Consider the following 144,179-nt stretch of genomic DNA (forward strand, 5'->3'; position numbering starts at 1 on the left):
TCGGGATATTTTCAACCGGTTTGGATGGCGGTCATGTAATAGGATAGGCATTTAGCTTTCCTATCCTTTTTTAGCCCGCCGGTTGTGGCGTCTTCTCTTGGCTAGTTGGTGTTTCTAGCCCTTATTGGCTCTGTGTGAGCTGTTTGTGCTTTTTTTTATTTGTGGAGACCTTTGAAACCATGTTGACACTACTTTTTTTGGTTAATAAGATGGCCGTGTGCATCTTTCTGATGCAGAGGCCGGGGAATCACCCCTTTTCCAAAAGAAAAGCTAATCAGGAATGTATTCTACCATAACATTGCAAGTAGACACATATGCTCAAGTTTGATGAGCTACTATGACCATGCTAATGATACTATGAGCCTTACAATTCCGTACGGTTGGCAGGGTCGCAGATTTAGTCCCTCCTGTTTACCGGGGCAAGGAAATCTTCAGGAATCTACTCTGTTTACCTTCATCAATTCCAAAGGGCAGCGATAGCCCACCATGACAATACATAGAATTTGGTGTAGAAAGAGATAACCCGAGAAACTTCGAGACAATCTCTTCTAGATATTTGTGTTTGAAGTGTATGACCAATACTCCTTGACCAGCTCGCGAAAGAGAGATCCTTCAGTTTCCATGAGCTTTGTAGGTTTGTCAAACTCTACTACTTTCCCTGGAAGTGTTCATATATAGCTCATCAGTATGGGACATATCCACGATCAATTTGGCATCCTCACCCAAAGAAACATTACATTGCTTATAATTTGCCGGCAAGAGAAACATACCGTCACTCATTGCAAGTACCATATCGCAGTCCATAACTGTTGGTATACGGTGGGCAACTGTAATAACAGTGCAGTATTTGAATTCTGTCCGGATCGTCTTCTGAAGGAGAACATCTGTTGCATTGTCTATAGATGCTGTGGCTTCATCAAGAACTAAGATACGACACCTTCTCAGAAGTGCGCGTCCCAGGCAGAAGAGCTGCCTTTGGCCCATGCTCCAGTTTGACCCACTTTCCACAACTATTATGACAGGATCTTGATCAGTACTATGGATGAGATAATACCAAACATCATGCTACCACAAGGATATAGCTAATACGCATATGACTACTAACAATTTGACATATTTATTGGCACATGTATTTTCACACCTATTTTGAATTCTTGAAATGATTAGAGCTTTTCTGTTTACACACTATTAGTTTCAAAAGATGAACTCCAGAAACCAAAGTATAGATAAAGTGAAGTTTCCTACCATGTGAATCCAGTCCCTGTTCCTTCTCCTGGACAGCTTCAAGAAGTTGACATTTGGCAAGAACCTGCAAGCACAATAACAAATGGAGTAACCACTTCAGTTGGTGGGAGACTGGGAGGTCATCACCCACATCTGAGTTCTCCTCAACTCAAATTCGGGTGCCAATTTCTTCCATAAGTGAAAAGTTGTCTAGTTCCTCCAAGGGAATCTAGTTCTTATGAGAAAGGCAACTTGTCATTTGAGATTCCTCTAATTAAATTTATTCACCCCATTTTGTTAATGTGCTGAACTTTCTGAAATCGTTAGGTATATGTCAAATTAATCAAGCTGAATTGCCATAGTACTAAAAGAGGATGACCTCATGATTAAACATTGCATCAGCTTTCAGTGTCATACCTTGTCATCACAATCTTATCTTATCATTGCGTAAGATGAGGATAAACAACAAAGTTAGCTGTGTAGAATCTTACCTCCCATATTTTTTCATCTGAGAATTGCCCAAGAGGATCTAGATTGTATCTTATTGTACCCTGAAAAAGTGTTGGATCTTGTGGAATGATACCCAAACGCGACCGCAGATCATGTAAGCCTATTGTACTGATATCCACACAGTCTATAATTATTTTCCCTTCATCAGGTTCAACAAGGCGAAACAATGCACCAATTAACGTTGTCTTGCCACTTCCTGTTCGACCAACTATACCGATCTTATCTCCACCTTCAAAACTGCAAGTGATTCCATGTAGTACAAGGGGAGCATCTATCCTATACCTGATCTGTTAAATGAAAATCCATCACATACATTTGTTATAAGTGTTATTAGGTAGGATTTTATTTTACCTTGTAAGGTCTATGTGTACATATTTACATTGATTACCTTCAAATGCCTAATCTCCACATTGCCATTTTGGGGCCAATCTGGTAATGGTCGATTGTCTTCAATGACTTCTACTGCTTCACTTGGTATGTCCATGTATTGGCTCACCCGTTCCACCGAGATTATTTGATTCCCAAGGTTGCACTGGCTTTGAGTAAAGAAAACAAATGATGTATTTAGCGAAAGACCATAGGACAATGCCATTCCCACAAAACCTGTGCAAGTATGAAAGCAAGGAACTAATTAGTGCTACTATCTGTAATTGGACAAATTGAATGGTATCAAATATTTTATTTAGTTAACTCCGACGCATAAGCATTAGGACTAGAATTGCTTCTTCATAACAAATAAAAACTTATTCATAAAATCATGTGGTGGCTTGAGAAATGTACGGACTTTTATGTTCATAATGTTTTGCCCAGCCGAGGGCGGTAAATATAATTTTCTTGCAATAATAAACATTACTACCTCGGAGTGTGACATTCTTGAAAGCATTCAATCAAACTTTTCACACTTTAGGCATCTTTCCTTTCCTCCTCCCCAAGAAGCTACTCCCAGGACACTAGGGTTTCTCCTTCTCCCGTCGTCACGGCCGCAGGTCCGTGTTGCCTCCGATGGCCTTTGGGCCGTGGAGGTGCGGAGAATCCCGACCCTGCGCCAGCGGGAGGGATCCCGCTCTCGTTCTTGTTTGGTTCAGCGTCTCGGTAGGGGCTGTATGGCGGTGGCGATGTTCCCTAGTAGGAATAATATCTCCCATGTCTGATCCCCACCTTGATGTTGCGTCTACCATCATCGGAGGGCATGTGGATCTGTTAGGATCCAATCTTCGCATGTCTCTGGTCGTGTGTCTATATGTTTGATCTTTCCAATCTTCGCTTCTCTTTATCTGCGACGTTTGCTGTTCTGGTGCACTGGTCCTGTGGAGCTTTAACACCACGACTTCCCGACTGCTACTACAACAATGTTTGCCCGGCTCCGGAGAGGAAGGGGCAATGACGACGGCGTGCCTTCGCTCGCTTCAGTGCTTGTAGTCATCGCTAGGCGGTCTGCGGACCAGGTTGTAATCTTTGTTACTTCCGGTGTTCTCTATATTGCCATGACAGATGATGAATAGATTGAAAGTTTCTCCGGCAAAAAAAAGGTTTAAACTTTACTATTTTATATAATAAAAAGGTATTTGGGCTAGTAAGGTCAAAATACTATCATTGGATTTTTCATCAATATTATTTTCATAGTATGTAATGGTCAAATTAGTTTGTTGGAGACCCATGTCATGTCTGAAATGTTATCTATTCTGGTATGGAGGGAGTATCAAGTATATTCTCGTAGCAAAAGCTTATTTGAAGCAACGTGGTGCTCATATAATTGCTTACCAGGGCTAAAAGTTTCTTGAGGAAGAAGAGCCATGACAAAGGCAGAAGAAGAAAGAACTATGGCGCTCATTATTTCTATACGTTGAATCAACCATTCAGTTGCTGCAAAATTACAGAAATATGGGCTGGCATTCTTGTCAATAAGATCCAAATTTTTAGCAAAGAAACGATCTTCTCCCTCAAAGGCCCTTATCGTTATAGCCCCTGCAATCGATTCACCTAAGTGACTCGCAAGGGCGGACTTTGTAGTACCATTGATCCGCATTAATTCCTTGGCCGATGCTAGATAGTACCTCTGCATGACCAAACACAACAGGCTTCACTTATTAAAACTTTGAGTGCAAAACTGTGAAGTGTGAATGAAATCAAACAATCAAAGAAATGAGGATTAGCCATAAAGTAACAAAGTCACACCGATTACCTGCAACCTAATTGCCAAAACTATCATTGGCACGGATACAAACAGAACTTGCCATGTAACAACGGCCAATACCCCTAGATTGCTACATGCATTTAAGCTGGTACCAAGGCTAACCACTAATGCAAATGGAATATCGAGGTCAACGATACTCAAATCTGAAGAGACCTGCATTAGAAGAAAAAGGGAACAAGTTAATCCCTCATGAGAAAATCTCTGTAACTTGTTGTATCACCATTCCTTTAAGAACTCTTACCCGGCTAAGAACCCTTCCTAGAGGTGTAGAATCAAAAAAGGACATTGGTGCACGGAACAATGAATTGAGTAGCTGGGAAAATAAGGATCTTGATGACTGGACCCCAAGAACAACGACTGTTAAAGATCTTGATAGCAAGAAGATCATTGTGCAAGCTCCGATAATAATGTACACAGAAATTAACTTCAGTGTGCTAACATGAGGATTTTGGACATTAGCAGCCATCCATGAATTCTGTAATATCTGCCCAGCTACAAAAATTATGTGAGAAATCATACACAAGAAGAAATACAGGAAGCCTTTCTTCTGGCGCAGGTAAAGCATATAAGACTTGAAAACTGCATCCCCTGTTTCTCTTTCCTCTTTCTTGATCAGTTGATCTGCTGGTGATGATTTCATAGACTCTGTATATCTACTTCCATGAATACCATCTGTCTCCTTTATTGATGCTTCCTTAGATCTTTGATGGGGTATGTTGTTCTTATGATGCGAAACACCCATAGTATCTTTATGGGCATTTACAAGGTCTTTAAACTCTTCACAATCTGCCAATAGATCTTGATAAGGTGCAGACCGAATAACCTCTCCATCTGACATCAACTGCCAAGAATCATTTAGATGACATCAACAAATAAATAAAGCTAATTACAGATAAATATCATCATATGGTGACTTTTTTGAAGTGCGGAGAAATACCAAAATGGAGTCAAATACAGGTAGAAAATCCACTTGGTGAGTCACCAAAAGAACGGTCTTGTCTGATAGAGCACTCATGACATATTCCTGTTACAAAGAGCTTTGTAAAACAGTTCATGATCTTATAGTAATACAATATGTATCTGCTGGTATGATTCTTACATTGAAGAGACTTGTGGCTGTATGGGCATCAACAGCACTGAAAGGATCATCAAGAAGATAGATGTCTGCATTTTGGTATAGTGCACGAGCAAGCTGGACGCGCTGCTTCTGACCACCACTAAGATTTACTCCTCTCTCCCCAATTTGAGTACAATCTCCATATGGCAACATTTCAAGGTCCTTGACCAACGAGCACCTCACGAGTGTGTTGTGGTATCTTTGCCTGTCCATCGACGATCCAAAGAGAATATTATCTTGCACAGTTCCTGTTTGGATCCATGCATTCTGAGAAATATATGCTATTTTCCCACAGACTTCGATCTGAAATGTTTATCCGAAGATAAATAATTGTATATTAAGTTGTTAGGAAAAAAATGAATTGATGAACATACTACATGTTGACAAATATTGTCAACCATAATTTTCACAACAACTTTGCAAACCGAACTTGACACTGTTGTCAACAGGCTATGTTTATCTTAAACATGTATAAATGTCTAAATTCCGAGTATGGAAGCTATTTCAATAGAAAATGAAGTTAGTAAGAAAAAACATACCGCGCCTTCAGTTTTGGGGACCTCTCCGAGTACAGCAGCCAAAAGTGTCGACTTTCCTGATCCTACCTCTCCACAAATTGCGACCTTTTCTCCAGCTTTGACTGCCAGATTTATATTCTTTAGAGTTGGTTTTGATGTATTCTCATCCCACGAGAAGCTACAGGAATTCATCGCTATAGGGTAATCAATGGCACCATAATATTTCTTCCTAACATGCTCGTTTAGCTCAGGTGCATCAAGGAACTTTGATATCCGAGTGAAAGCAACCTTAGCTTGTATCACAACTGCAATAACATCGGGTATCGTCCTAACTGGGTCTTGCACGAGACGTAGAGTTGCCACAAAGGTGAATACATTGCTAGCATCAAGAGGGATTTTCAAAAGATAGCATGTTACAAAGGTTGCCACAGAAACCAAAGCAGGAGAAGCCCAGAACAAGAAACTGTTGTATGCCCTCCAAAGCTGGAATGCTGACAACCACTTGTACTCAACTTCCCTCAACCCCTCGATGACCTTCTTGAAGTGGCCTTCCCATGCATAAAGTTTCAAGACCTTCATATGAACTAGTGACTCGGACATGGCTTTCAATCTCACATCTTGTGCTTCCATAAGTTTGCTCTGAAATTTGTGTTGGAATCTGGCCAGTGGAGCATTGCAGAGTACGGTGAGAATGATGACAACCAATGATGAAATCATTGCAGCACCAACCGCATTGTATAGAATTGCCAGAGCAATGCAAAGCTGAACACTTGTTGTCCATGTTTGATGGAACCAGTATGGGAATTCCCCAATCCGATAGGCATCGACGGTCACATAGTTTATAATTTGTCCAGAGGAGTGCTTCATTTTTGCTGCATTTGATAGCCTCTGCTGTTTCTTATAAATAGCTGCTGACAGGAGTGACCTCGCCTGCAGTCCTAATCTCCGAGTGCGGAAATACCACTGTCTCTCCGACAATGATTCACAGCATTTGCAGACGAACAATAATGCAGCCAGCGCATAGCCTTCGTATTTAAAGGTCCCTTTCCCAAGTGATACATTGATGAATGCCTTGAGAATTATTGGGCCTGTAGATAAGGTGAGAACCTTGAGCAAAGCAAAGAAACCCGAGAGCATGATGGCACGCTTGTGACAAGAAACAATAGTCTAGAAGAATGATGGTGTGGCCTGTGACGGCGACTGCTTCCTGCAATTCAGCTTCTCCATGAGCATCGAGTACTGATTTTGCGCCCGATCTGCGGCGCCCAAAAGAAGCATGTCTTTGTCCTCAAGGGGATTCTCATAGCCCATCTTCATCAGAGGATTCAACCACCAAAACGACATCTCGCTGAAAAAACCAGCAGTAGCAAAGGGAGTGACCTGATGAGTCTCAGAATCAGCTGCCTCACCGTCTGTGTCCGTGTTGAGGGTCTTGTATAAACCATTTCCAATTCCTCCATACCCCTCTTCATCATGGCTGTGCCGAATGCCATAAATAAGAACGAGAACTGCACCTGGTAAGTACAGAACATCCAAACAGCCCTTGACAGTGATCATCTTCTCTGCAACAATAACAACAACTGAAGAAGAACAAATGAATGCTGCATAGACGGTCAGCAAGACCGGCCAAGACCTGACGAATGCCGCTCCAAGAAACCGAGGTCTGATGCTGAAAGCCAAGCTGGCAAGGACCAGATTCAGTCCTTGAGATAATGTTACAAGCCACCAATGTGGAAGGTAAACAACGGAAGCATCCTGACTGAAGTTACTCCCCAGCATCCAGAGTCCTAGCCCAAGATAAACGAAGCCCAAGCAGCCGGTGAACACCACGGCAGACAGGTGCAGCGGCGAGCCGAGACCGAGCATGACGAGCTGCCGTGCAGATGCTCTGCTCTGCGGAATTTTCACAAGCAGCTGGAGTGCGAGCAGAAACCCGAGCAGCGCGGCGATGCCGGTCGCCGCCAGATGGTTGGTGCAGGTGGAGGAGTCGAACATCTGCTTCAGAACGCATGAGGCCACGTCTTGGCCGGAGCATATCGGGCTCCCACACAAGCTCGTCACCCAGGAAGAACCTGAAGTGTGGTTACAGAGTATTGGAGTCAGACAGATGGCGTTCCCAGATTCCAGCTGGTTGCCGAAAATGATGCAGCGTGAGGAAGTCGAGGAGAGAGTTTACTTGTGAGGGAACCCATCCCCATCTGGTGGTGATTCGAGGCGGATCAGCAGCCCCTGCGCCAATCGTGGAGATGAAACAGGTTAGGACAGAAGAAGAGAGTACTCTGTTTCATGGAGGAACAGACAGACAAAGAAGAGAAGACGAGCAGCATCGCGGAGTCCAAACCCGATGAAATTGTTCAAGGGGAAATCCCAGTGCTCGCTGGGAACAAAAGGTGTCGGAAATCCAAAGGGGAAGATCGTCAATCGGCATTCGGCAGGGAAAGCAACAAATCTCCGCCGGGTTATGTTTGAAAGAGCTAAGCAAGCAATGGTGGTGCAAAGTGTTGACCTCTCTAGCAGACGGCTGCTCGGTGGTCAGCAGTGCCGCGCGCGCCCACCTCCTGACCTCCGCCCGCTCCGCGGCGCGAGCTTGACGATGCAAGAAGTTGCGCGCAGCTCTCTCAACGTCATGTGTGCTGTTTCGCTACGGGGACGACCGAAACAGTAGGAGTTGGGCGCGCTCTGTAGTGTGGACATGCGTGGGCAGTCCCATTGAAACTCTTTGTCAGTACTATTTTCTTTTAAAGAACCCGACTCTTTTTTTTTGCGATGAAAAGAACCCGGCTCTAGTGCAAGAGCGACCAGTTCACATAAACAAATGCGGGAGATAGCCATCCAACCATAGTTACATACATTTTCACAATAACTCAAAATAACCAGATAAAATTCAATCAAATTGGACGAATTTTCATAAAAACACGACAGATTTCGTTGAGAGTAGGATAATTTGTACTCCCTCCGTCCCCAAAATTCTTGTCTTACATTTCTCTAAATACAGATATATCAAGTCACGTTTTAGTATTAGATACATCCGTATCTAGACAAACCTAACACAAGAATTTTGAGATGGGAGTACATAAAACCGGACAATTCATCCGGTGAACCAAAAACACAAAACTAAAACCACAAATTATCTTATACTTCATGGTGACCTCGTGGGTCATGTCGGGTTGGCCGGCGGCTCCTCCTTCGTCATCGTTCCCCGACCCGATGTCGGAGTCGTCACTGTCGGGCTTGGGGTGGCAGAAGGTGGAGACGTCATGGCATGGCTTCCCGGCGGCCGCATCACGCTCGCGGATGATCCTCTCCGCCTCCTCCTGTCGTCTATAGTGCGGTCACAGCCACCGAGGACGTGGGCTGGGGGAGAGGTCGAGGGCGTCAATCTCGACGAGAGACCATTTCCTCGTCCGTCTCCAGTGGCGGCAGGCGGTCGCCCCCAACCTCGCCGTCAAGGAGAAGGACGAGGAGTGGCGCTACATCCACGAGAAGCAAAAGGCGAAGTACATCGACCTCTGCAGCTCCGGTGCTGCTCCCAGCCGGCGTACTCTTGCGTCGTCATGGCGCTCCGAGACGACGTCGAGAAGCCGTCGCTGTGAAGGTAGTGCAGAATGCGCCCACACGTCTTAGACTGGGACGGCGGCGAGCGACGCTCCTTCTTGGCGCAGACAAACGGATACCAAGGAAGAACGTACCTTCTCCGTATTCTCATTGCGTGTGGGGGAACAAGAAGTTGATTTGTCCTGATATTTTTGGTCACACGTGCTCCTGCTTTCTTTTAGTACGACACAAGTTGAAATCTGCCCTCCATCCATCAATTCCTTCGGTTGGAGCGTATATATATTTAAATATCAAGCGTGGATCGCGAGGACGCTATAGAATTCCCTCTGACCGTCTCTGATTATCTCGGCCTCTCTTTGATGCGTCATGGCCTTTTTTCTTTCCCCAGCTGCCCGTTTGGCCCCTAGCTAGCTAGTCAACAAGTTTCGCAAGTCTTTCTCTCTTACCTGCCCAGCGGATGAAACTTCTCTGCATCTTACTTAGGTGCCATGCTACGAACAAACGCCATGCTACCAACTCTACCAACCAAAATGGGACCTCCAAGGAGAATATGCTCAGTTGGTCTTCCAATAATTCTCTGATCACTCGTTCAGAAATTCAATCCCTTCGGGAACGTGAATCTCACATGAAATATGCAGGAAATTCGTACAGGAGGATGGGTATGGGTTGAACCTATACGAACTTCGGCCTGTACTGCGCGATGTGTTAGACAACTTATCCGTTTATGGGTTCGCGGAGTAGAAGCATCGAGCGTAATAATCGTATAATAATAATAATAACAATAATAATAATAATAATAGATACAGTATACCAATGTTTGATCATTTTGATCATCAACGAGGAAATCTTATTGGTTCCACATCAGTTAGGCCATGCGCAATAGCATGTGGTCACAGTCACACAAGCTCAACGGTCGTGCACTTTCCACGGTAGGTGGTAACTTTTTTTTTTTTTGCGAGGAGGTAGCTGGTAACGTTACATGGGTTGTTTGGTTCCTAACCATACTTTATCACATTTTGTCACCTCGAGTTAAGCAGGTTTGGTCAAACTAGTTTGGTATTTGGTTCTATCAACGCACAATGCAAAACTCTTTTTCTGAAAAATAATCTCCATATGTTGCACATATAAAATGTGTGACAAGATTTTCTAAGAAAAGTCAAAGCGTGGCTAAATTTTTTAAACACATAAAGTAAGGCAAATGTGATGGAAACTGTGTGATAAACTATGAAAAAGTTAGTCACCAACTAAACTGGCCCACTACGCTAGTGAGAAAAGTCAAAAAAAATTGACAATCTATATCGTGTACATTCGCATAAGTGTGGCAGCTCCCGGGAGGTATCAAAAAATTTGTTAGCCGGCATCTGATGTGCCGGTGCTTGTGGTGCATTCAATCTCAGATGCATTTTCTAAAATATTTTAAAAAAATAGCACGTTGACACGTCTACGTTATCACAAAATTCAAAATGTAAATTAGATATTAAAATGACAAATCCGACAGTGAATAGCATATAATATAAGTTTGGCTGAAGATTTGCCCATTGCCTCTATCGGTTACAAAATTTTATTTTTTTGTATTTCAAGCAATGCTTTAAATTTTGATTTGAATTTTTGTGACAGCATATATTGATAATGTGCTGACGTCCTAAATATATTTTTTATATTTCCCTAACGTTTTAATTTATTTTTTGAGGCAACCCTAACGTTTTAAATGGTGCAACGGAAGTTGGGTGCATCTAGTGGAGCAGGTATCGCGCGGGCCGGTGCTAAGGGCATCTCCAGCCGTTGGCCCCCCAGGAGGGGCAAAAAATCGCCCCCTGGGGACGCGCCGGCACTAAACCGCGCACTGGGGGCGTGATGCCCCCCAGTCGCGGCGCCCACGTTTTTAAAAAAAATTCAAATACGGCGCAAACACGACTGAAATTTAACGCAAACATCGGCGAGTTCGTTCAAACTTAAACATATTTTACAAAAAAAGAAAAAAACTTCCGCGGGCTACCCCGCCGTCTCCCTCGCCGCTCGCCTCGCCGCCCGCCCACGCGGTTTACATGCCGAGGAGGCTGTAGAACCGCGTGTAGTCACCGCCGCCGTCGTCGTCGTCGTCGCCGCCCCCGCCTGCGCCTCCGCCGTCCCTGCTGCATCCTTCCCCCGGTTGGCGCGGCGGGTTGGACGGTCCGGGGGCGTCGTCGTCATCATCGCTGTCGAGGACCACGACGCCGTGCTCGTCCTCGCGCCCACGCTTGCGGGCGGCAATCTCCTCCAGGGCCCGGCGCTGCCGGACCATCTCAACGCGGAGGTAGTCGTCCCGCGCCCACCGCAGGGCGTCCTCGTCGGAGAAGCCACGCCGGGCTATCTCCTCGTACTCCGCGGGGAGGCCGGGCTTCTGCTTGGGCTCGACGAGGACGAAGCGGCCGGTGGGTGGGGAGGCGTTGACGCCGCCTGTACGCATGGCCGCCGTGTGTACGCATGGCGGGCGAGGGAGGGCGAGGGACGCGCGTCGTCCGGCCTTCACTGCGCCGCCCGTGAGGCATCAATGGCGCAGGCTGACTGGCGCGACAGCTTTGGCATTGATTCGCCGCGGGAAACGAGGCGATGAGGACGACGAAGGGGCGAGAAGAGAGCCGTCTCGCTGACGCGGCGGGCCCGCGGCTTTTTTGCGCCAAAAAAGTTCGCCCCGCGCCCCTGGGCGCCCCCCAGCGCGCCGGGTTCGGCCTGGGTCCGCCGGTGTTGTTTTCGGCCCAGGCCGGCGAAAATCGGGCTCCTGGGGGCGCGACTGGGCCGATTTTTCGGCGCCGGCGCAAAAAAACGCCTGGGGAGGCCTTCCTGGGGGCACGGCTGGAGATGCCCTAACATATCGGGCCGCTAGTGCAAAACAACGGTATGAGCCTATTTGAGTGGAAAAACTCGTATTTTTATTTTATTCATCACAACGACAAAAATCCGAGGAGAACTTCTCATCAATCCATCAGCTGTCAAGGTAGGACTAAAAACACAAAAATACAAAAATTCCTCCAGACCAGGTCCGTAGACCACTTAGCGACGACTACAAGCATTGGAGTGAGCCGAAGGCATGCCACCGTCATCAGAGCCGGTCAAACCTTGTTGCAGTAGACAGTTAGGAAGTCGCCATGCTAAGGCCCCATACGACCAGCGCACCAGAACATCAACCGTCGCTGATGAAGAAAGCGTAGATTAGAAGGATCCAACCCGTAGACACTCGAACACAGACGGACGAAGACCGGATCCACGTGGGTCCACCGAAGACCAACGTCGGCCGAATCCCATGAGATCCACCAGAGACAAATCTCTACACGTTGTCGAGCGATGCTAGAAACATCATCAGAACGGGGGCTAGCCGGGGAGACATTTATTCCATCTACATAGAGCAACTGCCATCTCGCATCTCTGAGCAGGACACAAACCTAACAAAATTTAAAAAAACATTAAAAAATGAAGCCCTCCCGACGGCAAGGGTTAGGATCCACCACGCCTCCATGGCCCTAAAATCACAGGAGACGATGTAGACCAATGGCGGCACCGACGGGAGGCGCAAGAAACCCTAGCACGCTGGGTTCACGTAAGAGCGGACGCCGTAGTACGGGAGGCACGCGAAGATTTGAGACCACCCTACTGTGGTTGCTAACTGGCAAGGTACATCATCACAACAATATTCATACAAGTATATTGTAGAAAATGGAACCTTTATTGGAGATACTTTAGAAAACTATGCATGTAATTTACCTTCTAAGGCCAACTCCACCGCACGACCCCATTTTGTCCGGCCCTGTCCGTTTGGGGTAAAATGGACAAACCCCACGACCCAGCGCGCGATGATTCAGACCCATCTTGTCCATTTTGTGTCCGTCTAACCCTATCTCTAGACCAAACTTGGGCTGGATTTGCGTCCAAAGCGGACAGAACCGGACGCGTTCTGTGTCCTCTCCGTCCGCGTCGGTCCGGGTGACCCCACCTGTCACCCACACACCCACCTCCCACCACTCTCTATCTTCCTTTTTCTCTGTCCCCATCAACTCCCCATGCACTTTTGGAGCGCACGACGCTGTGCCGGCCATCGGCTCTTTGCGGGCGCGCATGCAGGCGGCGGCGGGGCAGCGCGGGCGCGGTCGAGGTGGCGAGCTTTGAGCCGCCGCGGGTCTCCACCCGTGGCTCGTGCTGGAGCTGGCGTGCGGTGTCTGGCGCACGAGGCGCGGGTGGCAGAGCACGGGCGCGGCGGCCAAGCGCGCGGCGGGGCGCGCAGCGGGTAGGGTAGGGCGCGGGCGCGAGAGAGCTCGCGGCGGAGCCGGCGTGCGGTGTCTGGCGCCCGGGGCGCGGACGGCAGAGCACGGGAGGGGCGGTAGAGCGTGCGGCGGGGCGCGCAGCGGGCAGGGTAGGGCGTCGGCGTGGGAGAGCTCGCGGCGGGCGTTGCGGTCGCGACGAGGTGGCCAGGGCGCGCGCCCACGCATGGGGCGACGGGCGGCGGGGTGGCCAGGGCGCGAGCGCGCGCAGGGGCGACCAGCGCGGGCGTGGGGCGCGTCGACTGGCGGCGGGGCGGCCAGAGCGCGGGCGTGCGCGCATGGGGCGACGGGCGGCGGGGCGCGGCTGTGGGCGGTGGGCGGACTGCTGCGTGTGCTAGCTAGCTATGCTAGCCAGCCAACCACCTGCGCGAGTGCACCGGCAGGGCGTGGCTGGAGAGCGCGTGAGTTTCGGCGTTGGCAGGCGCGGGCGAACTGATGCGCGTGGGCGGACATTTTTGGGTGATCGGCCGCGTGGGGCACCTCCACCAGAAGCCGGACGCGTGTAAGGGCATATTTATCCCTAAGTGTTTTGGTGATTAATGACAACGCATTTGCGGACTAATCGTGTGCCTTGAGTATTCTAGACACTTCATTGCTAGGTACAAGACGATTGGGTGCCCCTCGAAGACTGATGAAGACGGCGTCTTTTCTACGTTTCCTTTTGGTGGTTTTGAGTCGTAGGAAAGCCGTACTATTAAGAGGGGGTCTGCGTTGGAAATGTTTGGGTGGAATCATCACATACACGTCTCCTTCTTGTCCCCTCCTTTTTCCTTGGAGCTTCCTCCGGTTTCTTGCCTCCCTTGCCTGGCTGTTGTGGTTGGTTGCGGTAGTACTGCTCCCAGGAAAACGGTAGTACCGTAGGCATCCGCGGTAGTACCGCGCGGTGGCGCGGTAGTACCGCAGGTGCCCACGGTAGTACCGCTCCCTTAGAGCCGCACTACCGCTGCCCACCAGGCTAGTGCCGCCCCTTTGCGGTAGTAGGGGCGGATGTAATTTTTTTACATCCGCACCTACCGCGGTAGTACCGCTTTCGCCGAGCAGTAGTACCACGCTATGCAGTCAGGCAGTAGTACCGCCCCTCGGCAGTACTACTGTGTCGGGTTTTTGCTACTTCCGTTTCTTTGCGGAAGTAGGCACAGAAGTTCCCTTCCCCCTGGCTGGGTTTTTTTGCCTTGCGGTAGTACCGCATGGGGGGCACGGTAGTACCGCGCGTGCGGAAGTACCGCTCCCAGCTCCTGCGCGTATGTTTATCTTTTCTGTTACTGGGGTTGCGGCAGTACCGTGGGTCGGTACGGTAGTACCGCACAGCCGTGCGGTAGTACCGCTTGGTTGCAAGCAGTAGTACCGCACGGCCTTGCGGTAGTACCGCTGGCCAGGCACGGTAGTACCGCTGGCCGCGGGCTGGTTGGTGGGTAACGGTTGGATCCTTTTCCCACACTATATAAGGGGTCCCCTTCTTCCCCGTTGACTCACCTCTTCTACCCCAAGCTCCATTATTGCTCTAAGCTCCATTTTCGCCCGATCTCCCTCCCTAGCCGACCAAACTTGTTGATTTGCTCGGGAGTGGTTGAGAAGGCCTCGATCTACACTTCCACCAAGAGATATTTGATTCCCCCACTAATCCCTTGCGGATCTTGTTACTCTTGGGTGTTTGAGCATCCTAGACGGTTGAGGTCACCGCGAAGCCATAGTCCATTGTGGTGAAGCTTCGTGGTGTCGTTGGGAGCCTCCAATTGAGTTGTGGAGATTGCCCCGACCTAGTTTGTAAAGGCTCGGTCGCCGCTCCAAGGGCACCAATAGTGGAATCATGGCATCTCGCATTGTGTGAGGGCGTGAGGAGAATACGGTGGCCCTAGTGGATTCTTGGGGAGCATTGTGCCTCCACACCGCTCCAACGGAGACGTACTTCCTCTCAAAGGGAAGGAACTTCGGCAACACATCCTCATCTCCACCGTCTCCACTCTTGGTTATCTCGTGCCTTTACTTGTGCAAGCTTATTTGTTTCATATATCTTGCTTGCTTGTGTTCCTATCCTTGTTGCATCATATAGGTTGCTCACCTAGTTGCATATCTAGACAACCTACTTTGATGCAAAGTTTAAATTGTTAAAGAAAAGCTAAAAATTGTTAGTTGCCTATTCACCCCCCCTCACTAGTAGAAAACAGGGCTATGGTCCAGGCCGGCTCAGCCCATTAGTCCCGGTTCAGTCTAGAACCGGGACCAATGTGGGCATTGGTCCCGGTTCATGAGCCCAGGGGCCCGGCCGGGCCACGTGGGCCATTGGTCCCGGTTCGTCTGGACCTTTTGGTCCCGGTTGGTGGGACGAACCGGGACCAATGGGCCTCGCTCCTGGCCCACCACCATTGGTCCCGGTTGGTGGCTTGAACCGGGACCAAAGGCTTCCCTTTAGTCCCGGTTCATGTCATCAACCGGGACCAATGAGGTGCCTATATATACCCCCTCACGCAAGAGCAGAGCTCAGTGCTCTGTTTTTTCTGGCCGAGGGGGAGAGGGCTTTGTGGTGCTCTAGCTCACCTCCTATGCACATGAGGTGTTCGATGAAATGCCCGAGCCACACTACTTAAGCTTTCTCCTCTCGAAGCTCGACCTCCAAGCTCCATTTTCCTCGAGATTTGTCTAGATTTAGCGGTCCGTCACGCCCCGTCCCCGTCTTCACCGCCGTCGATCACCCGCGCCGATCTCATCACCGACACCACCGTGGTGAGCCTCTTGTTCTTATCTTCTTTCTGAAAGGAAAAATATTCTTACTTGTATGTTTAGATAGATACTCGTATCATTTTCTTACATTTATTATTGCATCTTATATAGTGCGATGGTTTTGGTATCCGCCCCCGTCGGCCCTCGTCCTGTCTATTATTCGGATTTGGTATGTATATTATCTTTATAACTATTGGTTCATTTATTGTTTATGAAAATTATGCTGACCAACGTGACATAGATTTTATTTATCTAGGATGTATGTGAATCGGAAATGCCAACGGACCCTATTGTCGAGAGGTTAAATTTAGTTGAAGAAGAAAACAATTTGTTGAAGGAAAAAATAAAAAAATTGAGGAGGAGAAGATGATATTGGAGTTGCATGTTGCGGATGTCGTCGATGATCACAAGATCAAGATGGATGCAATGCGCTTGAAGATTAGAAAGATTAGAAAATATGCCATTCATACCGAGGCTTGGTATCATTATGCCGTTGGATCAATTGTTACCTTGGTTGCGATTATGATCACATTTGTTTTCGCATTGAAATGTTTTACATAGTTTCAATGTATGGTTTAATTAATTAGATGCTCTGGAGAGCTATATGTTGTTAGATGAGAACTATGTATGCACTTTGGTTTTAATGTGATGATGAACTTCTATTAATTTGGACACTTAATTATATATAATGCACGCAGATGAACCGGCAATGGATGTACAATGACAGACACACCCGCGAGTACATTAAGGGCGTGCAGGAGTTTCTCGATGCGGCTGAGGCAAACAAGCAGAATGGTTTTATGTGTTGTCCATGCACTGAATGTGGGAATACGAGGTCTTACTCTAACCAGAAAATCCTTCACTCCCACCTGCTTTACAAGGGTTTCATGCCACACTATAATGTTTGGACGAGGCACGGAGAAATAGGGGTTATGATGGAAGACGGCGAAGAAGAAGAGTATGATGACAACTATGTGCCCCCTGAATACGGTGATGCTGCAACGGGGGGAGCTGGTGAAGATCAAGAGGAACCAGACGATGTGCCCAATGATGCTGCCACGGGTGAAGCTGCTGAAGATCAAGAGGAACCAGACGATGTGCCCGATGATGATGATCTCCGCCGGGTCATTGTCGATGCAAGGACGCAATGCATTAGTCAAAAGGAGAAGCTGAAGTTCGATCGCATGTTAGAGGATCACAAAAAAGGGTTATACCCCAATTGCGAAGATGGCAACACAAAGCTCGGTATCGTACTGGAATTGCTGCAGTGGAAGGCAGAGAATGCTGTGGCTGACAAAGGATTTGAGAAGCTACTGAAAATATTGAAGAAGAAGCTTCCAAAGGATAACGAATTGCCCGACAGTACATACGCAGCAAAGAAGGTCGTATGCCCTCTAGGATTGGAGGTGGAGAAGATACATGCATGCCCTAATGACTGCATCCTCTACCGCGGTGCATACAAGGATCTGAACGCATGCCCGGTATGCGGTGCGTTGCGGTATAAGATCAGACGAGATGACCCTGGTGATGTTGACGGCGAGCCCCTCAGGAAGAGGGTTCCTGCGAAGGTGATGTGGTATGCTCCTATAATACCACGGTTGAAATGTCTGTTCAGAAACGAAGAGCATGCCAAGTTGATGCGATGGCACAGTGAGAACCGAAAGAAAGATGGGAAGTTGAGAGCACCCGCTGACGGGTCGCAGTGGAGAAAAATCGAGAGAAAGTACTGGGATGAGTTTGCAAAGGACCCAAGGAATGTATGGTTTGCTTTAAGCGCGGATGGCATTAATCCTTTCGGGGAGCAGAGCAGCAATCACAGCACCTGGCCCGTGACTCTTTGTATGTATAACCTTCCTCCTTGGATGTGCATGAAGCGGAAGTTCATTATGATGCCAGTTCTCATCCAAGGCCCTAAGCAACCCGGCAACGAAATTGATGTGTGAAGGAAATATGCCCTAGAGGCAATAATAAAGTTATTATTTATTTCCTTATATCATGATAAATGTTTATTATTCATGCTAGAATTGTATTAACCGGAAACATAATACATGTGTGAATACATAGACAAACAAAGTGTCACTAGTATGCCTCTACTTGACTAGCTCGTTAATCAAAGATGGTTATGTTTCCTGACCATGAACAATGAGTTGTTATTTGATTAACGAGGTCACATCATTAGTTGAATGATCTGATTGACATGACCCATTCCATTAGCTTAGCACCCGATCGTTTAGTATGTTGCTATTGCTTTCTTCATGACTTATACATGTTCCTATGACTATGAGATTATGCAACTCCCGTTTACCGGAGGAACACTTTGGGTGCTACCAAACGTCACAACGTAACTGGGTGATTATAAAGGAGCATTACAGGTGTCTCCAAAGGTAGATGTTGGGTTGGCGTATTTCGAGATTAGGATTTGTCACTCCGATTGTCGGAGAGGTATCTCTGGGCCCTCTCGGTAATACACATCACATAAGCCTTGCAAGCATTACAACTAATATGTTAGTTGTGAGATGATGTATTACGGAACGAGTAAAGAGACTTGCCGGTAACGAGATTGAACTAGGTATTGGATACCGACGATCGAATCTCGGGCAAGTAACATACCGATGACAAAGGGAACAACGTATGTTGTTATGCGGTCTGACCGATAAAGATCTTCGTAGAATATGTAGGAGCCAATATGGGCATCCAGGTCCCGCTATTGGTTATTGACCGGAGACATGTCTCGGTCATGTCTACATTGTTCTTGAACCCGTAGGGTCCGCACGCTTAAGGTTACGATGACAGTTATATTATGAGTTTATGCATTTTGATGTACGGAAGGTTGTTCGGAGTCCCGGATGTGATCATGGACATGACGAGGAGTCTCGAAATGGTCGAGACGTAAAGATTGATATATTGGAAGCCTATGTTTGGATATCGGAAGTGTTCCGGGTGAAATCGGGATTTTACCGGAATACCGGGAGGGTTACCGGAACCCCCCGGGAGCTATATGGGCCATAGTGGGCCTTAGTGGAAAAGAGAAGGGGCTGCCCTAGATGGGCTGCGCGCCTCCCCCTTCCCCTAGTCCTATTAGGACTAGGAGAGGTGGCCGGCCCCCTCCTCCTCTTTTCCCCCTCCGCGAATCCTATTCCGACTAGGATTGGGGGGGGGGGAATCCTACTCCCAGAGGGAGTAGGACTCTCCTGCGCCCTCCTCCTTGGCCGGCCAGCCTCCCCCCCTCTACTCCTTTATATACGGAGGCAGGGGGCACCTCTAGACACACAAGTTGATCCACGTGATCTATTCCTTAGCCGTGTGCGGTGCCCCCTGCCACCATATACCTCGATAATACTGTAGCGGAGTTTAGGCGAAGCCCTGCTGCTGTAGTACATCAAGATTGTCACCACCCCGTCGTGCTGACGGAACTCTTCCCCGACACTTTGCTGGATCGGAGTCCGGGGATCGTCATCGAGCTGAACGTGTGCTCGAACTCGGAGGTGCCGTAGTTTCGGTGCTTGATCGGTTGGATCGTGAAGACATACGACTACTTCCTCTACGTCGTGTCATCGCTTCCGCAGTCGGTCTGCGTTGGGTACGTAGACAACACTCTCCCCCTCGTTGCTATGCATCACATGATCTTGCGTGTGCGTAGGAAATTTTTTGAAATTACTACGAAACCCAACAATGTGTACCTAAGGCCATTCGTTGAAGAACTTTTACAGCTGTGGAATGGAAACGGTGTACGTACGTGGGATGAGCACAGATAGGAGGAATTTAACCTTAAGGCGTTGCTGTTCGTGACCATCAATGATTGGCCCGCTCTCAGTAACCTTTCAGGACAGACAAACAAAGGATACCACGCATGCACGCACTGTTTAGATGACACTGAAAGTATATACCTGGACAAATGCAGGAAGAATGTGTACCTGGGCCATCGTCGATTTCTTCCGACCAACCATCAATGTCGAAAGAAAGGCAAGCATTTCAAAGGCGAGGCAGATCACCGGAAGAAGCCCGCCATGCGCACCGGTGATCACGTGCTTGCTATGGTCAATGATTTACACTACGTAATCTTTGGAAAGGGTCCCGGTGGACTAGCTATTCCGAATGACGCTGAGGGACACGCACCCATGTGGAAGAAGAAATCTATATTTTGGGACCTACCCTACTGGAAAGACCTAGAGGTCCGCTCCTCAATCGACGTGATGCACGTGACGAAGATCCTTTGCGTGAACCTGCTAGGCTTCTTGGGCGTGTATGGGAAGACAAAAGATACACCTGAGGCACGAGAGGACCTACAACATTTGCACGAAAAAGATGGCATGCCTCCGAAGCAGTATAAAGGTCCTGCCAGCTACGCTCTTACGAAAGAAGAGAAAGAAATCTTCTTTGAATGCCTGCTCAGTATGAAGGTCACGACTGGCTTCTCGTCGAATATAAAGGGAATAATAAATATGCCAGAGAAAAAGTTTCAGAACCTAAAGTCTCATGACTGCCATGTGATTATGACGCAACTGCTTCCGGTTGCATTGAGGGGGCTTCTACCGGAAAATGTTCGATTAGCCATTGTGAAGCTATGTGCATTCCTCAATGCAATCTCTCAGAAGGTGATTGATCCAGTAATCGTACCAAGGCTAAGGAGTGATGTGGCGCAATGTCTTGTCAGTTTCGAGCTGGTGTTCCCACCATCCTTCTTCAATATCATGACGCACGTCCTAGTTCATCTAGTCGATGAGATTGTCATCCCGGGGCCCCTATTTCTACACAATATGTTCCCCTTTGAGAGGTTCATGGGAGTCCTAAAGAAATATGTCCGTAACCGCGCTAGGCCAGAAGGAAGCATCTCCATGGGCCATCAAACAAAGGATGTTATCGGGTTTTGTGTTGACTTCATTCCTGGCCTTAACAAGATAGGTCTCCCTAAATCGTGGTATGAGGGGAGACTGACTGGAAAGGCACTCTTGGAAGAGACTCAATAATATGTAGGGACGGATATTCTTAGTCTCAAGCACACTACACAGTTCTACAGAACTCTACCTTGGTGACCCCGTATGTCGATGAACACAAGAACAGTCTGCGCTTCAAACACCCGGAGCAGTGCGACGACTGGATTACATGTGAACACATCAGGACTTCCAGCAGTTGGTTGGAAACACGTCTCAGAGGTGACAACACTATTTGTGATGAGTTGTACTTGTTGTCCAGGGGACCATCTTTGACTGTATTGACTTACAAGGGATATGAGATAAATGGGAATACATTTTACACGATCGCCCAAGATCAAAAGAGCACAAACCAAAACAGCGGTTTCCGCTTTGATGCAGCAACCGAGAGCAGAAAGGATACATATTATGGTTACATAGTGGACATATGGGAACTTGACTACAGACCTGATTTTAAGGTCCCTTTGTTTAAGTGCAAATGGGTCAATCTGTTAGGCGGCGGGTTACAGGTAGACACACAGTACGGAATGACAACAGTGGATCTGAAAAATCTTGGGTACACTGATGAACCGTTTGTCCTAGCCAATGATGTGGCACATGTTATCTATGTGAAGGACATGTCTACCAAACCGAGAAAAAGAAAAGATAAGGAAGCGAATACATCATACGATGAGCCAAAACGCCACATAGTTCTTTCAGGAAAAAGGGACATCCTGGGAGTGGACGGCAAGACAGACATGTCTGAAGATTATGAAAAGTTTCATGAAATTCCTCCCTTTAATGTCAAGGCTGACCCAAGCATCCTGATAAACAATGAAGATTATCCATGGTTACGGCGCAATAAGCAAATGACACAAGCGAAGAAAAAGTGAAGACTTTCTCCCGCAACTATTATGATGATACCATGCCAAATTTGTAACAGACGAACATGCTACCATTTTCTGTTTTGTACATGCACATGCTATGTGGATGAAATTATGATACCATCCCAACTTTCAACTTTTTCAGAGTTCATTTGAAATTCTTTCATGTCTTATGGTTCGAAACTTTGATACTTCGAAAGTGATTGTCCATTTTGTACACGAAGTGCATCAAGTTTTTGTTGTAACCCTCTCTACTTTTTGGAATATGCTATGTGGGTGAAATGATGATACCATGCCAACTTTCAACCTTTTCAGAGTTCATTTTGAAATGCTTTCCAATTTCAGAGTCATTTAGCTCAAAGAATGAATTAATAGCAAACAGAATAAACTACAAAACTTTTATGAAAATAAAAACAATCAATTAAAATATTATGTTATGATCAACTAAAATAAAACTATAATATTCTTCAATAGCAAAAAGAATATAATTTTTGTGACCTAAAATCAAACTATAAGTATTTAATTGTAAGTATAAATAAAAAATAAATAGCAAAGAAGAAAAAAAATTCTATTTTTATAGTAAAGTTATTCATAAACTAGTGATTCACACAAATTTTTAAAAATTCAAATTTAAACTATTCAAAATTTAAAACTAATGGCACTAACAGAAAGTTTATAATTTTTGTGACCTAAAAGCAAAAGGAAATCACTAAAAAACTGTAAGTATTTAGTTTTAAGTAGAAATAAAAAATAAATAGAAAAAAAATTCTATTTTTATAGTAAAGTTATTCATAAACTAGTGATTCACACAAATTTTTAAAAATTCAAATTTAAACTATTTAAAATTTAAAACTAATGGCACTAACAGAAAGTTTATAATTTTTGTGACCTAAAAGCAAAAAGAAATCACTAAAAAACTGTAAGTATTTAGTTTTAAGTAGAAATAAAAAAATAAAAAACCAAAAAAATGTAGAAATAAAAAAGAAAAAACCAAAAAATGCCTCCTACTGGGCCTCCACGGCCTGAATACGACTAGAAACCCTACATGGGCCAGGATTCAGGCCCGCAGAAGGCCCAATAGGCCCATAGGCAGTAGCAAGTTTAGGCCCGAAAGCCTGCATTAGAGAGGAGCTCGAATGGGGAGGCACACCAGCGCTTATAAACCAGTGCCGGCGCCCTTCAGCTAGCGATGTGGGACTAAACTTTTGGGCGCGGGGCAGCACAAGGCCATTGGTCCCGGTTGGTGGCTCCAACCGGGACTAAAGGGGGCATTGGTCACGGTTCGTGGCACCAACCGTGACCAATGCCCCCCTTTAGTCCCGGTTGGTGCCACCAACCGGGACCAAAGGCCGCCGCTTCCCGCCCTTTGGGCTGCTGAAAATTGGCCTTTGGTCCCGGTTCGTGGCACCAACCGGGACTAATGCCCACCTTTGGTCCCGGTTGCTGCCACGAACCGGGAGTAAAGGCTCTGCTATATAAGCCCACACTTTGGAAATTTTCGCCAACTGCTCCATTCCCCATCGCCGATGCCGCCAGGCTGCTCGTCCTCCTCGTCGCCATCGCCGCGCCCTGCCCCGTCGCCGTTGCTGCGCCCTACCCCATCGCCGTCGCCGCGCCCTGTCGCTGTCGTCGTCGTCGCGCCCTCCTGCCCGTCGCCGGCCGCCCTGCCTCGAGCTCGCTGCCGTCCGCGCGCCCTGCCCCGAGCCCTGCCTCCTCGATCGTCCCCGTCGCCTTGTGCCGCCTCGAGCCCGCGGCCGTCCCCATCGCCGTGTGCCACCCCGAGCCCGTCGTCCCCGTCGCCGTGTGCCGCCCCGAGCCCGCGGCCGTCCCCATCGCCGTGTGCCACCCCGAGCCCGTCGTCCCCGAGCCCCGCACACGCCGTCCCCGAGCCCCGCACACGCCGTCCCCGAGCCCGCCGTCCTCCTTCTCGTCGCTGGCCTCCTCTCCCCGTCGCCGCCCGCCCCAAGTGAGCTCCCCCTTTCCCATCCCCGTCGCCGACGATGCCACCCATTGCCGCCGCTGCTCTCCTGTTCATATATGCAAAAGTTACATTTTTAGAAAATCATCTATATATGTTCAGAAAAGTTTATATGAATGTGGCTATATATATATATATATATGTTCAGAAAAGTTCTATATGTATGTGTGGCTATGTATGTGTATGTGGCTATGTGTATGTGTGGCTATATATGTTCAGAAAAGTTCGAACATGAGAGGGGGGATGATAGATGATGATGAGGGGGGGAGGGGGGACGTCGGACATTCATGAGAGAGGCGGGGAAGAAGGGGAAGAAGAGGGAGAAGAAGAGGGGGTCTAGGGTCGCCGAGGGGTCGAGGGTCGTCGAACATGAGAGGAGGAAGAGGATAAAAAAAGAAGAGGAATAAGAAAGAAAAAAGAGGAGAAGAAAGAATAGAGGAGAAGATCTCCTCTATTCTTTCTTCTTCTCCTCTTTTTTTTCTTCTTCTTCCTCTTTTTTTTATCGGGAACGAGGGTCGTCGAGGGTCGCCGAGCGGTAGAGGAAGAATAGGATAAAAAAGAAGAGGAAGAAAAAAAAGAGAGGGGTCGACGGTCGCCTAGGGGTCGAGGGTCGAGAGGGGGTCTAGGGTCACCGAGAGGGGAGAGGAAGACGAGGAGAAATAAATAAGAAGAAGAAAAAAGAAGAAAAAGAAGAGGAGAAGAAGAAAGGAATAGAGGAGAAGAAGAGAAAAATAGAATATATATTCTATTTTCTCTTTTCTCCTCTATTCCTTTTTTCTTCTCCTATTTTTTTTCTTCTTTTTTTTCTTCGACACATGCGGGGGGTCGAGAACGTTGGACATTCATGAGAGAGGCGAGGAAGAAGGGGAAGAAGAGGGAGAAGAAGAGGAGAGGAAGAAGAGGAAGTCTTCTCCTCTATTCTTTCTTCTCTTCTTTTTTCTTCTTCTTCTTCCTCTTTATTTTATCGGGAACGAGGGTCGTCGAGAGGGTCGCCGAGCGGTAGAGGAGAAACCCTAAATAGAAAGTATCGTTGATGTGAGATACATGTACCGTCGGTGTCGGACACTACATCCACATCCCACAAGTGGCGCGGGCTTCGACGCCCACGTCACTTGTGGGACGTGGATGTAGTGTCCGACACCGAAGGCCACATGTATCTCACACCCACGATACTTGCTAGCTATTTAGGGTTTCCTCTACCGAAAAGAAGAGGAGAAATAAATAAGAAGAAGAAAAAAGAAGAAAAAGAAGAGGAGAAGAAGAAAGGAACAGTGGAGAAGAAGAGAAAATAGAATATATTCTATTTTCTCTTCTTCTCCACTATTCCTTTCTTCTTCTCCTCTTTTTTTTCTTCTTTTTTTTCCTATAGGGTCGAGGGTTCCAGCAGGGTCGTCTAGGGGTCAAGGGTTCCAGGGTCGTCGAGGGTTCGAGGGGTCGAGGATCGCCGAGGGGTCGAGAGAGGTTTCCTAGTGTCAAAGTATTGAAGAAATCCATGCCTTCGTCATTAGCCGGAAGTAACCAGGGCATGTTGGTACGAAGTTCTGCAAAGTTGTTCTGGAATGGAGTCCCGGATAGAATAATCCGCCTTTTGGTACGAATTCAGCAAAGGCCTTCCAAATAGCGATATTCGGAAGGCTCTTGCTGAACTTTGTACCAAAAAGCGAATTATCCTATCTGGGACTCCGTTCCAGAACAACTTTGAAGAGCTTCGTACCATCATGCACATGTTGCTTTCGCCTAATGATGAAGACATGGTTTTGTTGTATCCTTTGACACTAGGCAACCTCCCGACCCCTCGGCGATCCTCTCGAACATGAGAGGAAGAAGAGGGTCGTCTAGGGATCGAGGGTTCGAGGGTCGTCGAGGGTTCGAGGGGTCGAGGATCGCCGAGGGGTCGAGAGAGGTTTCCTAGTGTCAAAGTATTGAAGAAATCCATGCCTTCATCATTAGCCGGAAGTAACCAGGGCATGTTGGTACGAAGTTCTGCAAAGTTGTTTTGGAATGGAGTCCCGGATAGAATAATCCGCCTTTTGGTACGAATTCAGCAAAGGCCTTCCAAATAGCGATATTCGGAAGGGTCTTGCTGAACTTTGTACCAAAAAGCGAATTATCCTATCTGGGACTCCGTTCCAGAACAACTTTGAAGAGCGTCGTACCATCATGCACATGTTACTTTCGCCTAATGATGAAGACATGGTTTTGTTGAATCCTTTGACACTAGGCAACCTCCCGACCCCTCGGCGATCCTCTCGAACATGAGAGGAAGAAGAGGGTCGTCTAGGAGTCGAGGGTTCGAGGGTTCTTCTCCTCTATTCTTTCTTCTCCTCTTTTTTTTCTTCTTCTTCCTCTTTTTTCTATCGGGAACGAGGGTCGTCGAGGGACATAGATGTAGTGTCATCGTTGTCGATATATATACCCCCTCCCGATAGCTTACTATGATTAGGTAGCTAGTTCTACGTTTGGCACTAATATATCCATCTGTCATGTTTGAATAATAATTGCCATGTTGTAAATATTTTTAGAAACTATGGACACCGCCCTAGACGAAGCAACAAAAGAAGCATTGTTGAGGGACATAATCGCAGAAGGAAGTGATGACATCTCGTTGTTTCTCAACGAAACCGATGGTCTGGAAGGAGAGGGTGAACAAGCTGGCTACGGTGACCTAATGCCGGTGCAAGAAGAACATGAGGACGGCTCCGGTGACCCAATGCCGGTGCAAGGAGACCGTGATGACGGCTCCGGTGACCGAACCGAGTCCGGCCAGGTATATATATTAGTTAAGCCTATGCTGACTAGCTGATTGATGCATTCATTGTTTTGGTATGTACACATATTAATTAAGTCTTTGTTCTTTTTTCTAGCCCTCCGGATCGAGCACAACTTCGGTAAAGAGACGAGGCCCGAAGAAAAAGTTGAGCTCGGATGAAAAGTTTGAGATCATAGCAATCGCGCCCGACGGCCAACCTATTGAACCCCTCCGGACAAAGAGCGCATTTGTTGCTCAGTGCGGGGTTCTGGTTAGGGACAAGATCCCGATAAGCATCCAGCAATGGTTTAAGCCGGCTACAGAAGACCCTGAGGTCTCTTATGTCAATGATATGCAGAAAAATGATCTTTGGACTGAGCTGAAGTCAAATTTCACCCTACCGCCTAAGGATAATCCAGAGAACCCAGTTAAAGAGAAATTAATCAAGTCTTTTGCCCTGAAGAGGATGGCAGAACTATTCAGGAGGTGGAAGAAAGAGCTGAATAAGTTTGTCGAAAATAATGAGACACCAGAATTCAAGGGCAGATATGAGAAGATCAGAGATCACTGGCCCGCATTTGTGGCCCACAAGACATCGGAAAAGAGTCAGAAGATGTCGGCGACAAACAAGCAAAATGCTGCGAAGAAGAAGCTTCACCATCGCACGGGGTCAGGTGGCTACCTCGTAGCCCGGCCTAAGTGGTCCAAGACTGAGAATGATCTGGTTCATAAAGGGATCGAACCAGAGACAATTAACTGGCCAGACCATTGCCGGACTTGGTTCTTCGGGGCTGGCGGAACCCTGGACCCTGTAACAGGGAAGTGCATTTGGACAAACGATCAAATGGACATACCAGTCAGTAAGCTTAAGCAGTATATTGAAGCAGCGCAGGAAGGGACGTTCTTTCCAGACAGAGAGAACGACGAGCTCACAATGGCCCTCGGGAATCCTGAGCACCCTGGACGGACACGAGGCACGCCAGGCTCCATTCCGTGGAAGGTTGGGTTTCCGGACGCAGGCGTTTACAAATCCCATGAGAGGAGGAAAAAAGTGCAGCAGAACCAAATGCAGGCGCTGCAAGCAAGGGTAGACGCGATAGAGGAACGAGAAGCAAATCGCAGCAAACGTACTGCCGAAGCCTCCCCCGAAGCTACCCCGCCATCTCAGCGCAGAAGCAGCGTGGCTTCGACCGAGCTGCTTCAGCCGGAGCATGCCTTGACGGCTCCTGCCAGCTATCCCGTGGATGCTATAATGGAGTCTCAAAATTGCCACCTTATGATGCAATGGATGAATTTGAAGGTCAAGGCAGCTGTTGGCTCTGTTTATCCTACGGAACCCGGCGCAACTTTTCACTGCCGGCCGATTCCAGAAGGATATGCTAGGGTGATGGTGGATGAGATAACGGAGGGATTTGAGGACCTCCAGCTTGACCACCCTACCGGTGAAGGGGAGACTCGGCTGGGGTCTGCTCTGAAGACTCCATGCCTATGGCGGAAGGAGCTCATCAACCTTCCGAACTGGACGCCACCGCCTCCTCCTCCTCCTCCGGCGAGTCAGGGCACTCCGCCTCCACCGCCTCCTCCTCCGGCGAGTGACGATCAGGGCCCTCGGCCGGCTCCTTCTCCGGCGCGTGGCGGCACTCCGCCTCCTCCGCCTGCGCCGACGCGCCCGAGCAGCTAGCCTCCTCCTTCTCCGCCTCGTCAGCAAGGGCAGAAGAGACCTGCCGCCGCTCCAGCTGCTCCGGTGCGTCGTAGTCCTTCTCCTCCGCCTCTTAAGCAAGTAAAGAAGACAACCGCTACGTCTGCTCGGTCGGCGTCTAGCAGTACAACCAGAGGCGGGAGGACATACAGATTCGGTCCTTCTCTGAAGACTCCAGAGAAGTTACCATACGAGAGGACCCAGGAGGAGAACACCGAGATCGCGCGAGAAGAAGTGAAGAAATTCTTTGAAGGGGTGAAAGCAAAGAAACATCCACCTCCGGAGGAGAAGGTAGATCGGGTGAAAGTGAAGCGCACTCTGGCTGCCCTGACAAAACCACCGAAGTCTGATCCGCCGAAAGGAAACTATGACCGCATTATTGGAAAGGAATTTGCCGAAGCGGAGCGATCGGGAAGTACTGTCAGTGATCAAAGGCTGAAAGAACGACGAGCTGGGAAACAAATTGCCCAGCTCGGCGAACAAGCCAAGCAATCGTGGCCCCCGCTCAAGGTGCCTAGCCACAACGTCGCTAATGATCCGAGGATGGTGCCCGGTTATAGCAATCTTGCAGATTACCTGCCCGACGAAGTACATTATGAACCCATGGACGTGCAGATACAAAGATACAAGTACGGGAAGCCTCTCGTCAAAGATGAAAGATCTCTATCAACGATGATGCGAAGATTGCATGATTGGTACTTGAAAATCTGCAGAGACTCTGGGGGGAGGAGTACTTTGTATGTGAAAGTTAAAAAGGAGCATGACCTCGTTGGAATTGATCTGTTGCCTGTTCCATTTGAGGAGTTCTATCAGTTTTTCAATCAATTGGCCCTCGATAAAACAACGGTCGCCTGCTACTGTCTGTAAGTTGTACTACTTCTGTCATTAAGTTTCTCTATATAGCTTAGCTCTTTCATTTGCATGTATTTATAATCATCCTCACTATATTATGCAGATTGAAGATCGCCGAATTGAAGAAAAGACAAGTCGGTGATATTGGGTTCATTAACACATATCTCATAGATGCAACTGAGGTTAAACTTCATGCCGCAGCTACCGAAGCCAACTTGCTACGATCGTTCGTAATAAATCAAAACAAAGATATAATACTCTTTCCTTACAACTTCAGGTGAGTGTTACTGTCTTGTGCGTATTCGGTTTCCCTTATATATTAGTCAAGGTTATAGTAATGTAATTTATGAGTTATGCATGTGTGTGCAGTTTCCACTATATTCTCCTAGAGATTAAGCTTGAGCAGGGAGTAGTAACCGTCTTAGACTCTAAACGAAAAGATCCCCAGGACTATGCAGACATGACTCAAATACTCCAGAAGTAAGTTAAATCGATCATTATCCACCATATCAGCAACTTTGTTCATTTCCTAATATCAAGTAATTGTTTTCTTTGTCCGGCAGGGTTTGGAGAAAATTCACCAAAACAGTTTCGGGACTGCCGAAGGAGCTGGAATTTAGACACCTGAAAGTAAGTACTATAGTAGCATGTTCCGCGCATCTCCTAGTGATTCAAGCTCTAGTTTCATCAATACCATTTAGCATTCTTGCTTATTAGTTTGATTGACCTCTATTTCTTGTAAAGTGGTTGTGGCAGGAACAATGGAATGATTTCTGTGGATACTACATCTGCGAGTCCATCCGCCACACGACCTGTGAGCGGGGCGGGTACTCTAACGAACAATATGAAGTACGTAAATAACAACATTCACAATTTTATTTTATTACCATCATTTGTGTTGAGTTTCATTCATTCATATATATATATATATGTATTGACCCCCTTCTTCAAATTAGATGTTTCGGAAGCGGGATGAACTCCTAGCACCAGCTCGCATGCGAGCAATTCAAGAGGAATTGGCGGCATTCTTTCTTGACCACGTGATCCCTGAAGACGGAGAATTCTATGTGGACCCTGGGTCCGTATGATTATATTTGTAAGAGATAATTATTGTATATATGTAGCCGGTAGTGTCAGATAGATATACGAGAACTTGTTGTTCGACCAATCTCTCGGAGAAGGAGAGGTGGTCGATATCACTTCTCTCTGTATGCATATATGTTCATGATGATCTTCTGTTTCCTTGGTTTGCTTACTAGCTAGCCAGCGTGTCTAGTCCTCTCTATACGTATGTATAGTACGTAGCGTCGACCAAGCACGGACATAAGAGAGGACACTTCTCTCTATTAATTATAGCTAGCTAACACAATATATGAAACACCTAAATTAACCCCCCCAAACCCCCAACCCCCCCCCTTTCAAAAAAAAAACAAAAACCCCAGCCATAGAAATGCTGACACGTGGATGCCTATTGGTCCCGGTTGGTGCCACCAACCGGAACCAAAGGGTCTCTTGACTGGGCTCTGCGCACTGCCCACGTGGAGGGCCTTTAGTCCCGGTTCTGGATTGAACCGGGACTAAAGGGGGGAGGTATTAGTATCGACACTTTAGTCCCGGTTCCGGAACCGGGACTAAAGGCCCTTACGAACCGGGACTATAGGCCCTTTTTCTACCAGTGCCTCTAGTCAACCATATCGATCCTTTCAATTGGTATCAGAGCCTCGTCTCTTTATTAAGGACTTTACCGTCCAAAGAGTATGGTTGATACCGTAGACGGTGTGGAGGAACACTCCGGTGTGAATCCGACCTCGTCTACGGGCGATGGGGGAACCTCGGTCTCTCATGAGGAGTTCAATGTGGCCTTGGAGACATTGAAAACCTCCATGACGACCGAAGTTGAAAGCATGTTTACTAAATTTCTTGAGGGGCTTAAACTATCCACCGCACCGTTGAAAGTGGGTGACCCCACCGACAAGGTGACGGATGCTATCCCCGACAAGGGGGAAGCTAGTAGTGAAAAGGCTCCTTCTTCTAGTGGTAAAAATGGCACCGGCATCTTTGCTCATGTGGAACCACCACTTGTTTATGGTGGACCGGTTCCTTCCACTCATTTGAATCATGCCGGTCCGCCGCCTAAGATTGTGATAAATGAGGACTTTGATTCTTGGGTTTACCGCTTTAAACGCCATTTAAATCATGTCAACACTAACCTTTGGAGAATCATTGAAGAAGGTTTCTATCCGCATGATCCAAGCAACTTTACTCCTCGAGAAGCCGCGGACAATCAATTCAATGAGAATGCTCTCTTCATCATTCAAGATGCAATTCCACCCGAAGACCTACCTCATCTTCGTCCCTTCGCCTTGACCAAAGATGCATGGCATTGTGTTATCTCTCTCTACTGGGGAAGCGCAAGCATTCAATGCTCCAACTATGAAGTGGTGCAAGATGAGGCCGATGAGTTTGCAATGAAAGAAGATGAAGAACCTCGTGAGCTTTATCGGAGAGTAACCAAACTCGCGGTCTCACTACGAGATCATGGGAGCAAGGACACGGATGACAATTGAATCAAGCGCAAATTCCTCAAGGCAATGATGCCCTATCACAAGGCCATGTCCTCCGTCATTCGTCAAAGACCGGACTTCCACACTTTGACCTCAAGCGAAGTGTTGGATGAGTTTGTGGCCATGAACATTTTGGACAAGACCGCCGACAATGCGGTGCTTCGTTCTCAAAGGGCAAAGAAGCCTAACCTTGCTTTGAAGGCCAAGCTCACCATTGAAGAAGAAGAAGAGGAAGAAGAGGAGAGCAACCCCGAAGATACGAAGTATGCGTATCATGAACACATGGCACTTGCTTCAAGGCAATTTTGTTGCAAGAAAAACTCGAGGCCAAAATTTAGCAAAAACAACTCAAGTGGCACGAAGGGCAAGCAACGTGTAAGGACTTGCTACAATTGTGGCAACGTGAGTCATTTTGTCGCGGAGTGCCCGTATGAGAAGAGGGAAGACAATGGTGGCAAGCTCATCCGAAAGGACAAGGCCAAGTCGTTCCCCAACAAGAGCAACTTCACCAAGAAGACTCCTCCCAAGGCATTGGTGGTACAAGAAGAGTATAATGAGGATGATGACGATGATGAAAGTGATGAGTCAGTTGCCATGGCCTCCGTTGCCATTGCGACGACTCCACGGGTGTCTCTCTTCGACTCACCCAATGAGAGCATCACCGCCAAGTTCCTCATGGCTAAAGCCACCAACAAGGTAACCTTCAACATCAAAACTACCATCATTAATCATCCTTCTCCGACGGATAGCATTAATGAACTTGAGGAAGCTAATGTGGAGGCTAATGAGTTTGAGGCCTTTTTGGGCAAACTCAAGGGAAAATCCAAGAAGCACTTTGTTGCTCTCTTGGAACAACTTGGTGAAGCCAATGACATGATCGAGGCTCACGAAAACACCATCACTAAGATGGAAGGGCATAGTCGTGACTATGCCGATGAGATTTCGGATCTTTCCAATGCTCTTGAGGAAGAGCGTTGTCTTCGTTTGGCTCTTGAGGAGTCACACAACGTTGATCATGCTAAGTTAAAGAAAGATTATGATCATGTCCTCATTGTTTCTCATGTGCTAAACTCCGAGAAGGCTGAACTTGAGGTTGATTTTGCTAGACTCAAAGAGGAGTTTGATCTACTTGACAAGGCTCACAAGGTCTTGAAGGGTGCTCATGCTAGCCTCAAAGAGTCGCATGATCAACTTCAAGTAAAGCTAACCAAGGAAAAAGCCACTTTCCCTCGTATGATGTTAATTGATAATGCAAATGCTACTAACCCGTGTTGTGAGCATGTGCATCTCATTGAGGAGAACGCTAAGCTAAAGGGGCAACTTGAGAGAGGTCTTGTGACTTGCATACAAGGCAAGAAGAACCTCAACGATCTCTTGATCAACCAAAAGGGAGTTGTGGCCAAGGAAGGGGTTGGGTACGTGCCCGACTCCAAGAACAAGAAGAAGAATGACAAGACCAAACGACCTCCTCCTCTCATGCAAACCTTTGTGAAGGAGGGAGAGAGTGCCTCCGAGGAGAAGAAGAAGAACATTGCAAAGGGCGGCAATGTCAAGAAGGGCAATGCCACCCCTCCCAACAAAGCCGGCGATTTTAATCCTTCTTATGTGTTATGTCGTGCTAGTGATGGGCATGTTTATGCCAAATTTGTTGGTTCTCTTCATGAATACATTGAATGGTCTATTTGGGTTCCAAAGACCCTTGTTACTAACATCAAAGGACCCATTACAAAATGGGTACCTAAAACCAAGCATTGATCTCTTGTAGGTGTTTTCTTCCGGTGGGGGATCATGGTTGCTCGATAGCGGAGCTACAAATCATATGACCGGAAGCAAGGACTTGATGGTGGACGTGCACAAGGTTCCATCTATGCCCACCAATGTCGAGTGGGGTGACGCCTCATCTTCTAAGGTATTGGGACTTGGCAAGGTGGTCATCTCTCATGATCTCACAATCGAGAAGGTCATGCTTGTTGAGTCCCTTGCATACAATTTACTTTCCATTTGTCAACTTGCAATCATGGGCTTTGCCACTTTCTTTGATATCGATACCGTGGCCCTCTTGTGGAGCAAGACTCTTAAAGTAGCCTTTGTTGGGCATGTCGAGAACGGTCTATATGTGATTAACTTCTCGGAGCAACCCACTAAGACCGCGACGTGCCTAATGGCTAAAGTTGTTGTGGGATGGCTTTGGCATCGCCGTTTAGCCCACGTCAATATGAGATCTTTGCAAAGTCTCCTTAAGGGGGACCATGTCCGTGGACTAACGAATGTTAGTTTTGCTAAAGATCGTGCTTGCAATGCTTGTATCAAAGGAAAGCTACATGAGAAGGCTCACCCTCCCACGACTATCATTTATTCAAAGAGGCCTTTGGAGCTCCTTCACATGGATCTCTTTGGGCCTCCATCCTTCGATAGTCTTGGAGGTAGGAAGTATTGCTTGGTGATTGTGGATGACTACTCAAGGTACACGTGGGTGTATTTCTTCAAGAGGAAGAGCGAGACCCAACAAACCGTCATTGACTTTGCAAATGAAGCACAACGTCAATACAATGCAAAGATCTTGACAATAAGAAGTGACAACAACACCGAGTTCAAGAACTACACCTTGGATGAGTTTCTTAATTAGTGATGAGGGGATCAAGCATAAATATTCCGCACCTTACACCCCTCAACAAAACGGTGTTGCGGAGAGGAAGAACCGGACGTTGATGGATGCGTCAAGGACCATGATGGCGGAGTTCAAGTCTCCGTACAACTTTTGGGCCGAAGCCATCAACACCGCGTGTCATGCATCCAATCGGCTCTACCTCCGCAAGGGCTTGAACAAGACTCCATATGAGATACTCACCGATAACAAGCCCAACCTCAAGTACTTCCGGGTGTTTGGGTGTAAGTGTTTCATTCTCAAGAAAGGTGTTCGGTTGTCTAAATTTGAGGCTAGAGCTTATGAGGGCATATTTGTTGGTTATGCTACAAACTCTCATGCTTACCGTGTCCTCAATAAATCCACGGGACTTATTGAGGAGACGTGTAACGTGGAGTTTGATGAGAATAACGACTCCCAAGTGGAGCAAAGTGGCACTTGTGATGTAGGTGATGAAATTCCTCCCCAAGCCATAATAAGAATGGGTGTTGGCTTTATCCTACGCATTGAGGAACCCCTTGTGGCCGAAGGAGAAGGACAAAGCTCCACTCAAGCGGAGCCATCACCAACCCAAGGCCCACACGCTTCCGAAGGACAACATGAAGGCCCTCATCCTCAAGAACATGACCAAGGGCAAGATCACGCTCAAGACGGTGTTGACCCATCAAGTGATGCCCAAGGTCAAGTTCTCTCCTCCGAGCAAGTTCAAGAACAAGAACAAGCTCAAGACGACGCTCAAGATGATCAAGTGACCACTCCTCGTATCACCCCCGAGGAGGAATTAGAGCGCCGTGCCGCCAAGGTTGCTTCCAAGGTCTCCACCAAGGATCATCTCATGACGAATGTGCTTGGAAGCTTACGAAAGGGGGTAAGCACTCGTAGACAATTAGCAAATTATTGTGAGCATCATGCGTTTGTCTCTTGTGTGGAACCCGACAAGGTCTATGAGGCGCTAGAAGATCTGGATTGGCTCAATGCCATGCATGAAGAACTCAACAACTTCGAGCGCAACAAAGTGTGGAGATTGGTGCCAAGACCGACGGGGAACCACAATGTCATCGGAACCAAGTGGATATTTAAAAACAAGCAAGATGCCCATGGGATTATCAATCGCAACAAGGATTGTTTGGTAGCACAAGGCTACTCCCAAGTCGAGGGTATCGACTACGGTGAATCCTTTGCTCCCGTTGCTCGTCTTGAATCTATTCGCATGTTGATTGCCTTTGCTTCTCATCATAACTTTAAGTTACAAAAAATGGATGTGAAGAGTGCTTTTCTTAATGGTCCCATTAATGAATTGGTTTATGTCAAGCAACCCCCCGGGTTTGAGGATCCCTACTTTCCCGATCATGTGTATCAACTCGATAAGGCACTCTATGGCCTTAAACAAGCCCCACGTGCGTGGTATGACCACCTTACCGAGTTGTTACAAGACCGTGGTTTTGAAGTTGGGCTAATCGACCCCACTCTTTTTACTAAGAAGGTCAAAGGGGAGTTGTTTGTGTGCCAATTATATGTTGATTATATTATCTTTGGTTCCCCTAACAAAGCTTTCAATGAGGAATTTGCCGCTCTCATGACCTCAAAGTTCGAGATGTCTTCCATGGGAGAGTTGAAGTTCTTTCTAGGGTTCGAAGTGAAGAAAAGAAGAGAAGGAACCTTCATCAATCAAGCCAAATATACTCAAGACATGCTCAAAAGATTCAAGCTAAGTGATGTCAAGCCGGCTTCCAATCCCATGCCCACCAAGTGCCAACTTGACATAGATCCCAATGGTAAAGCAGTGGATCAAAAGGTATATCGCTCCATGATAGGTTCCTTGCTTTACCTTTGTGCATCTAGACCGGATATCATGTTGAGTATGGAAATTTGTGCACGTTTTCAAGCCGCACCTAAGGAAAGTCACTATGTGGCGGTCAAACGAATCTTTCGATATTTAGCTCATACCCCAAACTTTGGCCTATGGTACCCAAGAGGAGCAAACTTCAAGCTTGTAGGGTATTCGGATTCCGTTTGGGCGGGAGACAAAGTGGATAGGAAGTCCACTTCCGGAGGGTGCCAATTTCTTGGTTGCTCTTTGGTAAGTTGGTCTTCCAAAAAGCAAAGTTGTGTGTCTCTCTCGTCCACTGAAGCGGAGTATGTGGCGGCCGGTAGTTGTTGTGCACTACTCTTATGGATGAGGCAAACTTTAAAGGATTACGGTGTCATTTGTGACAAAGTGCCTCTTTGGTGTGACAATGAAAGTGCCATCAAGATCTCTCTCAACCCGGTGCAACACTTCAAGATGAAGCATATTGAGATTCGGTATCACTTCATCCGGGATCACATTAGGCGAGGAGAGATCGAGCTCAACTATGTCAACACTCATGATAACCTTGCAGATATCTTCACGAAGCCCTTGGATAAAGCAAGATTTCACGAGTTAAGGCATGAGCTAAATATCATTGATTCGAGCAATGTTGCTTGAACCCTTGCACACCCCACCATACTCAACGTGTTGTCCTATTTAGATGTAGGCATGGACATAGGGGGAGTGATGTTCTCTCAATGAACTCTCCCTCCCCCCATTATGCATAAATTGATCAAGTCTTTCACATTAGCCATGTTTGATGGTACTTGTGCTTCAAAGACGAGTTTTGGTCATGGACCCAAGGATAATTCTTCGCGGTGCCATACCAATTGACTCAAACATAGGTGGCTACGGCCACCGCCCTCTCTTTGGAGAGGTGGTGTCTCGTGGTTGTTTCGTTTGTCGTGTGCCTTTCTGGCTTTGTGTGTTGCGTGGTCTTGGGGTGTCATGTTGGCTCGGAGTGTTTGTGCAAAGATCCAGTTTTTCGTGTGCTCGAAACATGCATCTTCTTGGGCTCACGGTACTACCGCGTCTGGCCACAGTACTACCGCTTTAGGAGGCACGGTACTACCGCGCCACAATACGGTACTACCGCTCAGGTGCGGTACTTCGGAAGTACCGCGCCGGGCGGTACTACCGTGTCGGGGCACAGTACTACCGCGTTGTCGAGGGAGCGTGAGGGTTATGACTCGGGCAGGGGAGTTCCAACTCCCCATACCCATTCATTTGTCTCTCTCCCCACGTCTCTCTCTCTCTCGCTCAAGAACGACGCTGGAGGCCCTTGCCGGATCTCCGTCTCCGGCCACTCTCCTCGGATTCCGGCCGGTGGGATCGTTCCCCACCACTTCCTCTTTCCATGGACCAAGGTTTTTCCCCAAATCCCTCTTTTTCTTGGCTGTTCTCTTGCTTCTAGGTTTTTGGGGAGAAACTTGTTCTTGAGATTTTAGGCCAAATCTATGCAAGAGCAGGATGTAGGAGAGTCGTGATGCGTAGGAATCATACTTGATATGCTGTCTTGTGGTAGCTTTGTCCAACCGTAGTACCGCCGTGGTTTCGCGGGCTTTTCTCAGATTTGAACCTGTTCAGATCTGACGCGGTGCGGTACTACCGTGTCTGATGTGCGGTACTACCGCCCGTCAGGTGCGGTACTACCGTACTAGCTCGTGCGGTACTACCGCTCAACAGACGCGTTACTACCGCGCTAGCCGAGGCGCTAAGGTCATACTACCGCTCCTAGATCCGGTACTACCGTGACCTTGCACGGTACTACCACGTCTAAGAGGAGTACTACTATCTTAGCTTCGCAGCACTTGGCAGTACAACAATTATCTTCCGTAAGCAAAGGGGCTTTCAACGAGATAGGGAGCTGTACAATTTCACCCGTGGGTGGGGCTGGCTCACAATACAACAATTATCGCTACTGATTCCAGATAGAATGTTGATACCGGTGGAAAAGCACTTCTTTCTATGTATAGGGCAGTGAACTAAAAAAAGTGTCCTTTCTCGATACATAACATTGTATAAGTCAACCCAAGTCGCTTCTTCATCTCCGGGAATCCGGTAAGGTACTTTTGGAACACCAATGGGCATATTAGATTAATATTATTATATTATAGTAAGAAAACTACACTTTAATATATAAACATAAGAATGGAAGAGAAAGAAAGAACCTGAGAAGAGCTTAGTTGGAACTCTTTACCGGGATCATAGGGGCTATGCTCCCCTCTCTCTGTCTCAGTCCCAGCCAACGGCATAGCAACACCTACTCTTCCTTCTGATGTAGCCTTCCTGGATCCATAATTTGGCTTCCTCGTTTATTGTTTCTCTCTCTAGGCATTTATCATGTGTGCTTTCTGCTTGTTTCTCTTGCTTTGTTGTGGTCTTTGCATTAATCCCTCTTGGCTGTTGTGGGTGTTTTGCGTTCTTGTGTCTCAGGTGGTGGCTCTCGCCGTTCCAATCCCAGTCGTGACACTGGCTCCAAGCGTCTGCACAACCCCCAAGATGAAGCCCCAGAGGGCTCCAATGCCCCCAAGCGCAATGTCAAGACCACTGCCAGCAAGTAAAAGGAACCTGCTAAGGGCATGGACGAGATTTCTGTCTCTAAGTATGTCGAACGCCGGAGGATCAATCCCTATGTGACTCCTCAGGCTATGCTCAGAGGCACCGAGATGTTTTGGAACAAGCAACAGGTTCTCATCTATCTGGATGTGATCAAGAGCAAGCAGAATACCTTCGTGGATGTCAAGTGGATAGACATGCATCACATGCGGAAGGACAAGTTTCGTGACTATTTTGGAGAGGCTCTGGACTTGGTGGAGCAGTTTGCTATTGAGCCGGTGATCTCTTTTCACCATGACTATGACCCTGAGCTCATCTGTCAGTCCTTTGCCTCAGTGTACTTTCATCCCGGGGAGGAGCGGAGGATGACCTGGATGACCAACGGCCGTCAGCTGTCTGCTACATGGAAAGAGTTCATGGATCTGTTGCACATTCCTGATGACGGGCTTCACACCCCCATTGGTGTTCGCCCCCATGCCAACTCTGAGTCTACCAACAAGAACCTGCTTCAGCCTTTCCTTGTTGAGAAGGTGCTCCCCAATGGCAAGTCTTGGGTGTTAAACTCCTTTCTGGATATCATGCATCGCATCTTCCGCAACACTCTGTTCCCACGCATTGGCGACAAGGACAAGGTCCATGCATATCTAGTAGACATGTTGCTCCTGTGTGCAGAGGCACGTTCTTCTCAGACTCAGCCACTTGATGTCTCTCACATCATGTGGTGTGAGCTTCGGTTTGCGGTGTTCACTCGCAAGGTACCTATCTATGGACCGTACCTGTTTCTGCTGCTCTCCACCACTTGGGAGAAGATGTACCCGGGTGATGAGTTCCTTGCTCTAGACTGGATTCGCCATGAGTCCATCAGCCTCCGCGTCAAGCCCAACTGGGCCAACACCACTACCCGTGCTGAGGCCTCTTCTGCTAGGAGGGCTGCTGGTGAGGAGGAGGCTGCTGCTGAGACTGTTGCTGAGGACCGTGCTGCTAGGTCCACCACTCCTTCCTCTGAGCCGTCATGGGCCAAGAAGCTAAAGGACAAGATGAAGACTCTCTTCTGCATGCAGGCAAAGGGACAGTACAGGGCTCACGTGGCTGACAAGGAGAGTCGCCGCCATGACAAGAAGGTTATGAGGCTCTTTGGAGAGGATGTGTCTGGCGGGTCTGAGGACGTCATCACACCTGAGGATGCCTGGATGTCAAAGCAGGGATACAAGTGGACCAGTTTAGAGGATGACTTCGAGGAGACTATCCCCGCCGCTGAGTCTGACGAGGAGCATGAGGAGCAGTGGGACGACTTCTCTGCCTGAGCCACCCCGTGTGTGTAGGTGTCCTCTCTGCCTTTTTGGCGTCTCGATGCCAAAGGGGGAGAGAGTGTAGGGATTTGCGTTGTGTCGTGCTTGGTGCGCGTTTATTTGCTTTGTCTTTTGGACCTCGTTTGTGCTTGTTTGCTTTGTTTGCTCTTGTTTGGTTTGTGCTTTCGAGACCTTTCCTCATATGGTGTAAGACATATGCACTTTATCTATCGTAGTTAACTTATGTGTGTGCTATCTTGTCTAGTGATAGATATGCCTTGTCTCTATAATATAGGGGGAGCTTTGATCCTAGTATTCGTGTGCCATGCAGTCCAAAGCACTCTTCTAGGTGGCACACATCTAGGGGGAGCCCGTCTATATTCTAGAGGGAAGGGGTTTGCATTTACTTATTTTTATTTTCCTTGTGCAAATCCCGTATTGTCATCAATCCACCAAAAAGGGGAGATTGTAAGGGCATATTTATCCCTAAGTGTTTTGGTGATTGATGACAACGCATTTGCGGACTAATCGTGTGCCTTGAGTATTCCAGACACTTCATTGCTAGGCACAAGACGATTGGGTGCCCCTCGAAGACTGAAGAAGACGGCGTCTTTTCTACGTTTCTTTTTGGTGGTTTTGAGTCGTAGGAAAGCCGTACTATTAAGAGGGGGTCCGTGTTGGAAAGGTTCGGGTGGAATCATCACGTACACGTCTCCTTCTTGTCCCCTCCTTTTTCCTTGGAGCTTCCTCCGGTTTCTTGCCTCCCTTGTCTGGCTGCTGTGGTTGGTTGCGGTAGTACTGCTCCCAGGAAAACGGTATTACCGTAGGCATCCGCGGTAGTACCGCGCGGTGGCGCGGTAGTACCGTAGGTGCCCACGGTAGTACCGCTCCCCTGGAGCCGCACTACCGCTGCCCACCAGGCTAGTGCCGCCCCTTTGTGGTAGTAGGGGCGGATGTAATTTTTTTACATCCGCACCTACCGCGGTAGTACCGCTTTCGCCGAGCGGTAGTACCGCGCTATGCAGTCAGGCAGTAGTACCGCCCCTCGGCAGTACTACTGTGTCGGGTTTTTGCTACTTCCGTTTCTTTGCGGAAGTAGGCACGGAAGTTCCCTTCCCCCTGGCTGGGTTTTTTTTGCCTTGCGGTAGTACCACATGGGGGGCGCGGTAGTACCGCGCGTGCGGAAGTACCGCCCCCAGCTCCTGTGCGTCTGTTTATCTTTTCTGTTGCTGGGGTTGCGGCAGTACCGTGGGTCGGTACGGTAGTACCGCACAGCCGTGCGGTAGTACCGCTTGGTTGCAAGCAGTAGTACCGCGCGGCCTTGCGGTAGTACCGCTGGCCAGGCGCGGTAGTACCACTGGCCGCGGGCTGGTTGGTGGGTAACGGTTGGATCCTTTTCCCACACTATATAAGGGGTCCCCTTCTTCCCCGTTGACTCACCTCTTCTACCCCCAAGCTCCATTATTGCTCTAAGCTCCATTTTCGTCCGATCTCCTTCCCTAGCCGACCAAACTTGTTGATTTGCTCGGGAGTGGTTGAGAAGGCCTCGATCTACACTTCCACCAAGAGATATTTGATTCCCCCCACTAATCCCTTGCGGTTCTTATTACTCTTGGGTGTTTGAGTATCCTAGACGGTTGAGGTCACCGCGAAGTCATAGTCCATTGTGGTGAAGCTTCGTGGTGTCGTTGGGAGCCTCCAATTGAGTTGTGGAGATTGCCCCAACCTAGTTTGTAAAGGCTCAGTCGCCGCCTCCAAGGGCACCAATAGTGGAATCACGACATCTCGCATTGTGTGAGGGCGTGAGGAGAATACGGTGGCCCTAGTGGCTTCTTGGGGAGCATTGTGCCTCCACACCGCTCCAACGGAGACGTACTTCCTCTCAAAGGGAAGGAACTTTGGCAACACATCCTCGTCTCCACCGTCTTCACTCTTGGTTATCTCGTGCCTTTACTTCTGCAAGCTTATTTGTTTCATATATCTTGCTTGCTTGTGTTCCTATCCTTGTTGCATCATATAGGTTGCTCACCTAGTTGCATATCTGGACAACCTACTTTGATGCAAAGTTTAAATTGTTAAAGAAAAGCTAAAAATTGTTAGTTTCCTATTCACCCCGCCTCTAGTCAACCATATCGATCCTTTTAACGTGCATGTCCGTTTTTCTACCCATTGCCATCCCAAACGGACAAAATCCGGACAAAGCGGACGTCCGTTTGGGGTCGTGCGGTGGAGTTGGCCTAAGATAGTGTAGGTTGTATCAGTCGATACAACAAAATGCGTCCGACGAGTGATCCATCAAGTTGGCCAGCCATGGCTTGGACTTGAATTTTAGTTTAGCATGTCTGGATTTTGAACTGTTTTGCTTTGCTGCATTGGTGAATTATTGCATTATGATGAATTTTGTGTTGTATGATTGCATGAATGACATGAATTTGAGAGTTTAAATTTAAGGAGTGTGGTTGCCTCAGGAGCCATTTGACGGTGTCTGTGGACGCGTTCGGCCGTGCCTGCAGTGGGCGGATTTGCCAAGTAAGTTGCATCCCCTTCGGCGCAAAGCTGGCCAAACGGGTTGTGCCTGGCACACGACACGTCTGGGGCCATGCCTGGGCCTGGAGGCTGGGCACGCGGGCCGGCATGGCACGACGCATTTTTTATTTTTATTTCTGAATTATATAAATATATATAACCTATACAATCAGCCTAATAGGCCTAAAATGGCCCAAATACAGCCCACAAGGACGAACTGCTAAACAGAGAGTGCTAAATGGGCTAACGTGCCGAGAAGTACATGGATGAATCCAGATACATATGAACCCATTTTGGAAAACAAATTTCTAAATTCTAAAAAAATCTGAAAAAAATTGCATGGGTACGTCTCCTTGTTTTATATGCGTGCATAAAGTTTCACGGAAAAATAACTTTTTTTATGGCCTGTGCAAAAAAGACAAAACATTATGTCATGAAACACTATTTAGAAGCACTGAAATTTGTCTTTTTTGCAGAGGCAAAACAAAAAGACATTTTTTCATAAAACTTTGTGCTGCGCACACACATTTGCGAACTTGTATGCGTGATATTTTCTTTTGATTTTTTTTGACATTTTAAAGTGTGCTTAAAATACATTTTATGAAAAGTGGGTGCATATGCCCATGGGTTCAGATGGCTTCTTCCGGATCCGTGTCATGCCAAATACATGACGGGAAGTATAGGATCCGACCCTCCGTGCGCCCCTTCACCATGGTTGACCATCTTCTAGCCTACTGCCATCCTCATGAGTGGTAAGTCTGTTTTCTCAAATTTTCTTCTTTGCGTGTATCATGTGCAATACTATATTATGATTGTCTTCTCTTTCCCCTATGAAGGACAAAAGGACTCATGTTTCACGAGTACCACTCTGTACCTGAATCTTTCGAGGAATTGACAAAGAACATCAAGGCAAAAGATTCTGAACTACGGATTCCTCGCATTGCAGTTCGTTGATCAGAAGGAAGAAACAGGGTCACAGCACTTCACTCTAGCCAGTGATAATGAAGGTATAAATAATGCCAATAGACAGTTGACGCATAATTCCCTTGCCGGCTCAGTTGGGATCTTTGTGTGGCTAGGTCAATTCATTGGTGGCTCCCAACGCAATACGCACAAATCTTTTGTATTTGGTTAGGCAGCAGTTTGTCTATGCTATGCATATAGTGGTGGTTCATATCTGAGGTCTGGCAAATAGATTGGATCCGTCGAACATGGGCTCATTGCACCCTAAGGATATACACAATGTGATAATTATCGGATTTACTTCCCCTTTAATCTGCATGCTGTTTAGGATTAAATTGCATATGATGTTTGTACTTGAATGAGGCAACTTGCGATTAGCAGAATCCTACTAGTGCCTCTGTTATCAGCATTTATGGCCTTATTTTGATATTTTTAAACCATATACGTATGATTGAAGAGCCTTATCTTTTTCTGTATGTGAATAACATTGCTAAGTTGTGGGAACATATGCAGAAGGGCGAAAAATCTGGTGTTTGTTTGGATTCTTGAGACATCATCATGCTTGACTATGATTATGTTCAAATATATCTGGTGTTAGGATAAGGAAAAAAAATCCAACCTCAACACAATCTAAAGGTGTGCTGTTCTCATGAAGAACTGTTGTATTTTACCATGTACAGTAGCTATTTATGTTGTAACATGTAGCACAACTTGTCTTGGTTACTGACGGTGCTAAAGGAAAAATGTGATGATTAGACTTGTGCCCAGCAATATGGCTAGTACCAGACCATTCAACCCGAGAAAGGGACAAGTGCCCTCAAGCCAAATTGGGCTGGAGTATGCGCAACCTTAAAGGCCCTATTTGTTCCAACTTCAATTGGATTCCAAACACCTCTGGATTCACTTAGTGGCATAAGATTCTGTTTGTTTCAGCTTTGATTGGTGTCGAATCACCTGTAGATTCGCTTCAGTGGTGAACCTGATTCTGATTCTATGAATCAGCTTCACCACCGAAGGCCCCATTTGTTTTAGCTTTAGAGACCAGATTCATCTTTGTCTTGCCTGTGAAGCTGAATCTGGAATTTGAAACAAAAACTATTTCAAATCAGCTTTGCCAATGAACTCAACATTGCTTGTGAAACTGAATCTAGAGTCTGAAACAAACAGCTACGTGGTTATTTTAGCTCCGTGAGTAGCATCTAATATTTTTTTCAAAAGACCGTGACAACACACGGACGTTCTACTAATATTGATAGTTGGAATCAAGAAAGCAGTCAATACCAATTTCCTGTTTGCATGTCATGAATCCAGACATCTTCCCAGCCATTGTTCCTCATCGCCTTCTCGACAACATCCTCACATTGGCCTTCCCCTGCATCCAATTCCTCCGCACCATGCGGTCGACAACATCCTCACATTGGCCTTCCCCTGCATCCAATTCCTCCGCACCATGCGGCCCCCACCAGGCTTGCCTCTCCGCCCCGTCTGCCTCGCGCCGTCGTTTAAAACTCTAAAACAACGCATCTTCAAGATGGTTTGTTCCATTGGAAATGTTTATTATGAGATGGCTCTTATTGTCAGTGTGCTTGAATTAGCACAAATAACCTTTTCTTTTTGATAGCTGGATTTTGGAATAAAAAGGATGGTGCGTTTGGATTTGATCTAAGAAGTAGATGGTCAATGATTTGGATGCTTGTAGAAGTTGCTTCCACAGTTGGGCTTGCTACGTAAAACAACCCCCATAGCCAAGCTAATCACAACACTCCATAAATTCTCTGAAAATAGCTGCCTTCCAGAAGAAATTAAGAAGAGCTGTTCGACAGCGATCCTTACCTATCAATTCATGGAATACGAGTTTGATGTTGTGTTATAAAAGAAATCTTCCGAGAAATGGAAGACAGGTAGAGTATATATTAGTTAGAATGTTAGGCCCTGGTAGCAGGAACGGTTTTGCTTAAGTCTTCATCCAACACCAATACTCAAAGTAATCACACATATTACAATAAGTGTTAGGCACGATCGCACGTTACCAATCCCCTACATCCCTCCCGCCTGAGGTGGACTACTCGCGCACATGAGAGGGATCACAAAAACACAAAGATCGATAAACGGAAATCATCTCGATAGTATTGTAATAGTTACAACAAGATGAATTATTATCTTTACCCCGATCTCTGAGTCAAAGTATGAATAGAGATTACAAATATCTAATCTCACAAGAAACGCAAAGATCGATAAAACGGAAATCATCTCGATAGTATTGTAATAGTTATAGTCGATCTTGTTGATGGCGGAACAATAATTCTAGAGCTACGGATTTGTTATATGGACCCCCGCCCCCTACCAGTTAATTCTCTCGGACCCTTGAGTTACACGAGGCACTAGTAGAAAACGGGGCTTTGGTCCAGGCCTTAAAAGGGCATTAATCCCAGTTCGTGAGGCCAGGGCGTCGGCCGGGCCTCGGGGGCCATTGGTCCCGGTTCGTCTGACCCCATTGGTCCCGGTTCCAGACACGAATCGGGACCAATGGGCCTCGCTCCTGGCCCACAACCTTTAGTCCCGGTTTGTGGCTGGAACCGGGACCAAACCGAGACTAAAGAGAAGCCTATATATAGTGTCCGCGCGCTCAGCTCAACTCACTGCTCTGTTTTTTGAGGGAGGTGTGTGAGAGTTGTGTTGTGCTCTAGCTCACCTCCTATGCATATGAGGTGTTCGATGAAATGCTCGAGCCGCACTTAAGCTTTCTTCTCTCGAAGCTCCTTGTCCAAACTCCATTTTCCTCAAGATTTGTCTAGGTTTGGCGGTCCGTCTTGTCCCGTCCCCGTCCTCACCGCCGTCAATCGCCCGTGCCGATCTCGTCTCCGGCACCACCGTGGTGAGCCTCTTATTCTTATCTTCTTTCTAAAATAAAAAAGTTCTTACTTGTATGATTTAGATAGATACTTGTGTAATTTTCTTACTTTTATTATTGTTTGTTATTATATAGTGCGATGATTTTGGTATCCGCCTCCGTCGGCCCTCGTCCCGTCTATGATTCGGATGTGGTATATATTATCTTTTATAACTATTTGGTTCATTTAATTTTTATGACAATTATGCCGACTAACGTGACATAGATGTTTTTATCTAGGAAGTATGTGAACCGGAAATTCCAACCGACCCTATTGTCGAGAGGTTAAATTTAGTCGATGATCACGTTGAGGAGGATAAGATGAGATTGGAGTTGCATGTTGCGGATGTCGTCGATGATCACAAGATCTAGATGGATGCAATGCGCTTGAAGATTAGAAAGATTAGAAAATATGCCATTCGTATCGAGGCTTGGTATCATTATGCCGTTGGATCAATTGTTACCTTAGTTGCGAGTATGATCACATTTGTTGTTGCATTAAAATGTTTTACATAGTTTCAATGTATGGTTTAATTAGATGCTCTAGAGAGCTACATATATGTTGTTCAATGATAACTATATATGTATGAACTTTATGTATTTATTTTTTCAGTAATAACATTTGATCACTAGTGTACTTTGGTTTTAATGTGATGATGAACTTCTATTAATTTGGTCACTTCTATATTCATGATGTTTTGTAATGATTTTTGACACACTTAATTATATATAATGCACGCAGATGAACGGCGATAGATGCACCCGCGAGTACAATTAAGGGCGTGCATAATTTTCTCGAAGTGGTTGAGGCAAACAAGAAGAATAATTTTATGTGTTGTCCATGCCCTATATGTGGGAATACGAAGTCTTACACTGACCGGAAAATGCTTTACACCCACCTGCTTATGAAGGGTTTCATGCCACACTATATTGTTTGGACCAAGCACAGAGAAAGAGAGGGGTTATGATGGAAGACAATGAAGAAGAAGAGGATGATGACAACTATGTGCCCCCTGAATACGGTGATGCTGCAACGGGGGAAGCTGAAGATCAAGATGAACCAGACGATGTGCCCGATGATGATCTTCGCCGGGTCATTGTTGATGCAAAGAGACAATGCGAAGGTGAAAAGGAGAAGTTGAAGTTCGATCGCATGTTAGAGAATCACAAAAAAGGGTTGTACCCAAATTGCGAAGACGGCAACACAAAGCTCGGCACCACACTAGAATTGCTGCAGTGAAACACAGACAATGGTGTATCTGACAACGAATTTGAGAAGCTACTGAAAATATTGAAGAAGAAGCTTCCAAAAGATAAAGAATTGCCCGACAGTACGTACGGAGCAAAGAAGGTTCTATGCCCTCTAGGATTGGAGGTGCAGAAGATACATGCATGCCCTAATGATTGCATCCTCTACCGCGGTGCGTACGAGGATTTGAACGCATGCCCGGTATACGGTGCATTACGTTATAAGATCAGACGAGATGACCTTGGTGATATTGAGGGCGAGCGACCTATGAAGAGGGTTCCTGCCAAGGTGATGTGGTATGCTCCTATAATACCACGGTTAAAACGTCTGTTCAGAAACAAAGAGCATGCCAAGTTGATGCGATGGCACAAAGAGGACCGTAAGAAAGACGGGAAGTTGAGAGCACCCGCTGATGGGTCGCAGTGGAGAAAAATCAAGAGAAAGTGGGGGGACTTTGCAGGTGACGCAAGGAACGTATGATTTGGTTTAAGTGCGGATGGCATTAATCCTTTTGGGGAGCAGAGCAACAATCATAGCACCTGGCCCGTGACTCTATGTACCTATAACCTTCCTACTTGGCTGTGCATGAAGCGGAAGTTCATTATGATGCTAGTTCTCATCCAAGGCCCTAAGCAACTCGGCAATGACATTGATGTGTACCTAAGGCCATTAGTTGAAGAACTTTTACAGCTGTGGAATGAAAAAGGTGTACGTGTGTGGGATGAGGAAGACCAGCAGGAATTTGACCTACATGCGTTGATGTTTGTAACCATCAATGATTGGCCTGCTCTTAGTAACCTTTCATGACAGACAAAAAAGGGATACCATGCATGCACGCACTATTTAGATGACACCGAAAGTATATATTTGGACAAATGCAGGAATAATGTGTACCTGGGGCATCGTCGATTTCTTCCGACCAACCATCAATGTCGAAAGAAAGGCAAGCATTTCAAAGGCGAGGCAGATCACCGGGAGAAGCCCTCCGTCCGTACTGGTGATCACATACTTGCTATGGTCTATGATTTACAAGTAATGTTTGGAAAGGGTCGCGATGGACTATCTGTTCTGAATGACGCAGAGGGACACACACCCATGTGGAAGAATAAATCTATATTTTGGGACCTACCCTACTGGAAAGACCTAGAGGTCCGCTCTGCAATCGACGTTATGCACATGACGAAGAATCTTTGCGTGAACCTGCTAGGCTTCTTGGGCGTGTATGGGAAGACAAAAGATACACCGAAGGCACGGGGGGGGGGGGGGCAGCAACGTGAGCACGAAAAATACGGCATGCCTCCAAAGCAGTATGAAGGTCCTGCCAGCTATGCTCTTACCAAAGAAGAGAAGGAAATCTTCTTTGAATGCCTGCTCAGTATGAAGGTCCCGTCTGGCTTCTCGTCGAATATAAAGGGAATAATAAATATGGCGGAGAAAAAGTTTCAGAACCTAAAGTCTCATGACTGCCACGTGATTATGATGCAACTGCTTCCGGTTGTATTGAGGGGGCTTTCTACCGGAAAACGTTCGATTAGTCGTTGTGAAGCTATGTGCATTCCTCAATGCAATCTCTCGGAAGGTGATCGATCCAGAAATTCTACCAAGGTTAAGGAGTGATCTGGCGCAATGTCTTGTCAGTTTCGAGCTGGTGTTCCCACCATCCTTCTTCAATATCATGACGCATGTCCTAGTTCATCTAGTCGATGAGATTGCCATCTGGGCCTTGTATTTCTACACAATATGTTCCCCTTTGAGAGGTTCATGGGTGTCTTAAAGAAATATGTTCGTAACCGTGCTAGGAAAGAAGGAAGCATCTCCACGGGCCATCAAACAGAGGAGGTCATTGGGTTTTGTGTTGACTTCATTCCTGACCTTAAGAAGATTGGTCTCCCTCAATCGCGGTATGAGGGGAGACTGACTGGAAAAGGCACGCTAGGAGCGGACTCAATAATATGTAGGGACGAGCATTCTTGGTCTCATGCACACTACGTAGTTCTACAGAATTCTACCTTGGTGACCCCGTATGTCAATGGACACAAGAATATTCTGCGCTGCAAACACCCGGAGCAGTGTGACGACTGGATTACATGTGAACACATCAGGACTTTCGGTAGTTGGTTGCAAACATGTCTCATGGGTGACAACACTGTTTCTGATGAGTTGTACTCATTGGCCAGGGGACCATCTTCGACTGCATTGACTTAAAAAGGGTACAAGATAAATGGGAATACATTTTACACGATCACCCAAGATCAAAAGAGCACCAACCAAAACAGTGGTGTCCGCTTTGATGCAGCAACCAGGAGGGGAAAGGACACGTATTATGGTTACATAGTGGACATATGGGAACTTGACTATAGGCATGATTTTAAGGTCCCTTTGTTTCAGTGCAAATGGGTGTAGGATCGAAAGTATGTCTAGAGGGGGGGTGATTAGACTACTTGACCAAATAAAAACTTAACCTTTTCCCAATTTTAGTTCTTGGCAGATTTTAGCTATTGTAGGACAAGTCAAGCAATCATCACACAATTCAAGCAAGCATGCAAAGAGTATATTGGCAGCGGAAAGTAAAGCATGCAACTTGCAAGAATGTAAAGGGAAGGGTTTGGAGAATTCAAACGCAATTGGAGACACGGATGTTTTTCCCGTGGTTCGGATAGGTGGTGCTATCCTACATCCACGCGTTGATGGAGACTTCAACCCACGAAGGGTAACGGTAGCGCGAGTCCACGGAGGGCTCCACCCACAAAGGGTAATGGTTGCGCGAGTCCACGGAGGGCTCCACCCACGAAGGGTCCACGAAGAAGCAACCACCCACGAAGGGTCCACGAAGAAGCAACCTTGTCTATCCCACCATGGCCATCGCCCACGAAGGACTTGCCTCACTAGCGGTAGATCTTCACGAAGTAGGCGATCTCCTTGCCCTTACAAACTCCTTGGTTCAACTCCACAATCTTGTCGGAGGCTCCCAAGTAACACCTAGCCAATCTAGGAGACACCACTCTCCAAGAAGTAACAAATGGTGTGTTGATGATGAACTCCTTGCTCTTGTGCTTCAAATGATAGTCTCCCCGACACTCAACTCTCTCTCATAGGATTTGGATTTTGTGGAAAGAAGATTTGAGTGGAAAGCAACTCGGGGAAGGCTAGAGATCAAGATTCATATGGTAGGAATGGTATATCTTGGTCTCAACACATGAGTAGGTGGTTCTCTCTCAGAACATATGAGTTGGAATTATGTATGTGTTCTGATGGCTCTCTCCACGGATGAAGAGGAGGTGGAGGGGTATATATAGCCTCCACACAAAATCCAACCGTTACACACAGTTTTCCAATATCGGTGGGACCGAATCAACAAACTCGGTCGGACCGAAAAGGTAAACCTAGTGACCGTTAGAGATTTTCGGTGGGACTGACATGCAACTCGGTAGGACCGATATGGTTAGGGTTTGGGCATAACGTAATCTCGGTGAGACCGATTACACAAACTCGGTGAGACCGAGTTTGGTAATAAGCTAACCAGAGAGTTGGTCAGGCAAACTCGGTGGGACCGATTTGCTCTTTCGGTGAGACCGAAAAGTTACAAAAGGGAAACATAGAGTTTACATTGCAATCTCGGTGGGACCGATTCGCTCTTTCGGTGAGACCGAAAAGTTACGAAATGGAAACAGAGAGTTTGCAATCCCATCTCGGTGAGACCGAGATCCCTATCGGTAGAACCGAATTGCTAGGGTTTGGCAGTGGCTTATGACAAGTGAAACTCGGTGGCGCCAGATAGAAAGAATCGGTAGGACCGAGTTTGTCTTAGGGTTTAGGTCATATGTGGATATGGGAAAGTAGTTGAGGGTTTTGGAGCATATCACTAAGCACATGAAGCAAGAGGCTCATTAAGCAACACCTCATCCCTCCTTGATAGTATTGGCTTTTCCTAAAGACTCAATGTGATCTTGGATCACTAAAATATAAAATGAAGAGTCTTGAGCTTTTGAGCTTGAGCCAATCCTTTGTCCTTAGCATTTTGAGGGTTCCACTTTCAGATCCATGCCATGCCAATCATTAAGCTTTCCTGAAATAGTCATCTTGGAATAGCATTAGCTCAATCAGCTATATGTTGTTATGAATTACCAAAACCACCTAGGGATAGTTGCACTTTCAATCTCCCCCTTTTTGGTAATTGATGACAACATATAGATCAAAGCTTCGACAAATGATAATAAGCATGAAATATATCGTTGCTTTGAGAAGTATGTGACAAGTAAGAGCTCCCCCTAAATTTGTGCATATTTAAAATTTGCTTTGGACTGCAAATGCACAAGGAGTTAGAGTCATGGGTTACTCTTCCATGTCACATACATCTTGGTGGAGCACTTAAAATGATAAGAATTAAATACATGCACTCATCACCAAGAATAGTGAATCATCACATAAGATAGATAAGATGATAATATTAAGCAAACATTAAGTGTAGCTTATGATCAAACACATGATCATCAATGTCTTATGAGCAATGACATAGTATCTCACACAAAAGCAAACAAAGTTCGAAAAACCACCAAATAAAACAAGAGAGAATAAAAGCAACACTAAAAGCAACACTCTCTCTCTCGAAGCCTATGATCTATACATTTTCTCCCCCCTTTGGCAACAAGTTACCAAAAAGTTCCTAGAAAATGCATAGTGCTAAGTCGACACTCAGGCTTGATCTTCAGGTGGTGGTGGAGTCCGGAGCACTCCAAGGACGAAGCCTTCTGTAGACGTGGTCGGAGTCGAGGCTGAAGTGGACGCTGGAGCTGGTGGAACTGAGGCTGTAGCTGGTGCAGACGTGGTGGCTCTGGGGTCAGCATATAGCACTGCAGACGACCTCGGACCTCGTGGCACTATGGCAAAGGCATCAGTTGTAGTCTTGCCTCTCCTCTCCTGCATGTCATCCTGGAGCTGCTCCACTGTAGTCTGAATCTCTGTCACTTTGACATCCAAGTCATAGAACTTTTGTTCCATGATCCTCTCTAAGCTTGCCTGGTTATGAGTTAGGGTGGCTAGTCCTTGCTCAATCCGTAGGGTGGATGCAATCAAGTAACCAAGCTGCTCTTGTTTGGTTTTCAGGAAATATTCAGATGCCTCCTCTTGAGTAGGCATCTTGGCAGCTTTCTCCTTCCTCGCGTTCTCCTTCTTGGCTTGTGCTTGGGCAGATGATGGCTCATGCTCAGTCATGACCACTTGATTATCTTCAAAGTCTGTACGGATGGGCAGGTGTTCCTTGTCCAATAAGTATATGCCCGTGCCCATCTTAGAGTTGATGAGCTCCTGAATCTGTGGGGCATATCCACAGCTCCTCTTCTGGTCTGCTGCTGTCCTCTTGATTGTTTCAATCATAAGGCTCATGACTTTGAATTTCTGTGGCACATCAAAGATATGAAGCAAGTTGATCACGTGGCCCCTGATCATCCTGTGATCTCCAAACTTGGGCAATAGGGTGTGCCTAAGAATCCAGTTGATGGTTGGCAGCCCTGACAGAAGATAGTGTACTGAGCCAAACTTGAACGTATCAAGTGCTTCATTTGGAATCTCCTTATACATGTTTGACATTGAGTTGTGGTCCATCTTCTTCTTGGCATAAATGTCCAAGTCATCATCATGCTCTTCCGGGGCATTAATCAGCTGAGCCCATTCAGCAACTGTAGACTGGTACCTCGTACCCTCTGACATCCATACAATCCTGCCATCTGGATAGAAATGGGCTGTGGAGTAGAACTGCATGATGAGTTCCTCGTTCCACTTTGTGAGCTTCTGCCCAACAAAGTCCTCTACTCCACATGCCTTGAAGCTGTCCTGCACTCCAGGGTAGTACTCTTCGTTGTCCTTGATGTATTTCCAATCAACCCATCTCATATCACAGATAATTGGCTTCTTGTCTAGCAGCACTGTCTCATAAAAGTCTTGCTGCTCCTTGGTGTGAAACCTGTAGTCAACAGCAGTCCTTCTCCTTGAAGCATACGGGTCTGCTTCTCTCCACTTCCGGAGCCCTGAATCTCTCCTGAGTTTCATATCCTCAGCCACAGGATGAGCATCGTTGTGGTCTGGGATCTTGGGCTTGAGCTTTCTAAGAACATTCTCTTCTTCTTCTTCTGTAGCTTCAGGCACTAGGGCCTTGTTCTTCTCAGTAGCTGGGATGCTTCTTGTGTTCCTCTTTGGCTTTGGCTTTGGAGCTGGCTTGGCCTTGGAAGCAGCTGCCCCTGTTCTTATGGCATCACCCATCAGCTTGGGTGCCTTAGGTGCTGGTGCAGCTACCTCTTCTTCTTCCTCCTCATCTTCCATGATGGAAGCCTTGCCAAGAACTCTGGCTACAGTTTTCTTCACCCTTTCTTTCCTCTTCTTGCCTTCAGCAGCAACTGGCTCAATGGGAGTGGGTTTCTCAGTTGAAGCTCTGGCCTTTGACATAGGCTGCCTGCCTGCTGGCCTTTTGATCTTCATCCCTGGTTTTATGCCCTGTGCTGGCTCAACTCTCTTGGAAGTTGCTTCCTCTTCTGCCACATAATCCTCATCTTCTGAGTCTGAGGTTCTCTTCTTTCTCTGTCTTGTGGCAGCTTTAGGCAGATTGCTAGGGGTGCTCCTGCTGCCATCATCTGAGGAACTTGAGGGACTAGTGCCCTCACTCATCTGCACTTGATGCTCTGACAAGTTCTAGCTATCACTTTGGTCTGACATGATGCAAATTCTGACTGCTGACCCTGTGAATAGGTTATAGATGAGATAGAGTGGATAAGCATCACAAAATGCAGAGATTTTTGCAAAAGAATAATTCAAAAACTTAGTTTTAGTTTCCCACCGAAAGCATCTCGGATCTACCGATTTCTAAACTCGGTGATACCGAAGCAGTTTTGGCACCTAAACTAGTGAACTCGGTCAGAACGAGTCATAGTTCGGTGGCACCGTGACTGCTAGGGTTTCACGGAGTTCCAAAATCGGTCACACCGATAAGTAATTCTCTGTCAGACCGAGTCTCACTTGTGCAATGGCATAAGCCAAATCGGTGGGACCGAGTTTTTCAACTCGATGGGTCCGAGATGGTTTCGGCGGAAACCTAACCCTAAAATTTTCGAATTAAACCTAATCTATGAGTTCATTGACTGGAGAGAAGTTTAACAAACGTGGCAAGAATCATGATGATCACAATGTGCTAAGAATCGGATTGGGGAATAGCACAAAGATCGAGTCCATACCCTAGTTCGGCGGAGACTCGCTATGGCAGCAATGGCGGGGTTGAATTTCCGTTGACGGCGACGGAGAACAGCGACTGGAGGCGGCTGGCAGCGAGGAGACGATCCGGAGACCAAGTTGGCAGAGCAGGCTATCGCGCGGGCGAAGGGGTTCGGAGAAATTTCCAAATGTTTGCCCGTGACTATATATAGCCCGACCCTGTCGGTGTGACCGAGTGGAACAACTCGGTGGCACCGAGATGCAAAACTGTATACAGTTGTTGCAACTCGGTGTGACCGAATGGTTCAAATCGGTTGCACCGAGATCGAAAACCTGGATCAACTTAATGATCTTGGTAGGACCGAAAGTAGGGTATCAGTCAGACCGAGAATCATAAAGAGGTTTTGGAAGTTTAAGTCTATGACGAATCGGGGACTCCGAGCACTCCTCACATAGGGTGGTTCGAATCTGACTTGATCAAATTTTGTGATGTAGCATGAATAGAGTTTGAGACGAGAAAAGCATAGATAGCTAGAGGAGGTTCTTAGGCATTCTTGTCCACCCACTTGGCAAAAGGAAATAAAACCAAACAATCAAAACAACAAGTGGATGTCCTCGAATGGGTAAAATATGCAACTAGCATGCTCACACAATAAGATGGCAAATGAAATATGTGACAAGGCATGCACAACCAATTCTAGCATCTATCAAGCAATTTGCGATGACAAGGTCATCTATATATGAGTATATTGACTTAGGAGTCAAGTGAGAACACTTGATCATAGGTCATACTCATCGTTTAAGCTCAAGTGGGGTTACCACTTTTACATAAAGCATTGTTGTGTTCACATCTTTAGAGTTGCTTTAGCTCAAGTCTTAGAGTAAAGCTCCCCCTAGATGTGATATCCCCCCTTAGAGGGATGAACTAACCTCGGGTTTTGTCGATGATGACTTCATGTAGATGTTGAAGATGTGGATGCTCAATGTTGATGTAGATCACTTGGAGCTATTCATTTGAGTGAATTGCACTTTCAACACCTACATGGGTTAGTCCCAGAAGGAACAAACAAGGATATCCATAGACATAGAGTGATGCACCCACAAGATGATGTCCATGAAAACTTTTAGGTTACCTTGTCCCTTGTCTTACCAACAAGAGGGTTTGTGACTCCTTGAACTAGTGCAAGATGTGGAAGTTGATTGCACTTGTTCTTGCCAAAATGATAAGAGTGAAGTATGTTGGTGGAGTCACCCTCAAGAACTCTCTAGTTCTTCTTCTTTTGGATCCACACCATCTTGATGGGAATCCTTGGAGTTGTAGTCGTACTTGATGAAGTGGAACTTGAAGTAGTCTTGGGAATCCACTTGACTAAGGTCTTAGGAGCTTCTTCAAATGCATCAATTTCCTCTTGAAGCTTGTCCTTGCCTTTTTGCTTGTAGTCTTGTGGTGGAAGATCATCTTGAGCTTGTGTCCCCTTGAAAGAAGTATCATACTTCTCTTGTTGAGGAACAAACTTTGTCTTGGGGTATTGATCTTCTTCCCACTCAACTCCATTGGCATTGAACTTTTGTTCAAAACCAACACCTTGATTCTTCCGGTGCATTCCTTGCTTGCGCACAATTTCCTCGAATTGCTTACTCCCGACAAGGCTTTTGTACACTCCTTTCTCTATAATTCCCTTCAATAAGCTATTTTCTTGCTCAAGTGTAACTTGGCTAAGAGAATCATTAGTGGAATCAAGAGAACTACTAGAAGCAACAATATTGGATTTAGCATGATCATTGTTACTGCTAGAGGAAGAATCTTTCTTGTTCTTGTTACTAGACTTGACTTGAGGCATGTAAGTGGATAAGAGTAAATGCTTGGCAATGTAAGAAGAGCTTTTCTTGCGGAGATCATCATTGATTGATTCTAAGAACTCATGCTCTTGCTCAAGATTGAGCTTTTCAAAGCGTAATTTCTCATGAGGTCTTAAAAGTTCTCGATGATCTTCGAAGATAGTTTCATGAGTTAACTTAAGAGTGTTTAGTTCTTTAGTTAGAGCCTCAATCTTCTCCTTACCATTGTCATTCGTTTTATCTTGATTAGCATGATTAATTGATGTTTCATCATAGTATTCATCACTAGAGTTGTCAACAAGAAAATCATCACCTAACAAGTCATCTTCATCACTATTGAAATCAACATACTCGGGGTGTGTTACCTTAGGACCTTTGGCCATGAAGCATCTTCCAATTCCTTCATTTGGTGAGTCAAATATGTCGTAGGAGTTGGTTGACACAAGTGCTAGACCGGCAACACCTTCATCTTGAGTATCTTCGGAGTCGGAGTGATAACTTCTCTCGGAGTGGCTGTCGGAGTCGGAGCCGGATACCCATTCACCAACATGAGCTTGATGTCTTCGTTTTGTGTAGCTCCTTGATGATTTTTCCTTCCTTTCCGAATCCTTGCTTCTCCGTGAGTATCTTCGTTCATAATGATCATCTCTACTCCTTCTCTCTCTTGGTGGTGATTCTTTGCTTCTTCTTTTTGGAGAATCTTCTCTTCTCTTGTAGGGAGCCGTACACTCATTGGAATAGTGTCCGGGTCTTCCACAACTGTAGCAGTTTCGCTCTCGACTAGAAGATCTTTTGTCATTGTAGGACCTTGACTTGAAGCTTCTATCTTTGCTTCTACTCTTGTAGAACTTGTTGAAGTTCTTCACCATTAAGCTCAATTCTTCATTGAAGTTTTGTTTCTCACTTGATGATGTAGGGGCTTCACATGAGGCTTTGTAGGTACCACTTGATTTGTTGTGAAGTTCCTCTTTATCCTTAAGTGACATCTCATGAGCAACAATTCTTCCAATCACCTCCGTTGGCTTGAGATCTTTGTAATTGGGCATCATTTGGATCAATGTGCACACGGTATCATATTTTCCATCCAAGGCTCTTAGAATCTTCTTGATGATGAATCTATCGGTCATCTCTTCACTTCCTAAGCCGGCAATCTCATTTGTGATGAGAGCAAGCATAGAGTACATTTCAGCGGCACCTTCACCATCCTTCATTTTGAACTTGTCAAGTTGACTTTGAAGCACATCCAACTTGGATTCCTTGACGGAGTCAGTACCTTCGTGCATATCAATCAAAGTGTCCCAAATTTCCTTTGCATTCTCAAGACGGCTGATTTTGTTGAATTCTTCGGGGCACAATCCGTTGAAGAGAATATCACAAGCTTGAGCATTGTATTGCAACATCTTCAACTCATCCGCGGTAGCTTCACGGTTTGGTTCTTTCCCATCAAAGAAGTCACCTTGCAAACCAACACACACAATAGCCCAAACGGCGGGGTTATGTCCAAGAATATGCATTTTCATTTTATGCTTCCAACTAGCAAAATTAGTACCATCAAAGTAAGGACCTCTACGGTGATAATTTCCCTCGCTAGACGCCATACTCTCCTAGGTTGTGAAACCAAGGCTATGACCACCAAAAGCTATGGAGATCAAAGCAAATGGAGACCAAAGCTCTGATACCACTTGTAGGATCGAAAGTATGTCTAGAGGGGGGGGTGATTAGACTACTTGACCAAATAAAAACTTAACCTTTTCCCAATTTTAGTTCTTGGCAGATTTTAGCTATTGTAGGACAAGTCAAGCAATCATCACACAATTCAAGCAAGCATGCAAAGAGTATATTAGCAGCGGAAAGTAAAGCATGCAACTTGCAAGAATGTAAAGGGAAGGGTTTGGAGAATTCAAACGCAATTGGAGACACGGATGTTTTTCCCGTGGTTCGGATAGGTGGTGCTATCCTACATCCACGCTGATGGAGACTTCAACCCACCAAGGGTAACGGTTGCGCGAGTCCACGGAGGGCTCCACCCACAAAGGGTAATGGTTGCGCGAGTCCACGGAGGGCTCCACCCACGAAGGGTCCACGAAGAAGCAACCTTGTCTATCCCACCATGGCCATCGCCCACGAAGGACTTGCCTCACTAGCGGTAGATCTTCACGAAGTAGGCGATCTCCTTGCCCTTACAAACTCCTTGGTTCAACTCCACAATCTTGTCGGAGGCTCCCAAGTAACACCTAGCCAATCTAGGAGACACCACTCTCCAAGAAGTAACAAATGGTGTGTTGATGATGAACTCCTTGCTCTTGTGCTTCAAATGATAGTCTCCCCGACACTCAACTCTCTCTCATAGGATTTGGATTTTGTGGAAAGAAGATTTGAGTGGAAAGCAACTTGGGGAAGGCTAGAGATCAAGATTCATATGGTAGGAATGGAATATCTTGGTCTCAACACATGAGTAGGTGGTTCTCTCTCAGAACATAAGAGTTGGAATTATGTATGTGTTCTGATGGCTCTCTCCACGAATGAATAGGAGGTGGAGGGGTATATATAGCCTCCACACAAAATCCAACCGTTACACACAGTTTTCCAATCTCGGTGGGACCAAATCAACAAACTCGGTCGGACCGAAAAGGTAAACCTAGTGACCGTTAGAGATTTTCGGTGGGACTGACATGCAACTCGGTAGGACCGATATGGTTAGGGTTTGGGCATAACGTAATCTCGGTGAGACCGATTACACAAACTCGGTGAGACCGAGTTTGGTAATAAGCTAACCAGAGAGTTGGTCAGGCAAACTCGGTGGGACCGATTTGCTCTTTCGGTGAGACCGAAAAGTTACAAAAGGGAAACATAGAGTTTACATTGCAATCTCGGTGGGACCGATTCGCTCTTTCGGTGAGACCGAAAAGTTACGAAAGGGAAACAAAGAGTTTGCAATCCCATCTCGGTGAGACCGAGATCCCTATCGGTAGAACCGAATTGCTAGGGTTTGGCAGTGGCTTATGACAAGTGAAACTCGATGGCGCCAGATAGCAAGAATCGGTAGGACCGAGTTTGGCTTAGGGTTTAGGTCATATGTGGATATGGGAAAGTAGTTGAGGGTTTTGGAGCATATCACTAAGCACATGAAGCAAGAGGCTCATTAAGCAACACCTCACCCCTCCTTGATAGTATTGGCTTTTCCTAAAGACTCAATGTGATCTTGGATCACTAAAATATAAAATGAAGAGTCTTGAGCTTTTGAGCTTGAGCCAATCCTTTGTCCTTAGCATTTTGAGGGTTCCACTTTCACATCCATGCCATGCCAATCATTGAGCTTTCCTGAAATGGTCATCTTGGAATAGCATTAGCTCAATGAGCTATATGTTGTTATGAATTACCAAAACCACCTAGGGATAGTTGCACTTTCAATGGGTCAATCTGTCAGGAGGCGGGGTACAGGTAGACCCACAATACGGAAGGACAACAGTGGATCTGAACAATCTTGGGTACATAGACGACCCATTCGTCCTAGCCAATGATGTGGCGCAGGTTTTCTATGTGAAGGACATGTCTACCAAACCGAGAAAAAGAAAAGATAAGGAAGCGAATACATCATACGATGAGCCAAAGGGCTACATAGTTCTTCCAAGAAAAAGATACATCATGGTAGTGGAGGGCAAGATAGACATGTCTGAAGATTATGAAAAGTTTCATGAAATTCCTCCCTTTAAAGTCAAGGCTGACCCAAGCACCATGTTAAACGATGAAGATTATCCATGGTTACGACCAATAAGCAAAGGACACAAGCGAAGAAAAAGTGAAGACTTTCTCTCCACAACTATTATGATGATGCCTTTGATCTAGAATATCACCGCAGTTACATGTGAAGAAATGAAATGCCTTTTGTAATAGATGAGTTTTCGTATGTAACCGTGATACTTCGAAAGAGATTGTCCATTTTGCACACCAAGTGCATCCCGCTTTTGCCGTAACTCTCTAAACTTTTTAGCACATGCTAGGTGGGTCAAACGATGATACCATGCCAACTTTCAACCTTTTCAGAGTTCATTTGTAGTGCTTTTCAATTTCAGGTTCATTTAGCTCAAAAAAATCAATAAATGCATGAAAAGTATCAAATGAAGTTAGAAAGGGTTGAAAACTAATGATGTGGCTTTTAATAGTGCATTTTGAACACACAAAAAGTATGGAGTTCAAATAAGTTCAAAAAATGAAATCCCTTTGTAACAGATAAGTTTTCGTATGAAACTCTGATACTTCGAAAGAGATTGTTCATTTTGCACATCAAGTGCATCTAGCTTTTGCCGTAACCCTCTAAACTTTTTAGCACATGCATGTGGGTCAAATGATGATACCAGACCAACTTTCAACCTTTTCAGAGTTCATTTGTAGTGCTTTTCAATTTCGGGGTCATTTAGCTCAAAAAATTAGTAAATGCATGAAAAATACCAAATGAAGTGAGGAAGGGTTGAAAATTGATGATGTGGCTTTGAATGATGCATTTTAAACACACAAAAAGTCTGAAGTTCAAATAAGTTCACAAGAATGAAATTTAGAAACATTATAACTGTGCACCCTAGGAACTCTCTCAGGCCATCACTGATTTTGGCCGTCAAATCGCTCATCCCGATCATTCTTGGACGTCGGATGTGCTTCTTGCTCCGGTGGTGTGGGCCGCTATTCCTGGCACAAAATCAGAGGCCCCTCCTTTGCTGGTACGAGTTAACATCCGATCCCCAAAGAACGGTACAGATATGCCCCCATCCTCTCCCCTCCCCTCCCTAAACCGTATGTCCCTACCCCTCATCTCCCAAACTGTCCGCCGCTGTCGTCACCGCAAGATAGAGATGGAGATGCTATCTAAAAGGCGAGGACGGTTGGGGCGAGTTGTTGAAGGGTGTTGAGCCACCCTTGAACCAGTTAATTCCCCATGTCGTCAGCAAGATCTTGGTCCATATCCGTTCATCTCGTGTTAGAGGTATGATTGATGATCATGGATTTGTGAACAAATAGGTGCCTCCTCTTGATTTGTATAGGTTAGGATTTGTGCAGATGGGGGAGGTGGCGGAGAAGGATGATCAAGGGCTCTAGGAGGGGAAGGAGGAGATGGTGACCATCATTTTTTGGTACTAACCTATTGACATAGTGCCAAGTGCCAGTTGCTGTTTTCTGCATGTTTTTTACATCGCAGGAAATCAATATCAGACGGAGTCCAAATGCAACGAAACTTTACGCAGATTTTTTTGGACCAGAAGACACATAATGGGCCCTGGCTGCACCGGGGGGGGGCGGTGCTCCGAGGATATCACGACCCACCAGGGCACGCCATGAGGCCCAGGCGCGCCCTGGTGGGCTGTGCCCACCTTGGGTGCCCCCGGACCACCTCTTTGATCTATAAATACTCCAATATTACAGAAACCCTAGGGGAGTCGACGAAATATTGATCCAGCCGCCGTAGAGTCCAGAACCACCAGATCCAATCTAGACACCATCTCGGATGGGGTTCAGCACCTCCATTGGTGCCTCTCCGATGTTGCGTGAATAGTTCTTTGTAGACCTTCGGGTCCATAGTTAGTAGCTAGATGGCTTTCTCTCTCTCGCTGAATTCTCAATACAATGGTCTCTTGGAGATCCATATGATGTAACTCTTTTTTGGTGTGTTTGTTGGGATCTGATGAACTTTGAGTTTATGATCAGTTATATCTTTTTATATCCATGAAAGTATTTGAGTTTTTTTTGATCTCTTTTATGCATGATCTCTTGTAGCCTCGTATTTCTTCTACGACATTTGGGTTTTGTTTGGCCAACTTGATCTATTTATCTTGCAATGGGAAGAGGTGCTTTGTAGTGGGTTCGATCTTACGGTGCTTGATCCGAGTGACAGAAGGGGAACCGACACATATGTATCGTTGCTACTAAGGATAAAATGATGGGGTCTATCTCTACATACATAGATCTTGTCTACATCATGTCATCGTTCTTATTGCATTACTCCATTTTTCCATGAACTTAATACACTAGATGCATGTTGGATAGCGGTCGATGTGTGGAGTAATAGTAGTAGATGCAGGCAGGAGTTGGTCTACTAATCTTGGACGTGATGCCTATGTAATGATAATTTCCTGGATATCATCATGATTATTTGAAGTTCCATCAATTGCCCAACAGTAATTTGTTTACCCACTGTTTGCTATTTTTCTCGAGAGAAGCCACTAGTGAAACCTACGGCCCCTGGGTCTCTTTCTCATATATTTGCCATTGCGATCTACTTTTCCTTTGCATTTATTTTCAGATCTATTAAACAAAAAAATACAAAAATACTTTGCTGCACTTTATTTTATCTGTGATCTATTTATTCAATATATTACAACTTTCTCCCGTCCATGCACCGTTTCTGGCGCCGTTACCCGAAAGGGATTGATAACCCCTTTAACACGTCGGGTTGCGAGGTGTTGTTATTTGTGTGCAGGGGCTGTTTACATTGTGTTGCTTGGTTCTCCTACTGGTTCGGTAACCTTGGTTTCTTCACTGAGAGAAATACCTACCATCACTGTGCTGCATCATCGCTTCCTCTTTGGGGAAATACCGACGTAGTCCTAGCCGACATCAGTAATCAACGACAAGATGTAATCAACAATACTAGTCACCCACAAACACCAATCTATAGTCGGTAACAAGATTGAACACAAGAGATGAACTAGGGTTTGAGATGAGATGGTGCTGTTGAAGATGTTGATGAAGATTTCCCTCCCCAAGATGGGAGAGTTGTTGGTGATGATGATGATGATGATTTCCCCCTCCGGGAGGGAAGTTCCCCCGGCGGAATCGCTCCACCGAAGGGAAAAAGTGCTCCTGCCCAAGTTCCGCCTCGAGACGGCGGCGCTCCATCCCGAAAGTCCTCTCTTTATTTTTTAGTTCAAAATGACCTATATACCAGAAGATGGGCACCAGAGGTGGCCTGGGTGAGCACAACCCACCAGGGCGCGCCTGGGCTCATTGGCGCGCCCAGGTGGGTTGTGCCCACCTGGTGGGCCCCCTCTGGTAGTTATTTTCTCCAATATTCCTCAAATATTCCATAAAAATTCTCCGTGAAGTTTCAACTTGTTTGGAGTTGTGCAGAATAGGTAGCCTGCCGTAGCTTTTCCAGGTCCAGATTCCCAGCTGTCGGAATTCTCCCTCTTTTCGTATACCTTGCATATTATGAGAGAAAAGGCATTAGAATTACTCCAAAAAGCAATATTATGGATAAAAACATTATAAATAATAGTAAGAAAACATGATGCAAAATGGACGTATCAACTCCCCCAAGCTTAGACCTCGCTTGTCCTCAAGCGAAAACCGAAATCGAAAAACCTGTCCACATGCTTTGAGAGAGAGAGGTATCGATAGAAACAAAATACGGACATAGAAGCATCATGTACTCCCCCCGTTCAGAATTACTTGTCACAAAAATGGATAAAAATGGATGTATCTACAACTAGAATAGATCTAGATACATTCATTTCTTGGACGAGTAATTCCGAACAGAGGGACTAGATTATTATAACAGCAACAAATTTAAACATAAGAATTTTTTCATAAAACTTTTATCATATACTTCTCATGAATAAGTAACAATTCATCACACAATTGAAGTATAAAGCAAAAACTTTATTAAAAACCAACAAACTATGTTCTCAGTCAACTTTGCAACTACAATTCATCATCTTTTTAGGAAGGGTCACGTACCGGAGCCTTTAGGCAAGTCCACATACTCAACCATCATATAGTCTTCTATGATTGCTAACACTCACCGCGTATACATGCGCAAAACATTTCAACCGGACACATAGAAAGATAGGGGTTTATAGTTTTGCCTCCCAACATATTCAGCTCAAGGGTGATGTCAACAATAATAACTCATGCTATCTATATTCAACTGGACATATGTGCCTAGATCTTTGCTCACCACATGATGCTTGCCAAAGGAGAAAAATAAAAAGGAATAGAAGGAAAACTTTGACTCTTTGCATAAAAGTAAATACATAAAAGTAAAAGATAGGCTCTTTGCAGAGGGAAGCAGAGGTTGCCATGCGCTTATTTGTTTGTATGCTCAACCCCTTAGTGCAAAAGAACGTCACGTTGCATTGCCCCTTGTCATAGAGACCTTTATTATGCAATCTATCGGTTTTATTCTTCACCATCACAAGTTCGTGCAACGCTCAATTTTCTCTTACACTAAATGATCTCACACATTTAGAAGCAATTTTTATTGCCTTTTTGCACTGATGACAACTTACTTGAGGGATCCTGCTCAATTCCTAGGTAGGTATGGTGGACACTTGAAAGTAAGATTTGGGTATAAGGGTTTTTGGATGCACAAGTAGTATCTCTACTTAGTGCAGAGTTTTTAGCTAGCAAAGATAGGGGGCAAGCACCACATGTTGAAGGATCTATGACAATATGACTTCTATGTGAATATAAACAAACATAAACTATTAAGTTGTCTTCCTTGTCCAACGTCAACAATTTTGGCATATAATATTTTGATGAGGGCTCATAATCACAAAAGATTTCTAGGATAGTATATTTATATGTGAATCTTCTCTTCCCTTATTAATTCTTTCATGAGTTGCATCATTGACTAATGCTATGTTTGTCAATCTCTAATAAATTTTTCTACTTATACTTTTCCTTATGTGGTGTCATCACCTACCATAGGATTAGTATATGATCTTCTTGATTTATTTCCTTTCTTTTATTTATTTCCTTTCTCTTTTTTCTCTTCCTTATTTCTTTTCTTTATTTGCAGCATGCAAGTAAAGAAAGCAAAAACTCAAACTAAACTTTATTATATATCTTGCACACGATTACAAGGATAGATTACTAAGCAAGCTCTCAAACAAGAAAGGATCAAACTAAACTTCTATTCATTCTAAAGCAAAAGATCAAACTAAAATAAGTAAAAGCAACAAGATAGTGGGATGATACGATACCAGGGCACCTTCCCCAATCTTGGAGAAAGTCAAGGGGAGTGCCCATACCCGATGCTTAATTCTCCTTTGGTGATGAAGAAGATGGCGGTGGTGAAGTAGAGATCTTGTCCTCGGATTTCCATGGCAGTGGTCCACCATCATAAGAGGAGGAGTGAGTCTCACGGGTCCTGCAACTAGCAGCCAAACTCATACCTTTAAACCTCGCCTCATATTCAAAGACTTGGTTTTGAAGATCATAAATCTGGCTTTGGAGAAAGTTGATTTGCTCGTTGAGGGTGAAGACGATGTCCTTCATGGGCTTGCCATCCACCTTGAGATCACGGGAAAGGTCCGTGATCATGAGGTGATTGGCATTGAGCTCCCGCTCCACCATCCCCTTGCACCGGAAGACTTCCTGCTCCATAGCATCAAGCCTGGCCTCCATGGTTCCCGTGCCCTTGGGACCTTGCTCATCACGGATGTGCAGCACCCTGATACGTCTCCAATGTATCTATAATTTTTTATTGTTCCATGCTTTTATATTATCATTCTTGGATGTTTTATAATCATTTTATATCATTTTTTGGGACACCCCAAACCCTAGAAGCGTTGTATATTATCATTCTTTGACGCTTCTAGGCCACCCAAACCCTAGAAGTGTTGTCGAGGCCACCCCAAACCCAAGCGTTGTCGAGGCCACCCCAAACCCTGGAAGTGTCGAGGCCACCCAAATTTACCAAGTTAAAAGAGCGTTATTGATAACCCACAAGTATAAGGGATCAATTGTAGCCTCTTTCGATAAATAAGAGTGTCGAACCCAACGAGGCACTACTAGGAAAATGCTTATACATAGAATTTTACCAGTAGCATTTGTTTCTGACCCCACGCTACTAGTAGTTAGTAGTAGCGCTGGGTAGAATGAGCGCTACTGGTATGAGTTAGCAGTAGCGCTTGTTACCTAGCACCACGCTACTGCTAAGTGTAACACACCACACCCCTTGGTCAATAAATATTAGCAGCGCTGGTCGTCCAACCGGAGCTATTGTTAGTTTGGGATCTATAGCGCCTGTTTAGATAATCGCGCTACTGCTATTTTTTCTATGTACAACATTTTACCAGTAGCGTGTTTTTCTAGACCATGCTATAGATAGTGCAACACTAGCCGTAGATATTTTGCAAGCTGCCATAGCAGTAGCGTGTTTTGGCTCCCCGTGCTACTGCTATGGTCGCCAGCCACCTACCACCTTTCCCTTCCTTCCTCCCCTTTCTTCTTCCTCTCCCCCTTCCTTTCTCCCCCTTTGCTTGCACCTTGCTTGTTCTAATGCTCCCCCTCCACCACCGCTCTATTAGAGCCCTCCCTTCTTCTCTTCTTTGCCCCTCGAACACACCCCTCCATTAGAGCCTCCCATCACCACCCCCTCTTTCTTTTCCCTCCACCACCACCCCCTCCATTAATGCCCTCCCTCCCCCTCTTCTTTGCCCTCTACCACCCCTTCCATTAATGCCTTCCCTCTTCTCCTCTCTCCCTCTCCTCCCACTCTCTCCCTAGCTCTCTCTCTCCCTAGGGAGCTAGCTAGCTAGTTAGAGCTATATATATATAAAATATCTAGAGCTACTAGGTAATTAAGAAGAAAGGTGCTCGATATCCCTCTTGACACATAGGTGAGCAAAAAAATGTTTTTGTGTGGATAAGGACTGAAACTATATATATATAACATATATATATATATATATGGGCGATATGAGAATATACCGAATTGTGTGTGGCATAATTTGAGTTGCCTACATTGTGTATTTGATGAAATAATGTGGGTGACATGAGTTGCCTATGTTTTGCCGAAATGTTGATTCAATTCCGTTTCGGCGAATTTCGGGCAAACTCAATATGTCCTATGTTTAGGGAAAGTCATGCCAAATTTTTGTATGAATTTGATCCATGCATGCATATATACATGGTTATAATATTTGCTCTGCGCGCAGGTGATCATGAAGGTCAATGGAAGGATGGTGGAAAGATACTGGCAATCCGCTGTGGACGACATGTATGAAAAAAGATTGAAGGATGTTTTATGTCCGTGTCGAAAATGCAAAGGAATAGTTAGGCTCGACCCCTTTAAGGGTGGCACATTCAAGGCGCACCTGCTCATGCATGGTTTCATGCATGGCCATACTCGGTGGATAAGTGAAGATGATGAGGATGTCGATGGGGCAGGAAATAATGACATGGTGCCACCAGACGAAGAGATGACCGATTATGTGCCCGAAGAGGAAGACAGCCTTGGAAATGTCGATGGCGAAGAGGCAGTTCAAGGCGGAGAAGACGCGGACACGCCGCCGTCTTCGTTGCTACTAAGTTCAGCCATGCGGGACCCGCATGTTCGAGACCTACTTCGCAAGAAGACGACTAGCGACAGAGCTGCTTCTAGGGAGGAGGCCAAACTGGCGCAACTGGAGGTAGACTCAATGACTCCTTTGTATGATGGTTGCAATCCCGAGGTGACCCACTTGAGTTTCACACTAGAACTTCTAAAGACGAAGGCAAAAAACAAATGGACAGATACAAGCCTGGATGAGCTTCTGAAGTATCTAAAGAAGGTTCTTCCCGCGGGAAGCCTGTGTCCTACTAGTGTCGAGGAGGCAAAGAAAATTGTGTGCCCTCTTGATCTGCCACACATTAGATATCACACATGCATCAATGATTGCATCATATATCAGAGAAAGCACGCGGAAAAAACCATCTGCCCAAAGTGAATGCTTCACGATATAAAAAGGGTGGAAAGAAAGCTCCATAGAAAGTTGTATGGTACTTTCTGATCACTCCGCGTCCATAGCGGTATTTCGTAGATCGTAAGGAAGCAAAGCTTATGCGCTGGCACGCGGATAGGGTGAAGCCAGATGATGGAGATGAGCCGAAGCTGAGACACCTCACAGATGCTAACTAGTGGAGAGCATTAAATGCTGAATTTGATTTTTTCGCAAATGGTCCAAGGAACATCGTGCTTGGTGCTAGTAGTGATGGCATGAATCCATTTGGCAACCATAACACCAATCATAGCACATGGCCCGTGTTTGTATGGATGTACAACCTCCCCCCTGGTTGTGCATGAAGGAAAAATACATACACATGGCTATGCTTATTCAAGGGCCGAGACAACCGGGAAATGATATAAATTTGTATCTCAGGTTACTGAAAGAGGAGCTACATACCTTATGGACAATGCCGACCAAGACATGGGATGCAAGCAAAGGAGAGTATTTCTACATGAGAGCCGCGCTGATCACGATGGTGCAGGACTATCTTGGTTACGACTATCTCTCCGGCTAGGTGTGCCACGGATATTGCAGATGCACGAGGTGCATGGATGATACAACTTATCTGCAGCTATCGAAAGATGGCGGGTCTTTGAAAATCGTTTACATGGGGCATCGAAGATGGCTCGAGAAGGATTACCCATGGAGAAAGTGTGGAGATCTATTCAATGGTAAGGCTGAGCATCGAGGTACTCCACGTAAGCGTAGCGGTGCAGAAATATATGAGTTATTGAAGAACTGGGAAGAGTGCCCCTCGCCGGGGAAGACGAAGAAAAAGGCGCCGGAGCCCCTGCTGAAGGTATGGAAGACGAGATTTGTTTTCTGGGACTTGGAATACTGGCCCATACTCGACATGCCTCATAGCCTTGATCAAATGCATATCACAAAAAATATCCTTGAGAGTTTGCTTGGAACATTGATGAACATGCCGGAGAGGACCAAGGATGGGCCGAAGGCAAGAAAAGACTTGGAATTTTTGAAAATCAGGAAAGATCTCCAAATGCCCGGTAAAAGGTCGTCAGAGGAGACCGAGACAGAGACGGAGATGGAAGATAGGGGCAAAAAAGTAAACAAGAAGGAAGAACAATATTGCCCCCCTCTTGCTTCACCTTAGATCCGAAGGAGGTCGATCAATTGTTCAAGTGCCTTGCCGGAATCAAAGTTAGTTCCGGATACTATGGGAAGATAAGCAGATATCTGGACACTAAGAAAAAAAGGTTTAGTGGGATGAAGTCTCATGACTGTCATGTGATGATGATGCAGTTACTCCCGGTTGCACTTAGAGGTATTATGGACACACATGTGCGTGAGACGCTTACTGACCTATGCCACTTTTTTGATGCTATCTCTCGAAAGTCGATCAGTGTGAAGCAACTCCATAGGCTACATGAAGAGATCGTTGTCATACTGAATGAGCTAGAGATGTACTTCCCGCCCGCGTTCTTTGATGTCATGGTGCATCTATGTGTCCACACACTACAAAAAAAATACACTTCCGTGATGATACGTGTTTGTCACAGTAGATCGTATTTTTTGTCATGCATGTACATCCATGAAAATTTTATGACAGAATCAAGATAGTCATACCTGTGCTGTCGTAGAAGTGTTCCATGACATTACCAAAATTATCATCACGGAAGTGTCCACTTCCATGACGATAAATCGTGCGTCACAGAAGTGCTTTCGTCACAGGTGACCAACACGTGGCATCCACCGTAACGGAACGCCATTAAGCTATCGGGTCCGGTTTTGGATCCGATAACCCATTAACAACCCCGACCAATGGGGATTTTCCATGTGTAAAATCATCATTGGCTGGAGGAAACACGTGTCAGCTCACCGTTGGGACAGATATCATCCACTCATTGGACACAAAGCGCCTATGATACGCCGACATGTGGCATGGCCCAACAGAGGCCCATCCCTGTGAAAAGGCCGGCCCGTTTGACTTGGTCAAAAGGTGGCGGGCCAGCCCATGGCAAGCCTGTTAACTACTTGTTTGCATATAGCCCATTTACAACACGCTAACCCAGGGCCCGTTTACGGCCTAACCAAATTAGGCCCAGTAGCGTCATATGGGCTGTCCAATATAATTCCAGCCCGTTTTAACTTCCGGCCCATGTATGGGCCATGACGTCTTTCGGCCCATATGAGGCCCTTATTACTCTCAGCCCATTAACGGCCCGTGGTAAAACTGGCCCGTAATGAACAGTGTACCACTTTATACCCATTAACGACCCATGGTGAAATTGGCCCGTAATGAACAGCGTATCACTTTATACCCATTAACGGCCCCTTATTAAGTTGGGCAGTTTCCAGCCCATGTTATATTTCGGCCTTCTCAGGGCCCATTTATTCTTGGGATCATTTCCACATTCGTTTACTTACGACCCATTACTGTCATTTTCTGCTTGTGGGCCAAATTCAGCCCGTGGTTACAGTCAGCCCGTTTGTGGCCCGTTAATACGTTGGGCCGTTTTGATAGCGTCATCAAAATACGGCCGATTAACGATGGCCCGTTATGGTTGGCCCATGAACAGACGATTTCAACTCTAGCCCATTTACGACCATAATGTGGTCTGTTATTGGCCCATGTTTGGCCAACCAATCATAAGCCCGTAGAAGGCCCATTGATGGTACGGCCCATACAAGGCCCATTGTGTCTACGGCCCGTATAAGGCCCATAGTTTCTATGCCACGTAGAAGGCCCATTGTTTCTACGGCCCTTAGAAGGCCCATTATTTCTACGACCCGTAGGAGGCCCATGTAAACTACAGCCGGTGGGCATCAAAGTTCGCCACTAGTGCAAATATAGGGAACACCCTACACTATACAAAAATGGCTTGCTGTTTTCTTCAGCCGGTGGCTGCACGTTAAGAACAAATTTTGTATCGCACCAAAACAAATTACAACTATAAAACAAAAGGAAGGTTGGCATAAAAGTTAACGGTCTAGCAGATAAATGCACCACCAGAAGTTCAGAAGCTCAGTTCATTTGACCTGACTGTTATGTTTTCATGCTGTATTGTCCGATGGAGCACCATAACCTTCACCTTCAGTTCTCCTAGGCTCCTGAACAACATTGCAAATGTCTGATAGTCTGGTTTCAAAACCATGCATATCTTGACAACATCGAACAATGTCTCTCCTTGTTTCACAAAGGGTCTCTGTTAGGGAATGGACTTGTGTCTGGAGCGCAGATACAACATTGTTTTGAGCTTTCATATCTTGATCATGAGGCAGTTTGGACGAGATTGCCTTAACAACCAACCCAGTATTACGCAAGAACATGCTTTTGGCACTGTTAGTGGACAGGTACTGACCCGCTGTAGCAAGAGCTGACATTGCGGTTATAGTTGCCTCGCCACCTTCAGAAGATGGCGGTTCCACCATTTTTCCATAGCTCACTGAAAAGTTGTGGTTTTACATTAGTAGTACCAAAACAGAAGATATGAAGGAGGTAGCAAAACCAAACAAAATAGCTTTGGTCTATATACAGTACTTATTCTAGTGAACCCATGTAAAATAATAGTTGTATTTTATTGCAAAGTACATAATAAAACTAGGTTCCAAACATATGACCATGTACCATCGCTAATGTATTGTCTATTTCTTCACATTGTATTGAGGGCTAAGGATAAAGAGACGAAGTTTATAAGACGGTAAGCATAGTATGACATCATTCATATCACAAAACAACTGAGAACATACAAACAGGCAATTGTAACGTTGTGTGGGCAAGTCCAGCATAGAACTAGATTACAGGTCAAGATCAAAGGAACATCACTCCTCTCTTTTAAACCTTGTAAGGTGCAATGATACGCTAAGACAATTGTGTATAAAATTGAAAAGAGTAATAGACATTGGCTGCAAACCATGCAGTTCAAGGCACAAGTCAGAGTAAGTAGTAGTTAAAAGGCATGAGGATTAAGGACTTACAATAGTGGCTTTGACTGGTGTAGTCATGCCCTTCTTCTTGCTGGTGTGACAGTCCTTGAAGATTTCCACAACATTTGGTTCAGGTACTTTTTGGTCCTTGCGGGCTTTCGTCTGCATTTGGAACAAGTCAATATAGATATGATAATATGGTACAATGAAAAGAGTGAAACAACAGCTAATTACAAGAGCCTCGCAGTGTGTAATATAGCTACGAGATCCTGTCGTTTGTTGGAATTTCACTTTCATACGGTTGGGCTTGTTCTTTGAACAGCTCACCTACAAGAAGATATCTTTGTGTGGCACATGCGTAAATAGGACTCCAACATGTGATCTGATCACACACACACACACACACACATATATATAATGTACCTGATACTTTGGATCGGACCAGTGTTTAACGAGGCCTCTCCAGTCTTCATCAGATATATTTTCCACTGGAGATTTTTGGGTAAGTTCACTGTTAGCCTTGCCTTCAAAGTGAGTTTTCCTCAAGTTATACCGATACTGTCACAGAGCAGACTTGAAAACATGGGTGCAAGCTTGTCTGGTTGCATCATCTTGGCTATCCAACTTGAACCTCATTTGTTGAAAATTATGGGAGTCTCATTATCAGCAACCTAGAAAGTATTGGCCAGAGCAAGACGATATTACTAGTTTCCATACATAACCATACTTACAGATAAATGGTCGAGGAAGGTGTTGAACTGGGTTTCGTCTTTGTCATTCCTGTAGTGAATCCATGTTGGGAGGATACGAACATGACACCTAACAGCAACCGCTGCCTCTGATACTAACTTGGCTAACTCTGTAGCATCATGTGGCCTTTTTAAACCTGCCTCAAAACGGATCTCCATTCTTCCTCCTCTAGATTTAGTTAACCTATCGAGCATTATCCACTACTAGGAAAACCCTTACCAGTAGCGCTGGTTTTTGGGCTACCAGTAGCGCGGGCACCAGCGCTACTGCTACGACGCTACATCTATTTTGTAGCAGTAGCGCTTGTTTAAACCAGCGCTACTGCTATCTGTATCTAGCAGTAGCGCGCCTCTGTCCATCGCTACTGTTAATACTAGTAGCGTGGGCTTCAAAAAATGCTACTGGTAAGCAGCGCTGCTACTACTCCAATACCCCACGCTACTGCTAGTATTTTCTTTTTTTATGTTGCTGTATTCGTATTTTTACATGTTTTATACAGTTACAACATACACATACACTGGAACTATATGAAAAAGGAATGTCTTATCATCATCATCGAAGTGGTACAACATAGTCTCATAATATCAACATAGTCTCAACACAAATGATGTCGATCTCATCATCTCGAAATAGCGATACAAGTTAATGATCACATGTCTCTTACATTGTCACCGTAGACAATTGTTTCATCATCTACCTAAACTAAGACATAAATGATAAGAGCGATCACGATGATCAAAAGCGGTATGATGTAGTAGTTTTTGCGGCGGCGCTGGTTCTGAATCCCCTGTTGTGCTATGAATCTCAAGTAACTAGCTTCGGCTTCCGCTCTGCTATCAAACCCTTTCTGGCTTCCGCCAAAGAAGCCAGAGACTTGGGCCTGACACTCTGTCCACTCATCATACACACCCGGAACATGCCCTACATACACGGCATACCACTTCCTCGCCATCATTGATCTATATACCTGTCAGAGATGCACATATATATACCATGAAGCGAATTCAACAAAACAGTTATAAAATAGAAGCAACATATATAGTAAACATAGTTAACAAATTTCATCGTATCGAAAGTAATTAACTAGAGAGCGGCACCATACATCTAATAGTTTCGTCGTACTGAGAGATTCAAAGTTTCGTCGTACATAAAGTAAAAAGTAACTAAACAGACACATTGTTTTTAATAAGTGCACTCTTCCCATCTGTCCATATCCGGAAGGGTGTCACCAAGCTTAGTGAAAGGCCTCATGTCCTGACGCTGTAGGGCAATGCGGGTTCGGACGTCAGCTCATGATATTGGGCTGCCGTAGAACATCCCATTCTCTTCGAGGACATCTTTGATGATGATGGACGCAATTTCCTGTTGGATCCGGTAGAAATCATTTCGAAGTTGATTATCCGGCACGGCTCCAAAGGCTTCGGCCCATCTCTAGATATGGGTATCGGATGAAGATTTCATGCAAAGTGATTGCATATCCCTTCTGTACTCCATCATTAGATGGATGACGTAGAATCCATCATTCTCACTTCTTGCTGGTTGCTGGATGCAACAGAAGTCAGTCTTGTGGCTGAAACAAAGCCCGGCCTTATTTGTTTTTTTACATTGGATGTAGCCACCCCGCATGCTGAAGCCCAGCATAGCTCTGTCCAGAACATACTTTATGTGTGTGTAATCTTTCTTCTGTATGTTCTTCGACGGGTCCAAATATAGAGCGCGGGAGTAACAAAGGTAAAGAACAATGAGAACGACACGACACCCCCCGCTGCGCAAAATACACGATCAAGTTTAGCCTCCATGCGTGCAAAGTAACTATTGAAATGCACGAAAGGATGTATGTGTTATAGTGCTATCCCCGGATGTCTTACCTGGGATGATAAGGTAGGAGAATCGTTTCTTTGTCCTTATTGCTGACGAAGAATTCTTCGATGTACTGACTCGCATATTGATGGTTGGAGTCATTGATTGACAAGAAGCCCTCATGCATGTAGTATGGGTCCGCGACCACAAGACCGGTGACTTGCTCTCTCCTGACGATGTAGTTCATGTGCAGCGCATACAGGCGGACGAAGGTAAAATCGAGTGTCCTCATTTGAAACATATGGAAGATGTAATCAAACCTCTGGAAGAAGAGGTCCGCGGGGCATGTGTGGACATACATCTTGCAACTGCTCGACACATGAACCGTATAAAGTGGGTATCCTGGATCATCCGAGGCGAGGAGGCTTCTCTCTGTCGAAAGCACATGGTCATGGAGTCTCCTAAGATCCCCTTCTATGGCAGCTAGTGCATTTGCCGGTACCATTGGCTGTCCCGCGACATGGATTAATGGCGCATGTTTCATCGGTACACGGTCAACCTTGGTCGAAGGCGCCTGGCTGCTAGAACCAACATTGCCAGCTATATTGGATTTTCTCGCCGCCGGTCTCTTCCTCTGCTTCTTCTTGGGCTCAGGTGCTGGTGGGTCTGTTAGACCCTCGTTGAGCACCACCCCTAGTGTTGTCGGGCTTAGCTTTGGACGACTCTGGCTAATCAGTTGAGCTTGGGTGGAGCTGGCATCTAGAGGCGTGTCCTGCGAGGATTGCATGAACAAAGACTTCTTGCACTCCCGAGGACGTTCTGGCTCTGGTACATGCATCTCATATTCATATGGTTGACTCATTGTTACATCATATTCAAAGGCCGTATTGAAATACTGGTTAGGGTCATCTTCGGCCTCCTCCATGTCATGATCCCTATCCTCTTCCATGAGGCAGATGGCATCATCTGCCGGCGGAACGGTTGGCCCTCCTTCCTCATGTCTCTCGATCTCAGCAAGCAGCACAGACGATGGTTGTACTTGTGTAGGTGGTGTTGTGGTCATACCTTCCTGAGGTCCCGTTGGTGTGCTCCCGGCCACCTCGACACGAAGAAGATTTTTCGGCTACAGGATCGGCCAATTTTTGCATTGCCCAAGCTGCGTGGGGGTCTCGTCATCCTCTCCATAGGTTTGTATCGGACGAGGGAGACCCTCGTAGCCCACTTTCACACTCGCCACGGAGACCCTTAAGGCGTTATCAGGCATATGCCGGTGGTGAAACAATCGATCCTTAGGCTTCACTATAGTACCCTTCCCCACATCCACCAACCCACCCTTCATGTTGTAAAGGATGGTGCACGGAGTGGAGTCGGCCTACAAAGACATATACGTGTGGCGTTAGAGATCCAAAAAGAACGGCAACTGAAGATTAATTAATTAGTTGAGTTGATGAAGGTGTGACGACGTGTATTTACCGTGAGGGCGTCGAGCTCAGCCAATGTCGACGGCCCGACATTCAAGCCAGAGACGGAGCTAGGGCTGCTGTGAGAGCTGGGCGGAGGATCAAGTGCTGCTAGAGGAGGTGTGCTGGTTGCCATACTAGGTACGAGTATGGGTGCGGTGTTCATTGAGTAGCTCCCGCTGAAGCTTGGCATGGGAAAATCACTTGGTGGCGCATTTGGATTTTGTTGCACCTATGTGACCACCGTTGGAATCAAGCTTGTAAAGGCAGCCACCATATCATCTCTACAGGCAGCGATTATCTTATCTTTGGTCTTAGCTTTTGCTTTCTCCATCGCCCGCGCCACCTTCTCATCGATAGTCACTTGACTGAACTTCTTTCTTTGTCTTTTGGCCTCGGGGTCCCTTTTATAATAGTACTTCCAAGTGGCCCCATCCCCGGTGCCATGCACACGTCCATATTGCGGCCGCTGGCCGAGCGGGTGTCCCATCATTATGTTCATGGCCCAGTTGAAAGCAGTGTCCCACTTGTACTTCGCCGACGACTGAGTCGACGAGTCGCTCTAGGCCGCAAGCTTGTGTTCCTCTCTCTGCAAAATGGACCATGAATCATTTACGAATGCGACTAGAATGTAGTAGACTTCTTTTATCAGAACCTAATATGTAAGGTGGTAAAAAGGATAATTACCAGTAATCTCATGAATTGCCTAGTCGGCCCGTCGGTGAAAAAAATCTTTTGTTGGGGTCCCACGAGAATCGGGCCCTGATGAAGTCGTGCTCCTGCTGGTCGGTGAACTCAGCCAATGGGTCTGGGATCCCCTGACGTTCACGTTCTGCGTCCTCCTTAGCCCACACGGGCCTCTTTCCCGTGTAACCAAGACTTCCAAGGCGGTGGTTCCCCATGTTCTTTGCCTCCAGCTGCTTGCCTCTCTCCGACCTGGCCTTGACAGTTTCTTCATTGCAAGTTTCCTTGAACCTTTCAAAGTCCTCTATCATAATTTTTGGATTGTCTGCAACAATCTCGGCATAGGTTTCATGGTCTACTTGAATCACCCTTTTCACCCTAGTTTTCCAAGCGCTCAATGTGTTGCTGAAGTTTCCTAGGGCTTTTTTGTTGATTTTTTTCATGCCCTCATCATCCCATGGGCCGACTTCGTCATTCCGACCGGGGAACTGGAATCTTGCGTGCAACCTAGTTAGAAGCAGCTTCTTCAAATGTTCATCCTTCCGTATTTTTGTGGTGTTGATGTTAGCGGTATCCCGTAGGATGCATCCTAGTTTGTTGCCGTAACACGCTGCCACTTCTCGCGGCTCTATTGGCTCGAACTCGCCAGGGTGCACCGCCGTGACCACCATTCTTCCGGTGCCGAGCTCATTTGGGCGTCGTGTCCTCTTTTCCTTCTGTCCCTCACTGGCTTGGGCGGTCCCACCTTCCGTGCTGCAGTTAGGAACATCATCAGCGCCAGTCTCAGTGCCGGTGTCGTTGGTGGCATCAGTGTCGGCGCCGGCGCCACCACCGTCGTCATCCGTCATGACAACGCGGTCCGAACACCCAGCTTCCTGTCTCTCCTGATCCGCCAGAAAGTCGAGGTAGGCGTGTGCTTGACCTAATTGGGACTGAGAACCTCCGGTCTCATCGGTGTCGGTCATGTTTCCTAGGGTTCAATGTCGTAGTGGTTTAATTATCGAGCTTTATATAATAAAGTGAATAATGACAAAAAAGTGACCTTTGTTTTGCGGGAAATGTCGTTTCATTCCCGTCGTGACAAATCTCAAGCACTCGATATGTCCAACTTTCTAGCACAAGTCATGCCGAAATTCACGGAAATTTTCGGCATGACCTTTGCTAGGAAGTGCACATCTAGAGCGCCTGAAATTTGCCAGAATGGAAATGAATCAATATTTCTGGCAAAACATAGGTCACTCGCAATTGGGAAATGAATCAACAACCAAAGTCCGGTAGAACTACAACAGCACAACAATATAGGATGCTCACTATAGCAGCACAACAACCACATGCACATGTACTCTCCTCTAGCATCTGCATGGACAGAGCTCTATATATTGTGGGTTTTGGGATGCTCACTATCTGCCTATCGAGGATGAGGGTGTGGTGTCGATAATCTTCGAGCGGCGTCGTCGAGCGGCACGTCGGTGATCTACCTGTGCGTCAAGCATTCACAAGATAAATTATTCTAGACACACAAGATAAATTATTGTAGACACACAAGATAAATTATTGTAGACACACAAGATCAACTGTGGACCTACAATCTGCCTAATAAAATGTTCATTTTCATTTTATTTACAATATAAACAAACTAAACACTCATTTTCATTTACTCTAGCAACAAAATCCAAAACAAGCATATTAACAGCATTCTAACAATAGGCATTTTAACATCAAGCATTTGAACAACATGCATTTTAACAGCAAGCATTTGAACACTCTAACAATAGGCATTTTAACAGCAATTGAACACTCTAACAACACACATTTGAACACTCTAACAACAGACATTTAACACTCTAACAACATGCATTTTAACAGCATTCAACATTTGGACAGCAAGCATTTGAACAAAACAAGCATATGAAAAGGGAGGGAAGAGGGGGTGGCACACCTCGGTCGGGGTTGGGATCAAGGTCGGGGTCGCCGGGGCAGAGGGGCCGGGTGCACCTAGGTCGGGGTCGCCGGGGCAGAGGGGCCGGGGGCCTTCTCCTCCTCGTCGATCTGCAGAGAGACCAAATTTGGTCAGAGAGAGAGCAGGGGAGGCACAGGGGGAGGGGTCGGACCAGGGGTGCACCTAGGGCAGGGGGCAGCATGGGGGGAGGGAGCGTCGGGGTGGTCAGTGGCCTGCGTCGAGGTCGGGTGCGGCGCGCGTCGACGACGGCGTGGGCAGGTGCGGGTGTTGGCGGTGGCGTGGGTGGGTGCGGGCGTGGGCGGCGTGGGCGGGTGCGGGCATCGGCGGCGTGGGCGGGTGCGGGCGTGGGCGGTGGCGTGGGCGGGTGTGGGCGTCGGCGGTGGCGAGAGAAAGGGGATTCGAGCGAGAGTGAGAGAGAGGAAAGAGATAGGATCTAGTGGACGGTGCTGTAGGCAACTTAGCTATAGCGCGTGTTGGCAAAACGCGCTATAGCTAAGTTAGCTATAGCGCTGGCCAAGCCAAAACGCGCTACTGCTATTTTTTTTATTTTTTATTTTTCTTAGCTATAGCGCTGCCCAGGCCAAAACACGCTACTGCTAATTTTTTTTCTTTTTTTCTTTTTATTTTTCTTTTTGTTTTTCATATTCCACAAACTTTCTTCCTTTTTATTTTATTTATATTTCTCTTTTTATATTTATTATTCTTTTACTTTTACTTTTTCTTTATCTTTTTCATATTCCACAAACTTCCTTCCTTTTTATTTTTATTTTTCTTTCATTTCAGTTTCCACAACTTATTAGTTCTTTTTTCTTTTTTTTCATTTCATTTTGCAAAACTTCCTTTCCTTTTCCTTTTCTTCTTCTTCTTCTTTTTCTTTCATTTGCACTTTTCTTTTTCTTATCTTTATTTTGCACTTTCCTTCCTTTAATTTGGTTTGTCATTAGAGCAATACCACTGTTACCCTCTGGATAATAATTAATATAATATATATTACATGTTTTGACCGCTAACACCGGTATACAAAAAAGACACACACAAACTTTGGTGATTAGTTTGTCAGCTTGGGCGACGACGATGCTTTAGACTGATCTTCTTCCCTCTTTTGTTCATTGTCGAATAATTGAGCCCATGGTCGTGACTTTTCCTTCTCCAAGGATTACGATCTTTCGTAGGTAATGTAGTCTTCATTCTTCTTTTGACATATGTTTCGTCGTCATCAGCATCATCTTCCCTCATCGGATCACCGTACTGGTCATAGTCTTCCTCGTTGGCGACTCCATCCATTCCGGCGATGCTCCTTTTGCTTCTCCTCACGACAACACGGCTGGGATTGATCGGATCAGTTATGAAGAAACATTGTGTCACGTGTTTAGCGTGTACCCATGGCTCATTTTTGGCGATGGCGTTGACGGTACCGCTATCATTGGAGTCGGGTATACACATGGTAGTGAAATGTCGGTTTTCTCTGTGTACATTTTTAGCCCATCTAACACGGAACATCACGCGCTATCCAATCCAGAGTAGTTAAGCTCCCATATCTCTTCGACCCTTCCATAATATCGTTCAATTACATTCCCGGTCATGGCTTCCATCGTTACCCCTGAGTTTTGGTCATCACTGTTTATATCTTTCTCCTCCGTGTAGAACATGTATCCGTTGATATCATATGCTTGATAAGTCGTGAGGTTGGTCGAGGGGCCATGTGCTAAGGCGTATATGAGTGTTCTATTTGGATAACCCTCTTCCGGGGGATTAGCCAGAACTTGCTCTTTGAACCAACGCATGAAAGTGGAGTTGTGCTCTCTAATAACTTCAGCGTTCGTCCTGTGCACCTCACGGTCACGGTATTTCTTTGCGATGGTCTCTGTGTGCAGTGTCACGAAATCTTCTAGCACATCTAGGTGTTGTAGCACTACTAAGTTTGCCCTGGCAATGTCATTTTTTCGGCCCGAGCGTAACATATTCAAATGCCTATGACCGTTGGTGTGACCTTCGCCTTCGAGCCTTCCATAGTGCTTGTTGACGGGCAAACCAACAACACGGTCTTTGCTCAGATAACTCTCACAGAAAGAGATGCACTCTTTGGTCAATCCCTGGGCTATGCTTCCCTCTGGACAGGACATGTTACGAACGAATCCTTTGATGACCCTGAGGGAGTCCTGGATTAGGGGGTGTTTGGATAGCCGAACTATGCCTTCAGCCGGACTCTTGGACTATGAAGATGCAAGATTGAAGACTCCGTCCCGTGTCCGGAAGGGACTTTCCTTGGCGTGGAAGGCAAGCTTGGCGATACGGATGTTCAGATCTCCTACCATTGTAACCGACTCTATGTAACCCTAACCCTCTCCGGTGTCTATATAAACCGGAGGGTTTTAGTCCGTAGGACAACATACACATCAACAATCATACCATAGGCTAGCTTCTAGGGTTTAGCCTCTCTGATCTCGTGGTAGATCTACTCTTGTACTACCCATATCATCAATATTAATCAAGCAGGACGTAGGGTTTTACCTCCATCGAGAGGGCCCGAACCTGGGTAAAACTTCGTGTCCCTTGCCTCCTGTTACCATCCGACCTAGACGCACAGTTCGGGACCCCCTACCCGAGATCTGCCGGTTTTGACACCGACATTGGTGCTTTCATTGAGAGTTCCTCTGTGCCGTCGCCGTCAGGCCCGATGGCTCCTACGATCATCAATGGCGATGCAGTCCAGGGTGAGACCTTCCTCCCCGGACAGATCTTCGTCTTTGGCGGCTTCGCACTGCGGGCCAATTCACTTGGCCATCTAGAGCAGATCGAAAGCTACGCCCCTGGCCGTCAGGTCAAATTCGGAAGTTTAAACTACACGGCTGCGACAGAGAGGCCTCCCGGCCCTCCACTCAAGCCGCACCCCGTACCAAGGCACGGGAATATGCGCCGGACTTACGAGACATGTTGGAGGACAAGGCAAGGAAAACACGATCGATCTACGGATCGCGTGGGCACCCCACGGCTCGAGACGGTAACCGTCACGCCGACCACACATTCGATAGGGCCGAACACAGTAGACAAAGCTCATTGGAGCTACGTCATGATATCACCCAGTACAGAGGCGCCGCACACCCACTGTGATTTACAGACGAAATAATGGATCATCAAATCCCCGAGGGTTTCAAACCCGTAAACATCGAATCATATGATGGCACAACAAACCCTGCGGTATGGATCGAGGATTATCTCCTTCATATCCACATGGCCCGCGGCGACGATTTTCACGCCATCAAATACCTCCCACTCAAGCTTAAAGGACCAGCTCGGCATTGGCTCAACAGCTTGCCAACAGGGTCAATCAGTTGTTGGGAGGACCTGGAAGCCGCATTCCTTGACAATTTCCAGGGCACTTATGTGCGACCCCTAGACGCCGATGACCTAAGTCACGTAATCTAGCAGCCAGAGGAATCGGCCAGACAATTCTGGACACGGTTCCTAACAAAGAAAAATCAAATAGTTGACTATCCGGACGCTGAGGCCATAGCAGCCTTCACGCACAATATCCATGACGAGTGGCTGGCCCGGCACCTCGAACAGGAAAAGCCGAAATCTATGGCAGCACTCACGACCCTCATGACCCGCTTTTGTGCTGGAGAGGACAGCTGGCTCGCTCGTAGCAACAATATGACCAAGAACCCTGGTAGTTTGAACACGAGGGACATTAGTGGCAGGTCGCGTCGCAACAAGCAGAAGCGCCACATTAATAGTGACAATGCTGAGGATACGGCAGTTAATGCCGGATTCAGAGGCTCTAAATCCGGTCATCGGAAGAAGCCATTCAAAAGGAATCCTAGGGGCCCGTCCAGCTTGGACCGAATACTTGACCGCTTGTGCCAAATACATGGCACCCCCAAAAAGCCGGCCAATCACACCAACAGGGATTGTTGGGTGTTCAAGCAGGCAGGCAAGTTAAGCGCCGACAATGAAGACAAGGGGCTGCATAGCGATGACGACGAGGAGCCCCGGCCGCCGAACAACAATGGACAGAAGGGGTTTCCCCCACAAGTGCGGACGGTGAACATGATATACGCCACCCACGTCCCCAAAAGGGAGCGGAAGCGCGCGTTAAGGGACGTATACGCGGTAGAGCCAGTCGCCCCAAAGTTCAACCCATGGTCCTCCTGCCCGATCACCTTTGATCGAAGAGACCATCCCACTAGCATCCATCATGGCAGATTTGCCGCATTGGTTCTAGACCCAATTATTGACGGATTTCATCTCACTAGAGTCCTCATGGACGGCGGCAGCAGCCTGAACCTGCTTTACCAGGATACAGTGCGAAAAATGGGCATCGATCCCTCGAGGATTAAGCCCACCAAAACGACCTTTAAAGGCGTAATACCAGGTGTAGAGGCCAACTGTACAGGCTCAGTCACACTTGAAGTGGTCTTCGGATCCCCGGATAATTTCCGAAGCGAGGAATTGATCTTTGACATAGTCCCATTCCGCAGTGGCTATCATGCACTGCTCGGACGAACCGCATTTGCCAAATTCAATGCAGTACCGCACTACGTATACCTTAAGCTCAAGATGCCAGGCCCTCGTGGAGTAATTACGGTCAATGGAAACACCGAACGCTCCCTCCGAACGGAGGAGCACACGGCGGCCCTTGTAGCGGAAGTACAAAGCAGCCTCTCGAACGACATCATGCTATGCAGGAATGTCGGCCCTAGGTCGATGATGTCGACCACGATGTGGACACATAGATGCACCATGACATCAAAGAATGCGGGCGGGAAGTACATCTCTAGCTCATTTAGTATGACAACAATCTCTTCCTGTAGCCTATGGAGTTGCTTCACACTGATCGACTTTGGAGAGATAACATCTAAAAAGTGGCACAGGTCAGTAAGCGTCTCACGCACATGTGTGTCCATAATCCCTCTAAGTGCAACCGGGAGTAACTGCGTCATCATCACATGACAGCCGTGAGACTTCATCCCACTAAACCTTTTTTTCTTAGTGTCCAGATATCTACTTATCTTCCCACAGTATCCGGAACTAACTTTGATTCTGGCAAGGCACTTGAACAATTGATCGACCTCCTTCGGATCTAAGGTGAAGCAAGAGGGGGGGATATTGTTCTTCCTTCTTGTTCACTTTTTTGCCCCTATCTTCCGTCTCCGTCTCCGTCTCGGTCTCCTCTGACGACCTTTTACTGGGCATTTGGAGATCTTTCCTGATTTTCAAAAATTCCAAGTCTTTTCTTGCCTTCGGCCCATCCTTGGTCCTCTCCGACATGTTCATCAATGTTCCAAGCAAACTCTCAAGGATATTTTTTGTGATATTCATTTGATCAAGGCTATGAGGCATGTCGAGTATGGGCCAGTATTCCAAGTCCCAGAAAACAGATCTCGTCTTCCATACCTTCAGCAGGGGCTCCAACGCCTTTTTCTTCGTCTTCCCCGGCGAGGGGCACTCTTCCCAGTTCTTCAATAACTCATATATTTCTGCACCGCTACGCTTACGTGGAGTACCTCGATGCTCAGCCTTACCATTGAATAGATCTCCACACTTTCTCCATGGGTAATCCTTCTCGAGCCATCTTCCATGCCCCATGTAAACGATTTTCGAAGACCCGCCATCTTTCGATAGCTGCAGAGAAGTTGTATCATCCATGCACCTCGTGCATCCGCAATATCCGTGGCATACCTGGCCAGAGAGATAGTCGTAACCAAGATAGTCCTGCACCATCGTGATCAGTGCGGCTCTCATGTAGAAATACTCTCCTTTGCTTGCATCCCATGTCTTGGTCGCCGTTGTCCATAAGGTTTGTAGCTCCTCTTTTAGTAACCTGAGATACAAATTTATATCATTTCCCGGTTGTCTCGGCCCTTGAATAAGCATAGCCATGTGTATGTATTTTTTCTTCATGCACAACCAGGGGGGAGGTTGTACATCCATACAAACACGGGCCATGTGCTATGATTGGTTTTCTTGTTGCCAAATGGATTCATGCCATCACTACTAGCGGCAAGCACGATGTTCCTTGGATCATTTGCGAAAAAAATCAAATTCAGCATTTAATGCTCTCCACTGGCTAGCATCTATGAGGTGTCTCAGCTTCGGCTCATCTCCATCATCTGGCTTCACCCTCTCCGCGTGCCAGTGCATAAGCTTTGCTTCCTTAGGATCTACGAAATACCGCTATAGATGCGGAGTGATCGGAAAGTACCGTACAACTTTCTGTGGAGCTTTCTTTCCGGCCTTTTTATATCGTGAAGCATTGCACTTTGGACAGATGGTTTTTTCAGTGTGCTCGTTCCGATATATGATGTAATCATTGATGCATGCGTGATATCTAATATGTGGCAGATCAAGAGGGCACACGATTTTCTTTGCCTCCTCGACACTAGTGGGACACAGGCTTCTCGCGGGAAGAACCTTCTTTAGGTACTTCATAAGATCATCCAGGATTGTATCTGTCCATTTTTTTTGCCTTCATCTTTAGAAGTTCTAGTGTGAAACTCAAGCGGGTCACCTCGGGATTATTGCAACCATCATACAAAGGAGTCATCGAGTCTACCTCCAGTTGCGCCAGTTTGGCCTCCTCTCTAGAAGCAGCTCTGTCGCTTGTCGTCTTCTTGCGAAGCAGGTCTCGAACATGCGGGTCCCGCATGGCTGAACTTAGTAGCGACGAAGACGGTGGCGTGTCCGTGTCTTATCCGCCTTGAACTGCCTCTTCACCATCGACATTTCCGAGGCCGTCTTCCTCTTCGGGCACATAATCGGTCATCTCTTCGTCTGGTGGCCCCATGTCGTTATTTCCTGCCCCATTGACGTCCTCCTCCTCCTCCTCATCATCATCATCATCACTTATCCACCAAGTATGGCCATGCATGAAACCATGCATGAGCAGGTGCGCCTTGAATTTACCACCCTCAAAGGGGTCGAGCCTGACTCTTCCTTTGCATTTTCGACACGGACATAAAACATCCTTCAGTCTTTTTTCATACATGTCATCCAAAGTGGATTGCCAGTATCTTTCCACCTTCCTTCCATTGACCTTCATGATCACCTGCGCGAAGCAAATATTTTAAACACATATATATGCATGCATGGATCAAATTCATAAAAAATTTGGCATGACCTTACCTAAATATAGGACATATTGAGTTTGCATGCCCGAAATTCGCCGAAAGGGAATTGAATCGACATTTCGGCATAATATAGGCAGCTCATGTCACCCACATTATTTCATCAAATACACAATGTAGGAAACTCAAATTATGCCACACACAAATCGGTATATATATTCTCATATCGCCCATATATATATAGTTGCGATCCTATCCATAGAAACACCTTTTTTTGCTCACTTATGTATTGTCAGGGATATCAAGCACCTTTCTTCTTAATTAGCTAGTAGCTCTAGATATATAGCTCCAACTAGCTAGCTAGCTAGCTAGGGAGAGAGAGAGCTAGCTAGGGAGATGGTGGGAGAGGAGAGGGAAGGCATTAATGGAAGGGGTGGAGGGCAAAGAAGAGGGGGAGGGAGGGCATTAATGGAGGGGGTGGTGGTGGAGGGCACAAAGAAGAGGGGGGTGGTGGAGGACAAAGAAGGGGGCTCTAATGGAGGGGGTGGTGGAGGGCAAAGAAGAGGGGGGTGGTGGAGGGAAAATAAGAGGGCTCTAATGGAGGGGGTGGTGGAGGGCAAAGAAGAGGGGGAGGGAGGGCTCTAATGGAGGGGTGGTGGAGGGGGAGCATTGAATGGAACAAGCAAGGTGCAAGGAAAGGGGGAGAAAGGAAGGGGGAGAGGAATAAGAAAGGGGAGGAAGGAGGGGAAAGGTGGTAGGTGGGTGGCGACCATAGCAGTAGCGCGGGGTGCCAAAGCACGCTACTGCTATGAGTGCCAGCCAAAATATCTGCTGATACGTAAAACTAGCTATAGCGCTTGTACAAAAACAACACTACTGGTATAAGTTTACCCATAGAAGAAATAGTAGTAGCGCTTCTAGGTGCATGGGCGCTACAGCTACTTTCTTAACAGTAGCGCTTGTTAGACAACAAATGCTGCTAATATTTTTTGGTCAGGTGGTGTGCTATGGCAAACTTACCAGTAGCGTGGCCTCCAAAAACCAACACTGCTACTATGTTGTACCAGTAGCGCGCTTTGTAACAGATGCTACTGGTAACTATCAGTAGCGTGGGGTCCATAATACACGCTACTGGTAAACTTCTATTTATAAACCTTTTCCTAGTAGTGATCGCTGATGTTTGTTTCCTCTTGCGCCTAGGTGCTTGTCACACCCACGATGCGGCTATATCTCCCACGTGTCGGAGCACGACTTAGAGGCATAACCGCATTGTAGGCATGTCGCAAGAGGAGTAATCTTTACACAACCCATGTACTGAAAAAGATAGAGACACAGAGTTGGCTTACAATCACCACTTCACACAATACATGAATATAACGTTACATCATCCAGATACAAACAAGGTCCAACTACGGAACCAAAATAAAAGAAGACTACCCCTAATGCAAAAGATCCCCGATCGACCCCAACTGGGCTCCACTACTGATCAACTGGAAACGAGACAATACTACGAACACGATCTTCATCGAGCTCCTCCTCGAGGTCGGTTGCGTCACCTGCACGGTTATCGTCGGCACCTGAAACTGGTTTTGGAAGTATTTGTGAGTCACGGGGACTCAGCAATCTCACACCCTCGCGATCAAGACTATCTAAGCTTATGGGTAGGTAAAAGGTGTGAGGTGGAGCTGCAGCAAGCACTAGCATATATGGTGGCTAACTTACGCAAATGAGAGCGAGAAGAGAAGGCAAGGCACGGTCGAGAAACTACAAAGATCAAGAAGTGATCCTGAAACTACTTACATTCAAGCATAACTCCAATGCCGTGTTCACTTCCCGGACACCGCCGAAAAGAGACCATCACAGCTACACACGCGGTTGATGCATTTTAATTAGGTCAAGTGTCAAGTTCTCTACAACCGGACATTAACAAATTCCCATCTGCCCATAACCGCGGGCACGGCTTTCGAAAGTTGAAACCGTGCAGGGGTGTCCCAACTTAGCCCATCACAAGCTCTCATGGTCAACGAAGGATATTCCTTCTAGCAGGAAGACCCGATCAGACTCGGAATCCCGGTTACAAGACATTTCGACAAGGTAAAACAAGACCAGCAAAGCCGCCCGAATGTGCCGACAAATCCCGATAGGAGCTGCACACATCTCCTTCTCAGGGCACACCGGATTGCCCAAGGTTCCGGTAGGCCAGCCCAGAGTTGCCCCTGGTGGCCACCGGCAGCTGACAGGTTGGACCAACACTCAGAGGAGCACTGGCCCGGAGGTTTAAATAAAGATGACCCTTGAGTCTGCAGAATCCAAGGGAAAGAAAAAGACTAGGTGGCAAATGGTAAAACCAATGTTGGGCCTTGCTGGAGGAGTTTTATTCAAGGCGAACTGTCAAGGGGTTCCCATTATTACCCAACCGCGTAAGGAACGCAAAATCAAGGAACATAACACTGGTATGACGGAAACTAGGGCAGCAAGAGTGGAACAAAACACCAGGCATAAGGCTGATCCTTCCACCCTTTACCAAATATATAGATGCATTAATTAAATAATAAATATTGTGATATCCCAACAAAAACCATGTTCCAACAAGGAACAAACTTCAATCTTCACCTTCACCTGCAACTAGCAACGCTATAAGAGGGGCTGAGCAAAATGGTAACATAGCCAAACAACAGTTTGCTAGGACAAGGTGGGTTAGAGGTTTGACATGGCAATATGGGAGGCATGGTAAAGCATGTGGTAGGTATCGTAGCATAGGCATAGCAATAGAGCGGGCATCTAGCAAGCAAATATAGAAGTGATTTCGAGGGTATGGTCATCTTGCCTGCAAAGTTCTCCGAGAAGGCGAAAGCTTGATCCTCCAAAACATATTCAACAAGTTCCTTGATCACGAACTCGTCACCCGGCTCTACCCAAGGCAAGAACACAAGCAAAAGATCCAACAATCAATCACAGTGCAATGCGCAAGCAACATGATGCAAAACATGGCATGATATACGGGATGTGATATGCAATGCATATGCATGCTTCGGAAGGGAAGGATTGAACCAGGCCTCAACTTGGCAAACCAAGAGTTCCGCTGGAAAGATGAGTTGATTTCGGTCGAAATCGATATAAAGATCACCGGAATCGGATGCACGGTTTGCAAATGGCAAGCAAGACAATAATGGCACAAAGCTGCAATTAACAACATGAGGCCATCTAAATGCATCAAGAACAACAAGCTACTGCACTCTAACATAACAAAAAAACACATGGCAGTGATACACTCAAGATGCTTGACAAAAGATGAACACTGAGCTACGGCTAGTTCACACAATAGCAGGTTCAAACAAGCATGGCAAAAGTGCAAAAGATAACAGGTTCACAGACTTAGTGAAAATAACAACACGACAGGATTTAACATCAGGAAGCACTGTTTAGAGCAAGATAACAACATGCTACAGGAACATAACATGGCAAAGAAAGGCATGGAATGAAGATACTCAAATCACACAACAAAAGTCCCTTACTGACCATAAGCCAAAAGGGATCAGAAAATACAATGGAAACCATGTAAACATAGCAAGTTTCGTTAACAGATTCAGACTTAGCAGAAAACTGGAACATGGCAAAACAAATATTAAGTAGGCATGTTTACGAGCTCGATGCTCCCACCACAAGGCATGGCATGATAAACTAAGCATACACCCAGCAAGTAGACATGGCATAGAAGCTAAACATGGCAAGAACAACATCATAGCATGCATGGATCAACTACAACATCCTCGGCAAAATTGCTTAACATGTAAACAATCTGCCAGGAACATTTTATAGCAAAACTAGAGCTCGATTGAGTCAAGCTAGGGTGCTCCATAATTGCAAACAAAGACATAGATGGATATAGCATAACCTTATCTACAAAACATCCTTACTGAACATACTCAAACAAGGCATGGATCACTCTGTAGCAACATGAATACATGGCATAAAAATAACAGTAGACAAAAGACTTAGAAGAATTCTAAGTCCCTGAAATCAGCAACATCACGAGAGCTACTTTGCATGCTTGTGCTAGTCACCACATTGATCACAAAAATACATGGCATACAACCTTGTAAATATGGCATGGCATACTTCAAAACACATGTAGAGCTCATACTCATAGGAGGCAAACATTAATCATGGCAAAAATGAAAAATGTCCAAATCCTGTTAAGAATCTGAAACTAACATCACATAGCACTCTTGCAACAGCATTTAGGGCATCAAGATGAAATCAAATGAACATGGTGCAATCGAATGAAATGAAGTACTCGTCGAGACGAACAACCTGTTAGGCTACACGCCAAAAACGGAGCCACGGATGCAGAGTTATGATGCGATGAAAAATGCTAAAAAAATGCAAAACTGGGGACTTAGAAAAATGTACCACTCTGATCTAGGGTTGCATGGTTTTCGATGCAGCACAGATCTCGCCGGAGAGCGGCCAGAGACAAGGAGGAGGTCGAAGGAGGCCGGGGAAGGGCAGATCTGGAGATGCGGCGGCCGGATCCGAGTGCGTGACGGCGAGGGGCTCCGAATCCCGGCGTCTGGTGGCCGCTCCGGCAACAGGGTGAGGCGGCGCGGCGTCGAGCGGAGCTCGCCGAAGAGCTCGAGGCGGCGGCGGGCGACGGGTGCTGCAGCTGCGCGGCGCGGTCTCCCGAGGCGGCGGAGTAGCGGCGATGGGCGGCGCCAGCGACGAGGCCCAGCGGCAATGGGCGGCGCCGGCGACGAGGCCCAGCGGCGATGGCCGGCGCGGCTGCGGCGGGGGCTCACCGGCGACGGGCGGGAGGTGGAGGGCGCGGGGGCGCGCGGTCAGGCGGCGGCGAGATCTGGGACCGCACGGGCCCGCGACGGGCTCCGCGGGCCGCGACGGCGGTGGGACGGCGGCGCGACAGGTGGCGCGCCTCGATTGGCAGTGGGTGGCGGCGGAGGTGACGTGGCGACGCCTGATTCGCTGGAGTGAGGTGGCGACGGGATGGACGCGTCTGCCGGCGGGCGGACATGTCCGGCGGCGCGGAGGGAGGTGAGATCTAGGGTTTCGTGCGCGAATTTTCGGAGGGGGTTCCATATTTATAGGTAGAGGGAGCTAGGAGACTCCAAATGAGGTGCGGTTTTCGGCCACGCGATCGTGATCGAACGACCGAGAGGATGGAGGGGGTTATGTGGGTTTTGGGACACTTTGGAGGGGTGTTGGGCTGCATCACACACGAGGCCTTTACGGTTCCTCGGTTAACCGTTGGAGTATCAAACGAAGTCCAAATGGCACGAAACTTGACAGGCGGTCTACCGATAGTAAACCAAGGCCGCTTGGCAAATCTCGGTCCAGTCTGAGAACGTTTAACACCCACACACGAAAAGAGGTACAAGGGGTCACCGGAGGACATAGGAGCGCCGGATTGCAAAACGGACAACGGCGAAAATGCTCGGATGCATGAGACGAACATGTATGCAAATGAAGTGCACATGATGACAGGATATGAAATGCATGACACACAAGCAAATGACAAGGCAACAACAGCGAATAACTGGAAGACACCTGGCACAACGGTCTTGGGGTATTACAACACTCCACCACTACGAGAGGATCTCGTCCCGAGATCTAGAATGGCACCGGAGGGAAAACGGAAGAGAAAAAGAAGAGGTAAAACTAAGTTGCTTCTTTGACAAACGGGTGAAAATAAAGAACCTTGAAAGATTGAACAACTTGAAAGAAAGAATATAACGGAGATGAACGAGATTGAAAAGCTCTGATAGAAAAGAGGAACAAGGAACATTATGAGAACCTTGTGGGTTGAAAGACGTGAAACAAGGGCGTAACAAACCAAAAGAATATGAAACCACCCCGGTATAACGAGATAGCCAAGGAACAAGAATGACATAATTTGACAGCACTCCGGTTGAACATGGAATGAATAGAACAATAACTTGACAAGATGGAAAGAACTTGAGCAGAGGACACAACACTCCGGTTAAATGGATAAGCATGAAAAGAATATGAGCTTGGCAAAAATGAGGTGATGGAACGAAGAGAGCAACAACACAATGCCCCCGGATGAAGGAATCAAAGGTAGATCGTTGGAACAAAAGAACGGAGAATAAAATGACAGCTTCTACCACAAATGAACTTGGAAAGCATCCTTGCAAGAAAGGATTGCACGGGGTCGTTGGGAAATCAACAATGAAAGGATAAGCTTGTAGTGGGCTTATGGAGAACATCTCAAAACTATGAGGTGAAGTTCCGCCACTAACAGAAACAATGGATTAGGATTGATATGAACAAGGAGACGAGAAACTTATCTCACCGGTAGGATAAATGAAGAACTTGGATCAGTTATAAGCACCAGAATAGTAACAATCCTTAGGGAAAGCTTTGGGTGAAATATAACCCAAGATAATTCCAATGAAGAGATTGATTGGTTGAAAAGATGTCTTGAGCGAAGAGAAAATGATGGATTTAGATATGTCAACCTCGATGATCATGAAGGATTAGCATCCACATAGATATATGAGAACACTGCTTAGGGAAGGTATGGAATCAACACCTGACTTCGAAGCAACTCGAATACCACAACTCAAAAACAAACAAAGGATTGGCTCACAGAATAAGCCGGAAATACCCGCGTGATCCTAATTTTTTTTCGTGAACTTTGAGAAGATAAGAGTCAAAATTCTACGTCAGGAGGCCTCACCAGAGCAACGAAGGGACTGAGGAGTAATAAGAATCCTACTCTCCGATATATATAATCCTATAAGACTCAAAATATTTTTCTAGACTCAACAACGCCAACGATTCGATCAAGCAGGGGGTTCCTAAGTCGGGGAAGGCTCTGATTACCAACTTGTAACACCTACAATGCAGTTATGCCTCTAAGTCGTGCTCCGACACGTGGGAGATATAGCCGCATCGTGGGTGTTATAGTGCTAGTCCAACAACAAACATAGGAAGTGTTAGTGTACATCAAACTATGAGACTACATATAAAGTAGCATGCAACTATAACTTGACTCCATCAACTACCTTCTTGCTGTTGAAGCTCACAAAGTTCATCTGATCTTGCCAACTCATCTTGTGTCAAGAGTGCATCGAAAGTAGTGTCAGGTGGCAAGGGAGCTTGGGAACGTGCTGCTAGCTGAGTTGACGAGCGAGTAAATCGTGCAGCTGGTGGTACTGTGGAAGGTGTTGCAACAACTAGGGTTGTCCCTGCTTGTTTGGTGGCAGCTATTTGTTTCTGTTTGGCTTGTTCTGCAGCTCTTGTAGCATGGGATACCCTGTCGGTACAATTTTCCGCTGGACTTTGACCTTATATTGCACCATCAGTACTAGCAGAATCCGCAGGATTGTTCCACTTCCCTTTCCCTGTCGTTCTGTCTTGCTTCCTCTTTCTCTGTGCCATGTTAAGTCAAGCTGGCAAGAAAACCAAATAACAATTTAGTTCTTCAGAACAAATGTACTTTGCTGTAAGAACATGGTGTGATAAACAGATATTGTATGTTCTAGAAACAGGAACACGTGTCTTAGTCACAAGTATAATGTGTAAAGTAAGCAAATGCAATTCAACAAAATTAGAAGCAATACAAGCTAGACATCATACATAACATGCAACCACATATAACAATGCCAAGTTAGAGGGAGCACCTGTGATGGTGCACTAGGGGAGACATGCTCATCACCAACACAGCTACGTTGAGTGTCTATGCATGTGTTGTCATGGAAATCATCTTGGGGGGATGGAGGAGTAGAATATGCAGAGGCCCTCCATTTGGAAGGAGCACCTTCATCCACTGCCTTGCTAACTTCCTTCCGCTTTATTGATTTTGAATTGTCAAGTAAAACCGACAAGAAAAAGCAATAAAATTCACTCTTCAGAACTCATTCAGGGATGATACTGACAATCACTACTTTGATGTAAGGCAAACACATGATTCCAGGATGGAATAATACGAAAAACAGGACGACATGGCATATTCACAACTGTTTGTGTAAACTAAGCAGAAACCATTTCACCAAATAAGAAGCAATGCAAGCTAGACACCACGTGAAAGATGCAACCAATATGACTCTGCCAAGTTAAAAGTGTCCCATCATAAATGGCATTTCAACAAATTAGAAGCAGTGCATGCTATAAATCATATCAAAGATGCAACTAATATCACACTGCATATACTGAAGGTGTCTCGTCATATTGATTTATGCGGGATACAAGAAACAATAGTTTTATGTGAGGACATGCTTAATAGACATATGTACTATGTACTAAATACAGGAAGGCATGTCACATTAACAGGTATAATGTATAAGGTAAGCAGAATAGCACATGTAGTTTAACTAGATTGGAAGAATTACAATCTAGACACCATATGCAACATGCAACCACATATCATGCTGCCAAGTTAGAGCAAGCACCTGTGATGCTAGTGTAGGGAAAATGCGGTAATCAACTACAGAGCTACATTCACTATCTTCATATAGCCTTGCTGTTTCTTGAGAATCATGTCGGGAGGCTGACGCTGCATTCTTTAAATGAGGAGTATTCCGCTTGCCTGACTGCCTCATCATAAGTGATTGACGAGGGATGCACAAGAAAATTAGTTTGATGTAAGAACATGGTTAATAGACAGATGTACTAGTATGTACCAAAAATAGAAAGGCATGTCATATTCAAAGGTATAATGTGTAAGCTAAGCATATGCAATTTAACCAAATTGGAAGCAATAGAAGCTAGACATCCGGCTGGAGTGGTAAGCATGATCATCTAGGACCTGAGAGCCTGGTGGGAGGCGGGCTACTTCGCCACCATCGCGGCTTTTTAGTTGGCTTCCAGGTGATGCCTCTCTTTGTTGGGCTTGTCACTGGCTCGGCCAGTGCCCTGACTAGCTATTTGTCTTCTGGTGCTCACGGGATGGTGGTTCATGTAAAAAAATATCGTTCCTTATCTTAATAAAGACCGACTTCGGCCTTTCAAATACAAGCTAGACACCATATGGAACATGCAACCACATATGACACCGTGAAGTTAAAGCAAGCACCTGGGATGGTGGTTCATGGCGAGCGAGATCATCAACTCCAGAGCTACGTTCCCCGTCTCCATCTGCTGACACTACACCCTTTATAGTCTTGAAACATGTCTAGCTTAGCCGCGTACCATGCAGGAGCGACTTCTCTCTTATCTTTTCTGCTTCTGTCAAGGCAGGGTCTGAAATACCCTTGCATAAAAACACAATAGTGAGAGTGCGAGTGAAGTGTGTGCAGAACTAGTGCACTATAAAAGTAGCAAATACCAGGTGGCTGAAAAATAAATGACAGGAGACATATGATAGCTCTACAACATTGCATGGCAAACAAAATTAGATTCTTCTCCGTATGATTTTCTAATATATGAGCACAGGAAATGCAGGTACTCCTCCAGATAACCACCACATGTTGTCCTATCAAGATAACAGTCGACTGAAAATAAATAGGTCAGTCGATTTTTCTATGAGTTGTCTGATCTATAAGGAACAGGCAGATGGCCTTTGTCTACCTCTCGCCAGTCACTGTTGACGATATTTCTCAAACCGCCAGCGACCACCGGCCCAGACCCCTGCCTCTGCCGCCCCGCCCTCCCCTCGACCTCACACTATCGCCGTGCTTGGTAGCGCCCCAGGCCATCCCTTTAATCCCGGCCGACCTCCAGATCTGGCGCCAGCAGCTCTAGGCCCCACACGCCCCTAAGATAAACACTGAGGCGTTGCTTCCCTGGCGTAATAGGAGGACTAGCACCTGTTACACCGGGGAATGATTCCATTAATTGGGAATCAACTGACCAGGAATTGAAATCCAGGGGGCGATGGACCTCTAGCTAAGGTGAAATAGTATATGAGGAGAAACCTTGTGCATCGCGAGTTACTAGGAACATCTAGTATCAAGAAGAAGCGGTCAACTAGTGTCTTCTGTGGGATGAATACCATGCAAGCAGACATGTAAGATTTGCACGAATAAGGCAAGAGGAGTACCATTTTCGGTTGTTGTCATGGTCCGCTCCACATGTCGCGGCGATCTTCTTCTTTTTGCCAGGGGAACCGATGTTTCGGAGGAGGGTGCAGGCTTGGACGAACCCATGGCCAAATTGTTGACTGTGTTGCCGTGGCCGTATGTCGGTGGAGGGGAAGAAGATCCGAGGCGGCGAAGGACGGTGTAGCAGGAATAACTCCGGTGCGGTGGAGGGTGGCGAAGTTAGAGCGGCAGCGGTGAGGCGCAGGACGGCGTGGTTGAACTGGCTCGGGTACGGACGGCTCGGCCTTGGCTTCAACTACTAGCCGTGGAGGGCGTTGCAGTTGAGGTTGCGGTGGACGACGACGTCGGGATATCGGCTCCGGCGTGATGGAGGAGGGCGGTGGTTGATGGGTGGAATGGGGTAGCGGACGGAGGACGCCGAGGTTTCGGGGCTGGTGGAGAGGTAGTTTTTGCGCCCATGGAGTACAAATGGGGAATCAGACGGGTGGGCGGGGGAGGGGGGGAGGGGGAGAACCATGTTTCGATCTGGGACACGCTTGTTTCTGGCTTTTTTGAACAGAAGATGGTACACGCTTGTTTGAAATTTGGGGAAAGTACAAACTTTGCCCCCCTCTTAAATTTCAGACCTACTGCGGGTCGGAGGTAGGATGGTAATCCCAGGTGTCCCAAATAGTGGGCGGGAGCGATTTCGGCCGCGCGCATGTCTGCTTAGGTGGCCCTTGTGTATGAATGTTTTTTGGAGGCGGTTGCGTGGCGTCTAGATGAAGCTACAAACCTACCCCGGTTTAGACCTTTGGATGTCGGGCCAGTAGGTTTCACGGGTCGGAGTTATTAGAAAAGTAATTTCCTTGCACTATCAAACATTGGTCTCACGCGGTTTCGGGCGAGTAGAGGCTCTTTTGGCGCTTCGTTTGAAATTTTGAAACACAAGCATTCACGCTTAGAGTACTCTTGAACTTTGAGGATTGACCTAAATAGACAATGTTAAATTTGACCTTGTATGTTTGAAAACCTCATTAAATTATCTGCTTCTTTTTGTAATTTTGACACTTGAAAATCCTATAACTACGATTATTTTGGAATGGAGGAGCTAAATTAGAATCTATTTTGTACACGACTATATATGCTATTATGTACAAAATCAGAGCAAAGATTGGTGCCCCCATAATTTAGGTATGATTTACAAACGCCGTGATATCAAATTCAAATAATTGAATGGACTTCATGTTGAATTCGATTTTTTAAAACCAGCTTGAGTTTAATTCAAATTTATGCTAGTTCATAGGTAGCTATTTATAATGTTCATTGTGTAACTTTCGTATGTATAATGTGCTTTACACACACAACATGAACTATACTCATGTTTATCTTCGATTGCTAAAGCGATGCATTGTCTGGAGTTCAAAATACTAACTATGTGGATCAAATGTGTCGAATAATAACGTAGACATGATCAAATTCGATAGAATCTAGATGTCTGATGGATCAATGACCGTTCCTTACGCGAATTGCAAATATTATGATCCCATCCTAATATTTGGATACAATTTATATCTTTAATCAATGTGTACAGTAGTCCTGTACGTGTAGTTTCACTCTCCATTGGTGGTCTCTCACACATGCTCACACACACTCTCCCGAGGTGTCTTTCTCGCACACATGCTCTCGATATAACCCTCCCTCCCTCTCGTAACCATTTACGACTGTTTTCACTAACCTTTATCACAAGCACTCTTCCTCTCGCAAGCATACACACACAATCCCCATCGACCCTTTCTATATACATAGACCTGCCTACGTGTCTCCTGTATGCACATTATCTTTAGGAATGTCTCTCACGCATTGTCTCACACCTCTTTTCCTAATCGACGAGTATGATTCTAGCAGAGCATTCTGTAGGATGCCCCTTAAAGTTAGGTTGGATGAATAGTAATATCAGAGATAAAGGGGTTACCTTAGTCCGAGAACCCAGGGTTACAAATCCTAGCCGGCTTTGCCAGTGGACATAGAGTCCTTCACAATTATGCTATCTTTGTCTTGTACGACTAGTCATCCATGGGTCTCCCTAAATGCGTCACGGTCTAACCAATGTGGCGCGGGACGGAACCGAACGAAGGGCCTCACCTCGACCCACCGGACCTCACACGGTGACACACCCTCTTCCCCCATGTCTTGTTATCTTCTCACACCCACACATACCAACACAGACACCACACACAAAAAATATATTCTCCTGGTGCCCCTATCCACTCCCCCCTTGCATATACACACTCAAGGGAATCTCTCGCCGTGACGTCATATTCATCTCTCTCTCTAGACCACTCTCATTTCTCTTGTTATCTCTCCCACGCCCCCCTGGCGGCCCCTCTATCCAGGCCTCTCTCGAATACGTAATACACATACATACCTCTCTAGGCCCCGCCAAATGCATCAACTACACATTCACACATATTACATCACGTACCCCATTGATCTAAAAAGCCCTCTCTTCACGTTTATTTCACATACAACATTCCTTTTGAATAAAGTGTGGCCAAAAATATATATTAGAATTTCTACATATATACAACGTTACAAAGTTATATGGAGGGGTATGAACGCTTGCATTGCATGGTGCCCACAATGATATTTATTCCACACTGTGAATTTGTATATTTTTATACTATATATAAAGGTAGTCATAATAAAGAGAAACGAAGAGCATCTCTCTCTCCATCGCATACCCCCCCCTCTATGCCCCTTTCAGGTACGCACACAAACTATCTCCAGGTCCTCTAAAAGTAAGCCCCCAGCACATTCACACATGTTTCATCTTTCTCTCGCTATATATACAGTGACGATCATTGTATTTGAAGCAAAAGCATGATACGTACATTGGACTTCAGAATCCACTCATTACGGTCACCATTTACGTTTTGTGGTTATTATACAGTCACGGGCTCACCGTACAACTCTGTATTTGCTCAAGACACGACTAGTTGACCAATTAAACGCTCCACGTAGCACCTTTAGTGTTGCATCACATTATCTCACTACTATCGGGCCCACCTGTCAGCTTGTATCTACTCTACATCTACACTCTTATAAAATACTAGCAAGATGCCCATGCGTTGCACAGAACATCAAGATGCATTTGTATGAGTAGTTTATCTTGTGAGAGAAAAGGATGAACAAGGGAATGCCTTATTTGCAAGTGTGGAGAGGGGTGTGGGTATCTTTTTGCAAAAGTGCCATAGTTTCCTTCCTATCCATCAGATATAGGTCGGACGGTCTATATTGCAGGATGGCAGGCACACAATCATCACCGACTATGCTTTTTATAAGAGTAGGGATAAAATACACTCTTATAAAAAAATAGAGTTGGTGATGATGGTGTGCCTGCCATCCTGCAATATAGGCCGTCCGATTTATATCTGACGGATAGGAAAGAAACTATGACAATTTTGCCTAAGATGTACCCACACACCTCTCCACATTTGCAAATAAGGCCTTCCCTCGTTCATCCTTTTCTCTCACAAGATAAACTAGTCATACAAATGCATTTTGATGTTACGTGCAACGCACGGGCATCTTGCTAATAAGAATGAAAACAAGCGACAAAAAAATATTGGACGGTGGTTCGAAGTCATGACCGTGGGCACAGCGGACAAAGTGGCCTTGTATTGGTATGCCGGGCCTTCTGTTTTAACACACATGAGCTGGTGTGGTGATTATACACACACGCACGCATGCACACGAACTGCATGCACGCAACACTCACACGAACACATGCACCCACGCACGCACGCTACACTCACACGTACACACGCAGCCACGCACGCACGCAACACTCACACGCACACACGCACGCATGCATGCATGCACACACCAGTACACCACACGACCAACACACACTCTCACGCTCAAGTGCTCAACCTACACGAGCATGTGCACACATCAGGCCCTGACAGACACATACACAACCAGGTGATTCCCGCGCACGGGGTGGAGTCTTGTCGCACCTGCGTAAATTTGTGTTCATCTGACCTTTTCCCTATGCGAAATGACAGGTGGGACCCACAAGGAACATGTTCAATTTAACTAGTCAACATGGTGCCACGCAGACTATTTGGCCGGTCAACAGAGTGCAATCCGATGCTGAACCGTGAGCAAGTGACCGTATAATCACCGCAAAACGTATATAGTGACTGAATCAACTTATTCTGAAGTTCGGTGAACGTATTATACTTTTCTCTCTGTTGGCCCTCCAAAACTACATCTCTACACGTTCTCGTATGTTACATCTAACAACTATGCAATACAGCACTACTACTACACTCTAACACAATAAATCATATGTGTTTTTAGTTTTACTAGATATCATATTGTTACTTAATTATTTAGTTTGCATACATTCAAATTGCCTTTGAAATGTATGGCCAGTATCATATACCGCGCGGGAAAAATCCCGCCCTTTCCTGTTTAATCGGGTTTGTATCGATGGATCGTGCGAAACAGCAAAGCTATAATACTATATACAGTACAAGTGATAGTTCACTGGGCCGTCGTGTCGTGTACTCCTCCGTCATAAGAGTGGAGTGCTCACTTTCATAAATCTTCTAGTCCCTTTCGCCGACATGTGGGGCATCAAGCTACCGGGTCCACGTGCCATACCGGAATATAGTGCAGAGCAGCCGCGGTGAAGCACCCAGTCATGGCGCCAGCGTAGTAATGAGCAATGAGGCGTCAAATCACAAAGCTGCACCTTTCCCGCAGTTAAGTTGGAGGGACAAAGTAATAATGCTAAAAAAAGAAGTTGGAGGGACGAAGCAACCATCATTTCACTCGTTGCTGAATCCGCTTCTCCCTCATCTTCTTCTAGTTAAGCACGTGTTGCTTCTGCTGTTGTTCCGCCTCATGTGGGAAGCGGATCGGCTTGGTAAAGCACTGACACGTGGGACCACAGGTTAGCAAACCGCCAGGACAACGTCCTCTAAAAATAAGAAACTAATAACCCACAAGTATAGGGGATCGCAACAGTTTTCGAGAGTAGATTATTCAACCCAAATTTATTGATTCGACACAAGGGGAGCCAAAGAATATTCTCGAGTATTAGCAGTTGAGTTGTCAATTCAACCACACCTGGATAACTTAATATCTGCAGCAAAGTATTTAGTAGCAAAGTAATATGATAGTAGTGGTAACGGTAAGAAAAGTAACGAAAGCAAAAGTAATATTTTTGGTATTTTGTAGTGATTGTAACAGTAGCAACAAAAAAGTAAATAAGCGAAGAACATTATAGGAGAAGCTCGTAGGCATTGGATCGGTGATGGAGAATTATGCCGGATACGGTTCATCATGTAACAGTCATAACATAGGGTGACACAGAACTAGCTCCAATTCATCAACATAATGTAGGCATGTATTCCGAATATAGTCATACGTGCTTATGGAAAAGAACTTGCATGACATCTTTTGTCCTACCCTCCCGTGGCAGCGGGGTCCTAATGGAAACTAAGGGATATTAAGGCCTCCTTTTAATAGAGTACCAGAACAAAGCATTAGCACATAGTGAATACATGAACTCCTCAAACTATGGTCATCACCGGGAGTGGTCCCGATTATTGTCACTTCAGGGTTGCCGGATCATAACACATAGTCGGTGACTATAGACTTGCAAGATAGGATCAAGAACACACATATATTCATGAAAACATAATAGGTTCAGATCTGAAATCATGGCACTCGGGACCTGGTGACAAGCATTAAGCATAGAAAAGTCATAGCAACATCAATCTCAGAACATAGTAGATACTAGGGATCAAACCCTAACAAAACTAACTCGATTACATGATAGATCTCATCCAAACCATCACCGTCCAGCAAGCCTACAATGGAATTACTCACGCACGGCGGTCAGCATCATGAAATTGGTGATGGAGGATGGTTGATGATGACGACTATCGGTGTCAAAAACGGCGGATCTCGGGTAGGGGGTCCCGAACTGTGCGTCTAGGCCGGATGGTAACAGGAGGCAAGGGACACAAAGTTTTACCCAGGTTCGGGCCCTCTCGATGGAGGTAAAACCCTACGTCCTGCTTGATTAATATTGATGATATGGGTAGTACAAGAGTAGATCTACCACGAGATCAGAGAGGCTAAAACCTAGAAGCTAGCCTATGGTATGATTGTTGATGTGTATGTTGTCCTACAGACTAAAACCCTCCGGTTTATATAGACACCGGAGAGGGTTAGGGTTACATAGAGTCGGTTACAATGGTAGGATATCTGAACATCCGTATCGCCAAGCTTGCCTTCCACGCCAAGGAAAGTCCCTTCCGGACACGGGACGAAGTCTTCAATCTTGTATCTTCATAGTCCAGGAGTCCGGGTGAAGGCATAGTTCGGCTATCCAAACACCCACTAATCCAGGACTCCCTCAGTAGCCCTTGAACCAGGCTTCAATGAAGACTAGTCCGGCGCGCAAATTGTCTTCGGCATTGCAAGGCGGGTTCCTCCTCCAAGTATTTCATAGAAGATTTTAAACACAAAGATAGTGTCCGGTTCTGCAAAATAAGTTTTCCACATATTGCCATAGAGAGAGTAATATTTACACAAATCTAATCTGCTAACGTGTTCCATGGTGCGACACACCACGGCCAAGCCTTTATCCGAGTCGTTTAATTATCCCACCTCAGTGCATCATGCGAGGCGGCTTCCTTGGCACGTCTTGTCAAAGCAGAGATCGTGCCCCTTATTCCGGGATTCTCATCAATACGGGCATGGGTAACCCAACCGCGCCTTTGATTACGGTGCTTGGAGATAAGCAAGTTTTACCAGGCTGGTGGGGACATGTAGTCGCGTCCACCCATATAAGGGGATAAGGATCCACCTTTTCACCCATGCCTTCTTCCTCCTTTGCCTATCCATTCTTGCGCACTCGAGCTCCAGCGCCCAAGTCCGCACTACCACCTTAACCTTCTCCAGTCATGTCCGGAGCGGGAGGCAATTGGATGGTCTCCTCCGTCAGGGAGGGACACATCAAAAAGCTGAGGAAGGCCGGATATCTGGCTAGCGACATCACGCACCGGCTTCCCAAAACGAGGCAGCTCATCCCCACTCCCAGGCCCCATGAGAGGGTGGTATTCCTCCCCCATTTCCTCGGCGGACTGGGCTTCCCTCTGCATCCATTTGTCCGGGGGCTCATATTCTACTACGGCCTGGATTTCCATGATCTGGCCCTGAACTTTGTCCTCAACATCTCGGCGTTTATCGTCGTGTGCAAGGCTTTCCTCCGCATCCGCCCCCATTTCGGCCTATGGCTTAAGACTTTCAACGTCAAGCCGAAGGTGGTGCGCGGCAGCCAGGCGGAGTGCGGCGGTACCATGGTTGGCAAGATGGCCAACTTCATGTGGCTCGAGGGCTCCTTTATGGAGACCCTAAAGGGGTGGCAATCATGGTGGTTTTACGTCACCGAGCCGCGCGACGCTGAATGGGTCGCGCCCCCTGAGTTTCGATCCGCCCCCCCCCCCCCTACGCGGCTCACCTCCTGGAAGGAGACAGGCCTATCGTGGGTAAAAAAGGAGAGCTGACCGGACTCCAAACATGCATCCAAACCCTGGTGGACAAGAAGCTCAAGCTTGTCAATGTAGTCCAGGTTATGCTCATCCGCCTGATCCTCCCGTGTCAACGACGGGCCTTTAACCTGTGGGAGTTTCACCCAGCGCAGCATCGAACTCTAAACAGGCTCTTCGACACGATGTACGAAGATGCCTGGAGGATGCTTTTCAAGGGTGCCGAGGCTCCCGCATCCGCTGCCGAGCATCGCGGATTCAGTACTCAGTGTCACGCTCATGCGGTAAGCTGTTTTTGTCCTTTTACAGGGTATCAGTTTTTCACAGTTTGACTTTATGCGGGATCTAAGCTCCCTTATCTTTGATAGGATTGGGAGGTGACGTCGGGATAGGTCAACTGTCCGGCTCCCTTGCCCGAAGGCCCAGTGGACGCTTGCTTGGCAAAGCTGCTGGTTCCGGCGCCCTATGTGGTGCCGGAGAAGAAGGCCACAAAAAGGGCCACGGGGACTCGAAAGAGCGCCCGGCGCCAGGAGGTGTCGGATTCATCATCCGACGGTCCCGAAGCGCCTTCCTCTCGCGAAGACGAGGAAGAAGAAGAAGAAACCTCTCCCCCTCTAGCGGGAGGAGAGAAGAAAAGGAAGGCCGCCCTCTCTGAGGAGGCCGGAGGCTCCAAGAAGGGAAAAACCCTTCCTCTGAACTACTCCGCCGATGCCGACGACGGCGGAGATGAGTGGCAGCCCAGGGCCAAGCCCCTGGAAAAATCGTAAGTATCCGGATACCGGAGTAATTCATAGTATTCGTTTATTGCACAGCTTTCCCTTATGTCGAATATGCTTATGCAGCCCACCCAAAGACCGGCTCGACGCGTCGTCGAGCAGCTCACTGGACTCGTCGGATGCGAACTCGCTTCCGACGGCTTCCTCCTCCCGCCCTACGGACGACACCGAGGTGTTGTCCCAACAGGTTCCAAGCAGGGAGGAGGTGGTCCCGGAGGCGCCGCAAGGCGACCTCTCGGACTCCAGGAGTAAAGGGGATGAAACCCCCCAGGGCTCCAAGTCCGGCTCTAGGCCGGACACCGCTCCGGAACCTTCAAAGGTTCCGGAGTCCGGCGGGGGACCTCCTTCCAAGAGGAGCAAGTCCACCGTGCCGGCGGTCCCTGTCCAACCGAAGGCGCCGGACAATATGTTGGAGGCGCTCCAAGGCGCCTCCATCGACGAGGAGCACCGCTCTATTATGAGTGCGGTGGTCCAGAAGGTTCAGTCTGCCAAGAGCGGACTAAATGAAGCTTGTACTAGCCTTTTGACAGGCTTTGAGGTAAGTAAATAATGTGTAAATAATATTACCGCATAGACAGTAGCCCCTGATGCTCTGTTGGGCATTCGGGAAGAAAAGCCGAATAGAGGATCAAAGAATTCGCAGGAGTCTAACAAAAGGAGTCAATATGCATATGCACGCTTCTCTGCTGGCGTCCGCCGTACTGACTGTGGAAGTGGACACGCTGAAGAAGAGCCCCGAGAAGTCCGAGTAGGAGTTCGGGCGTGCCAAGAAGCAGCTCGAGGAATACCTTGGTTGAATATGTATATATAAAAAAGGTGCAATTGCAAGAAATGACAGGATTAACATGGCTATTGTAGGGGCCACATCTGAGGTGGCGACCCTTAAGCACGCGCTGCTCGAGGCCGAGAAGAGTGCGGCCGCGGAGCGCACCGAGCGGGAGAGGTATGAGGCCGAGGTTGGCAAGGTGCGGCAAGAGCTCCAGGTTCTCATGAAGAAACATGAGAGTTTGGAGCTTGACTCGAAGACGCGAGCGTCCGAGCTCGCGGCGGCTATTGAAAATGCCAAGTCTGCCAAGACCGAATCCCAGAAAACCCTCCAGGAGTTGGATGAGGTGAAGAAGATAGTGGCGGGTAAGGCATTCTTTATGCAAAGTAAACACATAAACGTGAGTTACTTGATACTTACCCGAATCCGGAGCTCTCCAGGGGTATTTGCAGATCTTCCCCGAAGTGTATCCGATGCCGCCGCATTCTATCGAGCCGTGCAGGGCATCTCGACGGAGAAGGTGTTCTGGTCTCAGTATCTCAGTATACTGAGGCCGGACACCCCGTGCCCCTGAGCGACTAGCTGAAGCAACTGGTGGAGCTCCACAAGGCGGCCGAACAGGCCATGAAGGGCCTCCTAGTTCGGCTGTGGCCTGGAAAGGCTCTGTCTGGGAGCTATTTCGGGCTGGTGCGGCGGCTGGTGGAGGCCTGTCCAAGGCTCGAAGTCATCAAGCGCTCCGTTTGTATTGAAGGTGCCCGTAGGGCCTTTGCCCGTGCTAAGGTGCACTGGGATAGGCTGGATGCGGAGAAGCTTGTGAAGGACGGGCCACCAGCGGGGAAAGAGCATCGCAAGCCCGAAAATTACTATAAGGATGTTCTGAAGGGTGCCCGCCTTGTGGCGGATGAATGTACTAGGGATGTAATTTTTGAGTAAAACTCGCTCGTGTTTGTCCTGTGCACTGAAAACTTGTTCATATGCGCTGAGCAATGCTGCTTGAATTTAAAATATTACCTTCTGTGCGGCTGTTTATCATTACTGAGAGATGGCAAGTCGTCGGCTTCTGCCCCCTTGCCGCTAGTGCTGGGGTGTTCGGGGATAAACTTGGGCGCTCTTTTTCCCATATTTGGGTCCTTCGAGGGAGGCGCTCAGCCCAACGAACGAGGCAATCGGACTATAATGCGTGAACACTCTCACTTAGCCATAGAATTCTATAATTTTAAATTTCGGCGAAGCCCCTAGTATTCGGAAGACCGAGTTCGGGGCGCTATCCACGCCTTGGCCGGACAGAGCCGACTCCTCGCCCTAAGCGGCATAAGTCTTTAGGGACTCAAAAAAACCTCTCGAACAGCGACCAGCTGTCGCTTCATCATGACAGTCAATTTTAGCTTTCTCCACTGAGGTGCTCGGCCCAGCTCAACTGGGGCACAATCGCAGTGGTTCTCCTAGTGCTACCTTAGCCGATATAGCGGAACTTAAGGCACCAAAACATAGGAGCCGGGCAAACCCAACTATTGACCCAAGACATGATTCGGAGCCGATGCATATAGTGCTATAAGTTCGGGGTGCTGCACTTGTGAAAGTGTTCGAACTTCTCACACCATATTGAGGGGTGCTAAAAGGCCCTGGCGTATTTTGGCCGTACCAAGTTGTATGGGTGCAACATGTCGTTAAGGAACATTTATTTATAAAAAGATAATGCGAAAAATAGACAAAAGCTATGCATTGTTTATTAAAAATAGCTGCGATCAAAGCAGAATGATACAAGTAATGTGATAAACAAAAAGTTGGACTATTTAACATGTCTGCTCCAGGGGCAAGCTGCGGAATAGTATGCGAAACAGGTATACTACTCGTGATAGAGACCACCTGGGATTTCTGTAATGCGGCATGGCTTGTCTGCTTCCCTGGTTCTTGTGTCGTTTGTGCGGCAATTGAACTGCCGAACAGGCCTTCCGGAGAGTAGAGTCCTGGAAGTAAGAGAAAAGTAAAAAAAATCGGCAGCCCCTAGTGCGGTTTAAGCCGTGTTTTGGGCGTGCCGTCATGGTGCCCCTCCCCCTATGCCCATGGTATTTCCAGAGCGTAGTTATGGACGCGAATTACTGGTGTCGCCTTTTTGCGAGGGTTGGGGTTGGGGCCGCATTGCTACGCCTGCTCGGAACGTGCCAGGCGGTCTTGTTATAGGTTACTCCGGGCGTGCTTGACGGTGTCCGGACGTTTAATGGCCGGACTGGAGAACTGCCTGGAGAGGCTGCTTTGTACTTCCGCTGCAAGGGCCGCCGTGTGCTCCTCCGTTCGGAGGGAGCGTTCGGTGTTTCCATTGACCGTAATTACTCCACGAGGGCCTGGCATCTTGAGCTTGAGGTATGCGTAGTGTGGTACCGCATTGAATTTGGCGAATGCGGTTCATCCGAGCAGTGCATGATAGCCACTGCGGAATGGGACTATGTCGAAGATCAATTCCTCGCTTCGGAAATTATCCGGGGATCCGAAGACCACTTCAAGTGTGACTGAGCCTGTATAGTTGGCCTCTACACCTGGTATTACGCCTTTAAAGGTCGTTTTGGTGGGCTTAATCCTCGAGGGATCGATGCCCATTTTTCGCACTGTATCCTGGTAAAGCAGGTTCAGGCTGCCGCCGCCGTCCATGAGGACTCTAGTGAGATGAAATCCGTCAATAATTGGGTCTAGAACCAATGCGGCAAATCCGCCATGACGGATGCTAGTGGGATGGTCTCTTCGATCAAAGGTGATCGGGCAGGAGGACCATGGGTTGAACTTTGGGGCGACTGGCTCTACCGCGTATACGTCCCTTAACGCGTGTTTCCGCTCCCTTTTGGGGACGTGGGTGGCGTATATCATGTTCACCATCCACACTTGTGGGGGAAAACCCTTCTGTCCATTGTTGTTCAGCGGCCGGGGCTCCTCGTCGTCATCGCTATGCAGCCCCTTGTCTTCATTGTCGGCGCTTAACTTGCCTGCCTGCTTGAACACCCAACAATCCCTGTTGGTGTGATTGGCCGGCTTTTCGGGGGTGCCATGTATTTGGCACAAGCGGTCGAGTATTCGGTCCAAGCTAGACGGGCCCCTAGGATTCCTTTTGAATGGCTTCTTCCGCTGACCGGATTTAGAGCCTCTGAATCCAGCATTAACTGCCATATCCTCAGCATTGTCGCCGTTAATGCGGCGCTTCTACTTGTTGCGACGCGACCTGCCACTAATGTCCCTGGTGTCCGAACTACCAGGGTTCTTGGTCATATTGTTGCTACGAGCGAGCCAACTGTCCTCTCCCGCGAAAAAGTGGGTCATGAGTGTCATGAGTGCTGCCATAGATTTCGGCTTTTCCTGTCCGAGGTGCCGGGCCAGCCACTCGTCACGGATATTGTGCTTGAAGGCTGCTAGGGCCTCAGCGTCTGGACAGTCGACTATTTGATTTTTCTTTGTTAGGAACCGTGTCCAGAATTGTCTGGCCGATTCCTCTGGCTGCTGGATTACGTGACTTAGGTCATCGGTGTCTGGGGGTCGCACATAAGTGCCCTCGAAATTGTCGAGGAATGCGGCTTCCAGGTCCTCCCAACAACTGATTGACCCTGTTGGCAAGCTGTTGAGCCAATGCCGAGCTGGTCCTTAAAGCTTGAGTGGGAGGTATTTGATGGCGTGAAAATCATCGCCGCGGGCCATGTGGATATGAAGGAGATAATCCTCGATCCATACCGCAGAGTCTGTTGTGCCATCATATGATTCGATGTTTACGGGTTTGAAACCCTTGGGGATTTGATGATCCATTATTCGTCTGTAAAGCACAGTGGGTGTGCGGCGCCTCTGTACTGGGCGATATCATGACGTAGCTCCAATGAGCTTTGTCTATTGTGTTCGGCCCTGCCAAATGTGTGGCCGGCGTGACGGTTACCGTCTCGAGCCTTGGGGTGCCCACGCGATCCGTAGATCGATCGTGTTTGCCTTGCCTTGTCCTCCAACATGTCTCGTAAGTCCGGCGCATATTCCCGTGCCTTGGTACGGGGTGCGGCTTGAGTGGAGGGCCGGGAGGCCTCTCTGTCGCGGCCACGAGGTGGCCATTCGGCCGCATCAAGTGCTTCCTCCTCTAATCAGGGTAGCAACCTGCGCTTTGGGTAACTCTTGGAGGGGCATTCGAGTTTATGCTCTTCGGCCGCAAGGACTTCAGTCCATCTGTCAACCAGCAAATCTTGATCAGCTCTGAGCTGTTGCTGTTTTTTCTTGAGGCTTCTTGCCGTGGCGATAAGCCTGCGTTGGAAACGCTTTTGCTCAACGGGATCCTCTGGCACGACGAATTCGTCGTCGTCGAGGCTTGCCTCGTCATTGGAGGGAGGCATATAATTATCGTCCTCAACCTCTCTGTCTGCCTCTCTCTCATGAGGGCTGGTTTCTCCATCCTCCTGTGCTAAACCTTGCTGGAGGGGGTTTTCTTCGGCACTCTCCGGAGTATTATTATCTCCCGTGCCGGAATCACCATTTTTGTGTTGGCGGGATTTTGAGCAGCGCCTCTGACGCCGGCGCTTTTGCTGTTTCTTGGAGGGGTCATCCTCCGTTGTTCCATCGCCATCTCCCTCTTTTGGGTCCACCATGTATATGTCATATGACGAGGTGGCTTTCCAGGGCCTAGTAGGTGCTAGTTCTTCATCATCTCCTTCATCAGCGTCCATACCGTCGATGTCTTCGGAGTCGTAGTCGAGCATGTCGGTTAAGTCGTCGACAGTGGTTACAAAGTGGGTGGTGGGTGGGTTTTGAATTTCTTCATCGTCCGTACCCCAACCTTGCTGACCGTAGTCCGTCCAGGGATCTCCTGATAAAGAGAGAGACTTCAATGACTTCAGGATATCGCCGAAAGGCGAGTGCTGAAAGACGTCCGCGGCCGTGAAATCCATGATCGGCGCCCAATCGGATTCGATCGGCAGGGGCGTGGAGGGTTCGGAGTCCGGCGAAGAATCCGGCCCCATGGAGTCACGAGTTTTGCAGAGTACGGGGCTGGTGTTCAGCTCAACCGCCGTTGGGATCACAGCCCCTGAGGTGGCGTCCAACCGCCAATCCTCGATCGGTTCGGTTGGCTCCGAACTAAGGGTCGGAGCCGATGCGGGTGCGGCCTCCAGGGCACTGTTCGGCGGCAGAGCTAGATCATGCTAGTCGTGACAGTGCGGCGCGCTCGGCAGTGGTACGAATCTGTCGAAGATCAAGTCCCCGCGGATGTCAGCCGTGTAGTTTAAACTTCCGAATCTGACCTGATGGCCAGGGGCGTAGCTTTCGATCTGCTCTAGATGGCCAAGTGAATCGGCCTGCAGTGCGAAGCCGCCAAAGACGAAGATCTGTCCGGGGAGGAAGGTCTCACCCTGGACTGCATCGCCATTGATGATCGTAGGAGCCATCGGGCCTGACGGCGACGGCACAAAGGAACTCTCAATGAAAGCACCATTGTCGGTGTCAAACCAGTGGATCTCGGGTAGGGGGTCCCGAACTGTGCGTCTAGGCCGGATGGTAACAGGAGGCAAGGGGCACGAAGTTTTACCCAGGTTCGGGCCCTCTCGATGGAGTTAAAACCCTACGTCCTGCTTGATTAATATTGATGATATGGGTAGTACAAGAGTAGATCTACCACGAGATCAGAGAGGCTAAACCCTAGAAGCTAGCCTATGGTATGATTGTTGATGTGTATGTTGTCCTACGGACTAAAACCCTCCGGTTTATATAGACACCGGAGAGGGTTAGGGTTACATAGAGTCGGTTACAATGGTAGGAGATCTGAACATCCGTATCACCAAGCTTGCCTTCCATGCCAAGGAAAGTCCCTTCCGGACACGGGACGGAGTCTTCAATCTTGTATCTTCATAGTTCAGGAGTCCGGCTGAAGGCATAGTTCGGCTATCCGAACACCCCCTAATCCAGGACTCCCTCAACGACGGCGAGAACCCCCCTCTCCGGAGCCCCGAATGGACTCCAGATCAGCCCTCCCAAGAGGTTTTAGGGCTTGGCGGCGGCTCCGTATCGTCAAACGCGATGATTTCTTCTCCTCTATTTTTTTCTCCCTGAAAGCAAATATATAGAGTTGGAGTAGGCGTTGGAAGAGCTCCATGGGGCCCACGAGGTAGGGGGCGCCCCCTAGGGGGGAGGGCGCGCCCCCCCCCCCACCCTCGTGGACCGGGTGTGGCCCCCCTGGTCTTCATCTTTTGCAACGATTTTTTATTATTTCCAAATAGACGTTCCGTGGAGTTTCAGGTCATTCCAAGAACTTTTGTTTCTGCACATAAATAACACCATGGCAATTCTGCTGAAAACAGCGTTTGTACGGGTTAGTTCCATTCAAATCATGCAAGTTAGAGTTCAAAACAAGGGCAAAAGTGTTTGGAAAAGTAGATACGACGGAGACATATCAACTCCCCCAAGCTTAAACCTTCGCTTGTCCTCAAGCAATTCAGTTGACAAACTGAAAGTGATAAAGAAAAACTTTTACAAACTATGTTTGCTCTCGTTGTTGTAAATATGTAAAGCCATCATTCAAGTTTCAGCAAAAATTATGACTAACCACATTTGCAATAACTCTCAGGTCTCATGTTTACTCATATCAATGGCATAATCAACTAGCGAGCGATAATAATAAATCTCGAATGGCAACACTTTGTCAAAACAATCATAATATGATATAACAGGATGGTATCTCGCTAGCCCTTTCTGAGACCGCAAAACATAAATGCAGAGCACCTTTAACGATCAAGGACTGACTAGACATTGTAATTCATGGTAAAAGAGATCCAGTCATTGTCATACCCAATATAAATTAATAGTAATGGATGCAAATGACAGCTGTGCTCTCCAGCTAGTGCTTTTTAATAAGAGGGTGATGTCTCAACATAAAAGTAAATAGATAGGCCCTTCGTAGAGGGAAGCAGGGATTTGTAGAGGTGCCAGATCTCGGTTTTGAATAGAGATAAATAATATTTTGAGAGGCATACTTTCATTGTCAACATAACAACTAAGAGATGGCGATATTTTCCATGCTACACACATTATAGGCGGTTCCCAAATAGAATGGTAAAGTTTATACTCCCCCTCCACCAACAAGCATCAATCCATGACTTCCTCGAAACAACGAGTGTCTCCAACTAGCAACAGTCCTAGGGGAGTTTTGTTTGCAATTATTTTGATTTAGTTTGCATAAAGCATGGGACCGGGCATCCCGGTGACCAGCCATTTTCTCGTGAATGAGGAGCGGAGTCCACTCCTCTTGAGAATAACCCGCCTAACATGGAAGATAAGGGCAGCCCTATTTGATACATGAGCTATTCGAGCATACAAAACATAATGTTTATTTGAAGGTTTAGAGTTTGGCACATACAAATTTACTTGGAACGGCAGGTAGATACCGCATATAGGAAGGTGTAGTGGACTCATATGGAATAACTTTGGGGTTTAAGGGATTGGATGCACAAGTAGTATTCCCGCTAAGTACAAGTGAAGGCTAGCAAAAGACTGGGAAGCGACCAACTAGAGAGCGACAACAGTCATGAACATGCATTAAAATTAATAAACATTGGATGCAAGCATGAGTAGGATATAATCCACCATGAACATAAATATCATGAAGGCTATGTTGATTTGTTTCAACTACATGTGTGAACATGTGCCAAGTCGAGTCACTTAAATCATTCAAACAAGGATACCACTCCATCATACCACATCACAACCATTTTAATAGCATGTTGGCACGCAAGGTAAACCATTATAACTCATAGCTAATCAAGCATGGCACAAGCAAGTATGATCTCTAGTTGTCATTGCAAACATGTTTATTCATAATAGGCTGAATCAGGAATGATGAACTCATCATATTTACAAAAACAAGAGAGGTCAAGTTCATACCAGCTTTTCTCATCTCAGTCAGTCCATCATATATCGTCATAATTGCCATTCACTTGCACGACTGAACGATGTGAAGATAATAATAGTGCACCTGCATTGGACTAAGCTGGAATCTGTGAGCATTCAATAAATAGGAGAAGACAAGGCAATATGGGCTCTTGGTTAAATCAACAATAATGCATATAAGAGCCATTTCAACAATTTAATCATGTTCTTCTCCTATCGACCCCCAAAGAAAAGAATATAAATAAAACTATTTACACGGGAAAGCTCCCAACAAGCAAAAGAAGAATGGGAAATCTTTTTGGGTTTTCTTTTTAATTATTACTAACTAAAAGCTACACTATTTTTTTGGTTTTTCTTAAGGTTTATCAAACACACAAGAAGAAAGCAGGAAAAAGAAAATAAACTAGCATGGATATTACAGTGAAAGACTATGAGCACCGACATCTAGCAATGAGTGTGTAAACATAAATGGAATGTTGGTGGGAAATACGTACTCCCCAAGCTTAGGCTTTTGTCCTAAGTTGGTTCATTGCCAAGGATGGCCTGGCGGATACCCGTAGGTATAGCTGGGGTCGTACTGAGATGAAGAGGACTCTGACTGCCATTGGCTGGCAATCATCTCCGGATCCCACTGTTAATTAGACTGTCATGGAGGCTCAAATTGTGGTTCCGGTTCTGGGGCTGGTGTAGGATTTTGGTAGGCTTGAATGGCCGCCCACGGAACGAGATAAGGACCTTCAAATAAATTAAACAAGGAAGGAGTAGGCAAGGTAATAGTCTCAGGGTGATGTTTATTAAAGTACAATTTATATTTAAGCGCCCCTTCCCTGTTCTTAACAATAAAATCATGCGCTAGCATACTCTTATAATCTAAATAAGCACTAGGCAGCAATTTTTCTTCTTTCTCATAGAGCCTAATAGGTATGTTAAAATGTGCAGCTAGGCATGAAGCATAAATACCTCCAAAGATGGGGCCCTTAGTACGGTTCAGACTTAACCGTTTAGCAATGATACCGCCCATACTAACAGTGTTATCGCGGAATAAATGATGGAACAAAATGAAAATATCAGGAACACTAAGGTTTCCACAATTTCCGCGACCAATTAAGCAATGACTAGCAAATATAGCAAAGTAGCGTAAAACATGAAAATGTATGCTAGTGATTCTTGCATCAGAAACCTTCCTGGTTTCCCCCACAGTAATGGTGTCCATAAACCCATCCACATCTTTGCGATGTGGTTCATCTAAGGTACCCTCGAAGGATATCTTGCAAACCTTGCAAAATTCATCTAGTGGCATCTTATGAACAACATCATATAAATGAAACTCTACTGAAGGAGGTGTTTCCTTAGGGAAATAGTAGAAGTTTTGCACAAAAGTATTAGTGAGTAAGCGATACTGATGACGTTGGTCGCGGAGGAAGTCGGTGAGGCCAGCATTCTCAGGCAATGAACAGAAATCATCATAAATCTCAGCTTTTCTCAAGAAATCATCGAAAGGCCATTCACATGGTCGGACCTCCGCGGTGCGAGGCAAGTTATATTTGGGCCTCTGTGCTTCTTCACTTTGCTTTTCCTTCGAGCTTCGGCTCGATGAGCCCCTCAAAAATCTCTTCATTATTTTCTGAAATATTCTGAAATTTTTAGTAACTTCAAACAAAAGTGAACCAAACTCAACAAAATTGATAGCAACTACCCCTACAAGTGCCTAGGGCCTATATCAAGCATTAGAACTACTTGGAACCATATAAATTTGACATGCAAGCTCAAGAACATGGTCACCTAGGCAGCACAACTTTGCAAGGAATAAAGCACTAGAACAAAAACTAATTGGACCAATGGAGGAGTCACATACCAAGGAACAATCTCCCCAAGCAGTTTTGTGAGAGGTGCTTTGAGCAAGGAGATCGAAAATCGCAGCAAAATGAGCTAGAACTCGTGCTTGAGCTGGATATTGGTGTTTGTGGGAGGAATAAGGAGGGTATGGGTGCAGGAATAAGTGGAGGAGGGCCACCGTGAGCCCACGAGGCTGGGGCGCGCCCTGGGGGTAGGGCGCGCCCTACACCCTCGTGGCCAGGTGGTTGACCCCCTTGCTGTGTTCTCAGTTCCAGAAATCCTCAAATATTCTAGAAAAAAAATCATATTTCATTTTCAGAGCATTTGGAGAACTTTTATTTTCGGTGTATTTTTGTATTGCACAGATAAATCAGAAAACAGACAGAAAAATACTATTTTTACTTCATTTCAACTAAATAACAGAAAGTAGAAGGAGGGTACAGAAGATTGTGCTTCTAGTTTCATCCATCTCATGCTCATCAAAAGGAATCCACTAACAAGGTTGATCAAATCTTGTTAACAAACTCATTTCGACCAACATGGAACCGAAAAATTTCGAATAACACTATGTTACCTCAACAGGGATATGCACATCCCCTATAATAAGAATATCATATTTCTTGATAGTAGGAAGAGGAAATTCAAAACGTCCAAATATAATCGATGGAATTTTTCCAATAGAGTTGATACTATGAACTTGAGGTTTTTTGTCACAACCCTAGTTCTGGTAATGCCTAGTGCTAGCATCTGGTGTTGCATCATGTTTGGATTTTATCTAAATTTGAAATGGGGATTAATCAAACCCTAGCACCAGATCAAATCAAATAGGTTCAACATAAAATCATTTTCAATAAACCCAAAATGCCCTTTGAAAATGTTCATGATTTATGATAAAGGTGAAAACCTCTGCCAAAAATGATGAGCATATTTCTTGGACATTTATGGATTTTTGAGTTAAATCATATTGTATTTGAATTGGAGCATTTAATGCCTATAAATATTTTAAATGCTTCAATACTTCTGAAAACAATTGGGGGCTGTTGGAAATAATTCGAATAGTGCCCACAATTTTTGTCAGGATTTTACAAAATGAGTTAGTATTTTTACTAATTCAAAACAAATCAAAACAAATAGAAAACAGAAACAGAATTAGAAAAGAGAGAGAGAGAGAGAGAGAGAGAGAGAGAGAGAGAGAGAGAGTGCTCACCTAGCAAAGCCCCAGGCCCAGCACTGTTGGCCAGCCCACCAGGGGCAAACCTGTCCTCAACCTCTGCCTACTGGCAGATGCAAGGCCGAGCACGGCGTCCGCGCACGCCGGCACGCAGCTGCCTTCCTGCCCCTCCCCTGGCCAGCGCGATGCCGCCAACGACACGCCGCTGCCGTCTGGACCCCCTGACCTCCCCACTCTCCCCCCTCCGTCTCTCCCTCACTCTCTCTCTCTCGCACACCCGAACGCGCCATCGCCGCCGCTCATCGTTGCCGCGACCACCGGCCCTCCCTCGCTTCACCGACTGGTTCACGAGCTCCGCGACATCGTCCTCGGCCCCCTCACCGAGCCACACCCCGACGGAAGCCCTGCAGCGTCGCCCTTGAGCTCGTCTTTAACCTCCGGCCGCCAGCAACCTTACCTTCGATTCGCCGCCGTCCGTGCTTCCCCGGTCTCCCTGAGCTTCTTTTCAGCACCCATGTGAGCTCCTGATCCTCCCCCTATGCTCTCCCCATCCGTTCCCATCCTCTATCCACCATCCCCGTGCACCCGAGCTCCGACCGCCGCCATGGCCGGCAAGCCTTGCGCTCGCGAGCTCCTCCGCTCAAACCCGCCGCACGGTTGTGCTCCTGGTGCCCCCAGGAGTCTGCCTAGCCCTTTTGCTGACTCGCCCATGCCCCGTAGCACCGCTGGCCACATGTGCCGAGCACCACCGCCGCCCAGCTCGACACCGTCGACGATTTCGGCCACCCCGCGACCAACTGATGGCACTGTTGGACGCGGCTCACTCCCACGAACCCGTAGAACCCACCCAAACGACAAATGGTTGCCGGAGAAGGAATTCCGGTGAACCGCCGCCGCACTGTGAGGTTGCCGGCGTCCAACTCCGGTGAGATGACGTGGCCCGTCATTAGCAGCTAACAACCCCACTAATTAACCCCTCCAGTGACACCGACATATGGGCCCCACACCCTTAATTAACCATAGTTTAGTTTCTGATTAGTTTTAACAAATCACTGTGGCCCCACCAGTCAGAGTTGACCATGCTGACGTGGCCATTGGCCGGACCCACCTATCCGTGACACTGATGACCCCGGGTCACTGACCAGTGGATCCCACTGGTCAGGTTTGACCTGGGCTGGCACCGTTGACCTGCTGACGTCAGCATGATGTCATGCTGATGCTGTATTGATTTTCTGGTTTTTAAATAATCCAGGAAATTTTAGAAAATACCCAAAACATGTAAAATTCATAGAAATTCAACCGTAACTCCAAATGAAAAGATATATATATATATATATATATATATGAAAAATGATCAGAAAAATCCAATCTATCCATCTGTACCATTTGCATGCATGTTAGAACAACTTATAGCTACTGTTTAGGACAAATCAAATGTATGGCATTTAAATAACCATATGTGGAGTTTGAATTTGAACCTAGTGTTCAAACCAACTCCATCTAACTAGTTGCTAGTTGCATTAGCTCAATCAACAACATATTTCCATGTCATGATCATGCATCATATTGTTGCATTGCATTGATTGTGTTCTTCCTTGTTTGCCGGTAATTGTCCCCTCTCATTAGACGACGTTCCGACGATGTGATCGATGATACTGATGAAGAACTATACTATCTTCGGAAGTGCCAGGCAAGCAAAACCCCCTTGTTCATTCCGATACAATCCCACTCTCTCGCTCCTGCTCTCTTTTACTGCATTAGGACAACAGCGATTCAACTGTTACATGTTGCGGTAGTTGAACCCCTTTCTCTGCATGACCTGTCATTGCCACAGTAAATAGATGAAACCCACTAGCATGAGTAGGAGTTGTTTGAGCCCTGATGTGCCTACTCATTCATGCTTGTTTGTCATGCCTGCTACTGCTTAGAGTTGAGTCAGGTCCGATTCATCGGGGATGAATTGGAATGTGGTGAACATGTCCTACTGTGTGTGAGTTAAGTGTGTGAACACGATTTGGTAAAGGTAGCGGTGAGAGGCCATGTAGGAGTACAAGGTGGGTTGTCTCATTGCAGCCGTCCTCAGGAACTAAGTTCTGTGTTTGTGATCCATGAACAGTTACTACCACACATTGGGCTCCGGGCGCTCCAAGCTCTCTCGACTTATTAATCAACTTGATCTCTGTCTAGGAGTTGCAACTAGTTTCTGGTGTTTGTAGGTAGTGTTAGTAGTCTACCAAGTGGCACCCGATACAGGTGGGCTTGGGACAGACTAGGCACAGTGGCCCGGTGTACCAAGTGGCACCCGGATGGTGGGCTTGGGAACCCTATACACATCATTTGGGGCCGTGAGCGACACCCCGGCTGGATCTCCTTGCGGATGGAACCCGAATAGGCGATAAACCTTGACTAGAGACTTGTTGGTTAGTCAGGTCATGGCCGACTCCCTCGCCAGGCTTCCGCTTGAAGGTTGCCGAGATACACGACGTGTACATGGTGGTAAGTGGCGAGAGCGTGTGTGAAGAAGTACACCCCTGCAGGGTTATCATTATCTATTCGAATAGCCGGATTCCTCGGATATGGAAACTTGGACCCCTTGCATAGTTCATAGACAAGTGGAAGTGGATACTCTAAAATGCGCAAGATAAGTGTGAGTGCTATGGATGGCGTTCTCGCAGGGAGACGGGAGCGGATCCATAGTGGTGTATTGGTATGGTGAATTTGTGGACTCATGTGCGCCACCTCAAAGAGTTGCTTGCAGTCGTAGTTCAGGTTAGCCACTGAGTCAAAGCTGGCTTGCTGTAGTTAAACTCCACCACCCCCTTTATTGATACCGATGCATATGTAGATAGTTCTAATGTAAGTCTTGCTGGGTACATTTGTACTCACGTTTGCCTATTTTATGTTTTGCAGAGAGACGTCAGTCTCGCTAGTAGTTCTGTGTGGACTTCGACGTTTAGCTTGATACCTCAGCTACAATCTTGTGCCCTCGGCAGGATCTGGTAGAAAGTCAGGCTTCTCAGCCTTCTTCATTTGTAGTTGTCTGTACTCAGACAAGTTAAGCTTCCGCATGTGCTTGTTGCTTGTATGCTCTGTATGTTGGGTCATGAGACCCATGTTTGTAATATCTCGCTCCTCGGAGCCTAATGAATAAATACTTGAGTTGTAGAGTTATGTTGATGCCATGTTGTATTTACACATATCGAGCGTATTGTGTGTATGATTGAAATGCTTGGTATGTGTGGGATCCAACAATCTAGTTGTTTATCCTTGGTAGCCTCTCTTATGGGGAAATGTAGTCTTGTGCTTCCATGAGCCATAGTAGTCCGCTACAGCCCGGTTCACCGGAGTCCTGCTAGCCCAGCACTACTGCTCCGGAACACTTGACTGGCCGGCATGTGATTCACTTCGTTCCTGTGTCTGTCCCTTCGGGGAAATGTCACACGGTGACATACGGAGTCCTGCCTAGCCTGCTACAGCCCGGGTTCCCGGAGTCCTGTTAGCCCAGTGCCACAGCCCGGATTCACACGCTGCTGACCGACATGCTCGATGTGATTCATGTATGCCTGTCCCCATAGGTTAGTGCCGCTTTGGGTTCACGACTAGCCATGTCGGTCTGGGTTCTTTGTCATATGGATGCTAGCGACACTATCATATACGTGAGCCAAAAGGCGCAAACGGTCCCGGGCCATGGTAAGGCGACACTCATGGGAATACCGTGCGTGAGGCCGCAAAGTGATATGAGGTGTTACCGGCTAGATCGATGTGACTTGGAATCGGGGTCCTGACAGCTTTGGTATCAGAGCCTGACTGCCTGTAGGATTACCAAGCCAGCCCGGTCGAAGTCGTGTCTAGAAATGCTTTAGTTATGTAAGGGAATTGATTGTGGAAGGGAACGTAAGGCTCTTTTTACTCCTTTACCCTATGGCCTTCTAATCTGAGTCATCCTCTTCTCTTCTACGGGGATTAAGAACTAGGCTTCTCATCTTTCTATCAGGATCATGTGTTAATAATCCGTAGACTCTTAGGATTGTTGGATTTAAGCCCCAATTCAGTTTCTACCACTTCCGTGTGTTCATAGTTGGTCTCGGAACCTTGATATTGTGCTTCTAAGTGGTCATGCCATTATTTTGCAGGATGTCTCAAATCTTTTTGAGCATTTACAACCGTTATGCTGTCCGAGTCATCCCAGGTTTCTAAACAGTCTGATGCATCTGCAAATCCCTTCATCCCGTTCCTGATGTCCTTTTGGGCCAGATTAAGCACACTAATTGGTGAGTTGAGGTACTCTGTTGCCTCGACATATATGTTGGAGCTATTATTATGACCCTAAGCATCCTAGAGAACCACCCATTAATCTAGCAATGCTTTGTATTCCCAGTGTGATGATTCTGGCCATTATTCTTGAAAGCATCCCGTGATGCCATCTAGTAGTAGGTATTCCACTCCTGGGTTCCTGACCCAAGATCCACTCTACTTACCTCGTGTTGATAGTGTTGCTCGTACCTTTAGGATATTAGTAACCTTTGCGATAGTCCTCGAGGTCCGTGGTATTTCCTTCTTCCAAATACCATGAACTGCTTATGGCAGAAGTTCTTTTGAACCAAAGATCACAACCAGAGTGCTCTTGATGAGTTCTCCATTTTAAATTGTAAATCTGCCAGTTCTACCTTTCTACATGGGTTATCCGAAAGAAATGTTGACCTTTGCTCGACATACTAATCTATGCATCCACAACTCAGAAAGATATATGTTCCTTTGAGTTGCCGCTCTCTCTAGTTGTATCCTAATCTCCGTCTATCATTTAATAGTAAAGAGCATGTCATGCACTCATGCTCATCGATATCTCATATTCTTGTGGTCTGTGCCGTTCTATTTCGGAATGACAAGGAGAAACAAACTCCAGTACCTTGTCCACTTCGAGGATTGGGTCAAAGTAGTTGTATTCAACAGATCAAAATGCCAATTCAACTTTGCTCTGTTCTACCTTGGAGTGTCACCCTCTTTCATATCAAGAATGCCATGAGAATTGCACCACCTCTTATGAATTCTTGACGCAGTGATACTTCTCGCCATTATTCATTCCTCGGTCCCGTGTTGCTGTAACCGAAATGCCGACAAGTGAATTCTGATGTGTGAAATCAATACTCCTAGCAACCATGTTGCTTGGTAGTTAATGGACACTAATATCATTCTTAGCATGTTGTTTATCGAAACACTATTCTAGGATCAATCGTGCTACCTTGTTCTTATTTCTGGTGCACTCTACGATCTTTGAGTTAGGATTAAATTCCTTGCTCTTTTGATCATATCGTATTATCTGAAAAGCAAGATTGTTCTCGAGCTTAGTAACATATCGGTGGTTCGTGATTTTCGATTATCTTCTCGGAAGTATCACCGGGTTTCCCCTGACCATTTATGTTGAGCTCGCGGTCAAGTTGGTTTTATTATAAACCACCCTTCTCCAAGAACCTGTGTAGGATATCCCTGAGCTAGTTGGTTGAGCTAGAGAACAACTTGGAGAGTTGGAAGATGAAAGCTTGTCCCACTTAGTTCATCTCCAAAGGGATATCCTTGTGTGTTGTGTATGTGTTGAAGAAAGATGATATCTTCATCGATTGGTCCTTGTGATCAGTTGTTGGATCTATTGTCTTGTCCAAACTTTGATTTGGGAGTGGGCTATCCTCAAATCAAATCAGAACCAATGATGTTCGTAATGTTGTCTTACTCGAGGTTGATTCCTCGGGCATACACCATTACATCCCTTGGTCTGACCAATGCTATCACCTTGTTCACATAGTCGTGGAATTCCATCTTCATGGGAACCTGGATGAACTGTTGTTGAGCCCATCGACAACATTTTTATCTTGTCCATGATTCATGTCAAACATCTAAGTAGTATTGGGAACTTTTATAAGCATTATCTTCATGTCCCGTTCATGAAGCATATGTTCGGATGAAAGAAGTGACTTCCTTGAATACATGTGCATTTGAAGTAAGTTGCCATCGTGAATTCAAGAAAGTTTGTTTTTGTTTCCTCTGGTACCATCCCAAGTCAGTCATGCATGTGCGAAGTATGCTATGGTTTGATAGGTTCGCTACCTCCATTCCATTTGTATTCCCTATCACACCAAGCCACTGATTGATTTGTTCAAGGAAAGGAAGTTCCTTCTTAAGAGCATGCCTTATGCAAGGACTTCAATATCCTCGAATATGTGTAGCGACCCGACCTCAGATGGTCAAGTCTCTGTGCTTCAGTGTCATCCCTGGATCGATAATGCTGACACACACAATACTCGAAGGATTTATAACAGAGTAGCAATCACACACTATTACATCGAATGTCTCCAAAGAGAACTTATTACAATAATATGGCTTAAGGCCATCTAATGCGATAACAGCGGAAGACTTGGAAGATAGGGTGAATCCATCAACTCCAACGGCATAGCTAAGCTGCACGGCAACGACCTAACGAACCTTACTCCTCGTCTGAAAAGTCTGCAACACAATACGTTGCAGCCCGAAAACGGGTCAGCACATGGAATATGCTGGCAATATAACACAGTAGAGCAGAAACAGAATAATGCTATCACTACATGCATATATGGCTGGTGGAAAGCTGTATGGTTGTAGTTTTGCGAAAAGCCAATTTTCCCTACAACAACGGAATAGATTTTAATTTTACTATCATGGTCGTTGAAACATCATTGAGAAGGTATCCCCAACGCAATCCCAATTAAAGTGATTAACATCCCAACAGTATTAATTAAGCATGGTGAGATACATGTGATAACCCAAGTACTAGATACTCAAGAATTGTCCATAACCGGGGACACGGCTAACCATGATTAGATTGTACACTCTGCAGAGGTTTGCGCACTTCTCCCCACAAGACTCGATCATCTCCGTTGGATTTCTCACACTACATGGTGTTTGAGAAATGGATGACCGAGACACAGTATTTCAGAAACGTTAACTCTCTACTCCGGGTAGACCATACCAAACCTACAAAACTCACTACCTGCTGATCTACCTCTTCAAGAGCTTCACGTAACTTACTCAACTATGCTAGAGCCCATAATAGCTTGTGGCTGCACACGGAAGTTTCTAGCATGAATCATCTCAGTTCCCTTTGAGCCTGGGTGGCGGTCCATAGGAAGATCACACGGGTACCCCGGGATTTCCAAAAAAACAGACAACACTGGGTTCCCCAGGTGCCTCAATCCACCCAGTTGTTTGATTAAGTTGCCACCTTAAGTTGAACCATTAATTAACAATCTCACATCTGACATGAATTCCACTCAAACCCAGACCACGTCTACGAGCATAGCATAGCAATAAGCAATACGTAGAAGTAACTCCCAAGGGTTTGAATGTAACAGGGCAATAGGTTCTACCTCAGCAACTACTTCCCAACCCACAAGTTAATGACATCCTAATCATGCAATGTTTGAGGATTGGAACTAATGCGTAAAAACTGGGTAATAATGGGATATGATCAAAGTGTTACTTGCCTTGCTGACGATCCGTGAATTCTAGAGACTCGTAGTAACACGCTTCGCACTCCGGAAATTCTATCACAAGCAAACAATAACATACATAAGTAACAAGCAACGACGCACAAGCAAAACTCAAATAAGAGAGGTTGACTAGAAAGTTCAAATTAAGAACTCCGGTTCGCAAAAAGAATCAAAACAAACGGAGCAACGAAACTCAAACGGCGAAAGAAAGAAGCTTCTTTTACTAATCTGAAACTAGGTCAAATTTTACAGTAGCAAAAACTTGTTTGAGTTGGTTAAACGAAAAGAGGGGTTCGAGACGACACTCCAGGCACTTGAATCGCCTGATTCCGATAAACTAGCGAAAAGATAAACAGAAACTAAGATCGGATCAGAAATCACGATCAGAAAAAATCACGGAATAAATCCGATAAAAGAAAACTCACGAACAGACTAACGAACGAGCGTTCGTTAGCTGTAACTAACGGGCGAAAACCGTTCGTTAAAACGAACATACGGACGAACGTCTGCTAACTGGAAGAACCGAGAAAAACCGGCGAATCCGAAAAAAGCGGATTTAGGGTTTTAAAAAAACCGAACGGTTTTTGTAAAAAAACGGTGGCGGGGCGTGGTGGCTACCTCCGGCGAGAGGGCTCCGGCAAGGCGGGGCAGCGGCTCGCGAGGGCGGCGGGGCTTGGCGGCGGCTGCGGGCGGCAGGGTTGGCGGCGGTGGTGGTGTTGGTGGTGGTGTTGGGGCGGGGGTGGCGGCGTATATAAAGGGGCGGGGGCGGCGACTTGGAGGAGGGGGCAAGGCGCGGCGGAGGCGGAGTGCAACTCAGACTCCGGTCCGAGTGGCGGCGGCGGCGCGCGCGCGCAGGAGGCGGCTGCGGCGGCCTGGCGCGGCTGGGCCTTAGGCCCATTCGGTGCGGAACCTTTTTTTTTAAAACTTCGCTGACCGAAATAAAATCCTAGAAAAAAATAAATAAAAACCTAAAAATGCCAAAAACAATTTTTCACCATCTAAATAAAATATTTAGAACAAGATGAACATTTTCTTGGCCCTAAAATGCAATTCTGAAAAACATGCAATTTTTCTAATGCAAATAAAATCCGAATAGAATCCAATAAAAATCAATTTAACAATTTTAATATTTTTCCTCCAATATTTCATTTATTTTGGGAAGTCATATTATCTCCTCTCTTTAATTTTTAATGTGAAATATTTTTCGGAGAGAAATAATTAAAATCACATCCTCTTTTCATTATTTGATAAAAGAATCAGATATGAAGACCGAGAAATCCCCAACTCTCTCGAGGGTCCTTGAGCTGCTTAGGATTTCGAGGATTACGGAACGTTAAAGCAATAAAACATGATATGCATGGATGATCTATGTATAACATTCCAAATTGAAAATTTGGGATGTTACAAACCTACCCCCTTAAGATGAATCTCGCCCTCGAGATTCGGGTTGGCTAGAAAATAGTTATGGGTGGTCCTTGTGGAGATCATCCTCTCATTCCCAGGTAGCTTCATCCTCGGTATGGTGGCTCCACTGAACTTTACAAAACTTGATAACCTTACTGCGGGTGACTCTGCTGGCAAACTCAAGAATCTTAACTGGCTTCTCCTCATAAGTCAAATCGCTGTCCAACTGAATCGCCTCCAAGGGTACTATATCTCTTAATGGTATTTCCGCCATCTCAGCATGACACTTCTTCAGTTGTGAAATGTGGAACACATCATGGACTCCTGACAATCCCTCAGGTAACTCCAACTTGTAGGCGACTTCTCCCATCCGTTCCAAAATGTGATACGGTCCTACAAATCTCGGGGCTAACTTTCCTTTAACTCTAAAACGTTTCACTCCTCACAAGGGCGATACTCGCAGATATGCTCTAGCTCCAATTTCGTAGGTTACCTCCTTGCGTTTTGAGTCTGCGTAACTCTTCTTCCTGGACTGAGCAATCTTCAGTCGGTCTAGGATCAGTTTTACCTTCTCCTCAGATTCTTTAATCAAGTCTGGTCCAAACAACTGTCGGTCTCCTACCTCATCCCACATCAACGGTGTTCTGCACCTGCGTCCATACAGGGCTTCAAACGGTGCCATCTTCAAGCTGGCTTGGTAGCTATTATTGTATGAGAACTCTGCATACGGCAAATTGTCATCCCAACTAGATCCATAATCTAGCGCACAGGCTCTCAACATGTCCTCCAAAATTTGATTGACCCTCTCAGTCTGTCCATCTGTCTGCGGGTGAAACGCTGTACTGAACTCCAATCTCGTTCCCAAAGTCTGGTGTAACTGATGCCAAAACTTTGAAGTAAACTTTGTTCCTCGATCCGATACGATGGTCCTCGGAACTCCATGCAGACATACGATTTTGGACATATAGATCTTGGCCAACTTTGCACTTGTATAGGTGGTTTTCACTAGGATGAAGTGAGCTACTTTGGTCAAACGATCAACTACTACCCATATGGAATCTTATCCTGCTTTAGTCCTGGGTAATCCGGTGATAAAGTCCATGCCAAGTTTATCCCACTTCCATTCGGGTATCGGCATAGGCTGTAACAGTCCTGCTGGCTTCTGATGTTCTGCCTTAACTCCCTGACATACATCACATACGGCTACATACTCGGCAATATCCTTCTTCATACCAGTCCACCAGAAACGTTCCTTTAAATCCAAATACATCTTGGTGTTTCCGGGGTGTATCGAGTATGGTGAGTCATGGGCCTCTTGAAGTATTAACTTCCTGATCTCCTGGTTGTTGGGCACATAAACTTGGTCCTCAAACCATAGGGTACCATGCTCATCCTCATGAAAACCTTTGGCCTTTCCTTTTCCCATCTTCTCCTTTATCTCAGCAATCTCCTTATCATCTTTCTGAGCTTCCCGAATCTTGTCCGGCAATGTCGACTGAACCTCCATTGTGGCAATGAACCTTCTAGGAACAATCTCTAACCGAAGTTCCATGATGTCCTTTGCTAATTCCTTTGGCAGTCCTTTACTTTCAAGGATATTACCATAACTCTTCCGACTCAATGCGTCTGCTACGACATTGGCGTTTCCTGGATGATAGTGTAGCTTCATGTCATAATCCTTTATAAGCTCCAACCATCTCCTCTGCCTAAGGTTCAGCTCCTTCTGGGTGAAGATGTACTTCAAACTCTTGTGATCCGTGTACACATCACAACGGTTTCCAATAAGGTAATGTCTCCAAGTCTTCAACGAATGCACTACCGCTGCTAGCTCCAAATCATGGGTGGCATAATTCAACTCATGAGGTTTTAGTTGTCGTGAGGCATACGAAACAACTCTTCTGTCCTGCATAAGCACACATCCAAGTCCTAAGCAAGAGGCGTCGCAATACACTTGGAACTCCTTATGTATATCTGGTAGTACTAGCACTGGGGTTGTAGTCAAACGTTTCTTCAACTCCTGGAAACTTGCTTCACAATCTTGTGTCCATTTAAACTTGGTATCCTTCTTCAACAGTTCAGTCATTGGTTTTGCAATCTTGGAAAAATTCTCATTAAATCTCCGGTAGTATCCTGCGAGTCCAAGAAAACTGCGGATCTCGCTAACTGAGGTGGGTGCCAACCATTCAGCGACTGACTGAACCTTGCTGGGGTGTACTACTATACCTTCTCCTGATATAACATGTCCAAGGAATCCGACTTCCTTCAGCCAAAACTCGCATTTGCTAAACTTAGCATACAACTGGTGTTCCCTGAGCTTCTCGAGAACTAAACGCAAATGCTCTTTGTGCTCCTCCTCATTCTTCGAGTATACCATGATATCGTCAATAAATACCACAACAAACTTGTCCAAATACTCCATGAACACCTTGTTCATCATGCTCATGAAATAGGCAGGGGCGTTAGTCAGTCCAAACGACATGACCGTGTACTCGTATAATCCATATCGCGTTGTGAACGCCGTCTTTGGTATGTCCTTCTCTCGTATCTTGAACTGATGATACCCCGATCGCAAATCGATCTTCGAAAACACTTTAGCTCCTTGCAACTGATCAAACAGATCGTTGATCATCGGCAGTGGGTACTTGTTCTTAATCGTCACTTCATTCAATGCCCGATAATCAACAACCACCCTCAGGGATTTATCCTCATTCTCAACCAAAAGTACTAGGGCTCCCCAAGGTGATGAACTTCTTCGGATATATCCTTTCTCCAATAACTCCTTGATCTGTTTCTTAATTTCTTCCAGATCATTTGCGGGCATCCGATAGGGTCTCTTGGATATTGGTCCTGTTCCTGGTAACAGCTCTATCAAAAACTCAATATCTCTGTCCGGTGGCATGCCTGGTAACTCCTCTGGGAAAACATCCGGGTAATCCTTCACTACATGCATTTCCTCCTGAACAACTCCCGTAAGGGCATTCACTTGGCTCCTCCTAGGCACATGCCTAGATACATACTTAATCCTTCTTCCTTCCGGGGTGGTGAGATAAATCGACTGACTAGCACAGTCAATGCTTCCTCCAAACTTTGACATCCAGTCCATACCCAATATCACATCCAATCCTTGTGACTCCAAGATAATTAGGTCGGACGGAAAAACATGTGTACCAATGGTTAAGGGTATCTGGTCACACCATCGGCTAGCCATATACTCTGCTCCGGGTGAACTCACTAAAAGAGGGGTCCTAAGGGTTTGGGTTGGTAGTTTAAACTTATCCACGAATCCCCTTGATATGTATGAATGCGATGCACCAGTATCGAAAAGAACAAGAGCGGTAAATGACTTAACCAAAAACTTACCTATTACCGCGTCCGATTGCTCTTGAACCTCCTCCACGTTAACGTGGTTCACTTGTCCTTTGTTGAATGGATTGGGCTTCTTCCCAGTGCTTCCATTTCTGTTTCCATTCCTTCCTTCGGGGCAATCATTGGCATACTGCCCTGTCTTCCCGCAGTTAAAACAGGTAACCTGACTTAAGTCTCTTTTGGCGGGAGTGGACGGGTTGGAGCAGTTCTGATTGTTGTTAGCTCGGTTCCCATTCCCATTCTTAGCACCACTGTGGTTATGTGATCCTCCTCCAGTGTGGTTGTGACCTCCATGGTGGTGAACAAGTCCTCCCGTGTTTGGGGTTAGGCGAGGCTTCTGCTGAGCTCCTGAGTTATACTTCTCTTGTCCATACTTTCTCTTGCGGCTCTCAATCTGCTGTTGTTTCCCTTCAATCATAAGAGCCTTATCTACCAACTCCTGGTAGTTGTTGAAGGTTGCTACCATCAACTGCATGCTCATCTCATCATTCAGCCCTTCCATAAACTTCTCCTGCTTCGCGGCATCTGTGGCCACATCATCAGGGGCGTAGCGAGATAACTTGCTAAACTCATCCACGTACTGAGCCACAGTACGGTTCCCCTGGCGTAGGTTGCGGAACTCCCGCTTCTTCATTTGCATAGCTCCAGTGGAGACATGGGCTGTGCGGAAAGCTTGCTGAAACTGGTCCCAAGTGACATTGGCTATAGGAAAAGTGGGTGTGTAATTCTCCCACCATGAGGCTGCTGGTCCATCCAATTGATGTGCGGCAAAGCGCACTCTCTCATCATCTGTGCAACCTGCGGTGGTCAACTCCCTTCCAATTCGGTGTAGCCAATCATCAGTAACTATAGGCTCGGTGCTACTGGAAAACACCGGCGGCTGTAACCTTAGAAAATGGGCTAGGTTGTCCACTGGCGATGGGTTGTTGTTGTTGTTGCCCTGGTTCTGAACTAGCAATTGCATCAAGGCATTCTGCTGCTGGATCAACTGGGTGAGCTCCGGCGGGAAGGCAAAACCGATGTCACGTCTCGGAGGCATCTGAGGGGTTTAGATGGGAGAGATTTGGAATAGAAGAGGTCTAATGAGAAAACACTACCCATATGCACATGAGACAAACACAATCATTTCACTCAATCAATCAAGCAAGGGCATACAAACGGTCTAGAACTATCGCAAAAGTGCTCACTACTACTATATACATGGGGGAAATACTACTAATATTTGGTAGTCATCTAGAAATTTTGATCGGCGGAAGACTCCATGATGTCTGCTCGAGCTTCCTCTTCAAAGACATCATCACTAGGGTTGGAGTCAGTGTCGTCGATGATGATGTAGTCCTCGGGCCGTATTTCCTTGGGTTCTTCTTCTTCTTCTATTGGTGCTGGTCCTCCCATGAATACTCCGATCTTCTTGACTAACTCGTCATTCTTCTCCAGTAGGGTCTTGATTTCCTCCTCATATCCACCGCGGGTAAACTTGAGTTCTTCCTCCAGCTCGATGATCCTAGTCTTCGCCTTCTTCTTCTATCCTTCCTGGTGTTGATTACTTCCCATTGCTCGTCTCGGCGCCCACATATTTGGTAAATAGTGTCCTTAAGCTCCCTGTTGTAAACTTCTCCAATGTGTCCCATGGTGATGTGAGCTGCCATACTCTTTCCTAAACTCCAGGTTGGTGCATCGAAGGAAAATTCTATGGGTTTAGAAGTTGGCGAGAACGTCCTTCCTGGAACTTGTACTTGAATCATCCAGCGCTCCTCTTCAGGTAAAGTGGCGTTGTACGTCCCGGTGAAGCTTGGTATTCCAATGTTCAAGTACCTAGTGACTTCCTTCAAGTGGCATCCAAAAGGTGTATCTTCATCCGGTTGTGCAAACTTGTTCTTCATCTCCGTCATCCTAAAGAGTAGAAAATGGAGAGGAGTCAGAAATGAGAACAGAAGTGTGACCTAGGGTTTATCTTAGTGGTCGTGTCCTACACTCAGCGTGTGCTCTGATACCATCTCGTAGCGACCCGACCTCAGATGGTCAAGTCTCTGTGCTTCAGTGTCATCCCTGGATCGGTAATGCTGACACACATAGTACTCGAAGGATTTATAACAAAGTAGCAATCACACACTATTACATCGAATGTCTCCAAAGAGAACTTATTACAATAATATGGCTTAAGGCCATCTAATGCGATAACAGCGGAAGACTTGGAAGATAGGGTGAATCAATCAACTCCAACGGCATAGCTGAGCTTCACGGCAACGACCTAACGAACCTTACTCCTCGTCTGAAAAGTCTGCAACATAATACGTTGCAGCCCGAAAACGGGCCAGCACATGGAATATGCTCACAATATAACACAGTAGAGCAGAAACAGAATAATGCTATCACTACATGCATATATGGCTGGTGGAAAGCTGTATGGTTGTAGTTTTGCGAAAAGCCAATTTTTCCCTACAACAACGGAATAGATTTTAATTTTACTATCATGGTCGTTGAAACATCATTGAGAAGGTATCCCCAACTCAATCGCAATTAAAGTGATTAACATCCCAAGAGTATTAATTAAGCATGGTGAGATACATGTGATAACCCAAGTACTAGATACTCAAGAATTGTCCATCCGGGGACACGGCTAACCATGATTAGATTGTACACTCTGCAGAGGTTTGCGCACTTTTCCCCACAAGACTCGATCGCCTCCGTTGGATTTCTCGCACTACATGGTGTTTGAGAAACGGATGACCGAGACACAGTCTTTCAGAAACGTTAACTCTCTACTCCGGGTAGACCATGCCAAACCTACAAAACCCACTACCTGCTGATCTACCTCTTCAAGAGATTCACGTAACTTACTCAACTATGCTAGAGCCCATAATAGCTTGGGGCTGCACACGGAAGTTTCTAGCATGAATCATCTCAGTTCCCTTTGAGCCTGGGTGGCGGTCCATAGGAAGATCACACGGGTACCCCGGGATTTCCAAAAAAGCAGACAACACTGGGTTCCCCAGGTGCCTCAATCCACCCAGCTGTTTGATTAAGTTGCCACCTTAAGTTGAACCATTAATTAACAATCTCACATCTGACATGAATTCCACTCAAACCCAGACCACGTCTACGAGCATAGCATAGCAATAAGCAATACGTAGAAGTAACTCCCAAGGGTTTGAATGTAACAGGGCAATAGGTTCTACCTCAGCAACTACTTCCCAACCCACAAGTTAATGACATCCTAATCATGCAATGTTTGAGGATTGGAACTAATGCATAAAAACTGGGTAATAATGGGATATGATCAAAGTGTTACTTGCCTTGCTGACGATCCGCGAATCCTAGAGACTCGTAGTAACACGCTTCGCACTCCAGTAATTCTATTGCAAGCAAACAATAACATACATAAGTAACAAGCAACGATGCACAAGCAAAACTCAAATAAGAGATGTTGACCAGAAAGTTCAAATTAAGAACTCCGGTTCGCAAAAAGAATCAAAACAAACGGAGCAACGAAACTCAAACGGCGAAAGAAAGAAGCTTCTTTTACTAATCTGAAACTAGGTCAAATTTTACAGTAGCAAAAACTTGTTTGAGTTGGTTAAACGAAAAGAGGGGTTCGAGACGAAACTCCAGGCGCTTGAATCGCCTGATTCCGATAAACGAGCGAAAAGATAAATAGAAACTAAGATCGGATCAGAAAAAATCGTGGAATAAATCCGATAAAAGAAAACTCACGAACAGACTAACAAACAAGCGTTCGTTAGCTGTAACTAACGGGCGAAAAACGTTCGTTAAAACGAACGTACGAACAAACGTCCGCTAACTGGAAGAACCGAGAAAAATCGGCGAATCCGTAAAAAAAGGATCTAGGGTTTTCAAAAAAAACCGAACGGTTTTTATAAATAAAAAACCGGTGGCGGGGCACGGTGGCTACCTCCGGCGAGAGGGCTCCGGCGAGGCGGGGCAGCGGCTCGCGAGGGCGGCGGGGCTTGGCGGCGGCGACGGCGCTAGGCGGCGGCGGCGAGCGCGGGCGGTGGCGGCGGCGCGAGGCGGCGACGGCTGCGGGCGGCAGGGTTGGCGGCGGCGGCGGTGGTGGTGTTGGGGCAGGGGTGGCGGCGTATATAAAGGGGCGGGGCGGCGACTTGGAGGAGGGGGCAAGGCACGGCGGAGGCGCAGTCCAACTCGGACTCCGGTCCGAGTGGCGGCGGCGGCATGCGCGCACGGAGGAGGCGGCGGCGGCGGCCTGGCGCGGCTGGGCCTTAGGCCCAGTCGGCGCCGAACCTTTTTTTAAAACTTCGCCGACCGAAATAAAATCCTAGAAAAAAATAAATAAAAACCTAAAAATGCCAAAACAATTTTTCACCGTCTAAATAAAATATTTAGAACAAGATGAACATTTTCTTGGCCCTAAAATACAATTTTGAAAAACATGCAATTTTTCTAATGCAAATAAAATCTGAATAAAATCCAATAAAAATCAATTTAATGATTTTAATATTTTTCCTCCAATATTTCATTTATTTTGGAGAAGTCATATTATCTCCTCTTTGTAATTTTTAATGTGAAATATTTTTCAAAGAGAAATAATTAAAATCAAATCCTCTTTTCATTATTTGATAAAAGAATCAAATATGAAGACCGAGAAATCCCCAATTCTCTCCGAGGGTCCTTGATCTGCTTAGGATTTCAAGGATTACGGAACGGAAAAGCAATAAAACATGATATGCATGGATGATCTATGTATAACATTCCAAATTGAAAATTTGGGATGTTACATTATGGTTCCCCACCTGAACTCGGTAGTGTTTTATTATAAGACTACTATGTGGTCATGCTTGTCTGGGACATCATGTTCACATGTGTGTAGTAGAACCAGCTCATGTTTTGGAGCATGCTACCGTAGTTCATTTCCCGAGAATCTCGCAACGTAATCTCGTCGATTTGTGTTGCAATTCTTCCTTTTAGACATGATGAGTCTGGAATATCCTGACACCAACCAGATCTGAATCTCAGGCAGATATGATGGTTGGAATGTTTTCCCCAAGAACTATAATATTGGTCTCTTTGTAACCCGGTAAGTGGATGTCGTGGCCAACACACCTAGCCGGAAGACCTATTATTGTAGTATCTTGATTGAGAAAGTTGGCCACCTCCCCATAAGGATTTCGTAGGATTTACTTCCATAGTTTTCCTTATGGATTCTTGTGCTTCCGAAGTCCGACCTTTACTTGATGGCCATGATGAGCTTTTAAGCATGACAATGGTAGCTAGAACATCAAGGAGAACATTATAAGCGGAGTGCTAAATGTCTCTCGGTCGATCATCCAGATTCCGTTCCCTTGGCCTCGCTAAGGTGAAATATGAGAAAGTGTTGTCTTCCTTTGCATCTGCATTGTCCAACACTATTCATCATGGTAGTAAGATGTGTTGCCAGGATCCTCGACTCGGATGTTGGTAGAACCTTGATGAATATGGAAATGCTCAAGTTCTTGAGAGCACGCGCAAGCAAAATCATCCCTTGCGTTATCTTCAACAAGGTAGTTCACATCATCCATTCTAGCCCGAGTGTGTCGCTCTCCCGAACTCCGTCAAATGATCAATTGTGATTGCCTTAGGCTGGTATAAAGAGCTTCAATGATATTTGTATCAAAAGTAATTCTTTTTTCCACCTAAGGGAATAGCTCTACGAGTCACATTCCCTAAGGTGCCCCGCTATGGAAACATGGCAGCTAACCCCCCGCTACATCGTGACCGGGCGTGGGATTGTTGCCTACCAAATTGAACCTTTGTCATCAGTTTGTTTCCATTGCTTATGATGGGTGTTTTGCGTCTCAACTCGAGAGATATTGTTATGTCTCATTCCATTAGTTGATCGTCAGTTGTTCGATCTTCGAGAAGATCGATTCCTATAGAGTCTCTTTCTGTCATCGTCGTGCTGGATGAAGATCTCGAAAGCGAAGATGTCAAGATCAATATGAAGTAGGGGTCATGAAGATTGTATCAGCTTTGTGTTCCCTCTGTCTCCTTACCTCACGTCTTGAATCTCGGGGCGAGATTCTTGTTTAGTGGGGGTGAGTTGTCACAACCCTAGTTCTGTTAATGCCTAGTGCTAGCATCTGGTGTTGCATCATGTTTAGATTTTATCTAAATTTGAAATGGGGATTGAACAAACCCAAGCACCAGATCAAATCAAATAGGTTCAACATAATATCATTTTCAATAAACCCAAAATGCCCTTTGAAAATGATCATGATTTATGATAAAGGTGAAAACCTCTGCCAAAAATGATGAGCATATTTCTTGGACATTTATGGATTTTTGAGTTAAATCATATTGTATTTGAATTGGAGCATTTAATGCCTATAAATATTTTAAATGCTTCAATACTTCTGGAAACAATTGGGGGCTGTTGGAAATAATCCAAATAGTGCCCACAATTTTTGTCAGGATTTTACAAAATGAGTTAGTATTTTTACTAATTCAAAACAAATCAAAACAAATAGAAAACAGAAACAGAATTAGAAAAGAAAGAGAGAGAGAGAGAGAGGGAGAGAGTGCTCACCTGGCAAAGCCCCAGGGCCAGCACTGTTGGCTAGCTCACCAGGGGCAAACCTATCCTCAACCTCTGCCTACTGGCAGAGGCACGGCCGAGCACGGCGCCCGTGCACGCCGGCACGCAGCTGCCTGCCTGGCCCTCCCCTGGCCAGCGTGATGCCGCCAACGACATGCCGCTGCCGTCTGGACCCCCTGACCTCCTCACTCTCCCCCTCCGTCTCTCCCTCGCTCTCTCTCTCTCTCGCACACCCGAACGCGCCGCCGCCGCCGCTCATGGTTGTCGCGACTACCGGCCCTCCCTCGCTTCCCCGACTGGTTCACGAGCTCCGCGACATCGTCCTCGACCCCCTCACCGAGCCACGCCCCGCCGGAAGCCCTACAGCGTCGCCCTTGAACTCGTCTTCAACCTCTGGCTGCCGGCAACCTCATCTTCGATTCGCCGCCATCCGTGCTTCCCTGGCCTCCCTGAGCTTCTTTTCAGCACCCATGTGAGCTCCTGATCCTCCCCCTATGCTCTGCCCCTCCGTTCCCATTCTCTATCCGCCATCCCCATGCAACCGAGCTCCGACCACCGCCATGGCCGGCGAGCCTTGCGCTCACGAGCTCTTCCACTCAAACCCGTCGCACGGTTGTGCTCGTGGTGCCCCCAGGAGTCCTCCTAGCCCTTTTGCTGACTCGCCCGTTCCCCGTAGCACCGCTGGCCACATGTGTCGAGCGCCACCGCCGCCCAGCTCGACGCCGTCGACGCGGCTCACTCCCACGAACCCGTAGAACCCACCCAAGCGACAAATGGTTGCCGGAGAAGGAATTCCGGTGAGCCACCGCCGCATTGTGAGGTCGCCGGCCTCCAACTCCGGTGAGATGACGTGGCCCGTCATTAGCAGCTAACAACCCCACTAATTAACCCCTCCAATGACACCGACATATGGGCCCCACGCCCTTAATTAACCATAGTTTAGTTTCCGATTAGTTTTAACAAATCACTGCAGCCCCACTAGTCAGAGTTGACCATGCTAACGTGGCCGTTGGCCAGACCCACCTATCCGTGACACTGATGACCCCGAGTCACTGACCAGTGGACCCCACTGGTCAGGTTCGACCTGGGCTGGTGCCGTTGACCTGCTAACTTCAGCATGATGTCATGCTGATGCTGTATTGATTTTCTGGTTTTTAAATAATCCAGGAAATTTCAGAAAATACCCAAAACTTGTAAAATTCATAGAAATTCAACCGTAACTCCAAATGAAAAGATTTATATATGAAAAATGATTAGAAAAATCCAATCTATCCATCTGTACCATTTTCATGCATGTTAGAACAACTTATAGCTACTGTTTAGGACAAATCAAATGTATGGCATTTAAATAACCATATGTGGAGTTTGAATTTGAACCTAGTGTTCAAACCAACTCCATTTAACTTGTTGCTAGTTGCATTAGCTCAATCAACAGCATATTGCCATGTCATGATCATGCATCATATTGTTGCATCACATTGATTGTGTTCTTCCTTGTTTGCCCGTAATTGTCCCCTCTCAGTAGACGACGTTCCGATGATGTGATCGATGACACCGATGGAGAACTATACTATCTTCAGAAGTGCCAGGCAAGCAAAACCCCCTTGTTCATTCCGATACAATCCCACTCTCTCGCTCCTGCTCTCTTTTACTGCATTAGGACAACAGCAATTCAACTGTTACATGCTGCGGTAGTTGAACCCCTTTCCTCTGCATGACCTGTCATTGCCATAGTAAATAGATGAAACCCACTAGCATGAGTAGGAGTTGTTTGAGACCTGATGTGCCTACTCATTCATGCTTGTTTGTCATGCCTGCTACTGCTTAGAGTTGAGTCAGGTCCGACTCATCGGGGATGAATTGGAATGTGGTGAACATGTCATACTGTGTGTGAGCTAAGTGTGTGAACACGATTTGGTAAAGGTAGCGGTGAGAGGCCATGTAGGAGTACATGGTGGGTTGTCTCATTGTAGCCGTCCTCAGGAACTGAGTTCTTTGTTTGTGATCCATGAACAGTTACTACCACACATTGGACTCCGGGCGCTCCAAGCTCTCTTGACTTATTAATCAACTCGATCTCTGTCCAGGAGTTGCAACTAGTTTCTGGAGTTTGTAGGTAGTGTTAGTAGTCTACCAAGTGGCACCCGATACAGGTGGGCTTGGGACAGACTAGGCACAGTGGCCCGGTTTACCAAGTGGCACCCGGATGATGGGCTATGGAACCCTGTACACATCGTTTGGGGCCGTGAGCGACACCCCGGCCGGATCTCCTTGCGGATGGAACCCGAATAGGTGATAAACCTGGACTAGAGACTTGTTGGTTAGTCAGGTTGTGGCCGACTCGCTCGCCAGGCTTCCGCTTGAAGGTTGCCGAGATACACGACATGTACATGGTGGTAAGTGGCGAGAGCGTGTGTGAAGAAGTACACCCCTGCAGGGTTATCATTATCTATTCGAATAGCCGGATTCCTCGGATATGGAAACTTGGACCCCTTGCATAGTTCATAGACAAGTGGAAGTGGATACTCTAAAATGCGCAAGATAAGTGTGAGTGCTATGGATGGCGTTCTCGTAGGGAGACGGGAGCGGATCCATAGTGGTGTATTGGTATGGTGAATTTGTGGACTCGTGTGCGCCACCTCAAAGAGTTGCTTGTAGTCATAGTTCAGGTTAGCCACTAAGTCAAAGCTGGCTTGCTGCAGTTAAACTCCACCACCCCCTTTATTGATACCGATGCATATGTAGATAGTTCTGATGTAAGTCTTGCTGGGTACATTTGTACTCATGTTTGCCTATTTTATGTTTTGCAGAGAGACGTCAGTCTCGCTAGTAGTTCCGTGTGGACTTCGACGTTTAGCTTGATACTCAGCTACGATCTTGTGCCCTCGGCAGGATCTGGTAGATAGTCAGGCTTCCTAGCCTTCTTCATTTGTAGTTGTCTGTACTCAGACAAGTTAAGGTTCCGCATGTGTTTGTTGCTTGTATGCTCTGTATGTTGGGTCATGAGACCCATGTTTGTAATATCTCGCTCCTCGGAGCCTAATGAATAAATACTTGAGTTGTAGAATTATGTTGTGATGCCATGTTGTATTTACACATATCGAGCATATTTTGTATGTGATTGAAATGTTTGGTATGTGTGGGATCCGACAATCTAGTTGTTTATCCTTGGCAGCCTCTCTTATGGGGAAATGTAGTCTTGTGCTTCCATGAGCCATAGTTGTCTGCTACAGCCCGGTTCACCGGAGTCCTGCTAGCCCAGCACTACTGCTTCGGAACACTTGACTGGCCGCCATGTGATTCACTTTGTTCCTGTGTCTGTCCCTTCGGGGAAATGTCACGCGGTGACATCCGGAGTCCTGCCTAGCCTGCTACAGCCCGGGTTTCCCGGAGTCATGTTAGCCCAGTGCTATAGCCCGGACTCACACGCTGCTGACCGACATGCTCGATGTGATTCATGTATGCCTGTCCCCATAGGTTAGTGCCACTTTGGGCTCACGACTAGCCATGTCGGCCTGGGTTCTCTGTCATATGGATGCTAGCGACACTATCATATACGTGAGCCAAAAGGCGCAAACGGTCCCGGGCCATGGTAAGGCGACACCCGTGGGAATACCGTGCGTGAGGCCGCAAAGTGATATGAGGTGTTACCGGCTAGATCGATGTGACTTGGAATCGGGGTCCTGACATTTTTCCTCAGAAAATGTAACATATGCTCATTACCATTAACACGAAAAGTGACATTGCCTTTGTTTCAATCAATAACAGCCCCTGCAGTATTCAGAAAAGTTCTTCCAAGAATAATAGACATACTATCGTCCTCGGGAATATCAAGAATAACAAAGTACGTTAAAATACTAACGTTTGCAACCACAACAGGCACATCCTCACAAATACAGACAGGTATAGCAGTTGATTTATCAACCATTTGCAAAGATATTTCAGTAGGTGTCAACTTATTCAAATCAAGTCTACAATATAAAGAGAGAGGCATAACACTAACACCAGCTCCAAGATCACATAAAGCAGTTTTAACATAGTTTCTTTTAATGGAGCATGGTATAGTAGGTACTCCCCGGATCTCCAAGTTTCTTTGGTATTCCACCCTTAAAAGTACAATTAGCAAGCATGGTGGAAATCTCAGCTTCCGGTATCTTTCTCTTATTTGTAACAATATCTTTCATATACTTAGCATAAGGATTCATTTTGAGCATATCAGTTAATCGCATACGCAAAAAGATAGGTCTAATCATTTCAGCAAAGCGCTCAAAATCCTCATCATCCTTTTTCTTGGATGGTTTGGGAGGAAAAGGCATGGGTTTCTGAACCCAAGGTTCTCTTTCTTTACCATGTTTCCTAGCAACAAAGTCTCTCTTATCATAATGTTGATTCTTTGATTGTGGGTTATCAAGATCAACAGCAGGTTCAATTTCTACATCATTATCATTACTAGGTTGAGCATCATCATGAACATCATCATTAACATTTTCACCATGTTCATGTTCATTACCAGATTGCGTTTCAGCATCAGAAATAGAGATATCATTTGGATTCTCAGGTGTTTTAGCAATAGGTTCACTAGAAGTTTGCAAAGTCCTATCATTTTTCTTTTTCTTCCTTTTAGAAGAACTAGGTGCATCAATATTATTTCTCTGGGAATCTTGCTCAATTCTCTTAGGGTGGCCTTCAGGATACAAAGGTTCCTGAGTCATTATACCAGTTCTAGTAGCCACTCTAACAGCATAATCATTTTTCTTACTATTCATTTCATTGACAAAATCATTTTGAGCCTTAAGTACTTGTTCTACTTGAGTGGTAACCATAGAATCATGTTTGCTAACGAGTTTAAGTTCACCTCTAACATTAGCCATATAATTACCCAAGTGTTTAAGCATATTGGAATTGTATTTCAATTGTCTACCTTAATAAGCATTGAAGTTTTCTTGTTTGACAATAAAATTATCAAACTCTTCTAAGAATTGTCTAGTAGACTTATAGAGAGGAATATCACCTTCATCAAATCTATAGAGAGAATTTACCTTTACTACCTGTGTCGGGTTATCAAGACCATGAGTTTCTTCAATAGGTAATGGATTAAGATCATATGTTTCTTCAACAGGCGGTAGATTAAGACCATGTATTTCTTCAATAGGAGGTAAATTCTTAACAACTTCAGCTTTAATACCTTTTTCTTTCATAGATTTCTTTGCATCTTGCATATCTTCAGGACTGAGAAATAGAACACCTCTCTTCTTCGGAGTTGGTTTAGGAATAGGCTCAGGAATAGTACAATTATTTTCATTTGTCAGCATATTATTCAATAGAATTTCAGCTTCATCCGGTGTTCTTTCCCTGAAAACAGAACCAGCACAACTATCCAGGTAATCTCTGGAAGCATCGGTTAGTCCATTATAAAAGATATCAAGTATTTCATTTTTCTTAAGTGGATGATCAAGCAATGCATTAAGTAACTTGAGAAGCCTCCCCCAAGCTTGTGGGAGACTCTCTTCTTCAATTTGCACAAAGTTGTATATTTCCCTCAAAGCGGCTTGTTTCTTATGAGTGGGGAAATATTTAGCAGAGAAGTAATAAATGATATCCTGGGGACTACGCACACAACCAGGATCAAGAGAATTAAACCATATCTTAGCATCGCCCTTTAAAGAGAACGGAAATATTTTAAGAATATAAAAGTAGCGAGATGTCCCATCATTAGTGAACAGGGTGGCTATATCATTTAATTTAGTAAGATGTGCCACAACAGTTTCAGATTCATAGCCATGAAAAGGATCAGATTCAACCAAAGTAAATATATCAGGATCAACAGAGAATTCACAATCCTTATCGGCAATACAGATAGGTGAGGTTGCAAAAGCAGGGTCAGGTCTCATTCTATCATTAAGAGATTGCTGATTCCATTTAGCTAATAACCTCTTAAGCTCATAACTATCTTTGCAAGCTAAAATAGCTGCAAAAGCTTCTTTATCAAAAATATAACCCTCGGGAATAACAGCCAAGTCTCCATCATCAATTTCATCAATACAACCAGTTTCAATAATTTCTTTCTCTCTAGCCCTAGCAATTTGTTCATCAAGAAATTCACTAAGTGGCACAGTAGTATCAAGCATAGAAGTAGTTTCATCATAAGTATCATGCATAGCAGAAGTGGCATCATCAATAACATGCGACATATCAGAACGAATAGCAGAAGGAGGTTTAGGTGTCGCAAGCTTACTCAAAACAGAAGGTGAATCAAGTGCAGAGCTAGATGGCAGTTCCTTACCTCCCCTCATAGTTGAGGGATAAATTGTTGTCTTAGCGTCTTTCAAGTTCTTCATAGTGACCAGCAGCTATAAATCCCAAGTGACTCAAAGAATAGAGCTATGATCCCCGGCAATGGTGCAAGAAAATGGTCTTGATACCCACAAGTATAGGCGATCACAACAGTTTTTGAGGGTAGAGTATTCAACCCAAATTTATTGATTCGACACAAGGGGAGCCAAAGAATATTCTCAAGTATTAGCAGTTGAGTTGTCAATTCAACCACACCTGGATAACTTAATATCTGCAGCAAAGTATTTAGTAGCAAAGTAATATGATAGTAGTGGCAACGGTAACAAAAGTAATGGAAGCAAAAGTAATATTTTTGGTATTTTGTAGTGATTGTAACAGTAGCAACGGAAAAGTAAATAAGCGAAGAACAGTATAGGTGAAGCTCGTAGGCATTGGATCGGTGATGGAGAATTATGCAAGATGCGGTTCATCATGTAACAGTCATAAAATAGGGTGACACGGAACTAGCTCCAATTCATCAATATAATGTAGGCATGTATTCTGAATATAGTCATACATGCTTATCGAAAAGAACTTGCATGACATCTTTTGTCCTACCCTCCCGTGGCAGCGGGGTCCTAATGGAAACTAAGGGATATTAAGGCCTCCTTTTAATAGAGTACCGGAACAAAGAATTAGCACATAGTGAATACATGAACTCCTCAAACTATGGTCATCACCGGGAGTGGTCCCGATTATTGTCACTTCGGGGTTGCCGGATCATAACACATAGTAGGTGACTATAGACATGCAAGATAGGATCAAGGAGACACATATATTCATGAAAACATAATAGGTTCAGATCTGAAATCATGGCACTCGGGCCCTAGTGACAAGAATTAAGCATAGCAAAGTCATAGCAACATCAATCTCAGAACATAGTGGATACTAGGGATCAAACCCTAACAAAACTAACTCGATTACAACATGGATCTCATGCAACCCATCACCGTCCAGCAAGCCTACGATGGAATTACTCACGCACGGCGGTGAGCATCATGAAATTGGTGATGGAGAATGGTTGATGATGACGACAATGACGAATCCCTCTCTCCGGAGCCCCGAACGGACTCCAGATCAGCCCTCCCGAGAGGTTTTAGGGCTTGGCGGCAGCTCCGTATCGTAAAATGCGATGATTTCTTCTCCTCTATTTTTTTCTCCCCGAAAGCAAATATATAGAGTTGGAGTTGGCGTCGGAGGAGCTCCAGGGGGCCCATGAGGTAGGGGGCGCGCCCTAGGGGGGAGGGCGCGCCCCCAACCCTCGTGGACAGGGTGTGGGCCCCCTGGTCTTCATCATTTGCAACGATTTTTTATTATTTCCAAATAGACGTTCCGTGGAGTTTCAGGTCATTCCGAGAACTTTTGTTTCTACACATAAATAACACCATGGCAATTCTGCTGAAAACAGCGTCAGTCCGGGTTAGTTCCATTCAAATCATGCAAGTTAGAGTCCAAAACAAGGGCAAAAGTGTTTGGAAAAGTAGATACGACGTAGACGTATCAGAAACCTCCCCCGCCATCCGCACGGCAAAATCACCTCCTTTTTACTAATTTTGATTCTATAATTGTTTAGATCAATATAATTGAGACTTGTATAGATAGCACATAGGAGCAAAACCAAGTGGTACGGTTAAGGGCATCCACAATGTGTAGCCAAATGTGAAAATAGCTTTTGGCATCGTGGGAACCATTGTGGACGGTGTTGCCAAAGCCAAAAGGAAGGAACCGAAGCTCCCTGATTGATTGATTGAAGAAATAGAAAAATGCAACGTCTCTCCTCACTACTAGGAAAACCCTTACCAGTAGCGCTAGTTTTTGAGCTACCAGTAGCGCGGGCACCAGCGCTACTGCTACGGTGCTCCAGCTATTTTGTAGCAGTAGCACTTGTTTAAACCAGCGCTACTGCTATCTGTATCTAGCAGTAGCATGCCTCTGTCCATCGCTACTGCTAATACTAGTAGCGTGGGCTTCAAAAAACGCTACTGGTAAGCAGCGCTGCTACTACTCCAATACCCCACGCTACTGCTAGTATTTTCCTTTTTTTATGTTGCTGTATTCGTATTTTTATAGGTTTTATACAGTTACAACATACACAGTCACTAGAACTATATGAAAAAGGAATGTCTCATCATCATCATCGAAGTGGTACAACATAGTCTTATCATATCAACATAGTCTCAACACAAATGATGTCAATCTCATCATCTCGAAATAGCGATACAAGTTAATGATCACATGTCTCTTACATTTTCATCGTAGACACATGTTTCATCATATACACATGCTTCTGCTCTGCTATCAAACCCTTTTTGGCTTCCGCCGGAGAAGCCAGAGACTTGGGCCTGACACTCTGGCCACTCATCATACACACCCGGAACATGCCCTACATACATGGCATACCACTTCCTCGCCATCATTGATCTATATACCTGTCAGAGATGCACATATATATACCATGAAGCGAATTCAACAAAACAGTTATGAAATAGAAGCAACATATATAGTAAACATAGTTAACAAATTTCATCGTACCGAAAGTAATTCACTAGAGCGCAGCACCATACATCTAATAGTTTCGTCGTACTGAGAGATTCGAAGTTTCGTCGTACATAAAGTAACAAGTAACTAAACAGACACATTGTTTTTAAGCAGTGCACTCTTCCCATCTGTCCATATCCGGAAGGGTGTCACCAAGCTTAGTGAAAGGCCTCATGTCCTGACGCTGTAGGGAGATGCAGGTTCGGACATCAGCTCGCGATATTGGGCCGCCGTAGAACATCCCATTCTCTTCGAGGACATCTTTGATGATGATGGATGCAATGTCCTATTGGATCCGGTAGAAATCATTACGAAGT

General features: G+C 46.2%; 1 protein-coding gene and 1 pseudogene across 1 annotated transcript; one reads left to right on the forward strand and one right to left on the reverse strand.

Annotated features, from left to right (window-relative positions):
* Positions 1-265: 265 nt before the first annotated feature.
* On the reverse strand, positions 266-8,266 carry LOC125522717 (ABC transporter C family member 10-like). The gene is made up of 13 exons (XM_087536728.1): positions 8,070-8,266; positions 7,740-7,792; positions 5,585-7,635; positions 5,028-5,348; positions 4,866-4,952; positions 4,170-4,769; positions 3,917-4,081; positions 3,496-3,790; positions 2,123-2,337; positions 1,716-2,021; positions 1,246-1,309; positions 771-1,010; positions 266-658 (listed from the first exon to the last, which is right to left on the reverse strand). Exons 3-13 carry the CDS (start codon positions 6,698-6,700, stop codon positions 549-551), a joined length of 3,519 nt encoding a protein of 1,172 aa, XP_087392854.1. The 5' UTR covers positions 6,701-7,635; positions 7,740-7,792; positions 8,070-8,266; the 3' UTR covers positions 266-548.
* A 5,310-nt stretch (positions 8,267-13,576) lies between these two features.
* LOC147958179 (uncharacterized) lies at positions 13,577-68,474 on the forward strand (annotated as a pseudogene).
* Positions 68,475-144,179: the final 75,705 nt, after the last annotated feature.

The sequence above is a fragment of the Triticum urartu genome, chromosome 7A, assembly GCF_056163025.1.
Source record: "Triticum urartu cultivar PI428250 chromosome 7A, HENAU_Tu73, whole genome shotgun sequence".
Lineage (NCBI taxonomy): Eukaryota > Viridiplantae > Streptophyta > Magnoliopsida > Poales > Poaceae > Triticum > Triticum urartu.

Coding starts and splice junctions, on each gene's coding strand:
- LOC125522717 (XM_087536728.1), bottom strand. CDS start 6,700: ATGCTCTCGGGTTTCTTTGCTTTGCTCAAGGTTCTCACCTTATCTACA. Junction 5,349..5,584: donor TCCCCAAAACTGAAGGCGCG/GTATGTTTTTTC, acceptor TAAACATTTCAG/ATCGAAGTCTGTGGGAAAAT. Junction 4,082..4,169: donor TAGGAAGGGTTCTTAGCCGG/GTAAGAGTTCTT, acceptor CTTCTAATGCAG/GTCTCTTCAGATTTGAGTAT.